General features: G+C 38.7%; 1 protein-coding gene across 2 annotated transcripts; it reads right to left on the bottom strand.

The window, feature by feature from the left end:
• Positions 1–30,429: 30,429 nt before the first annotated feature.
• Positions 30,430–111,288, bottom strand: STAC (SH3 and cysteine rich domain; the record flags this gene model as incomplete). Of its 2 annotated transcripts, none has more annotated exons than XM_081345711.1 (11): positions 30,430–30,629; positions 40,821–40,955; positions 41,605–41,656; positions 42,275–42,363; positions 44,038–44,102; positions 49,346–49,427; positions 59,447–59,562; positions 61,553–61,634; positions 62,421–62,521; positions 83,955–84,228; positions 111,184–111,288. In XM_081345711.1, 11 exons carry the CDS (start codon positions 111,286–111,288, stop codon positions 30,531–30,533), a joined length of 1,200 nt encoding a protein of 399 aa, XP_081201837.1. In that variant the 3' UTR covers positions 30,430–30,530. The 2 variants fall into 2 exon arrangements, with proteins under 2 accessions (XP_081201837.1, XP_081201836.1); XM_081345710.1 differs by having other exon boundaries at positions 44,032–44,102.
• Between the last annotated feature and the right edge of the window lie 32,891 nt (positions 111,289–144,179).

Consider the following 144,179-nt stretch of genomic DNA (forward strand, 5'->3'; position numbering starts at 1 on the left):
GGCTTCAACTCCCCTCCGCCCTGTGCGTTCCCACAGAGAGGGCCTCCTCAGGGTGCCTCCGGTCAGGGAATGTCGACTGGCGGCCCCCAGGGGGAGAGCCTTCTCTGTGGGTGCCCCGGCTTTGTGGAACCAACTGCCGGTGGAGCTCCGGACGGCATCGGACCTCCGAACTTTCCGTCGTGGTCTGAAGACCCATTTGTTTGAATTGGCCGGTCTGGCCTGATGGGGGAGCTGTGTTTTAAATTGTCATTTTAGATTGCATTATTGTTTTTTAATTGGGCATTGATTTAATCTTTGTTTTAACTTTTGTATAGTATTGTATTTTTATTTATATGCCCTGTGAACCGCCCTGAGTCCCCAGGGAGAAGGGCGGTATATAAATTAAATAAAACAAACATAAACAAACTGTTCTTGGTTCTACAGTGGCTGCAGAAGACAAAGGTGCTACTGACACAGGTGATACTTGTTAATCTACACAGCAGATTGGCAGTGCAGCTTGTTCAATTGAACAGCTTATCATCTATCACCAGTTTGTGGATTTAGAGATTGGGTGGTCAGTTACTAAATTTAATGCGCGTAGTGTTTTTAGCAGGTGTGCATGTGTGTATGTAGGTGGGTGCAGTCTGCATGTCAATATATAAGTAAGTGTGAGCATTTTTAACCAATTTATTTGCTTTATTGTTGCCTATTTCTTTCTGTTTCTAAACTTGTTCATTAATTTTAAAGCTTTAAACTAGGTGTGAAATTAGTATCAGTGTGATGTGCAAGGACAAAGACAATTTTGAAAACAACACACGTTTCATATTTCTGTAATTACCAACACAAAAATAGTCTCCTAAAGAGAATTGGACCCTTCTAATTCAATTTTTTTCTGTTTAATTGAACTAGGCTAAAATAAAAATGCTAACGATCTAATACAGGTTTTTCTGTGACACTATATCACTAAGCTGTGGGCCTTAGCTTGAGTCATGCAATCATGAGCCATGGACTGACAGGGGTCCCTGAAACATTCCAGAATTGTAAGGATGAAATTTGGAAACAAATTGTTGAATGTTGCTGGAGCATGTCTTCAGTTTTTTACCTTAGCAGAAATCTAATAATATATATCGAGAGAGAACCCCAACGTTATGAAAGTGGAAAGAAGAAAGATTTACAAAGGCAATGTAAAGATATTACTAAATTTATTGTATTTTTTTACACTTTTTAAGAAGACCCATGACAAATTACATGGAAGTCTTTTCTAATGTTGTCCTTAAAATAGTGACCCAGCAAGATCAGTTAGATTAAGACAGAGTGCTCCAGTATTATCCAGTGAACTTAATGGTCAAATCTGGTCATTATCTGTCCAAGTCAAATACTAAGTGCTGCATAACAAAGGTTCAAACATAGTGTGGATGTAAATAACTTTGGTGGCTTTTGTCATAAAATAGTGATGAACTACTCATACCATCTATGAAGAGATTCTCAAAATTTCAGATTATGACCTTGTTAAACATATACAGTATAGCTTTTCTGTAAGCACATTTAAACCATACATCTTCAATATTCTCTCTTGTTGCAGTGCTACAACAAAGCTACTACAATTATCAGCAGGTTATGTACATTATTTTGATTCCATGTGAGGTTTTAGGATTGCTAGATGTGGTTTCCAGGGTCTTAGCCATTGAGCCACCAAGCTTCCCCCCACCATGATCAGCTGTATCCAGATTTAATTCTATTTAAAATAGATCAATTGATGCCAATAAAATTGGTTTAAAAGTAATGTGTAAATTATTTTGGCTGCGATCTTTTCTAAAATTATTTTGTCAGTCACAGTGTAATTAAATCTGAATCCACAGAAGCATAGAGTTGGAAGGAATCCATTTAGACTACTGAAACCAATCTGATGCTCAGTGTAGGAATTTAAATTAAACTATTCTTGATATAATTCAATTAAAAATATTTGTATTTAAATGCATCTGGTGAAGGGAATCTTACCAACTTCCTCACTTCTTGCATTCTGAAAAGAGTCCCAGAAAATAAATCATGGCCAAAGGAACACTTCAGAGAATTTGAAAATTGCTGCTCAACTGAAAGTGCTAATGCTCTTCCTAAGAGGTAATGTTATTTGAAATTTTTCTTTTACCAATTTGGGAATTCATTGCTGTATATTTTTAATGTACTATGAGCAGGTATGAAAATATAAGAATAGAATTAAGATATGCAGTTGCCCTGCAGTTTCTCAAGATTTGTATGGTGATTGCATAAATAAAACAGCAATCACAGAATGAAAATATCTGATACAGAATATAATTTAACTTGGAAAACATTTATGGATTTTAATTCTACATATTAGATTTATATATAATCAAAAAATAGATTTCTGTTGTCATAGGGTTAACATATTAGTTCTTTTCAGTTTTGTCCTATGTTATTTATTTATTAAATTTTACCCCCTCCCCTTTCTTCAGGCCTATTGCTATTAAATGTCTATTAAAAAGAAAAATCAAAAATTGAAAGTAAGTCGGTATTTCTTAATCTAACAGCTTGAAGTTGTGTGGATATCAATTTCCAGAATGTTTTGGTATCTATTTCTTTGATGGATTCTTGGGGATTAAGCCTGATAGTCTTTCAGCAATGATATGAAGAATAACAGAGCAAATGAATGAACATGTGGGGAAGGAGCCTCAAGGGAATTTATCATGTTCTTAAATGTAATATTATAGCATGAATAATTTCAACTGTCTAATTTTCACTCATCACTTCTTATATGAAGCAAAGATATCTAAAATTGCATGCTACCAATAACTCAATACGAAAGTGGATCACAATTTTCTTACACTGGATACAACATATACTGTATAAACATTATATTAGTCAAAATGTCTGTAGCTGGTCCAATGAAAAAAATGTACAAAAGAGATGGTTTGCATCCATCAAAGAAAGGGACTGAGTTACTTGGCAATAAACTCACAGATTTTATGGAGGAATATTTAAACTAAACATTGGGGACAGTGAGTTAATTGATGCAGAACATCTCTGTCCCCGGCAATCAAAAAATTATAGGGTTATCCGTGCATGTAACATAGATGTGTGTGTGGACAAGAATATCAACCTTGTTGTCAAGCAAAATCAAAGTTTTAATAGTGAATGCCACACAAAGTGCACTAACCAAACAGGTGGTAAGAAAATAGGGGAACTCAGACACCACACAGGTTATGTAGAAAGTAAACACAGGGTCAGTCATAAAGGACTCAAATGTCTATACACCAATGCACAGAGCATGAACAATAAACAGGGTGAACTAGAAATTAAGGTAAATGAGGACAGATATGATATTGTTGCCATTACAGAAACTTGGTGGGATGAAACCCACAAATGGAGCACACAGCTAGAGGGATTTAAATTATTTAAATGAAACAGACCAAATAAAAGAGGAGGTGGAGTTGCTCTCTCTATAAGAAATAACTACATCTCTACAGAAATAGAGGACAGCAATGATGAAAACTGCATTTGGGTCAATATAAAAGGGGGGGAATGACATTGCCATAGATATATACTATAAGCCACCCAACCAAACAGAGGAAATAGATGAACTTTTTGCTAGTCAGCTAACTAAGGTATGTAGGAAGCACATCACAATAGTAATGAGGGGCTTTGATTACCCTGACATCAACTGGGAGACAAACTCTGCACCAAGTGGAAGATCAAACAGATTCCTGACAAACCTAGCAGACAACTTTGTCTCCCAAAAAGTAGAGAAGGGACCTAGGGGATTAGCCATATTGGATCTAAACCTCACTAACAGAGATGAAATGATAGAAGGTGTTGAAGCCAGAGGAACCTTGGGGGGATCATGCAATATTGGAATTCAACATTATAGAAGCACAAGCAACAGAACACAGTCAAACTAGAGTCTTGGACTTTAAGAGAGCTAATTTCAATAAACCTATCAGCCTGACCTCAATAGCTGGGAAGATTCTGGAAAAATAATCAAACAACGCATCAGAGAACACCTAGAGGCAAATAAAGTCATTGCTAAAAGCTAACAGGGTTTGTCAAAAACAGATCATGCCAGAAAAATCTTATTGCATTCTTTGACCAAGTGACAAAATTAGTGGAACAGAGGAATGTTATGGATATAATTTACTTGGACTTCAGTAAGGCATTTGATGAAGTAGATTACAACCTACTACTTGATAAAAAAATGTGGGTTAAACAGCATCACCACCAGATGGATTCGTAGCTGGCTGACCAGCTGTATTATGGACAATTACTTAGATATGAGCCAGCAGTGTGCTACAGCTGATAAAAAAGCCCACACAGTGTTAGGCTGCATTAACAGAGGGATAGAATCAAAATCACATGAAGTATTAATACCACTTTACAATGCCTTGATAAGGCCACATTTGGAATATACTGCATCCAGTTTTGGTCACCACAATGTAAAAAAGTTGTTGAGACTCTAGAAAAAGTACAGAGAAGAGCAACAAAGATGATTAGATGATTGGAGGTTAAAATATATAAGGAACGGTTGCTGGAATTGGGTATGTCTAGTTTAATGAAGAGAAGGACGAGGGGGGACATGATGGCAGTGTTCCAATATCTCAGGGGCTGCCACAAAGAAGAGGGAGTCAAGCTATTCTCCAAAGTGCCTGAAGGCAGGACCAGAAGCAATGGATGGAAACTAATCAAGGAGAGAAGCAATCTAGAACTAAGGAGAAACTTCCTGACAGTTGAACAATTAACCAGTAGAACAACCTGCCTCCATAAGCAGCAAATGCTCCAACACTGGAAGTTTTTAAGAAGAGACTGGACAACCATTTGTCTGAAATGCTATAGGGTTTCCTGCCTGAGCAGGGGGTTGGACTAGATGACCTCCAATGTCCCTTCCAACTTTATTATTATTATTATTATTATTATTATTATTATTATTATTATTATTATTATTATTATTATTATTAATTATTATTATTATTATTATTATTATTATTATTTCTAACTGATAATAGGGTAATAAGCAGATGTTTTAAAAAGTTATACTTTGGATAAAAGTGTTGTGATTCAGCGTCAGCCTGTGGTTCTGGCAGCTGAGTCGGATGATTCTGAAGAGGAGGAGGAGGAGGGGTTTGGAGAGCCTTTGGTGTCAGAGGAAGGTTCTGATGCACTGCAGGACTCTCAGCCTGGCCCCTCCCATCTTATTCTTCATCAGACTCAGCCGTGCGAGCACGAGGAATTGGAAGAAGTCAATCCACAGCTGGCTTTGTTCAGGGACGCTAGGAGCAGGAGGCAATCTAGCAGAGCAGAACAGAGGAAGGCAATGAGGCAACTCGGGAGAAGGCAATGAGAAGCCACGCCTTGGGACTGCTGATAAAAGGGGAAGGTGTGGGCAAATCCCTGTATCAGTCACTAAATCCATCCTTATTCACCTACTTACCATGAGTTTTTGCCTGAAGAAACTGCCCTCCCTTTTTCTAGTATGAGGAGGAATACCAGAGAACTATTGTTACCAGTTTTCGAAGCTAGCTTTTTTGGATGATTTTTATTTAGAATGGAGTATCTTTAAAAAAATTCTGTTCAATATAAATATATTGTTAAAAAATCCCAATCTGCCCCCAAATTAGGCTTTGGACATAATATAAAAAAGGTAAAGGTTCCCCCGCACATGCGTGCTAGTCGTTTCTGACTCTAGGGGCCGGTGCTCATCCCCGTTTCAAAGCCGAAGAGCCAGCGCTTGTCCCAGGACGTCTCCGTGTTATTATTTTATACTGTATCTAGGATTCTGAAATGACTGCCAAAGTTCTGTTCAGAACTTTACTAGAATATGGCAGTCAAAGAATGTGTAACATTTGACAAGGTTTTATACTCAAATCCATGCTCAGTATTAGAAATTGCACAAAAATGTTTTTTAAAATTTTTTGTTCATTTAAAGTATTTGATTACATTAATTAATCAATTCCACTAAAAATGTTGCTTGAAGATCTATCATCATCATCCTATCTATCTATCTATCTATCTATCTATCTATCTATCTATCTATCTATCTATCTATCTATCTATCTATCTATCTATCTAGTAAAGTAAAAATAATAAAAGCAGTGAACAAGGCCTTTTGTCAGGACAATTGGATAGAAATTAGTTTGTATCAGAAATTGTTAAATTTAGTGATCACTTCACACTACCTAAGGTATATACATTTATCAACCTTATAATGATACAATAAAGTCATTTCACTTGAAATTAAAGTGTTTTTAAAAAAATATTTTGCATATTTCTTGAAAACTGGCTTTCATTTTCAAAAACAGTCAATTCAATTTTGGACTTCGTATTTCATTTTGGTCAGTCTTTTTAGACCACTATTTTCTGATTACAGAAACTCAAATAAGTAGTTTTATCTTACTTTCTTGGCTTGGCTTACTTTTATCAGCACTAATTGTAGCTGGTTTAGCATTTTTCCCACAATCCATCCAAAATCTTTTCAGTTTTGAAACAGCATGACCTCAGATAAATATCAATCTATCTATCCATCCATCCATCCATCCATCCATCCATCCATCCATCCATCCATCCATCCATCCATCCATCCATCCATCTATCTATCTATCTATCTATCTATCTATCTATCTATCTATCTATCTATCTATCTATCTATCTATCTATCTATCTATCGAATTAAATAAGTTCCTGTGCAGTATTTAAGAGTTCAAATAGACATCTGCCTACATTACAACTTCTTAAAACCACTATGTCTTTTCTTGGGATTATCAGCAAGCCTTAAAGTTCCAGATTCTTATTCATCTCTTTTTGCTTATTAGATGGGTTTTTTGCACTACCTTTGCAGCTACCTTAGGCTTTCTGGGCTTCTTTAACTAAAGAACTGCTGTCTTCCTAAAAGAAAAATCAACACTCTCCATACTATTAAGCAATCTAAAGAAATGAAACTGGACAGTGCATTAACAGCAGGGTATGTTGAAGTCTGAATTATATTTTTAACCTATCCAAGTCTTTATCATTTAAAAAAACAAATTATATTTGTGCTTTACAAAAATCTAAGAATGTGGCTTGGATTTTATAATTTAAATTAAAAATTATGGATGTCAAAGAAAGTTCTTTCTAATGAAGAAGCATTCTAATTTTATACTATGGAGTTATTCTATCAACACTATTACTTCATTTCTCACCAGGCAAGAAATATATTCTCAACTCAATTAGAATAAGTAATAAATTTCTTTTATCTCTTTTTGTAATTGGAAAGGGGACCAAAGAAAGACCTAGATATAATATAAAAAGCATTTGCATTGCAGAAAAGACAGGAATTTTGCCTAATCAGGACTTCTACTCCTGCTAAGCAAATGGTTTTAAGACTCATTGAGGATTAGTATATAACAGATTTAACTTCAGGTTTGGTCACAGAGGTATAACAAAATCAGACAGATAGCATCTTTGAGGAGGCTATCTGTTAGATAGGGCATTAAAATCAGTTATGTAGTAGTTCTCTGTAAGCAATTTTTTATAACCTCTGCCTTCAAAATACTTCACATTGAGCTCACACAATTTACTAAACTGTATTTTGTAAACCAGTGTTACTCAACCTCGGCAATTTTAAGATTTACAGCTGACTAAACAATTCTGAAAGTAGAAGCCTGTAAGTTGCTGAGATTGAGGAACATTGTTGTAAACAGTGGTTGATCAAATAAATTACTATTGATTGGTTAAGTCCTAATCCACTCTCTGCAGACCATTGTACCTAAGTCTCCAGTGTAACACCTGGGACCATCAACATGCATGACACAAAGATGTCAGCTAGTGGGGTGGGTAGCCCAAAAAAGACAAGATTGTGACCATGACTATATGACTGATGCCCAATTCTATTTATTTATTAGATTTATATGGCAATTCTGGACAACTGAAGAAAGATTTAAAACAAGAAATTAAAATAATATATATAACATATATTTTGAAAAATATAGACTTTGGAATGAAAAACAATAGAACAATAGAATAACAGAAACAGTAGTAATACCACTGAAGCAGCTAGGTCCAACCATCACATATTTCATTCAAGACTCTTACTTTCTATATGGATTGCTCCCTTGGTCTGGCCCCATGCTCATGGAAAAAACAAGTATTTTAGGACCTGAATATTGGGAGAATTTTATCTCATAGGACAGGTGCTGCAACATAGAAGGCACAGCTCCTAGGTCCCACTGGTGACATTGTTTTGTGGAAAGGACCAAAAGCATGCCCACTCTGCTGGGCCTCACAGAACAAGCAGAGACAAGCAGATGAGTCACACAAGTAAGCTAGCTATGAAGAGCTTTAAAACTGATAATAAGCATCTTGAATTGTACTCAGAAGCATATAGGGGACCTATAAGTTTTAAACAAGTGGGATTCAGAAATATTATTCAAGTGTAAATGGTAAAAGGGAAACAGCATAATGCTTTTCTCCCAGCAATACTATGCCCCTGTAACTGCCAGGTGAGACTATAACTCAGAGGTGTGCAAACGATTAGGATGAGTTGATACGCTCAGCCAATGTGGGCAAAGAAATGGGATATTTTACCTATGAGAGAATCTCCCTGTGAGTTAGGTTAGGGATAGAATTTATGAGCAGACTAGAAAAATGATTCAGATATGCTAAGATGGAAGAGATCTCATCCAAAGCTAGCAACCAAGAAACTGAGACAAATGGCTTCATGTGATTTTTTTTGTAAAGATAGTTGTAACCTATGAGAGATTGTGGAATAAAACTTAAATATCATCCTAAGAAAACAAAGCACAACCATAGTTAAAACTACATAAAATCATAAGCAAGCTTATATGGAAAGGAAGAAGTAAAAATAATAAAAGCAGTGAACAAGGCCTTTTGTCAGGACAATTGGATAGAAATTAGTTTGTATCAGAAATTGTTAAATTTAGTGATCACTTCACACTACCTAAGGTATATACATTTATCAACCTTATAATGATACAATAAAGTCATTTCACTTGAAATTAAAGTGTTTTTTAAAAAATATTTTGCATATTTCTTGAAAACTGGCTTTCATTTTCAAAAACAGTCAATCCAATTTTGGACTTCGTATTTCATTTTGGTCAGTCTTTTTAGACCACTATTTTCTGATTACAGAAACTCAAATAAGTAGTTTTATCTTACTTTCTTGGCTTGGCTTACTTTTATCAGCACTAATTGTAGCTGGTTTAGCATTTTCCCCACAATCCATCCAAAATCTTTTCAGTTTTGAAACAGCATGACCTCAGATAAATATCAAACAACCTCCTTGTATGAATACCCTGTCCCAGAATTAGGATTTTATAGCATGAAGCAAATTATTAAAATTGAGGTGTTGATACTTTAGAAGCTGAAAATGCAATTTTTATAGTTGCCTTTGAAGTGCTGAAAGCTATACCCATTATGTCTAGGTGGTATGAGCCTCACTGTCTGCAGCAGACTTTTAAACAAAGCAGGTTTATATGTCAAGTCACAACCTTACATCTATGTGGTTCATTTGCTTGCCCTATGAAACTGGCTTAGCAATGTAAAATTTCCCATTACACTGAACTTTACCTTTTTCTAGACTTTTTGCATAAAGTATCCATTACAAGAGCCTGGCTCACATATATTTTTCTGCAAGGGATTTGAATACAGACAAAGCAGTGAAGAGGATTTTACTAATTGATGGCTTCTTTTTGGATACCAAACAAAACCCTCTTTCCTTTTAGCCTGAGTTACTAGGGAACACCTTGTCATGTTTTCATGGCGACCTTTATGGGCATTATGTTTCAAGCAAGCCTACACTTTGAACAGATGGAAGCTTCAGGGCTCATATAATTTGTACTGTTGACTGGTGAGAAGCCCTCCCCTCTGTACCCCCCTTTCCCCCCTTCTCTTTCTCACATACACATTAGCTTGCACTTTTTCTATGGAGATTCTCAGTCATCCAGGTCATAAAGGTAAAGGTAAAGGTTCCCCGCATATGCGTGCTAGTCGTTTCTGACTCCAGGGGCCGGTGCTCATCTCCGTTTCAAAGCCGAAGAGCCAGCGCTTGTCCGAGGACGTCTCCGTGGTCATGTGGCCGGCATGACTAGATGCCAAAGGCGCACGGAACGTGTCATAGTAGTCCCAAAGATGCTTTTGCAGGAGGCAATTGGACCTTCTTGTTTTTCTTTGAAGATGTTTCACTTTTCATCCAAGAAGCTTCTTCTTGTTGCATTTAATGATGACGTCTTGCAATTTTGAAGGCTTACATCCAGAAAGAAAATGCTTGCAAATGCTGAGGTGTTTAGTTCTACAGTAATGACATTGGAAAAAAAGAATATATCAGTAGTTACTTTAAAGCAGGGATAGACAATCTCAGGGCCTTGCAAATCATATGGACAAATTTTATATAGGCTTTAGCTTAATTCTTAAACCCCTCAACAAATAATGTGTTCAGACTTCTGGTGAAAGTGTTTCTATCTGTTCCCCAACCTGCTGTATGAGGAAAAAAATGGGGAGAGAGGCAGAAAAGAGAGACAATAGTGGCTACAATTATGCTGCCCAACATTTTTCCCAATATTGCTGACCAGTTATAAGCAATATGTTCCCAAATATATGAGAATCAATTATTTCTAAAGGAGAGAGATACCTATTGAGATACATTCATACATGCCTTTTTAATACAATGATGACCCGTTTCACCTTTTTCAATTCATATGTAATTGAACCTCAGTTATGCTTTGAAATCAACCAACTGAAAAAGTGGATACAAATATGTACATTAGAGGAAATTTTGCAAAAAAGGATATGCCTGCAAAATAAATTGCAAAGATATGTTAAAGGGACTTGTTTGTAAAAATGCTTAGACTGGAAAAAAATGCATAATTTGCTTTTTGAGCAAACTTTTTAAAAGACAAAAATTTTCTGATGCAGAAATAGGAAGAATACATTTACATTTGACAAACTGAAATCAGCATATTTATCTTGAAGTTGTGAGGAAACCGTACCTTTGTAAATCCATTCCTGTTGTTCCTCAATTGTAGCATTCACTGTAGAATTATCATTCTTAAAACTTATTGTAATGAAGGTCACTATCTATTGGGTTTTTTTATAACTAGGTTTTTTGAAAGTAAAAAATAAAAAAACTAACAAAAAACTAATTTTTGTTAGAGCTTATGGACCAAAGTCTGAAAAAAAATTGCATGGAAGTTTGTTCTTATGTTTGACAACAGCAGCAAGAGTTCTTAGTACCCAGTATTGGAAGGAATCCAAAATATTTACAATGGAAGACTGCTTAATAAAATGGAGGGAGCTGGATGGGATGCTGAAAATGGTCTCTTATTGAGAAAAGACATTGGTCAAATTTAGTATCAATTGGAAGTCTCTTTTGGACTTTTTCCATAAAACAGAAAAAAATGAAATTATGACTTATGGATATGAATATTACCAACATAGATTTAAAACATGGATAATTGTAAAGCAAGAGTTGAACTCAAATTTTATTTATATCTGCTGTAAAGGAGGTTTTTGTGTATTATTGTTTCTTTCTATATATTTTTAGGCTTTTTTTGGACTCCTATATGCAGAATCTTGACTTTGTGCAACATTATCTAACACAACCTAAGGCTTCTCTCCAGAGCATTTATACTGCAACCAAAATCAAATAGAAGAGCTGTAATTGGAGCTAGATCATTCTGCCTTTTTAAAGGAATGCTTTTATGAGGGATTCAATGACAGATGAAGTCAGGAAAGCAAAGGCTCAGAATGAATAAAGACTTGCAACAGAAATCAAGGATGATAAAAAAAAGTTTCTTTCAACATATTAATAACAGGAAAAAAGTCAAGGAAACTGTAGACCCACTAAAGAAAGAAGATGCAAGGAAATAACAGGCAGTAGGGAGAAAGCAGAGCTGCTTAACTCATTCTTTGCATCAGTCTTCACACGAAAAGAAATTATAGCTCAACATACCAAAAAAAAAACTACTGCAAAATACAAACTAGAAACAAAAAGCAAAATAAGCAAGAAAATGGTAAGAGAACACCTATCCAATCTTAACGAATATAAATCACTGGGACCCGATGGATTACATCCCAAAGTTCTGAAGGAGCTGGCAGATGTTATCTCAGAACCATTGCACCATATCTTTCCAAAAATCTGTGAACAACTAGAAGCAAACAAAGTTATAACTAGTAGCCAGCATGGATTTGTTAAAAACAGATCATGCCAAACCAATCTTATTTCATTCTTTGATTAAGTGACTAAGTTAGTAGACCAGCGAAATGCTGTGGACATAGTATGTTTAGATTCCAGTAAGGCATTTGCCAAAGTAGACCATAACCTGCTGGAAAATGCATCAGGTTAGTCCTAACTCACCCATAGAATAGTGATGCAATGGGTAGAGCTTTGGATTAGAACAAAAAAGACTGGGATTCAATACTTTATCTACTTATTAAACTCACTAATATCATGGGGGCAGACATTGTCTTCCAGTCTAATTTACTTTACAAGGTTATTGTCAGAATAAATGAATTTCAAGATCTAACATAAACTGCTTAGAAGAAAAAGCAGAACTTAAGACTTGCAGAATTGAACTGAAATTTGTTTTTACAAAACTATTCTTAGAGCATCACTATTCAATAAGGGACGCGGTGGCTCAGTGGGTTAGGACGCTGAGCTTGTTGATCAGAAGGTTGGCAGTTTGGCGGGTCGAATCCCAAGTGCTGCGTAGCAGAGTGAGCGCCTGTTACTCGTCCCAGCTTCTGCCAACCTAGCAGTTCGAAAGCACGTAAAAATACAAGTAGAAAAATAGGGACCACTACTGTGGGAAGGTAACAGCGTTCCGTGTGCCTTTGGCATCTAGTCATGCCGGCCACATGACCACGGAGACATCCTGGGACAAGCACTGGCTCTTCGGCTTTGAAACGGAGATGAGCACTGGCCCCTAGAGTCGGAAACGACTAGCACGCATGTGCGGGGGAACCTTTACCTTTACTATTCAATAAGTTCTTCCAACTACAGTAAAAGTTAGGATTCTTGATGCTTCACTGGCTGCCAGTTATGGTAGTGAATTTGGTTACTTAGACATTACACACTGTCAAGACAGTCAAACACATTATTAGTGTTAATGGATTTTTAGTATTGATGAGTTTCATTGCCTCTGGTCATACATCTAGAGCACTCTTTGAACTCCACAACCCTGTAAAAAGAAAAGAAATGAACCATAATAAGAATAATCTTCCTTTTTCAGAATGCAATATGATGGATTTAGATGCCTTTCCTCCTCCTCTTCCTGTCCTTTGAGGCAAAAATCAGAATTCACCATGCTTGCTATAATTTCATAGACAGAAATGATACATCAGCCTTTATTGCTCATTCTTAACTTCAGATTGACACAATACTTTGCCTTTTATGTGTCCCAGGTTACTTTGTACACTGTCTGCCAGAACTGTTATCTCATCCATTCATCATATATGGTTCTTTCCTTTCTTTCAACCTCTTTTAACCTTAGAAGTCTTTTAATTAAATCGGCATTCTCCAACTGTGTGGGAAGGCAGTTGATTCTTCTGCTCTAAATGAAGTTCAAATATCAACTGAGTAACCTGAGAATAAATACCCAGAGTTTAGAATATGTTACAACTTTGGGATGGACAGTGATAGTTCTTTGTCAATGACAGAACTGAGGTCTGAGCCCTTCCTTGACCTATCTCTTATCATTAACTAGAGTAAGGCACCATCTCTGGTAATGGATTCTGAGTGTCAAAAAATGGCAGTGTGTCAATTATTATTACTTTTTTTTACACATAGAAGCCACTTATTAATTCAGGCTTCTTGTTCATTGTAAATATAATCACTGATATTGATAGAGTTTTTCCTGAGAATAATAAACTAGGTTGAGGAGTATAGGACAGGCCATATAGAACATAGAGCTTTGTCTTCAAGTAGCATAGAAGGCATAAGCAGGGGTGCTCCTACAATTGCTCTTGTCCTTGTTAGCTGCATGAATCAACTATCTGATGGTCAAGCTGTGCGGTTTTTTTTTTTTGCCTTAAATGCTACAATAATTTGAAGGGAGGTGCATCCACATACTATTATACCTCAATCACTAAAATATCTTTTTTTTTATTGAAAAGTTTTACAGTACATTTTATCTTAAACAATCCCCCCTCCCCCACCCCTACCTAACCCTCCCTATCCCTCCCCCCCATTCCCCCCTCCCCCCCGACTTCCCAGAGCTAAGTACAAGATATAAAAACAAAGAACAATCGTAAACATCCATATGCTAACAACAATAAACTATTAATTCTATCGCCCTCTAGCTCATATAAAATGACTACAAGCAATACTAATATTACATATAAAAAGAAAAAAAAAGAAAAAAGAAAAGAAAACTTATTCAAATGCTAAATGAAACTTTTTAGTCCCATATTTGTTCTGGATATAATCAATCCACTTTTTCCACTCCATAATATAACGTTCTTGCGAATGATCTTTCAAGTAAGCCGAAATCTTTGCCATTTCTGCCAGGTCAGAAACCTTTAGAGTCCATTCTTCTATAGTTGGCAGTTCCTCCTTTTTCCAATATTGACCTATTAAGAGTCTTGCTGCTGTAATTAAGTTCAACATCAACTTAATGTCCACAACAGTAGCATCTGTAATTATGCCCAGCAAAAACAATTGCGGACAAAACTTTATCCTTTGCTTAAAGATCTTCTGCATATTCCACCAAATTTTTATCCAAAAAGCCTTAACCTTTTTGCAGGTCCACCATATATGAAAATACGTTACATCTTCGCCACCACACCTCCAACATTTAGGTTGATAATTCGGATACATACTTGCAAGCTTTTTAGGATCTAAATGCCATCTATAAAACATTTTATAAAAGTTCTCTCTTAGGTTTTGGGCAAAAATAAAAATTTAGGCAGGACATTCATTTTCACTGCTGCAATTCTTCCCAGCAAAGACAATTGCAGTTTTTCCCAGCTCTCCAATTCTTTTTGAATTTTTCCCCATAACCTTTCATAATTATTTTTATATAACTTTGCATTGGAGGGTGACAAATACACCCCCAAATATTTAACCCTTTTAACAATCTCAAATCCAGTTAATCCTTCTAAAAGGGCCTTTTGCGGTGCTGTCATATTTTTGGCCAAAATTTTTGTTTTTTGTACATTAACCTTAAATCCAGAAACCTTCCCATATTGCATTATTATCTCCATCAGGTCCACAACAGAGTTTTCTGGCTGGGTCACTGTAACAACCAGATCGTCTGCAAACGCCCTCAATCTATAATCCTGATCTCTAATTTGAATACCCTTAATTTTTTCCGAGTTCCGTATTTTTATCAATAATATCTCCAATGTTAAAACAAATAATAAAGGTGATAACGGACACCCTTGTCTTGTGCCCTTCTCAATATTGCATACTTCAGTCAGGCTATTGTTAACTATTATTCGGGCAGTTTGTTTTTGATATAATGCCCTAATTGGTTGTAAAAATTTATCCCCAAAATTCATTTTATCTAAAATTTTCATCAGAAATTGCCAATCCAATTGATCAAAAGCTTTTTCAGCATCTAAAAAAATTAGCGCCGCAGGGATCTGGTTGTTCCTTTCCAAAAACTCCACCACATCAACGATATGCCTCACATTATTTTTCATTTGTCTACCACTAATAAACCCAGTTTGATCCCCATGAATCATCTGTTGCAAAACCCTCATCAATCTGTTAGCTAACACCTTAGCAAATATCTTGTAGTCTGTATTTAAAAGTGATATTGGTCTGTAGTTTTTTACTTGAGTAGCATCTTGATCTTCCTTCGGAATCAAAGAAATAAAAGCAGTTCTCCAAGACGGAGGCACCCTTCCCCCCCTCTGAATTGTCTGAAACAATTCCCTTAATGACTTTATCAGCTCCAATTGTAAATTTTTGTAGTAGACCGCAGTCAGACCATCCGTACCTGGCGCTTTATCCACCTTCAATTCCTTAATTGCTATAAGAATTTCTTCTTCTGTTATCAATTGATTAATCTCCTCCTTTTGTTCTTGTGTAAGAACCGGGATGCTAGCATTCTTCAAATATACATCAATATCTGTTTCATTAATCTTCTCCTTAACATATAATTTAGAATAAAAATCCACAAAGGCTTCCTTGATAAGATCCTGTTGAAACACAACCTTTCCTTTGTATTCAATTTTATCTATATTAGAAGCCCTTTGTTTTTTCCTTAACCTGTAGGCTAACCACCTACCTGGTTTATTGGCATTACAAAAAGTATTATGCCTAGCAAACCGTAGGTTAGTTGCCACCTGATCAGCCATCAACTTATCAAATTGTCCTCTTAGCAGGTTAATGACCTCCTTAATCTTCGCATCCAATGGATTCAAAATTAGGGCCTTTTCTTTTTCCCTGATTTCATTCTCCAGTTCTTTCCTTCTAACTTCCAAATTACGTCTATATTTATTATTCATATATATTAACACCCCTCTCATATAGGCTTTGCTAGCATCCCAAACCATGTCCATAGAGGTATCCTTGTTCATATTAATTTCAAAAAAATCCTTCATCTGCTTTTTACATTCTTCCACATTTCTCTGGTTTCTAAACAAATTCTCATTTACGCGCCAGGAGTGCCTATCTCTATTGTCCTTGTTGATCTCTAACCAAACTGGACTATGATCAGATATAGTTCTTGCACAAATCTTTATCTTCTTAGTCCTAGAAAAAAAATCATTAGTCAGTAATATAAAATCAATCCTAGAAAAAGATTGATGTCTATCAGAAAAAAAAGTATAATCCTTTTCATGTAAGTGTGTATCTCGCCAAATGTCTCGCAATTCCAGGTCGTCCTTCATTTCAAAAAAAGATTTAGGCAATCTAGCATGACTCGGGGCACACTTAAAGAAACCAGCTTTATCCAGCTGTACATCCAGGACACCATTCCAATCTCCCATAAAAATAAAAGATTTATAATCCAACTGGGTAATCTTTGTATGTAGTAAACTAAAAAAATCAGTTTGTTGTTGATTAGGAGCATACAGTCCAACTAAAAGCGTTTTTTTGCCTTCTAACAGCAAATCTATCATAACATATCTTCCTTGCTTGTCTACTTCAATTAGTTCCGCTGTCAGAGTACTCTTGACATAGATAACCACTCCATTTTTCTTATTCATTACAGAAGCAATAAATTGCATGCCCAGCCTTGAGTTCAACAAATACTTTTGGTCCATAACCCTAATATGCATTTCTTGCAAACAAATAACATCAGTCTTAAATTGTTTTAAATATTGAAAAACTTTCTTTCTCTTCTGTGGTGAATTTAATCCATTAACATTCCAGGTTAGGAACTTAGTCGCCATTCTTGGCATCCCGAAGCTTCTGGAGCACGTCTGCCAGGACCCCTTTAACTTCCTTAGGCCACGCCCCTCCCACAGCTTCACTGTAAGTACACTTTGGAGGTTCCATAACTTTCTGCTGATCTTGCTCTTGCTCTTGTCTCACTCGTCTTGAGGCGGCACGCATTATCCTCTGCTCTCCAACAGCTGCCGATAAAACTGTAATTTGATCCCCTCCAGCGCCATTCTCCTCTATCTGTATTCCTTCAGCATCTTGAGGCTTTCCCTCGCCATTTCCCTTTACAGATTCCAGAGGTGGTAGAGGGGTTGCTTTTAAAACTTTATTGTAAAAATCACGTGCCTGAGTCACTGTAACCAGACGATGTCTTTTACCTTCGTGCATCACCACCATGCCCACTGGAATCTCCCATCTAAACTTGATGTCACATTTGTTAAGTTCCTGTGCTAGAAAGGCAAATTCTTTCCTTCTCCTTAAAATCTTGGGAGGAATCTCTTTTAAGACCAAAACTTCTTGCTCAGCAACCACAAACTTAGTATCATAAGCAACTTGAATAACTTCATCCCTAATTGCTCTCTTTGTAAAGTAAACCACCACATCTCTAGGTAGCTTCCTCTGCCTTGCAATCCATGAGTTCACACGAAAGATTTTATCTATATTTCCCTCAATTTCAGCTGCTGACTGGCCCAGTACCACTTCCAAAGCCTCGGAGACCAGCTGCTTTAAATCTTCTTTAGGATTCTCTTTTAAGCCCCTGATTCTGATAGCAAACTCCATCTGATGGTACTGGACGAGACTCAAGTCTCCATCCATTTTATCCCTTATATTTTCATTCTCTAGTACTTTTACTTCCAATATAGAATTCTTTTGACTAAGATCCTCCACTTTTTCATCCAAGCGTTGCACACATACAACCACACCTTCAATAGTAGACAAGATGTCTGCCCTCATTGCTCTAAACTTCTCTTCCATCTTCTCCTCCATCTTCTCCTCCAGCTTTTCCATCATATCTGACATTAATTGTGAATGCTTTTCGAAGGCATCCTGTAAATCCTTAAGCGTCAATGCCGGAGCAGGTGCAGGAGGGAGCAAAGCTTGCAACGAAGTCTGTTGGACCGGGGAAGCCCCCGCACTCCGAAGAACTTTGGAGGCTTTCGTCACCATCTTCCCCCACTTTCACTTGTTGCGCACTTTCACTTTAAGGCCATAAAATCCATTGAGCTAGAGAGTAAAGATAAAAGTCCACTTCACCTTGACCTCCTGTACCGCTCTGCCTGCTTCTTGATACTCAAGAGTCTTTCCTTCTGGCAGGGTTGGTTGCTAATGCTTGGCTCTGCTCCAAAAATCACAGAGCAGAGACGCTGCGCAGCCTGGAGCAAACCCAGGCTTCGGGGGGGCTCGATCCTTCAGCCGCCCAAACTTAAAGCTCAGGCGGCCCCGGAGAGCTCAACCCCTACCTGGGGCCTCACCCCCTCCTCTTCTCCCGGGGAGGGGGCTTCTGAATCACCAAAACAGCTGATCGATGCTGTTTTCAGTGATTCAACAAAGCTGCGGAGCGGACAGCCCGGAGATGGCTGTCTTCAGTGTCGCATCACCACCGGAAGCCGACAATCACTAAAATATCTTGAGCTAGTTCCAGAGAGACTGGAACAATGCATCAATCTTGGTTATATTGAAATGGCTCACTGAATCTGCCCATCAAAATATATAAGTAGGAGTATATGTTGAAATTCTCCAACTTATTGGGAATTTTGTTGGAGGCCTCCCAGAAATAAACATTCTCTATCAGATGTCCTATCTTTGGGAAAAACATGGCCTTGGGATGAGATTGACTCCTACTTTGATAATATTCAGAAAACTTCTGAAGTTGTTAAGAGATGACTTAACCAAAGAGCCTTTTAGAACAACTTGATGCACAAGAATGTTTATTCTGGTAGTGAAAGATGGCACATGAAAGTGGTGAGGAAATAATTATTGTCATGTTTTGCTTTTTATGTTCCAATTGTCTCAGCTTTGTTACCATTTGCTGATTAAACTGAAGAGATACAAATGTCAAAATAAAAAATAGAGAAAATACAGAATAGCTCAGTTATCAAGTACTATAGTGATTAGCTAAGTCCAGTCAGAGGTATGTAATGTCCTTCTACCTGTCAGTCACTGTGGATTTGTAACTTCCTGGAGAGAGCCCTTGCTCCCCTATACTTCTTGTAGGGACAATAATATTACTAATACAATAAATCTGGCAAATCTTATATTGAAACTGTGGGAATAGAGAGAAATGTTTGTAAAACATTCCAAAGATGCTAGACATTCTTTTCTTCAATGAGTACAGGGGGCCAAATATGATCATGCACTACCTCTATGAGGGATGCTAGGTTAAGAAACAAAGATAATCTTTCACTTAGGTTGTAAACTCAGCTATCCTAGTGACTCTAGGTGGTTTACAGATAAAAAACGTATAAAAGGAATGCAATTTAAAACAGAATTAAAAACAAAGTCATAAATTAAAAATCAGTGATAAAATGATAGGTTAAAGGCAGAAGGAGAGCCATTAGGCCACAAAGTACCCCAGAGTTGGATGCCACTCTTCAGTCCCTAGGTGAATTGACATTAATGCCTATGCTTGTAGCCAGATGAATGTGCCCTTCTCATGGCTATGACATGTACACACTACTGGAATTGGGGTGGAGATGGGGGTGGTGGTTAGGGGAAACAAGTATCATGATGTCATCACACAAATGAGGAAATTTACAGAATTTGCATCGTTAGTGTAATGGTGATAATGGTGATGATATTACAGATGTAGCATCATTGTGGCTTGTATTGGAACCTAAAATTGGACCATACACATGATGGCGATGCCTGGATAGGCTGTGGCTGCATTAGCTTTCACAAGTGAAAATTTTTTGGAAGGATATAAGGAATATAGGCCTCATGGTCAGGACGGTTTTAATGTGTTTGAGCAATGTATTAGGACTAAGCTAACATACGACTGACAATCTTTGCTGGTATGGTGAGTTTTTAGCTGTTTTGGAATAGTTGGTGAGACCATTAAAAGTTATTTGCACTGTTTGAAATTGTTCTACCAGCAGCTAGATCTGACTGCTGGCACAGGGATGGATTCTATTGCAAATCAGGGCTGTTTCCGCAGGAGGCAGAGGAGAGGTCCTGAGGCTTATGGAGCGAAGGAACTGGATGAGGCTGTCAGCAGGCCCAGAGGAAGGGAGAGAGGATTTTGGAGGAGTTGGAGGTGGCAGCAGCATGCTCTAGGGGCGAAAGGGAGCAAGGCCCCTTTAAGGAAAAGGTGGAAGAGCCAGGATCAGGAAAAGAAAAGGAGGCAAGGTTGTCGTGCAGGAATACAAGCTAAACTGAGGGCTAATCCACAAGGAGCACCATTTCCATCTGTCCTGTTTGTCAACGTTCATTCCCTAGACCTAGAGACTAAAATGGATGATCTGAAACTTGAGCTGGTCACGAACAAGGAGATGAGAGTCTGCTGTGCTATAATCTGGACAGAGACATGATTAAAGTCCTCTATTCCAGACAATGCTATCAGTATGATGGGCTTTTCAACATTTTGGCAGGACAGGAGCAGCGATTTGAGTAGAAGATCCTGTGGTGGAGGTGTATGTATGTATATTAATGAGAAGTGGTGTACCAATGCTAATATATTCTTCAGCCAGCACTCTCCTGATGTCGAGTGTCTGGCTGTGAAATGTAGATCCTTTTATTTGCCAAGAGAATTCACTGTCATCCTTATCATAGCTGTGTACAGTATATTCCCCTCAGTGCCAACAAGAATGAAGCCCTGACTGCTCTTTATTGCAAACTATCCACCCAGAGAGAGTTTTCATTGTGATAGGGATTTCAATCAGACTGACTTGAAAGCAGCCCTCCCTAATTTCCATCACTACATGGATTTTGCTACTAGAGGTGTGAATTGTCTGGATTTATCTTACTGTAATATTGAGAAAGCATTTAAGGCTGCCCCTCGTCCTCATTTTGGCTCCTCAGATCATCTCTCTGTAATGCTTACACCAGCATATAAGCCTTTGTTAATTAGAGAGAGACCAATTAGAAAATAAATGAGCAGGAGCTATGGAAGCTCTACAAGACTGTTTTGGGCAAACAAATTGGAACATATTTAAAGAGTTTGCAATGAATGGACAACATACTGATGTGAACAAGTATGCTTCTACTGGGTCTGCTTACATCCAAAAGTGTATGGAGATGTCATTGTTCTTAGGTCTATTATCATGTGAGCAAATGAGCAAATGTCATAGGAGGTCCGTGTAATGTTGAAGGTGAGAAACACAGCTTTCAAATCAGGTGATGTGGCAGCACTTAGAATAGGAAGAGATGATTTAAGGCATGCTGTAAGATCAGCAAAGCGGGCCTATAGTCAGAAAGTGCAAAATTTCTTTCAAGATCCTATGGATCCAAGGTATTCAGGTAATTACTGATTATATTACTGATTACCAGGACTTTTTTTTCTCATAGAACGCTCAGAAAGCACTGCTGATTACTGACATGTAAGGGTGACACAGACTCTCTAAACAAGCTAAATATGTTTTTGGGATGGTTTGAGGCCACAAACAATGTTCCAGCAAGGAAGGTTGTTCCCCTTCCTGATGAGCAGGTGCTCAGGTTTGATTCAACTGCTGTTCGGAAGGTCCTGCCGGAAGTCAACACTCGGAAAGCTGCAGGTCCTGATAATATACCTGGGTGAGTACTTAAGAAATGTGCTGACCAGCTGGTCACTGTTCTCACAGACATCTTCAATCTCTCATTGCATCAGGTCGTGGTTCTATCATGTTTTAAGACTGCAATCATTGTGCCAGTGCCCCAAAAAACTAAAATCACATGCCTTAATGATTACTGTCCAGTTGTACTCACTTCCATTATGATGAAGTGTTTTGAGAGATTGGTAAAGGACTACATGTTTTCATGCCTTCCCCCTACATTTGACTCATTACAGTTTGCCTATCAGAAGAACCGCTCTGTAGAAGATGCACTTTCCTATGTGCTTCATCTTAGCTTGGCACACCTGGAGAGGAAGAATACTCATGTGTGAATGCTGTTTGTGGATTTTTAGTTCAGCATTCAACACAATCATCCCATAGCATCTGGTGAACAAACTGGCCCTATTTATGTAATTGGATAGTTGATTTCCTTATTGATAGGCCCGTTTCTGCTAGTTGGAAAGTTTCCAATTCCATCTCCTTGAGTCCAAGTTCTCCGCAGGGCTGTGTCCTGAGTCTGCTACTGTTCAACTTGATGACCCACGACTGCTGTGCCAAATCTGCTATGAATCATATTGTGAAGTATGCAGATGACACGGCAGTGGTGGGTCTTATCTGGGATGACAATGAAGACGCTTATAGGGAAGAGGTGAAGGCTCTGGTGGACTGGTGCAATAAAAGTAACCTGGTTCTAAATGTTGATAAAACAAAGGAGATCATTGTAGATTTTAGAAAGAGCCAGCATAGTCATACTCCACTCAAGATCAAGGATGCAGCTGTAGAGGTGGTCAACAGTATTAAGTATCTGGGGGTGCTGATAACTAACAATCTGAACTGGTCTCTCCACACATCATCCTTAGTGAAGTGTGCAAACCAGCATCTGCATTTTCTGCATTGGATGAGGAGACCACATCTCTCCTTCTGTCTTGGCCACTTTTTACAGAGGCAGGATTGAGAGCATTTTAACAAATTGCATCACTGTCTGGTTTGGTGGCAGATAGAAAGTCCGTACAGCGAATGGTAAGGACAGCCAAGAAGGTCATAGCAAGCTCGCTCCCTGGTAGTCAGCATGCTGCTTATAAGCGCTTTGTACTTAGAGCTCAAAGCATTGTTAGAGACCCCACACACCCACTTCATGGTCTGTTTCTGTTGCTCTCCTCCGAGAGGAGGTTTCGAAGTATTTCTAGCAAGACTACCCAATTCTGTTTATAGCTTTGTTCCCTATGCCATCCGTCTAGTAAACTCACAAGATTCGTTTTTCTCGCCATGCACACGTATACATAATCCAAATTGGACTGCGTTGTTTCTCTGTGTCGTATAATATATGTGGGTATATGCATAATTCTGTATTTATTTATTTATTTTTGTCATATTTCTGGAGTGTATATCAGAGATGGTGATCCTTTGAGAGCCGATTAGTGTACATTCCAAGTGACAATAAAGTTCTTATTATATTCTAAATGCAACCTTTAGTATAATAAGAACATGAATTAGGTAAATACTGTATTTTCAAATGAGAAACTTTTATGTAGGCAAGTTAGGCAGGAAAATTCTGGTTCTCTTTCTCTCATTTCTTTGAGAAAAATGCAAGGGGGTGAAGCTTGTTTCTTTTGGGCAGCTGGGGCAGATTTTATTTGTTTAGTTTGGAAATGGCTTCTAGATCTCTTATCAATCTGAAAAAAATAGATTTATGTTTAAGATTGAATTGTGAGAACTGATTACCAATCTGAGTTCTCACACTCATTTAAAATGTATTATTAGAAATTGGTTGCAATTAAGGAGAGAAGTGGGTCATTAGACAAAGGGGTTGGATTCAGTGGCCCTTCCAGTTAGGGTTGTGGATGACTGGGGAGAATAAGAGATGCTCTTATATAGGTAAGATAAACTCATGGGAGATGCATTATATCCTTAGTTTCTATATTTTTTGACAGAGAAGCCATTATGGGGCTCTCTTGGAACAAAGTGGCATTACCTATGCAGAAGAAGACAATATCAACAAGTTCATGGAAATTTTGAATTTGACCAAAATTTTTAAAAAAGTAAAAGTAAAATAAGTTCAAAAGACCAAATGTGACAATCTGATTGTTAGAAGGATAAGATAATCCCAATAACTGTAGTGAAAAGTGATCTGAACAAGAGACCCCTATAGCAGCCCCACATGTTGCAATGCTTTGTGGCCAGTCTATTTTGCCATTATTGTAAGAGTTTACCTTGATGTGCATCTTTCCTCCCATTAATGCTGAAGCAAATTTCCCATCGACTTACAAAGTATGCATTTCATTTACAGTCATTTCATATTTATGAAAATTACTTTGAAAGAATAACTGAAAAATATTTGAGGGATTGTCCAATTTAGTTGTGACATTTCTATAAAACACAAATCATCATTAGCCTGGACAGAACAGGAAAAGACAGAAATTGCACTGAGGTAGCCCTTTAATTGTGACTTGAGTCAAGGCAGTCCTTAATAGCTCTGATGGCATGGAACTCTCCCTTGAGATGTCTTGAATAATGCAGTGAGTGCATCATTGGTGAATTCTTTCTATTACAATTCCCAGGAAAGGTTTCATTTTCTTGCTCATATTTTCAGGATGGCTGGCTGTGAGGCTCTTTCTACCCTGTCCTGCCCTCTTTCTTTTGTTCCAAAGCTAGAAAACACATGCATTTTCTTTTCTTTCTCTGCCAATGTTCTAAAATAAGTCTGACAGTTATGAGCGACACATATTCATTTGGTCAAGGAAATGCTAGAAAACATTTGACCAAAGCAGATAGCATAATTCATAACTGCTGTGCTTACAATAATGAATCATTAGCAAATTACAAAATGCTTGCTGTGTAATTATATTAAACATGTCTATAATGGGATTCATTGCACTCAATAACTCTCAGAGTGGTACATATTTATGCACTTTTTAGGATTTTTCGTAACAGACATAGCAGCTCTGTCTTATTTTAAAAGGGGAGTGGGGAATTTGTGATCCTACACATATTCTTATTCTTAGTCAAAATCCCATCAGCTTGGACCCAGAATTGTTGCTGATCTATATGATTGGAATATCTGAGTAAGAGGCAATGAATCAAAATTTCTCAATCCGTTTTATATTGTTTACAATGCAATTCTATCCATGTGTGAATTCTATTATGCACAGTGCAGCTTATTCCCAAATAAATAGTATGAAACAGAAATTAGGAAGAATTCTGATAGGTCAGAAATATGAGGCTGTAATCTTAAATATTCTTATCAGGTCATAAGCTCCTTTAAAGCTTAAATATTTATAACTGTATTGATAGGGCTGCAGTCCTACAGAATGCAGTGTGACCTTTTGGAGTAAATAGGTATAAACTCAAATTGCAAGTTCCATTATGCAAAAGTTTCTCATCCAATTCTAGAATATCCTTGCCTTTGGTCTATTCCAAAGGAGAATTCACTTAGTGCAGTTTATCACTGACTTTTAAACTAACAATGGGCAGCAATTTATTAATAATTTATATTTTGTATCTAAGCATAGCATATTAATCAACAATATATTTCACTGAAGACTATTATTATGTGCCTGGTGCTTGCATAATTTATGATGGTAAATGGAGTAGGTGTTAAATGTGCTAATTTGTGCTAAAAGAATTGTAGTGGTGGATTTATATAAAAATGCATGAAAGATTTCCAATATGCATTCATAATATGACTGATAAAAGGATGGATTTCTAAACTTTCGCAGGTTCCTCTGTTGGGTGGATATTTAAGCTAACCCTAACCCTAACAGGTGGCATTTTTAAAATATATGAATAACCAGATTAGTCCAAAAGTAATTTGTTCTTTTGATTTGATTATGTCATCAAAAATATTGAATAGAGAAATACTTGCATGCTAGATATTGTGGGATTCCAACTCCCTTGCCCAATGGTCAGCTATAATAGAAATTCTGCTACAATATCATTTACATGACTGGAAATTCCCCACTACATTATGTTAAATGAATTAGTCTGACAACAATCAGTGCTTATTCAATTGGCTACCTTCTCTTCCCCAGTTTTGGACACATTAATTTTGAACACATTATGCAAACACCCAGTTCCTTAAAGAAGTCCTTAGTTTTCTGAAAGGTCAAAAGAAACAGAAAAAAGAGAACAACCAGCAGGAAGGATGGACTTGACGTCAATGGAAGTGGGCATGCTTTTGGTGCTAGACTTCTGGAGGAAAAAGGAGGAACCTGCCCCACTTTACATCAGGGAGGACTGTGTGGAGTTTCCTCCTTTAAATTTCTGGGAGTCTACCTCTGCGAAGATCTGACCTGGAAAGTTAGTACAACCCAAGTGGCCAGAAAGGCCCAACAGAGACTTCACTTTCTCAGGGTCTTGCAGAAGAACAGGGTAGAACAACGGCTAATGACCCTCTTTTACCGGTCTACTGTAGAGAGCGTCCTCTCGTATGGTATTGTGGTTTGGTATGCTGGTCTGACAGCCGCGGACAGGAAAGTATTACAGAGCACAGCACAAGACATTGTGGGCTGTCCCCTGACACCACTGGATGACATCGCCAGGGCTCGCTGCCTTGGAAGAGTGAGGAAAATTCTCAGGGATGACTCACACCCTGGACAGCATCTCTTTACTCTCCTACCATCGGGTAGGATATATAAGAGTATAGCCAGCTGTACCAACAGGCTGAAGAACAGCTTTTATCCATGGGCTGTTAGGCTTTTGAATGGGAAATAATTTTATAAACTTTATGCATAATTGACTTGCGAGGCCGGTGCGTTGTGCAATTAGCTCACAGGGTGTAATAAGATGGAGGATTTGTGTCACTGTAAGTTGGGGGTGGGGGCACGAAGGGACGCTCAGCCAATCTCAATGTATACATGGTTGTACTTTGACAATAAAGGTTCATTCATTCATTCATTCATTCACCTGAAGGGAGAGATTAGGACAGATTTCCTGGAGAAGATCTGTCTACATGATGCTAAGAGTTGACACTATCTTGAGGACAGTGATGTATTAGTGATAACCCTAATGAATAATCCATACATTTATTTCTAAGTGTATTTTCCTGACCACAGGTGTGCAAAGTAGTATATAACTAAGATATAGTTGAATAGAGATGTTAAAATGTACATGAACACAATGTCTAAATGTGAATATTTAACAAAAAATGATTCATGCAGTGACTTAAACAGTGTCCAATATTAAACATGAATATTGTACAGATATTAAAGCCTTTGATCAGCCACAGCTAAGGATGTGTATATGTGCACATTCATTTCTGATTTCACCATGAATAGTAGTAGGGAAAAAGATGAAAGTCATTTGTTTGTAACAGTAACATAAATCAGTATGACATGAATCCAAGAGTCTTTTAAAAATTACTTTACTGTTTTATTGCTTAGTATCAAAAGAAATGAGACAATGATTAAAGGCCATTGTGAATTGAAAGTAATATTAATATTTATCCTAAGTTGCAGGAATGAAAGAGAAATTGAAGTAAGAGAAGCAGTTAAAATAGGGCAGAATCACAGTATATATTGCATTGAAGTAAACAATAGCATGTACAAACGATTGTATAACATTATTTAGTCTTTGCATACTAAAATACAAGATAATCATTTGAGGAACCCCCTAATTCTGGTCAGTGGTTTGAAACCAAACAATGATATAAAGCAGGTCAGGTAAATAGTATCTCTTCTGTACTGCTACTTTGTTATAGGCAAATGTTTATTTAACTAGTAAACTGACTGGCTTCCCTTTTCAAAAAATAAAATGCTTTCAAATGAACTCTGTTTTTAGCATTATAGGGATCATTTATTACAATTTTGCTTTTGGGGTGGCTTTATTTACATGAACAAGGAAATGGAATGGCTATCAATGCCATGTAATACCATTCCACAATTCTGGAAAATGGGCCTTTTAAAGGAGTAAATGATAAAATCATTTCAAGTCCTGAAGGCATCTACTCTGGTAGCAAATGCACATCAAGATCCAGACAGATACTGAAACACAAACCAAGCGGTGATTTTCTTTTGGGTCATAAGGATCTCAAGTCAGCGTTAATAAAAACAGGACACTGCTCATTCTTATCTCTCTCACGAGTGTGTATCCCAGCTCATGATTAGTGCATATTTCAAAAGATTCTAGTACATTTTAAAATCAAAAAAGCAAATCATAGATTTAAAAGGGGCCTAGAACTTCTTAAGAGTCACCACACTGGATTCTCCTTAAGTGCCACGCAAACAGATTTTGTTCAGCCTTAAAGACAATCTCTCATCCACTTGCATAAAAAAGAAATAAAAAGCTGACTCCAAACTTCAACTGGAATCAAAAGGATGTTGCTTGTGTTGGTTGTCAAAACAGAATGTGAAACAATGATCAAAATTCTGTTTTTTTTCCAGAGGCTATTATTATCCCAAGGCAGTGTTAATTGTATTAGACTTAATAGAAGTTTATATATGTGCATCATTTTGTTGGATTGCAGCTGGTTTGTGCTATCAGGTAAATTGCTAAACCTTACTGTTTGAACATTGTGTTCATTTTTCAATGTGTCCTGGTTAATCTATTTTTCTTTCAGCCCATATGTCAAGCCCCGCTGGCTCGCCACTCCTCGGGGATGCCTCTCAACCTCAGGGGGGAACCAGCCAGCCCGGTATTACCTGCCTCCTGCTCTTCCAGACATGCCGACCAGCCTCCTGTTTCGTCCCACGGCTCCACAGTGGCGCAGAGAGCTCGTCCCACCACCCACGCGTCCTGTGCCGCTTGTTGAGTGCGACCGGTGCTGCCAGCCGCCGAATGGCTGGAGGCCACACCTGCGCAGTGCCCTCTCTCTGCCAGGCCAGCGCAGGTAACCGCCGCGGCAGCACAGGGGCCTCGGCCCATCATCCGGGCAGCACGGGACGCTTGTGGAGCTGGACTGGTGCTGCCGGCCACCAAATAGCTGGCGGCCGCACCTGCGCAGTCCCCTTCCTCTGCCAGGCCTTCAGAAAGGATCCTCGAGCCTCTTCAGCGACCGGCCAGCCGTGGCTACTCCGGACCGGCGCAACCAGCCCAGGAGGCACATGGCTGGTGGTGGGGACACGATGGACGCGGCAAGAGGCAATGGGGGCTGTGGTTGTGTGTGTGGGGGAGGGTCTGCGCGGTATGGGTGGTGGGGATGGGGAGAGGACGGTTGGGGAAGCGCGAGGAGGGGTTACGGGGCTTGGGCCGGGTGTTACCTGGCAGACCCACCTGACACTTGCTACTGCCATGCAAGGAGTGGAGCCAGCGCGCAGGGAGATGGGTGGGGTCTTTATTGGAATGTGGGCGGATGCTGGTTTGTGTTGGCGGGGTGGGACCGGGTTGTGTCCAGATGATAAAGGAGCGTTGGAGCAGGATGCTGCCAACGCTGACTTTATCCTGGTTTAGTCTTACTGCTTGGAAGAAGAATAAACAACGTCATTCGTACCTTGGATGTGTCTGTGGTTTGTCGTCAAGGACGTTTCGTGACACCATATACATCTGCCAATATATGCTTTTTTCATTCTGATGGGAAGTGAGTACCCACAAAAACAAGCCCATGTTGTGTTTATGTGCATGTACCCTCAAACATGTTCACATCTATGTACACACACATATTTAAAAATTGAAAATGTATTTAATATGTCTGCAGCTAAATTTCTTGTTTCAAGCAATGTTTTTCTTCTGGTTTACAACGTCTAACAAGCATCACTGGGGAAAATATTATGCATCACTTGCATAATCAGAATTTACATCTGTAAACTGCAACTGTTTGTAGATATACAAACTCACTAATTTAACCTACTCCCCCCCCCAAAAAAAACCACACAACAACCCTGCAGAGAACTGGTAGCAGGGTAACAGGTAGCAGCATGTTTCCCAAACTGATGTCTACATGTTTCACTTAAACTGCTTTTTAATAAAAAAAAATTAAAAGTCAGAACTAAATATTATCCTGATTCCCTAAAATGGGGAACAATATTTTAAAGACGAGACTCATACTACATATTTCAACCATCAAATCACAGTAGTTCACAGGAAGTCTGAACCCGTCCTAATGAGTCACATATCAAACCACATTGACTAAAAGTTCCTACCAGTTTTCTTAAGACATCTGAACAAGATTAAAACCTAACCTTACAGGTTAGTTGTCTATTGCCAAAGGGTAACCATTAGTAGCTTTGCTCAGGAGAAAACAAAACAAAACAAAACAAAACCCACCATCCAGTTTAATTTTTTACTTGTCTTTTTAGAAAAGCAGCCCACCCCTCCCCTCCCTTTATTTAGTTCGTTTTCTAATAATACACTTTGTTATTGACCAACCGCTGTTTGTTGCTTCAAAGCAACTAAATGCATGATAACAGTTGATCTTTGTAGTTGTCTCCTGATTTCCCTAGTCATCTTTAAGACAGCTTGTTTGGGTAGACACAGTGCAAAATGAAGCAGACAGGTCTTGCTGGCAAAGCTTCACTACTGTACTGCAGTTGCTGAGCGGGCAAATTTCAGATGTTTTCTAAGACATCTACTGGGACAAAGCCCTTTTTCTTCCCACTGTATACTTTGATAAACCCGCCGTGTTCCTTTTCTGAAGTTATGCAGATCTGAAGATAAACAATGGAGAGAACAGTTAAACATTTCTCACACTAAAACACTACTTTTATTATGGAACTCAAATAGCTGCTGCATAGATGAGACAACCTGCCGTAAATAGATTGAGCTGAACCAGGCTACCTAACTTTGCAGCCCTCTTTTAGATTTCTTTGATGTTTGCAGAGGATATGAAGTTGGAAGCTACTGAGATGCTTTCTAAACATAAATGTTCAGTTCATGTGCTGTACACTGTTTTATTTATTCATCATATTTATTAGCCACTTTTCTTTGTGACAATAAGCCATTTCTGTGATAAAAGCTGTTAAAAATAAGCAAATTACTTTGGCTGAGAAGTTTGCTAAGAGTTGCATAATAAATGAATTAAAACTAACTGGGATGATGGCTCAGAGAAATTCTCAATTAGTTGCAATCTTACCTGTATATATGGTTTGTACAACTTTAACTCCATGGAACTCATATGTTTAATTAAGCACTGAATTCTTCTTGGTGGCTTGAGATAACTGTTAACTTTTTCTCAACAGTTAGGGGAATAATATTGCCTTTGATGGCTTATGTATTAGTCTAATCCTATGTTCTGATGAGTCCAAACGTAAGTTAACCACATGAATAAACACTGTAACTTCAGCTGAATATGTCCATTTTATATGCAGGTAACAATTAAACAAAAGCCATATCCCCAACCTACCTCATACAGTTCTGCAATTATGAAGAACATAAGTCTTCATCTTTGCATGACACATGCACAACAGTGACAACTTTCTTCCAAATGTATGCTTTTAAAATAGTTTCTTCTGCTTAGCCAATCAGAATTATTTTTACTGACAACTTGCACAAAGTACATAAAGAACAAAGAATGTCTTAAAAATCATCTGCTATCAGAAATCTGTATCTTCTTGTATCCAAATGGTACTTAAAAATAATAAATCCAATTTTTCCAAGCGTGATAAAGAGAAATCAACCCTGTTTGACTCAGTTTCAGAGGTGCCAATAGCAAGTGTTTTCAAAGGCTTCTTAAAATAAACTAGTTCTGAACTGATACATTAAAACATATATATGTAAGCAAAGTTAATAGACATGAAAATTATGGACAGATCCTATAAGACATACACTGCAATGTAAATAACTATACCCATAATGTCAGCTACATCTGGCATGACAGCCAGTTTGGTAGCGTGGCTAAAGGCACTGGTGTAGAAAACAGAAGTCTCTGAGCGCTAGTTCTGCATTAGGCACAGAGCCAGCTGGATGACTTTGGACCACTCCCTTTCTCTCAGTGTAAAAGAAGGTGGCAATGGTAAACTATTAAATGCTGCCAAGAAAACTGCAGGATTTGTCCAGGCAGTCACCAGGAATCAAGAATGATTTGAAGGTATAATAGCTATAGCTATATTCTCATCGAGAAGCTGACTGACTTGAAATTCTCCCCCTCCATCTGCGATTGGATTCAAGACTTTCTTAGGGTTCGGTTACAAACAGTGAGGGTCGGGTCTGCTTTGTCCACCCCCCTGAAGCTTTGCACCGGCACGCCACAGGGCTGTGTGCTTAGCCCCTACCTGTACTCTTTATACACTTATGACTGTGTATCATCTAACCCACAGGTCTGCAACCCGCGGCTCTGGAGCCGCCTGCGGCTCTTTCAGCCGTCTCCTGCGGCTCCCAGTCCTCTGCCATGTGCAGTCCAAAGGAAAAAAAAGTGGGACTAAAAAAGTTCAACCAATCAATTCAAATATGCGGGGTAGGTGCATATCTCGCGTTGGCTCCACTCTTCAGTCAAACCCTGTTCTGCACATGCGGACACATTTTTTGCGGCTCCCAGTTTTTCCTTTTGTGAGGGAACCGGTTCTGAGTGGCTCTTTCACTGTTTCAGGTTGCTGACCCCTGATCTAACCCATCCACTGCGATAATCAAGTTCGCAGATGATACAACTGTGGTGGGTCTTATTACAGGTGGGGATGAGACAGCATACAGGGCGGAGGTACAAAAAGTATCCATATGGTGTAGTAACAACAACTTGCACCTAAACATCGGCAAGACGAAAGAGATGGTGTTAGACTTCCGGAGAAAAAAGGAGGAACCTGCCCCACTTTACATCGGGGAGGACTGTGTGGAGAGAGTTTCCTCCTTTAAATTTTTGGGAGTCTACCTCTGTGAAGATCTGACCTGGAAAGTTAACACAACCCAGGTGGCTAGAAAGGCCCAACAGAGGCTTCACTTTCTTAGGGTCTTGCGGAAGAACAGGGTAGAACAACAGCTAATGACCCACTTTTACCGGTCTACTATAGAGAGCGTCCTCTTGTATGGTATTGTGGTTTGGTATGCTGGTCTGACAGCCGCAGATAGGAAAGTATTACAGAGGGCAGTGAGCACAGCACAAGACATTGTGGGCTGTTTCCTGACACCACTGGATGACATCGCCAGGGCTCGTTGCCTTGGAAGAGTGAGGAAGATTCTCAGGGATGACTCACACACTGGACGGTATCTCTTTACTCTCCTACCATCCGGTAGGAGATATAGGAATATAGCCAGCCGTACCAACAGGCTGAAAAATAGCTTTTATCCATGGGCTATTAGGCTTTTAAATGAGACATGATCTTATGCAGAATTGACTTGGGAGGCCGGTGTGTGGTGTAGTTGGTTCACATAGTGTGGTACGATGGAGGGTTTGTTGTCACTGTGTGTTGGGGGGAGAGAGCACGGGGGGAGGCTCAGCTAATCTCAATGTACACATGTTGTACTTTGACAATAAAGGTTTATTATTATTATTATTATTATTATTATTATTATTATTATTATTATTATTATTATTATTATTATTATTATTATTATTATTATTATTTATTATAGTACCTGTTCCCTATATAATTTGTTATCTACAAAGATGACTATTTTATTTAGTGCTTTATTGTCCTTACTTAGGAAAAATGCTAATATATTTGACATTCTTTTCTTTTCCCTTGTCATCCTTTCTTTAAAAATAAAGCTGATTGGCTCTTGCCTGTTCTTTAAACTTTAAATCTCTTCAGTCTGATTGTCTTTTTTTAAAAAAGACCTTCTGTTAGCTGCTTCTTTCTCCAGGCAGACTTGCCAAATTTGTCATCCATTAAGCCAGTGGCCTCCGATCTTTCCAGCCTGGTGAACCGGCTGGGGGAGGGGAGAGGGAATGGTTCCATGCAAGTGACAGGTGCATGCAGCCACCACAAGCACAAATGGAGCTTCATATGTGAGTGCACCCACCCGCCACAAGTGCAAATGGAGCTGTGCACATGCACGTGCTCACCCACCACTTCTGTGGCCCGTTTCCAAATGGGCCACGGACTGGGGGTTGGGGACTCCTACATTAAGCCAAAGGAAACCCATTAGCTACATATTATATTATAACTCACCAGGAGTTAATAAATCATTACTGTTACATGGGCTTTGCATGCACTAGCCACATAATTCTCACTTCAGACTTGAATCCAGATGGCATTTTTACACAAGTATTTATTTCCAATTCACACAGTCATATTTATTTATTTATTAAATAGATATGTGCGATGGTTTCTGCACCTCATCTCTAAATAATTTACAATAAAAGTAGCAATAAAATATACTAGATGACCTTTGTGAAATGATCACTGCTGGACTGAGAACTCCTGCCCTAAGAATTATGCAATTTCTGAGTGAAATTTAAATTAGTCTGGAAGTTAAGTTTTGTTATTAAGGTGTTCCTTTTCTTTTTATCCCAGAATTAATTTCCTTCTGGAGTCCACTAATAGTTAAACAAGAACTGCATTGACTTAATTAAGAATGCTATGACAGAGGTATCACTCATTGGTTTTATCCTGCAGTTATGCCTATTACACGGACAGCAACATGAATAGGCAGAACTGCTCATATGTCCTAATTCCACTGTTGTCTCTGACAAACTTATTTTGTTGGGTTGAATAATGCTCAACTAGCGGAAAAGCCTATGTGACCAGAGGTGACAGTGTGTCAACAAAAAAGTATGTGTACCAAAGGCAAAGCTTCTCAGATTAGTATTTCTGGCTTCTGAAATACTGCGCACTATGAACAATTATGACAGTGATGGCGAACCTTTCAGAGACCGAGTGCCCAAACTGCAACCCAAAAGCCACTTATTTATTGCTGGGTGCTGGGTGGGTGTGCTCCACTGGGTGGGCGTGGCTGCAGTGGTCATGACAGACTGGGTGGACGTGGCCACCTCAATGTTGCTCATGGGGAGGGAGACCTGTGGGAGCTGGGCAGGGTTAGAGGAGATCCAGGGGGTCTCTGGAGAGTGAGGTGAAGCAGGAGGTAAGGTGGGGGTGCCATTGCTGTGGGGCAAGGCGAGGCAGGGGCCGCCTTGACACCACTTGGCCCCCACACACAGAGGCCAGTGAGAGCATGGGGGCCAATAGTGTCCATCAGCAGCCACAGCCTGCCGGCCCCTCGACTGGCACACTCTGGGGCTCCGCAGCCCACTGTGAATACCGGGCTAGCCCTCCAGCAACAGGCAGAGTAGGGGAGGGGGGAAGTGCGTGATGAAGAAAGAAGGTTAGAAAAGAAATGGTTTGGGAAGTGAGGGCATCTGGGCAGTGATAGGTGGGGCAATATCTCCAGCTCCGCAGCAGCAGAGATCCTCCACATGCCGCTTTGGTGGCTGTGTGGGCAGAGCTGCGAAGAGGGCTCGGAAGTAGAGTGAAGGGGAAGAGGGGGGTGGGTAGGTGAGGGGGGAATCTGCTGAAGCCATCCTGAGAAGACAAAAATCAGCCCCACCTCACCCACCTCTGAGCTGGACAGCCAGCCGACAGTTAGAGGCAATGCAGTGGGTTGTGCCCAGGAAAAGGAGAGCATACGAGGCCAGAACGGACGAGACAGGGAGGTGGGAAACCAACCATGCCAGGATACATCTGGCCATGTGGGACCCCGGAGAGTTAGCAGGCATCTGGTTGAAGAGGGACAGTTGTGGTTCTACCTACTTTATTACGTGCCAGGCTGGATAGGAAGTGGCAGCGGTGGTGATCCCTGCATTGCCAGGCCTGGCTGGCAGCAGCTCTGGAAGTGAAGCTGTGCCACCCATCCTCACACTGGTGGGGCCAGCAGTGGATGAAAGTGGGCTCTGGTGTGCACACACCCCTCACAGCTGCCACTCTGCATTGTCCTGCGCGTGCCTCCAGCCCCTCGCTGCTGTCTCCATCTGCTGGGGCAGAACCGGGGAAATAGGCTGGGTGGGGTGGGGGAGCTGCCAGTGCCACTGCCACAAGGTGAAAGGGGATCGGACCCATGTGCCCGCTTCCCAGTATCCTGCTGCAGCCTCTTATGCCACCCCACTGGTGCTGTGGCCGATTTCGGCAACACTGCCACATCATGGCTGTGGCAAGGTACCAGGAAGCGGGGCGCATGGGTCAGATCACTCTTCCCCCAACAGCTTTGCCTTGTGGCAACAGCATGGGCAGCTATCCCCCCCCAAACCGGCCTGTTTCCCCAGCTCTGTTATCAGCAGCAGCTCACTCAGCAAGCTTCGGCACAGTTGCCTTCACCGAAATATGGAGGCCCCATACAGCTGCCATCACCCCACAGGCCCCGCTACTGCCAAATGAGAGTGAGACTGGAAAGAGCAAAAGTGAAAGGAGATACACTGACCGGTTGTGTAGAGCACCACTCGAGGGAGCTGCTGCCTGTAACAGAGCCAGAAAAACACGCCGGGTTGGGGGGCAGCTGCTAGTGCCACTTGCATGAGGCAAAGCTAGTGGGGAAAGAGGGATCGGACCCACACACCCACTTCCCGGTATCCTGCTGCAGCCTCTCACGCCGCCCCATTGGTGCTGCAGCAGATTTCGGCAACGCATCACGGCTGCGGCAGGATATCAGGAAGCGGGTCACATGGGTCCAATCTCCCTTTCCCCACCAGCTTCACCTTGTGGTAGCAGCATGGGCAGCTCACTCCTGGCCCATTTCTCTGGCTCCATTGCCAGCAGCAGCTCCCTCAGTGAGTGCCCCATCAGTACAGCTAGTTCCTCTGCTGATGTCATAGCACAGGTGAGGGGGTAGCGGGCTCCAGTCTGAAGAAACAGCTCTTCCACTTCTATGGGCTTCTGGTTCGGTCACCTTCACCAAAATACAGAGGCCCCATACAGCTGCCATGGCCCCACAGGCCTCGCTACTGCCGAAGGAGGGCGAGACTGGAAACAGGAAAAGTAAGCGACTGCCTCTTCACATGATCAATTTTCAGGCAGCCTGCCTGTACTTATGACTGCAGGGACATTTCAGTACCCACCAACTGCCCATCTTTGCTTCATCTCTACCCTTTTGGCAATTCTGCCCAACAGAATTGGCAGCAATGGGCTAAAGCAGAGGCCCAGGGGCCTTCAACAGTGTCAGCCAGCTGCTGCTGCTGCTCTCTGGCCTCTTCTTCAGCCCCTTATGCAAGGCTAGTGCTGGCCATGCAAAGCTTTCTTCTCAAGGCGATAGGGACCATTCTACAAATTGCAGGTTGCCTTGCAATGTTTCCGAAGATTTCTCAAAACCTCATGAGAAGATTGTGCTCACCTTTCTCCAAATCGTCCACAGCCTGCTTGTGATAATTAGATGATTTGGAGAATAGCATGCATTATTTGGAGAAAGACAGGTATGACCTTCTCATGAGATTTCAAAAAGCTTCAGAAGCCACCCAAAGTGTCATGTGATTAGCATGTTCAGTCTCAGGAGGAAGGCCTGTCATGGCCAGCACCAGTTTTGTATTGGCCAGGCTGAGCACTCCTTGTCAGCAATGGGAGAAGATGTTGAAGACTAGCTGGATGCAGCAGTGCCAGCAGAGTACAGGGAGGTGGGGATTTCTGAGTCTTTGCACTACAGTGCTGGGGTGACTGGCTGCAACATGGGGCATGAGGTTGCATATCTCATTGGTGGTAGTGGTGATGGCCCCAGTGGTGCTGGGGCTGAAGTAGAGGCCTAGAAATGGTGGCAGCTGGCAGAAATTGCTGAAAGCCTGAGCCTCTACTTCAACCTCAGTGACAACATTACTGAGGAATGCCACTTTGCAGGACAGTTAAAAGGGCAAAGGTTTGGGGGGAGATAGGTAGATAGGAGGAGTTCAAGAGGAGGCAGTTGCTTAATTTACCTGAGACTTGGGGATGGGAGAGTCTGAAATGGAACAGCTTGGATCAAGGTGGGTTCTTGCCTAACAACTGCTGGAATTCAGTTAATGATGGCAAGACATTGCCAGAATCAATGTTGCTAAGCAACATGTCATATGATATCATGCTTTATGACTGTATCATTGTTTTGACTTATGTTGACTAGATTGCTGATATTCTACTATTACAGGTTATTATAGGTGGAGAATATCTTCTAAGTTACCTTGGGAATTGGTATTTCTAATGCACAAATTCATCTTCATTTGATCTATACATTAGTAACTATCTGCCCAGTGGCATCCTTTAGCATACCAGTTTGTGTTAAATGTTTCCACTGGAATTATTGTCTTTGCAGCTTCAGATTTTCTTTTTCTGAATGGCAGTGTGAGCAATTAAAAACCTCTAGGTTTCAATCTACCCATTTTATAAACATGTTAATACCTGATGATCCGTACAGCTTCCTGAGTAGTATGTTGAATGCAATCTGATCTAAGAGGCCTATACTCTGGAACTATATTGTCAATAATTTTATACTGTCTTCTTATACTTCTGCAATCAAATATAGATGCCTGCTTATTTTATTGCACAGTTGAGGTTATGCACTCTTGGCATACATTTCCAACATCTCCTGTCATCCCTTCCAGGATAAATAGTAGATCTCCCCCCCCCCCATGACGAGGTAGCACAGTCTAGGGGAAGGGAGAACTAAAGTAATTAGAGGAATAGAATTTTACAAGTCTGGGTATTTATTGAGAAAATGGCTTTTTTCTGAACTATTTTCTATACTTCCCATCCTTTGCACCTGGTACTTTCTCTTGCCTAGTATTCTATTGTGAAAATCCAGTCCAATATGGATCTCTGCTTGTGGCTACATTATTTGAATAGTCTAGGTATCCTTTAATTGTAATAACATTTTGAAGGGGAGTTATGTGTTAACTGCTTCCTAATTCCCTCTTAGAACAGAAAAATAACATGTACTATTTTCATTTCGCTCGAATCTCAGCTTCTTCACAAGCATTATAAGCAACTTGAAGGAAAAAAGGTACAAAGCCATATAAACACAAATTGCCTCACTGTCTGGGCAAGAGACTTGGCATACGTAAGGGCACTAAAAATACCTCTGCCCTTCTGAATAACATTATACAGTGTTCCTGTTGATAAAACATGATGCGTAAAAACTTCTTTAGTTCCCATGACAAGCATATTACTGTTTGTATATTCATGCCTTATCCAGCGTATGCAAACTCTCATTAATATGAAGAGTTTACGTCAAAATGTAGACCTGAGATAGGTCTACTAATTTTTAAAGCATCCTTATCAAGAAAAAGGAATGTAACTTCATATTGGAAATTTAGATGCACACAATATTATGATGTGTAGGGTGAGTGAGGTAATTGGTGAATGGTGCTTTGGCCTGGGAGGAGGGAACAAAAAGTGCAAAAGGATTGTGGGGAGTCAGAAGGTCAGGCAGCAACATCAATATTTCCATGCTGTGATGCTTGCCCTCTGGCGTCAGATTCTTCCTGAAATCTGTGAGGCTCCCACCCTACTGACATTCCAGAGGGCCCTGAAGTCTAGGCTGTTCTCCCAGGCCTGGATTAAGGTGGATGGAAACTCTTCTTGGATATATGTGTTTCTACATTGTGCTTCTATTTTGTTTGCTATGTTGTGAGCTGGCCAGAATCATTTTGGAGTCAGACAGCACCTAAATCAAATGTGTGTGTGTGAATATATATGCATGTGTTTGTGTTTGTGTGTGTGTAAATTTTTTTGGATTGCTAACAAAGAGTTTGGGGCCTAGCAAGGTATTCTAAAATACTTAACAAACACTTTATATATATATATAATATATATATATATATATATATATATATATATATATATATATATATATATATATATATATATATATATATATATATGTGTGTGTGTGTGTGTGTGTGTGTGTGTGTGTGTGTGTGTGTATGTATATGTATATGTTATGTATATGTTATGTATATATATATATATATATATATATATATATATATATATATATATATATGTATGTATGTATATATGTGTGTGTATGCGTGTGTGTATGTATAGACATATATAGGTGCATATATATATGTGTGTGCCTGTGTGTGTGTGTGTGTGTGTGTGTGTGTGTGTATAGGCATATATAGGCGAAATATATATATGCATGTTCCTGTGTGTATAAAAAGAAAGTTCATGACTGTGTAGGTTGGAAACATGTGGAAGAGGCCTTCATCCTGCAGTGGAGATAAGACTATGTATGTATCTATGATTAAACTAAATGACCTAAGGCAGATTTTTTTCACTCTTCATTTTCTGTATGCTCAATTTGCCACTGAATTTTAGCCCTGCCCTTTCATAGCTATTTTGTACTTTCACAAAGAAATATACTGTATAATCGGTGGACATTGCCCATTTGTTTCCATTGCAAATGCCTATGACTATCCATTGCTATGTGCTTTAATAGCATTGCTTTACCTTGATTATTGGAATAAATAAAAACTAATGTACTTTTTCATCCCACTGTTGCAGATAAGAATTTTGCATTTCACAACTTATTCCTATTAATTCGGATATCAGCATGATTCCATAGTAATCCCTTGATTTAAATATATTTTATGTTTATAAAAATAGCAAAAAAATTCTCCTATACGCATTGGGACATGTATTAATAATCTCTTTTTCAGTAAGCATGAGCAACCTTTGTCTTTTCCTGATCAGCTTTGTATTAATTGTGTTCAAGAAAAGAATTGTGTAAAAGAAAAGAATTGTGTAAAAGAAAAAGGTGCCAGAACTCCCACATGTCACATAACCTGCCTTGCCTACCCTACAAGGTTCCATCCAAAAAAGGTGCCGGAACTCCGTTCTGAGCATTCTATGAGAAAAAAAGCCCTGATTGTTTTAACTATTTTATCCATGGGTTTGAATCTCCAATCTTCATAATTTTTTTGGGGGGGGGGAGTCATGAACCATGGAATTTCATGGGACGGTTAAGTTGGGTCCTTAAAATTTTTAAATAGAGGAAAGAGTTCTAAGTTTACTTACTTGGTTCTCTTTTAGAGTTATCTGTCCTTGTTCCTTGCATCCAATAAATGTTCTGATACATTTGAAAACCTTTTCATCTTGTAATCTTTGAACAAAATTAGCAGGAAAAAAACCAGTTCGATCTTCTATTTTTCCCTGTGAACAGACATGGTGACAAGACAATCATTACATAGTATCAAAGTTCGTATTTTGTATATGTTATTTTTCAGTCACTTCCTGAAGTTGGTATGTTCTGCTTTCTCTTCAGCTACTGAGATAGCTAGCTTTGTAAAACAGTTTCCACAGAGTCTACAGTCACCCACTGAGTTTCATTAAAGTTCAGAGGAATTTGAAGTTTAATCATTCTAGCCTTGGTCAGATGCTCTAACCCATCTTCCCCAACACTGGCTCTCTAAGTATGGCAGATTACAATTCCCTTTATCAATATTCATCAAGTGATTTGCATGCTGGTTGAGGATAGTGGAAGTTATAATCCAGTATAGTTGGAGAGCACTTGGTTGGTTCTATAATTAATGACAATTTCTAATGTAGATAACCAGGTAATTTGATGGTTTATTTGCATTCCCCTGCTTTATGTCTTGGATTTTAATCTGAAACAGAAGGAACATTTATTTTCTCACTGTGAAAAAGAGTAGCTAACCAAAGAACTATGCTAGAAAAAAATATAGTTCTACAATAGAGTATTCGGTTACAAATGAATTTATACTCAAGTATTGACCAAAAAAGTATAATACAATATTCACTTTTTCCATTTTCAACACTATTGAAGCTATTTTGATTGTACCTTCCACCAATCTTCATTTGAATCCTCCAGTAGCGTAATTCTATCTCCTGGTCTATGATTAAAAAGCAGAAATATGCAATTAGTTTATATGTCTCTATTAATATGCAAAAGCACCAGTACATTCTGTCATATATTCATCCATCAGACTACATGGTAAAGGTAAAGGTTCCCCCGCACATGCATGCTAGTCGTTTCCGACTCTAGGGGCCGGTGCTCATCTCCGTTTCAAAGCCGAAGAGCCAGCGCTTGTCCGAAGACGTCTCCGTGGTCATGTGGCCGGCATGACTAGACGCCAAAGGCGCACGGAACGCTGTTACCTTCCCACCGTAGTGGTCCCTATTTTTCTACTTGCATTTTTATGTGCTTTCGAACTGCTAGGTTGGCAGAAGCTGGGACAAGTAACAGGCGCTCACTCTGCTACTACATGGTAGAATTGTACAAAATTATCTGTAATGTTTAGGTGATACAGTGTTGATGGGATTAAAAACTATTGGTTTTGATTTTAATAAAATTAGCAAAACAAGCCAATCACAACTAAATGCAGTCTCCAGTGGCATCAATTCACATGTTTTTTAAAGCGTGGATAATGTGCACAATGTAATGTATAAATATGTATATTAAACAAATAAAAATATGCATAGATGAACTATACAGGGTATACTAGCATTACCTCATTTCCAAATCTTCGTGCTCCTGTGGTACAAATTTGTACAAGGCAACATAGGTATTCATCTGTACTGTATCTTTATTAAGAGATCCCTTGATTATAGAAGAGAGGGAGCAAAGAAGAGGAAAATAGATTACTACCAGTTTTGCAAAAAAACATCATATTGGAAATCATAGTTGCTTTTCCTTAGACACTGTGGTGGTATTTTGAAATATATTTGATTTGTTGAGTACTCATGACCAATGGCTCCATTTTGGTCTTATTTTATTCTTTGTTGTTAACTCAGTGTAGACCATAAATGGTGAAATGTATCTGACAGGGTCTAAACTTATTTTGAAATAAAATTTAAAAAGCTGGAGAAGGGATATTTAGCAATGAATAATAACTCTAGCAAACTCTGTTTGAGAAGCTACTATTATAGATAGTACAACAGATTTGTATTATTTACTGAACTGATACAATCCCAAATCCACTAAACAAGACATATACAAAAGAGTGATCTAGGAAGGTAAATGGAGAATTTGGAAAGAAATTGCTTTTGATTACATACAGAATTTAGATTTTTTTCCCCAGTATCAGAACTGGCTTTATAGACAAATCAATTTCTATTTTCTCTCAAGCTTTCTTGATCTCAGTAGCTTATATTAAGAGACGGAGAAAAGGCTTTTTATGGTTGTTCTCATTCAACCATTGGGAACTGGAACTATTCAAATATGTATTTATGTCTATTTCTGTCCATATTAGTTCTCTGCATAAGTAGTGATTTAAAAATGAAAATTCAATTTATTTCCAGACCTGTGTCAAAATATAATATACATTTTCTAAAATATGTATTCTCCTGAATACTTTTCCTTAATACATGCATTTACCAGCAAAGAAATATATATGTACAGTAAAAAAATGGAACAATTTTTCTGCATGCTAGTACAGAAAGAGAAAATTAGACAGTTTATTGAAAACTGTATGCTGAACAAAATCCTCCATTTCTACATAATGCAAATGTTTTAAACCATTCAGTTCACAGATTTGACTATATCTTGGCTAAATCTTGAATTGAATGTGGAACTATTATCTACATATTTTATTATAAAAGTCCAAGTAAAGAAAGTCCAAGTAAATCATCTAAGTTGTAATGAATACTGAGTTTGACAAATGCCAAAGATAAAAGATAAAGAGATCTTTGGATCTGTGAAAATTTGTTCTCACTTATGTGTAGTCTAATAGGTATTAAAATAATGAACAGATGCAGACAAACTCATCTTTACAAAAGCAGGAGGCTTCAACTTCCTCCATTGTAAGACTGCAGTAAAAATGACAAAGGTTTTGTCACTAACTTGGCTGGTTAAATGGTAAGCTTTAAGACAAAATGATTGGGATATGCATTTTGGCCTTGCTCTGGCCATTTCCCTCCATCTCTCACCCCAAATTAAAAAGCTTTGCAATGAAATTGTAAACCTATTTGCCTGAAAGCTTCACAGAACTGGAAATTCTTAGCAGGCAGCTATATTCAGCTGAATTATTATAATTATAATTATTATAATTTACCTTCCTATAATCCTGTGATTCAGAGGTCTGGGAATGGAGCTATAGAAGCAATATATGCATGTCCAATTCCAAGTTTTACTTTAAAAAATAATATTTAGGGAGCAAAAAGCCTATTCTGCAAATTATCATTTATTAACATATATATGTATATTTTATTTATTAATTTATATATTCACATTAAATATAATATACTATTATCATATCTAAAAATTCACCTGTAGTGCAGAGTTAATTTTCTTTGGTTCTTCTCCAAAATCCAACACACCATTTACTGAATATGTAAATACTGTAATCAGAGAGAAAAATATATTTTAGGATCAAGAGCCTACCTGCCAAAAAACACCACCAGTTGTACTACTATTATATTTTTACTTCATTTTGTCTTTGCCTGCAAGAATTTGTAACTTGCATTTCTACTAAGATGCCCTTCCTAATGTCCTATATGATGCTCCACCAATGTCCTATACTTCTATACTTCTATACTTCTATACTTCTATTTCAATCTGTGAAATTTTTTAAAAAGAAAGGGTTGAAAACCATGAACTTTGATTCTATTATTGGTATTAAAAACTTCACTTTTTCAATAGTCCCACTTATTCTTTAACTGAAGAGGAAAATATGGGAAAAATGTAAAGAATGTAAAAATATTTAGGAATGATAGGTCCTAACTATGACAAGGAGAGCAGTTATTTAATATTACATGTATTAACAGCAGCGAGAATTATCTATGCCCAATACTGAAAAAATGAAAATTTACCGACTGAAGAAGTATTAATAAAGAAAATACTAGATTGTGCAGAAATGGCTAGATTAACTGTCAAGCCCCGTGGGCTTGCCACTTCAGGGAAGGGAAAGGGAGACAGCTGAGGGAGCCTGTGGTTGGAAGGCAAGCTGCTGATGTCGTTTCCTGATGACCAGGGAATCCCCCTTTGCCTGGGAATTCCTCTGCCTGACCTCTGAGTAGCTGAGGCTCCTGGCTACATGCTGGACTGTTGGAGATGACGCTGGAGGGGGGAGGGGGAGGTCAGCTATGCTGGTGGTGTTCTGTTATATATATTTCCTCACTTTTCTTCCTCACAAATAACATGACATATTAATTACTGTCAACATTCAACAATTCTGTTTTCAGAAGTTTAACTATTTTTCTGGAACTGATAATGCTTATGTGTGAATATCAATTTTTACCAAGTATCAATTGTCACCAGACAATGGCACTTCCCTGGGAATCTGAAGTGGATATCTTTGTCTCAGAAGGATCATTCGATCTCTTCCTCAAGTTCTATAAATGCTCGGTCCTTGGCAATAATGCCATATTCCATGTTAGAACAAGGCAAAGCCTAAAAACTGCCTTATAATATGTATGTACTTGATTTTTAATCATCTATCACAACTTCCATGGCAACAAAGGAGGACCACAAGCAGGCTCTCTCCCCCTCTGTCAACACAGACTGCAACTGGCTCTGGAGAAAGGAGGAGAGCCAGCACAATACAGTGCCACCCATCCCTAATTTGGGTTTGTTCTGGAAATTGGGGCTGGGCAACACTGTACTGTGCTCTCTTCCTTTCTCTGGCGACAGTTGCAGTCAGTGTTGACAGAGGAGAGACCCTTTTACTTTATGGGGTATCTCAGGAGTTCAATTCTTTCTCCCCTTCTATTTAACATGAGGCCTCTGGGTGAGGTGATTTGTCAGTTTGGGGCATGATACCATCAATACACAGATGACACCCAGTTTTTGTATCTCTGTTCTAGGCCATTTGACAGATCCTGATCCCAGTGTCTGGGGCTGGATGGGGCAAAACATGCTCAATCTTAGAAAGATGGAGTTGATGTGGATATTTGGGCCACCTGGAGATAAGTTCTTCCATTCATGGGGTTTTACTGCTCCAGACAGAACTGGAACACAATCTGGGGGCTCTCTTGGACTTGCGGCTCTTGTTCAAAAAGCAGCTGGTAGCTGTGTCAGTTGCACCTATACTTGGACTGAGAAGCCCTGCCCTTGTAACCTATAGGCTAGAGTATTGTAACATGCTCTACATGTGGCTACCTTTGAAGACCATTCAGAAACTTTAGATAGTGTAGAATGTGGCTATGTGGATAATAAATGGTTCCAGATAAATGGTACACGTAACACTATCCCTGGATGACCTGCATTGATTACTACTGTGTTCTTGATACAATTCAGTGTGCTGGTAGTTAAAGCCTGACATGGCTTGGGACCATGATACTTGAGACATTGCCTTTTTCCAAAGGCAACCTGTTCAACCAAATCAAGTACAATGAGCATGCAGCCAGAGTGCCAGCTGACAGGGGCCAAAAGATGAGCTTTTCCACAGTGGCCCTACTCTATGAAACATCCTGTATGGAACACCCTCCCTTCAGTGATTAGAATGTCCTCAACCCTGTTAGGCTTTCATAAGGTCCTAAGAAAGTGGCTCCCATGCTTGTTAAGGACCCCTTTTCCTGGCTGCCTTGCTAAGTGGCCAATCATTTTACCCCTATATATTATTTAATCTGGATATTTTAAAGATTTTTAGTATTTTAAATTTATATACGTATACTGTATGTGTTTGTGTTGTGTGTTTATGTATATGTGTACATGTATATATGTATAAATATATTTAATTAATTGTAAGCCACCCAGAATTATTGACTGAGACTGGTGGCTATAGAAATGGAATGAATGAGACTTCCGGTTTGCCATCATGGCCGCCGTGGACACTGGAAGGTGAGCTCTGTCTTCCGCATTCAATTTTGCATTGCTGGGGGACCCTGGAAAGGGTCCAAAGTTGCCTTGTAGGGGCGACAAGCAAGGAGGGGATCCCCACCTGATCACGGGAGGGCGGTAGCCCTTCCACTTGATCTGGGGCATCCCTCCAAACTGGCAGATGAAAGACTGGCCATAGAAATATGGCCCGTCACTAGGCTGCAGACAGTCGAAGTCAAACTTACTACCAGGCACTTCTAAAGCAGCATGGATGAGACTGGGTAAGATCTGAACCTCTCTTCAATCCTATCTTTTTTACCTGTATAAGCTGCCCAAAGTATCTTTTCCCCTGTGGAGAGAGGGAAGGGAAATCCTATCCTACCCTCTAAGAGCAGCAGCGACTGACTATCCAGGGGAGTTTAAAATGTTGAAAGAATAACCTTATTTTAACTGGATTTATATGTTTCTAAAATTTGGGAACCAAAAGATTTCTTATCCCTATTGAAGATTTGGGTTTTTACTTACAAAAAAGAAGTAAAATTGGAAAAAGAATTATAAAAATTTTGGACTTAAAAAACCTTAAATGGCATTGGTGACATCTTGTGGCTAAATCTAATACTACAGCCTGTTATTGTCTAAAAGAGACTTGGCTTGAAGCCCAGATTACATGTAAGACTCCTTTAACCTTGGCAAATATCAGCTGTGAGAAGCTCAGCTGTGTTCCATACCCAGTGATAAAATTATTTTCATCCCGATTGTAAAGCTTTTAATTTAATACACTACAAAGAGAATATGGATGAAGATCAGGAACAGATTCTTTCTATGCTGAAAGCAATTCATGAAACTATTCTTACAGCTTCTGATGAAATAAGACGCTATAGAAAAGAACAAGATGTCAGCCTAGATATTCAAACCCTAATTTTGACTACAATTAAAGAATTAACTATGCAGAACACAATAGAAGTGGAACAATCAAACTATGACAGGATTCAATGGATCAACAAACACAGTTAATGGAAAACCCACAAAAGGGACTGGTAACACTGAAAAAGGAAGACTTTCTATATAAACCAGAAGAAATCTAAGGATCAAGAAGAAGAACAGACCGAAGGGAAGTTAAATATTCCAGGACAACTACAAAGAGATGGAATAATAGAGAGATGATTTGTTAGTCCTTCGAAAAGAATGGCAATTGGATGGTCTCTTTTATTTCAAATAATATATACAATAACAGAGGGAGATATAGTTGATGATTTAAAAGCATGGACATGGAAGGTAAGTTGGTAAAGAAAGAAAGCTAGAATAAGGCTGAAGAAAATTGGGGTTTGGATTTATTAGTGAGGATGTTATGTCATTAATTAAAATAGAATATACTCAGACAAGATGTGTACTTTGAATACTATATTATGCTATGAATTGAGATAAAGAAAATTTGATCATTTAAAACTTGGAAGTATAAATATCAAAAGTTAAATTTGAATATTGATGGGAAATTAAAAATTGGGGGAAACAAATAAATAGGATATTGTTTATAAAGATTGTAAAAGTAACTAAAATATATATAGGCTATTTTTTGATAAATGTAATAAACATGTCTTTATGTAGCTGATAAAATAAGAACTGTATTAGTTTAAATATGAGATAGTAGATATTAAGAAAAAAGAGAGGAAGTATTTGATGTTGAAATAAGGGAAATTTTGGTCATTAAATTTAAGACATTTGGAAATTAGAAAATAAGAATGTTATACTGTATTATCAACTAGATGATGTAAGATGGTGAGAAATAGAATATATTCAAATAGGACATGTATCTTGAACATTAGGTTTTGTGATGAATTGTGGTAAAGGAAACTTTGGTTACCTAAAACTTGGAAATTATAAATATTAAATGTTAAATTTAAATATTGTTGGGGAACTAAAAATTGGGAAAAACTAATTACAGGATATTGATTGTCTATAAAGATTGAATATTAAAGCAATTAGGATATGTGTAAGCTAAAAACTATTGATAAATGTAACAATGTTATTTTTACTTAATTGATATAAGAAGAATTGTATTAGCTTAAACATAAGACAGAATACTAAGGGAAAAAGAAATATTTAATGTGGTAGTTTGAGATTTGTACTAAAGAAACTTGTATGTTATGGAATTATTGATTAACCCAGCCACTACATTGCTTTTTAAATACTTCATTGTAAAACTAGAAAATCAATAAAACTTAAAAAAAAGAAATGGAATGAATGTATGAATAAATAAATAAATACATTCAAACTTTAAATCATTTAATACCCACATGTACCCTTCAACACACTTAATGTTTTTGTGCTCTGTATTAGAATCCTTGGGATCACAACATAAAAGGTTTGGTGTTATCATAGCTTGCAGACAGCATGGGAAATTTTATAACTGCCAAGAGGAATATTTTGGTGGAGCTTTGGAGTATAATATTTTATGCTGATCTTCTGACAAGACAACAGTAATCTAATCAAGTAATGATCAAATAAATTGTTACTATTCTGATGAGGTTTGTTCCTGCACTATGTGAAACTGTGCATATCTCACAGATAATAGATTTTTTTAAATATGGAAAACATGAATGTTAAATATGCTAAGAAACATTTACTGCATTTTTTTATGATTTGCTGGCAGTGTACAAGAAATCACACCATAAATTATTATAAACCCTGGGAAGCAATAGAGAGTAAATAGCTGCCTCCTCAATATCTGCTTGCACCTTTTGACATTAATCCCTGAACAGGGTTTGTACTTCAAGACTTTATGACATAATCTCTGTGTTAGCTATAACTGATAGCTTGCACTCACCACTATTGCTGCGTTGCCTATTTATGTCAAACATATTTCCTAGGCTGTCTCTTTCTTCAGGAACTTCTGCCAGATCTGATGTCTGCAATAGAGAAAAAGGCAGCACAGTGAAAACTGGTGACAAGATGAAGAAAATTGAGATCAAACATGTGCCAACAATTTGATGATGGTAGTGAGAATATGGGAATTAGAATGGAGCTTCAGTGCTGCTTCTACTATATTCTCCAGAGGCAGTTTAGATCCTTGATTGAAGTATAGCAATATGTATAGTATAAGTTGATGTCCTAGATGTTAAATGGAGTGCAAACATGTTTTCTTATTTAGACTGGAGAAGAAAGAGTAGTAAGTTTTTTTAGAGGTTAGATCAGCCTTTCCCAAATATAGATATAATTCAATATACTAAGGGCCAACTCATACAATTCCCTAATCAGCATAGCTATTTAATGTAAGAGGAAGACATTGTATTTCCTTGTATGCAATGCTTATCTCTCTACAGTTACTTAGGTTGAAGCTAAAAAGATGCATTGTTAGAATTCAATATGAGGGTTGGTTACAGATGTTGGTTAAAGCAAATTTACTAAAGCCTATTTAGAATCAAATAGCTTAATAAAGAATTTAGTCTATTCTGCTCCAACTAATTATGAATTCAGTTAACTATGAAGTGACATAATCCATCTTTTCATTTACACAATACTGTTCTCCCCCCTGCCCCTCGGGTTTTATTTCATGGTCATGCCTGACATTCCTTTAAGACAGACATGTCAAACACAAGGCCCGGGGGCCGGATCCGGCCCGCGAAGTGGTTTCATGTGGCCCGCAAAGCCTTCCTGTAAACAGTGAGGGAACGGCCCCCACTGCCTTGGCCCTGGCCCAGAGACCCTCCTTCTGCCAGAGACCCTCAGATCTGTCCCACTCCTGCCCGGGCCCCCATACGCACCCTTGATGCGAACGATGTAGAGCTGGCCATGCCCACCCAGTAGGCCATATGCACTCTAGCCACGCCCACCCAGTAGGCCATGCCCACCCAGGCCATACCCACCTGGCCCCCTGAGGGCAACCGCAATGCTGATGCGGCCCTCAATGAAATTGAGTTTGACACCCCTGCTTTAAGAGGTCATGCCTGACATCCCTGGCTATGAAAAATTTGATGAATGACTAGACAACTTGTGATTTGCAGGGCCATCCTTTCAGAGACATTTCTTACTGAAACAGAGAAGCAGAATGACCACAGGTTGAGTAGAACTACAGAATGACAAGCAGAGGGAGTGGGAGAGACTTCTGATTCCTTGCTGCCTTCCCCAGTGAGTTTCCTTGTGGGAAACTAGCAAAGAGTATCAGAAATCTTCCTTCCTTTGTTCCTTCCTTCCTTCCTTCCTTCCTTCCTTCCTTCCTTCCTTCCTTCCTTCCTTCCTTCCTTCCTTCCTTCCTTCCTTCCTTCCTTCCTTCCTTCCTTCCTTCCTTCCAAAATTCCTACTGGTTTCTCCATTTACTTTACTTGTGGGAAGACTGCAGGGAGAAAGACAATGGGGAAGCCAGCACCTCACAAGAATCTGGAAGAATGTATTTGGAAAATGACTGGCTCAGCTTATCCAAAGAGCTTTAAACTAAAACTGGGCGGGGGAGGGGACAGTGACCAATCTTTAGGATCTTTAGGTCCTAATTCCAAACATAAACACCAATACAACAAATCAAACGAGGTAGAGAGTGTTGGGGAAAAAAAGAGAAACTCAGATACAAATTAGGAGATGTAGGTCAGCCATAAAGGACTCAGATGCCTATACACTAATGCTTAAGGATTGGGGAACAAACAGGGAGAGCTTGAAGTACTAATATATGAGGGCAAGTAAGATATTATTGCCATTACTGAAACTTGGTGGGACTGAAACTCACAACTGGAAAGTACTGATGGAAAGAGATAAACTGTTCAAAAGAAACAGATGTAACAAAAGAGGAGGCAAAGTTGAATTATATGTAGGAGATCACTACATTTCTACAGAAATGCATAAAACCACGGATAAAAGCCTTCTAGAACGTATATGGGTTAATATAAAAAGAAAAAAGAATGACATAATGAATACAAGCCACCCAACCAAGCAGAAGAAATAGATGAACCTTTTGCTAATCAGTTAACAAATATATGTAAGACATACACCATAGTAATAAGGGGGGACTTTAACTACCTGACATCAACTGGGAGACAAACTCTGCATCAAGTGGGAGGTTGAACAGGTTCCTGACCAACCTAGCTGACAAATTTGTCAAAGTTTGAGGAAGACACTAGAGGGACAGCTATACTGGGCTTAATTCTTACTAATACAGAAGAAATGAAAGAGGGGGTTGAAGTTGCAGGAACGTTAGGGGAGAGTGACCATGTCATATTAGAATTCAGTATAATACTGATTATATTCAGTAATAGAATATAATCGAACCAGCATCTTGAACTTTCAAAGAGCTGATTTAAACAAACTCAGAGAAAGCTTGGCAAGGATTCTATCGATGAAAATCTTAAAGGGGAAAACAACCAAGAATTTTAGGAAATTGAAAAATATTATAAAAGCCGAGTGTAACACAATACCATTGAAAAATAAAAATAAAAAATTCATGAAGAAATCAGTATGGTTGCACAAAGAACTCTGATAAACTAACAGAAAAAAGAATAAGTATAGGTAATCCCCGAGTTATGAGCATTCACTTAACGGTTGTTCAAAGTTACATGATGAGCGCTCCCTAGTGCTTATGAGCAAGTCCCAAAATTACGAATATTGCACCACCACAGCAGTTGTTCGCCCTTATGAGTGACTGCAATGGATCTGCAACATTCACCTTGGTTATTCCCTCCCTTCCCACCCCAACACTGGGTCTCTGTAGGAACTAGGCCTTCAATACTCACTCTGTGAAGATCAAGATCCTTTGCTTTCTTGGCTGCTCCAGGCCTTTGATGCGTTCAGAGAATGGAGGCCTAAAGTAATGCAAGATCATGCAAGATCAGTGGGGCGAGATCTCACACTACTGATGTCATGTGATCTCATGGTACTTTAGGCCTCTGTTCTCTGCAATAGAGAATGGAACTAAAGCAGGGGAAGCTTTCATGTGTCTCTGGAGGCTGGACTGGGGCTCCAGAGGCCTTTTCCAGGCCATTGCAGCATGGATCTGAGGCCAGGAAACACTTCTGTGTCCTTCCCACAGCCTGATCTGGGCTATGGAGGCCTTTTCAGGCCACTGCAGCCGCCTGGATCTGAGGCCAGTGAACGCTTCTGTGCCCCCCCCCCCACATCCTGATCCAGGCTCTGGAGGCCTTTTCCAGGCTGCTGCTGCCCGGATCTGTAGTCAGTGAATGCTTCTGTGCCCCCCTCACTGCCCAATTTGGGCTCCAGAAGTTTTTTCCAGGCTGCTGCTGCCTGGATCTGTGGCCAGTGAATGCTTCCGCACCCCCCCTGCAGCCCAATCGGCTCTTGAGTCCTTTTACAGGCCCAATCAAGCCGCAGGGGGGTGCAGAACCATCCCAGAGCCTCAAATCTAGGTGACAGTGGCCTAGAAAAGGCCTCTGGAGCTTGGATCAGGCCATGGGAAGACTGCAGAAGCGTCCCCCAGCCTCAGATCCAGGTGGCAGCAGGAACTGTGGAAGAGAGGAGACAGATCTTTTCCAGGTGAGTCCAGCATGGCAGGAAGGATGGGGGAAGCATGCAGTATCTTAGTGGGTCGGGAATACCTTGGGGACCTCTTCCATCACTAGGCCCTCCATGGCCTTCCCCACCCTCAGATACCTCATGTTCGCTTAACGAGCCGTGTGCATTTTAATGAGCAAGGGAGTGATCTCGTTTGAGGTACGAGATTCACTCCATGAGTTTGAGTTATGAGTGGAATGGGCAGGCTCCATTACACTCGTAACTCGAGGACTACCTGTATAAAAAAAAATGAAAAGAGGGACATATAATTAAGGTAGAATACCAGCATACAGCCCAATCTGCAAAGATGAAGTCAGGAAAGCTAGGCTCAGAATTAAATAATACTTGCAACAAATGTCAGAAATAATAATAATAAAAGTTTCTTTCAACATATAAAAAATAAGGAAAAAAGTCAAGGAAACAATCGGTTCACTAGTAGGAAAAGATGGTAAGAAAGTGAGGGGTAGCAGGGAGAAAGCAGAATTGCTTAATGTTTTCTTTGCATCTGTTGTCACACAAAACGAAAAAAATAGCCCAACCTACCAAAAAATAAAACATAAAAGATAGACTATAGGGATTCAAACTAAAATAAGCAAGAAAATGATAAGAGAACATTTATCCACTGTAGATGAGTCCAAATCACCAGGATCTGATGGATTACATGCCAAAGTTCTGAAGGAGCCAGCAGATGTGATCTCAGAACCATTGAACCAGTGGTGGGATTCAGCCACTTTGCACCACTTCAGCAGAACCGCTAGCTACTTTTTTTTGTTGCCCAGGCCCAGAATGAACTTCCAGAAGCAGCATCCACACAGAGAACTGGTTGTTCACACATTTGAATCCCACCACTGCATTGAATCATATTTTTCAAAGATCCTGGAGTACCTGGGAACTACCAGAAGCCTAGAAAAATGTTGGTGTGGTTTCCATCTTCAGAAAAGAGAAAGAAAAACAGATTCAGGAAACTAGAGACCAATCAGCCTGACATCAATATCTGGAAAGATCATGGAAAAGATAATGAAGCAACAGATCTGTGTACACCTAGAAGCAAACAGTTATATCCAGAAGCCAACATGGATATATATATTAAAACACAACGCTCGAACATCGGGATGAAGTAAAAAACAAAACAGTTTAATCTACTGAGCTTTCGTTGGCCAACTGCCAATGTTGTCAGAGAAAAATTGCTGGAGAGGCGATGTTTGAGCATTCTGTTTTAATACTAATATGCGCGGGATTCGTATTTTTAGCTTAATTAAAGAATATATATATATATATATATATATATATATATATATATATATATATATATATATATATGTCTGTGTGTGTCTGTGTCTGTGTGTCTGTCTCTCTCTCTGTGTGTGTCTCTGTGTGTGTCTCTGTGTGTGTGTGTGTGTGTGTGTGTGTGTGTGTGTGTGTGTGTATTATGATTGATAATGACTTAGTTATAGAAAGCAAATAAATCTGTTTGGAATTCCCTTGTCTATCAAATGCATAAAATATAATACATTCATATAATACATATGAATATAATACATAAAATATAATACATATGAGATGAATTGGATAATGATCTATGATATCTCATGAAATAAAATATTTTGCTTTGAACTGTAAGATGGGCAGAAATTAAATTTGATAATAATTGTAATAACAATACATTTATTAAGATAGATAAAAATAAAGTTTACTTATGTTTTTAAAATGTTTACAAAAACTGGCAGGCAAACATGATCCTATTCTTTTAATGTATTATAATATTTGTTTATAATTAATGGGTTTCTAATTCAAATAATGGAACAGAAGTAGGACAGTCAAGGTAGGTTCTTTAGAAAGGCAGTCAAGACAGTCTTTTTCCACAGAGTTTAGGGTTATAAGGTGTCTCTTAAATGGGAATAGCTGCCTAATGGATGTCTTGCTATGTTGGTTTATGATTGTGGATTGTTGATATACGTTATATTAAAAGACACTATAATGGTGTGAAGTCATCATGATTTTATGATTTACTGAGTTGTGATTTGCCTTGAGTCTTGATGGAGGTGATCTATAAGTAACTCAAATATATGTATGCTATATTTTTTTAAATTACCTATTCATTGATGGACCACTAATTCTTTTTTAGTTTTTATCTATTGCACAACATTGTTATGAGGAGAAAGCAGGAAAAAATGAATCAGATTTATGCCATAAACTATCTGAAAGAATGTAAAAAATAACATAATCAATCAACTAATTAAATATACTGTACTTCCAAATTCCAAGTTTTAATAAACTGAAGTTCATGTGTTTTCCCCCCCAAAATGATTGTAGTACTAAAAACTATACATTTCATGCGTCACCTGGTATTTCACAGCCTGACTTGATAAAAAGTAAATCCCACAATGTGTTGGCATTAGAAACCTACACCCACTCTCCATCTGATCAAAATTTCAAGGCAAGCTGACATTATGTTCAAGTTTTTTTGTGCTTGAGTAGTAATTTATTATTTAAGAGAACACTTTACTCATTTGGCATGGAATACACTTAGGAGATTCTGATAATGAATGAATTGCAGAAGTCAAAGAAAGGGAGCAAAACATTAGAAAAAAATTAGTCTTCTGTTTATGAAATAAGGCAGTGATTGGGTTTGATACATCACTAGACAAACCATGACCTCTTAAATTATTATTTCAGAGATATTTCCTTACCCGATTTCCCAGTGTCTTCAACAGTGGTAGAACTTCTACTATGCTTAAAACATTCTTAACAATTCAGAGATACATGCATAGATGGATGCATAGTCCATATTTGAATTGTATAGCACAGTCAAACATCAGCACAGGAACTGTTTTATGGCATTTTGTATTATGTCATAAACCATTTCATAATCATTTTTATAACATAAAATGTTTTACAAAATTTGCCAAATTTCAATTTCATAGGAGTTATGAGTCCCAGATTTTGGATGCATCCTTTAGATTAGTTCATATGATACACCTTAGTTCAAAAGGTGTTGTCTTATGATGTGCTGTTTCACCAATTTTACATTATGAGGATGAGAGTTTTAGTAGTATATAGATTTTAATAGGAAAATAAGCTTTCAAGAGATCTAAAATCCTCTGTGAGGATTGTTTGGAACAGCTTTAACAATGGTAATTACAGAAGAGCAGATATTGCATAGAAGATGTAAGACTACACCTTACTACTGTTTTCTGTCTAAATAGTGTTTTAGTCAGCTCTTGCTTAGGAACAATATATTACTATATCTTTAGTGAATGTTGTCAGGATTGACTGGTAGCTGCTTTCCAATGCATAAATTGTGTAAAAGAGGAACTTTATCTAATTAGGGAAGCAGGAAATGGAAGGCTTCTGAATGAAAATCATGCATTATATTACTACTACTACTACTACTACTACTACTACTACTACTACTACTATGCCTTATGTTATCAGATTAGGTTTAAAAACCATGCTATGAATTTCATCAGCTATATTGTAGTTAGATGAAAACAAAGAAGATGAGAGTTTGGGGCATCTAAAGGATGCTTTGTTGTTGTTGTTGTTAGCTGCGAAGTCGTGTCCGACTCATCACGACCCTATGGACAACATTCCTCCAGGCCTTCCTGTCTTCCACCATCTTCTGGAGTCCATTTAAGCTCACGCCTACTGCTTCAGTGACTCCATCCAGCCACCTCATTATCTGTCGTCCCCTTCTTCTATTGCCCTCGATCTTTCCCAGCATTAGGCTCGTCTCCAGTGAGTCCTTCCTTCTCATTAGGTGGCCAAAGTATTTGAGTTTTAGCTTCAGGATCTGGCCTTCTAAAGAGCAGTCAGGATTGATCTCCTCTAGGACTGACCGGTTTGATCGCCTTGCAGTCCAAGGGACTCGCAGGAGTCTTCTCCAGCACCATAGTTCAAAGGCCTCAATTCTTTGGCGCTCAGCCTTTCTTATGGTCCAACTTTCACTGCCATACATTGCAACTGGGAAGACCATAGCCTTGACTATACGCACTTTTGTTGACAGGGTGATGTCTCTGCTTTTTAGTGTGCTGTCTAGATTTGCCATGGCTTTCCTTCCCAGGAGCAAGCGTCTTTTAATTTCTTGGCTACAGTCCCCATCTGCAGTGATCTTGGAGCCCAGGAAAATAAAATCTGTCACTACCTCCATTTCTTCCCCATCTATTTGCCAGGAATTGAGAGGGCCAGATGCCATGATCTTCGTTTTCTCAATGTTAAGTTTCAACCCAAGTTTTGCACTCTCCTTCTTCACCCGCAACAAGAGGCTCTTTAGTTCTTCTTCACTTTCTGCCATTAGAGTGGTATCATCTGCGTATCTTAGGTTGTTGATATTTCTTCCAGCAATCTTAATTCCAACTTTTGATTCATCTAGCCCTGCCTTTCTCATGATGTGCTCTGCATATAAGTTAAATAGGCAGGGCGACAGTATACAGCCTTGCCGGACTCCTTTCCCAATTTTGAACCAATCAGTGGTTCCGTGTCCAGTTCTCACTGTTGCTTCTTGACCCGCATATAGGTTTCTCAAGAGACAAATAAGATGGTCTGGTACTCCCATCTCTTTAAGAACTTGCCACAGTTTGTTATGATCCACACAATCAAAGGCTTTAGCATAGTCAATGAAGCAGAAGTAGATGTTTTTCTGGAACTCCCTAGCTTTCTCCATGATCCAGCGTATGTTGGCAATTTGATCTCTAGTTCCTCTGCCTCTTCGAAATCCTGCCTGTACTTCTGGTGGTTCTCGATCCACATATTGCTGAAGTCTAGCTTGTAGGATTTTAAGCATGACTTTACTAGTATGAGAAATGAGTGCAATGGTGCAATAGTTTGAACATTCTTTGGCACTGCCTTTCTTTGGATGCTAGGTTGCCTATCTCTACAAACATGGAGCTAAATATTTTTTTTATTTTAGTGCTTGGCAAGGATACTTTTATTTGGTTCAAAGAGATTGAAAAATATGATATATTTGGAAAGCAGAGCCCAAAGAATTACCCAGTTTTGCTCTGAGCTGATCATACTGTAAATCTTCTCTTATGTAGAGAATTGTTGGGAATCCTAAAGAACACCAATATAGTATGCAGGATTGGCATTCGTTACAAAAAGGTAAATTGAAGTTATTATTGCAAAATAGAGATTCTAATTATAACAATTAGAATAAATATTTAAATAATCTAATCTTGTTATTGCTTTCCTCCTGAAATTGTAACTGAAAACAAGGTGTCCCATTTCTTGTGTTAAGAACTACTGATACTAATAGAGAACGGAAGAGATGATGCCCTAAAGATCGTATGGTCTCTTCAAGGTAAAAGGTAAAGGTTCCCCCGCACATGCGTGCTAGTCGTTTCCGACTCTAGGGGCCGGTGCTCATCTCCGTTTCATAGCCGAAGAGCCAGCGTTTGTCCGAGGACGTCTCCGTGGTCATGTGGCTGGCATGACTAGACGCCAAAGGCGCACGGAACGCTGTTACCTTCCCACCATAGTGGTCCCTATTTTTCTACTTGCATTTTTACGTGCTTTCGAACTGCTAGGTGGGCAGAAGCTGGGACGAGTAACAGGCGCTCACTCTGTTACGCGGCACTCGGGATTCGACCCGCCAAACTGCCGACCTTCTGATCGACAAGCTCAGCGTCCTAACCCACTGAGCCACCGCGTCTCTTCAAAGACTATTGCAAAAGCAACCTTTTTGCATGATAATAACAAGCTGAGAGCACCATGCTGTAGGTATCTCTTCCTGTGCTTTTCAAATATTTGCAATCCTATGTGTATGATATTTTGTGCATTTGTAGATGAAAACATTTATAAAATTATTGGCTGCTCCATAATTATCAGAAATAATTCTGGCTGTTTTTCCGGTGAGGTTATTAGTTATTATTAGTTATTATTCTAGCTCAAAGAATAAATCGGGTTTCTCAACAGTTCTATTTTTGCTTCTCTCTCTCTCTTACAAGAATTGAAAATATTTTTGTTTGCTTGCTTAGTCTGACATGCCAGATAGATTTGACTGTGAATAAGATGGAATTTGCTTCAGAAAAGTCTATAGTTTGGGCTTTTTTGTGGAAAGTGATGTTTTCCCCACTGTGTCAGTCCCAGACAGCTCAAGATTTTAAACTTTAACTTTAAATGATTTGCCTGTTTTTGTTTTATTTGGTGTCCTGTATATTTCAGCAACTATCTTCTTTTAACCCTTCATCTTCTTTAATTTTTCCCATATTTCTATATAGTCTATATACCTTCAATACTTTACTTTTTTCCTCATTTCTACTCCTTCTATCTTTATCTCTAATATTTATATTCTTAGCCCTCTCTTTGATCTGCTGTTCTTTCCCTTCCAATATATTAAAATAGAAATGTTGATTATAAAATTGAGGAAATGGCATAAAAAAGCCCAGCTCCTATTATGAAAGTTTTTAAAGGAGAGAGAAAGAAATGATATAATTACAGAATTCCTTTTGGGAGAGTCCGAGCTACTTCCAGTACTGCCTTTCTTGGTTTTCTGCGCCAAAGAAGTTCCAAAGCGAAGTGTTTCATACACAGGGTCAACTTTATTGCCACAGGCTGAGGGGAGAAAAACAAAACATTGGTACATTTGAGAGATAAGGCAGAACACGTTCTTTCTATATACCGTGAAAATTATCATGTACCATAATAATATAAACTGACTGCAAGTGACAGCATGACAAGGTAGCAACAATGGTGCATTGGAATATTTGCAAGAAAAACACCTGCCTGAAAGAAGAACTTGTGGAACCATAAATTAGACAAAGTAATAGAAAATGAAGAAGTTGCTCTGAAATTTTAGAATTCAATCAGACAAGTACCTGCCACATTTCTTAATTGGCAATAAGAAAGACAACGAAGTCTGACTAGTGGACATGGCAGTACATGGAGATGGTAGAAAGGAAGAGAAACAACTGGAGAAGGCAACAAAACACAAAATCTATAAATAGAAAAAGAACAACTGTGGAAAAAGAAAACAAAGGTAGGACCAATAATAATTGGCTCATTGGATGCAATCTCCAAATAATTGGAGCACCACTTGAACACTATCAGCATTGATAAAATCGCCACCAATCAATTGCAAAAGGCAGTTTTACTTGGAACAGTAAAACATCCTGTGACAATACCTTTAACACCATCAAATATCCATATCTTTCCATCCCAGGTTCTTGGGAAGGACTCGGTAAGTGGATGAAAATGCCAAATCCTGTGTAAATATCTGACTGACTGTGCAATAAACAGTAAGAATAACAGCAGCAATGTTTGGCAAAGGGTTAGATCTTAGAACAAAGCCCCCAGGACACCATCCAACATGCTTGATCAACTGCTTATTGTTTGTGGAAAACATGTTGTCACACCAGAGCTATCCTGTTTTATGACTAGATCAAAAAGGTTGCAGAAGAAAATGGAGCAAGTTCGCTTACGCAAAGATTCTATGCTGAATGTCGAGGAACCTGAGAGATTAATAGGGCTACTCTTGGACCACTGCAGCAGAACTCTTCCCATCTTACTGCAAGTTTCTGTGCCACCACAGCCATTTCTCCTTTGATTGTTGAAGAGAACAGAGGTTCATCTAGCAGCCGACATTCCCTCTCTCTCTCTTCCTGAATAGAGGTTTTGCAGAAAGTATTTCAAAAGATTCCTATTTCTGCTGGTAATTTCTACCACCGCTCAACAGCATAATACTTGCCTTTCCTTTTTGGCCTGCCATTACTGGCCTTTTGAATCCATGGCAGCAATGAGACAGCAAAGAGCCAACCAGCTAATCTGCTGCATGCTGCTGACATTGTTGCTTCATGCCATTGTTGCTCCATTGATGGTATGTGAAATCAAATCAGTGAAGGGGAGTCTGTGCTCTTGTTGGGAGTAAGTGGGAAATTCTGGGCAGAATAATCTTCCTGCTCCTTAGTCCCCCAATAGTAACAGCAGAAACTGAGGACAGGAGGGAACCACACTGCAGAGGATGTGGAGAAATGCTCCAAGACAAGACAGCCTAGTAAGATAGTTAAGAGGTTCAGGCTAGAATTCAGAAGTTCTAACTATAATTCAGCCAGGAAGCTACTTGGTTGAATTGTAATTGCCTAATTGCTTTTATTTTTGCTAGATATGGACAATTCATCTACTTATACTTATTTTTTTTACTTTTAGTTGTCTAGACCAACTAATCAAATGCAACTGTACTTTAATATGATCAGACTATAGACCTCAATTCCCCATTAGAATCTCTCATCCCTGTGACTTTTAAAGAAAAAAAAACTTGGAATCACATCCCACTTCTGTTTATGCTGTTAACAGTCCTCAAACCTTCTGCTTTGCAATGGGAATTTTCAGGTTTATGAACTTTATGTAACATATAATTAGTGTTGCTGTTTGGTGTGTTTTTTCCTTTCTTGAAGTTTCCCTCTTCAACAAGATTTGCACAACCCCAGGAAGGAAAATGAGTGTCTTCAATGAAAATATATAAAAGTTTATATGGGCCACTGAACATCAAGGTTCATAGAATAGAAAAAGAGAAACAATAAAAAGCAGAAATTTAATTGGAGTTTACCAATTGGCATGACTTCTTTGATGCAGCCAAACTGCTCCTGAATGAGAAGGGGACTGCTGTAGTAACGGCGAAAACCTTTGGGCTAGAAAGAAATAGAAAGGAAACGAAGACATGATACTAGGAGAACTAAAAACAATAGGTGCACACATTTAAACTTGAAGGCAAAAAGGCATATCAGAGCCCATTCACTTAGCATCTGCTCTAACTCTTACAGCAGCTGCATTTCCCCCCCACAACCATGAAAGTAATCTGCATTTGTAGAGCAACACTGAGAAAAGATTAATTCAGAGAAGCTGAGATGAAGCCTTCCTGGAGAGGAACTAATAGGACTAATAGCTCTGATTCAGAAGGAAACCAGGAAACCAAATTTGCTTTGCTGCTGAACCTAGGGCACTGTCCAGAATTTGGGTGGCCCTTGGTCAAGGAAGCCTCAATTGATCCTCCTACTTGGTTTACTGCCTGCTTATTTTCCCTTTCACAAATTTGTGGATTTGGAGAGCTGCAAACTGTCGAAAAGCAGAGTGTAAGACAAGAAGAGCATACTGCTTCACTTCTTCAGTCTTGCCATTGCTTGCAAGCTAAGGAAAGAATGGAAATAGTCAAAGGCACAGCAAGAGGGACCCAGAAGATTGTAGAAGTCAGCAATACAGTCCTTGCAGAAAAAGGAATGTACAAAATAAACTCAGTATTATCTTTGCCTATAGGCACATATGCTACGTAAACATAAAGAAACTGGGAATGATTTCTTTTAATAATGCAAGTATATTTCTTTAACTCAGTTAAATCAGGAAGGTTGGAAGGATCTGTTGGACCAATATCTCTTACTGAGCCTTATTTGCAGGTTTATTCAAAAGTTATAGTGGCTTACCAATTTGCCCATGCACCGTTGCTGTCCAGTGCTCTCTGCACATTTGTGGTGAATGCTCAGTTTGCATGCCTTACAGCGTAATCCATGTTTAGCATTTGTCCCTGTCAAAGGCACAGATAGAATCAATAGTTTCCATGCACTCACCAACTGACATGGCATACAAATTCAAATGAGATTCAACTTCCCTGCACTGCAAAACTTCCAGTCTTATTCTAAGTGAGTGGAATCCATTTTATTTTTTCATAGGATGAAGTGAGTCTGCAAAAACTTTTACCTGCAAATAATTGCATCTCAAATACATGAGAAAGCAGAATTGCACATATGCAAATAGATTTAAAAAAATAAATTATTTTTTTAACCCAACCTTTATTATTTTTATAAATAATTCAAGGTAGTGAACATATCTAAAGCTCCTTCCTGCTCCTATTTTCCCCCACAACAAGTCTGTGAGATAAGCTGGACTGAGACAGAGTGACTGACCCAAATCCAATCAGCTGGCTTTTCATGCTTAAGTGGGACTAGAGCTCATAGTCTCTTCTGCCATCTTTACCCTTTAAAAACAAGAAATGTATGACATATTGCAAGGGCCTGGCAGGCCTGTGAGAGTTCTCATGGCTTTACCAGTGCTAAAGAATGTAGTGAGAAGTAAGGTTCAAGATGCTATAGTAGTAGCATGTGGTGCAGTGGGCATAATGGCAAGCAGGACTAGGTGGCAGAGCTAGCTGTAAATATAAGCGAGCCCAAGTTGGCCTGAAGTTGTTCATGTGACCATGGAGTGCTGCAGCAGCCAACACTACCTGTCAAAAATCTATTTGTTTAATCCATCATAACTTAGAGTGGTCACTGAACAAATGAAAGTTAAGCAAGGACTTTGCACGAATAGAACAAAATAGAATGAAAAATGCAGATCTAGTCTTCACTCTCATTTACAATAAAGATATTTACAGAAATGCTTCCCTGAAATATTTTTGCCATATACTTTGTAGCATTGGTAAAGTTTAATCTGCAGATTTAGCAATGGGACCTGGCTGATAAAAGGGAGAATACCAGCTCCAGATCCTCATCATTTAAATAGACAAATCCACTGATATAAATGAAATCTGTTTCAGGACAGTAACTCTTGTGCAGCACTATTTTCTCACTCAATCCAATGGGAATATGAAGGCTTTCTCAATTTCCTGCCATACAGTTTCCTGTAATCATCACCGCCTGGGGATTTCCTACAGATTTTTATGCAGTAAACATAACTTTGATAACTCTGATCAGATTAGGGTACTGTCTTTCTGCCCTAGTATTGCCTATTCTGGCTGGCAGCTGGAATTCAGGATTTTAGTCACAAGACTTTTCTATCCTGCAGCATCACATTACAGTAGGGATTCCAGAGATTGGATATGCACTCTGCCATTGAGCTATATGTATAAATGGTTGGCTGAATAACTTATATTTGAAAAATTCAGCAGTAAAAGGGCAGTTTTGAGAGCAGAATTATTGCTATTTATATTACAACATTGATTTAAATCCTGGCATTCTATTCCCAGAGCAGTCAGGATGCCTTATTATCTAAAGTAAAATACAGGTTTGGATTGCCTATGTCCACTGGGCCTTGAAAGGAAAATAAAAAAAATCAGTTCTACACACCCTTGTGATGTTACCTGCAAGACTACTATGATTTCTGCATTCCTTCAGGCTTGAAACAATTTAAGAAAAGTAATGAAAAATTATCCAAGCCTTATTTCCACCATGTACCAGCCATCCACTGAACCTAAAATTATAATGTGTAAGAAGCTTTGGCATCTTGCTTACTTACTACTGGACTTGAATTAATTCTGTGCTTTAATCCTTGGAACTCGTGATCTCTTTTTCCCCGTATCTCATCTCATATATGCAAATGTTTAAAGCCTCATAATTCAGCCCTGGCCAGCAAAAATTTATTAAGGATTATGAGGAATAACAATATATCTATTTTAGCTTTGATCAGATATATTCCCTTTACTTTTAATAATCTTGACCCTGAATCCTCTCATATAAAGTCCTGGAATTTGATTTCTTGTCATTTTTTCCCTTCCCACAAAGTTCTTCACAACTTTAACACATCTCTTTTGTAAGTCCAGTATAAGAAAGTTATCCAGGTCATTCTATGGACCCACTGTGTTCAGTAGGAATAAATCCCAATAGGTTTTGATAGGAATTCCTGAAAATCTATGTTGATTTGCACAGTGCTTTTTTTGTAAAAGAAAAAGGTGCCGGAACTCACACATGTCATACAACCTGCCTTGCTTACCCTACAAGGTTCCATCCAAAAAAGGTGCCGGAACTCCGTTCTGAGCGTTCTAGGAGAAAAAAAGCCCTGGATTTGCACCACTGACATTTTTGTAGTTTTTCACTCAGAGGGAGGAAAAAAAACCTATTGTTCACTTTTCCTTTCTTCTAATGTAAATTGCACTCCAACGTCTTCTGGCCAATTATAGATGTTATTAAACATAAAAATAGGGACCTAACTTTAGCCTTGCATTGGGCTAAGATTTTAGGTCAGACTGCCAAAAATCAGAAAAACAGAATTCATACTAAATATATGATTCCCCCCCCTCTTTTTTAAAGAGGAGAATATAACATACGGTAATAAAAGTTATAGGATTCACCAGAGAAAAATGTGCTTCCCTTTGGAGAAGCTGGTATGATACTTAACAAAATGTGCATTTCATATTGTACATTTAAGAAGAAAAAAACAGTGTTTAAAAGACATTTCATCTCAGTCTGCAGATTCTTTTTAAACCCACTGTGCATCTATGATGACAAATCTCTCTCTGAAACTGTTCCAGATATCCCCACAGGTAACAAATGCAATGCAATAACAGAAATATAAAGAGTTTGTCCTGTTGGGATTCATTTCGTAGAATGGCTTGAAGCTTACAGTACTAGCAGTATTTAGATTTGTTTTCCTTAAGGGAAACTTAAGATACTGATTTTCAAACAAAAAATGTATTTGCACAAATTTGTGTGAACAATATGCTGTGAATTTGTGTGCTAGTGCATATAAACAGAAATATGTGTTTTCTGAACATTTCTGAAGAGAAAAATTCTCTGCAAGTGACTCCAATTAGTACATTCATCCCAGTATCCGTAGTCTGTACCAGTATTAGGCTAATTTGATATATTAAAACATCTATTAGGACAATACAGTCAATAAAACTAAAAGCTTTGAAACATGCAAAATTACATTTAGTGGGATATTGGTAATAGTTTTTGAAATAGACAATAAAACTTTGGAACTGTCAGACTAGGCTAAAGTGGGAAATTTACCACTCTACCTCTCTGCATTTAGATTGATAGTTTTGAAGAGGCCCAAGCCTCCATGAAATATCTTTAGTTCCACAATAATTTCTTTTAAGTATGATTCTGTATGGATGAAGAATAAAAAATATGAAGGGATAGAAAGTGATTAGTTAGACTGCATGCATGTAGAATCTTACTATAATTCTGTGGCCACTTTGCAACTCATTTAAAAACAACAACAAAGGCAAACCGAAGCATAAATTCATATGTACCACTTTAAAGAGTGAATAAATATGTTGCTTTTTTCTTGTGGTAATTGTTCCAGCAAGCAGCCAGTATATTCATCTTTTCTGTAAATAGGGAGGGTGGCAGAAATGTAACTTAGCTTCAAAAATAAAGAATAATTTAAAGCCCTTCTGTGATATTATTTTGCATATTCTAAATGATTTTCAAAGCATGGACATCTATGAAAGAGCAGCAAGGAAGGAAAGGTGAATAAACAGCATATATTATGATGCTGAAAAGAAAAAAAACCTTATGCCTTTGAATCAAATGTCAGTACAAATCAGAACACAAATACATGAGGGCAGGATTTACATCATGACATTATCAAATACTGATCATCATTTTTGCATAATTTCAGTTTACCTTCTTGCCCCTTCCCTCCTATACATGGTTATTTGAAAGGCTATACAACTCTTCATATGACTTTACATACATCTTTCTCTCACTTTTCAGATAGAATAATAATTATTTCAGTCATGGAGAGACAATTGTGATAGATAAATGCATGATTTGTCATAGTATTCTAACTTCGTATTTCACTGTGGATCCGAAAGAGGCCTGCAGCCACAATTAAACAGGCTGATAGATTGAGTGTTTTTTAAATAAAAAGAATAGTCATCAAAAGGGAAAGGTTTTTGATTTTCAGTGCAGAGTTTGGTTTAGTCTGTCTGGAGGAATTTTTCTGTGAAAAAGATTGTAACATTTGGAACATCTTGATAAAAAGCAAATAAATGAGGGTTGTAGCATACAAAATTATAATGATGACAGATGATAAGGTATTTCTCTAAACTCTCTAAACACGATAATCAGCATCATTTACTGAACTGAAAGACATGGAATTCAGGACAGATGAAATAACAGCTTCTTCCTAGAACATAGTTAAACAGTGGGATTCACTATCACCAGGTGGTGACCAACCTGTTTTTAAAGGAGAAGAGAATAACATAGAAGGAAATGGTGTCTATAGTTGTATAGTGTGATGGTTATAATATTATTTTTTGTATTAAAGGCAGCATTACTTTGATATTCGTTGCTAGGAGATACTTGAAAAAAGGAGCTATTATATTCATATCCTGTAACTTGTACTATAGAGGCTATTCTTAAAATAATATAGCAGAAATAGTAGTAATTTTGTTGGTAGGGTATACTACTTCAAACTACAAGTGAGAGACATATGAGGTTGAATGATTGCTTTTTCATGAAAGATGGGATCTTGCACTTAGAAAGCCAGCATATTATGAAGAAGACTACCCATAAACATTTCTATTTTTTTATGTGAGAATGTTGTTTTGCTTAGAGCAACATTCAGACAGGGATTGGACTAGTCACATAAGATACAATTTTATTATCTCATCTGAAGCATGTGAATCTGAGCATCAGAACATGGGAAACGTAATCTAAGAATCATACCTCTGTTCCTTCTTTAATAATAGTCAAGAGAGGGAAGGGATTTCCTCCATGTGCTGGACAGTCCTCCTTCCTTCCATATTACTTAATCCAGGAAAATACAGAGACATTTTCCTAGATGGATGGATAGATGATGGATGGACAGATAAACAGATGGATAGATAATGGAATTAATTCATAGAGGTGTTGGCGAGCGCATGCACCTGGTGCCTGGCGTCCTGGGTGAAAGGGAAGCACTCAGAATGCAGTCAGCCTGTGTTGCAAAACAATCACCCATGGTGCCAGGCACCAGGCACATGCGCTCACCGCCGTCTCTGTGCATGCCCAGGCAGGTTCAGCATGTCGCCTGTTCACCTCGCCTGGCCTATCTGCTGTGTGCAGTGAGAAGAATACACCACTGCCTGCCAAAACCAGGTTGGGGTCTGGGCAGTGTAGTGCAGGTAATGTGGACTCTCATGCTGCTTGCGGCATCCCCTCCCCTGGAGTCCATGGGTGTGTGAAGTGGGTGAGAGCTTCACCCATCAGGAGATGCCTGTTTTTCTCCCTCGATCATTACAAGTATTTTCCTACCACTCTGCTCTCATGGCTGTGCGGCTCTTGTCCAGCAATTTACAGTGGCCTTTCAAGCCAAGTCCACTGGCAGCACAGCCACCAGCTGCGCTGGCAGTCTGTCCCCCTTCCCTTGTCCCTTCCTGGGCATGGAGGGAGGGAGGGAGGGAGGGAGGGAGGGAGGAAGGAAGGAAGGAAGGAAGGAAGGAAGGAAGGAAGGAAGGAAGGAAGGAATGGACAATGGGAGGGAGGGAAGGTGCCCACCGCAGTCCCACCCCTTCCACCAGAGACCCACAGATCCCCCCCACAGCCCCACCCACACACCCCAGAGGTACCCCACAACCTGAGTGATGTTGAGCTGGCCATGCCTCCTTCCAGCCATTGACTTCACTTGTCAAAAAGTTTCAAAAGGTGATCACATGACCCCGGGACACTGACCATCATAAGTAAGAATCAGTTGCCAAGCATCTGAATATAAATCACATGACCCTGGGGATGCTGCAACAGTCATAAGTGTGAAAAATGACCATGTCACTTTTTCAGTGCTGTTGTAACTTTGAACAGTCACTAAGTGAATTGTTGTAAGTCGAGGACTACCTGTACTTTATCACTTTTTCCCTTTTTTTGGTCAAGTTTTTGACACCTTGCTAGATGACTGGTGGTACTCGAATACCGCAGCCACGCTCACCCAGTGGGCCACACCCACCCAGTGGGCCACGCCCACCTGGCACCCAGCAATAAATAAGTGGGTTTTGGATTGCAGTTTGGGAACTGGGTCCCTAAAAGATTCTCCATCACTGTCCTAGAGATTGCTAAACAAAGACTCACAGCACTGGCTAGAAGGCTAAGGAGATACATTAGATAAACAGAGGCCAAGAAGATAAATGTCCTGTTCTCCAAAGAACCACCCAAAATTTACTCCCAACTGCAACAGAGATTGAACATTACTGGAAGAACATTTGAGAGAAAAAGAAGACACGTAATATCAATATAAGGACCAAAGAGAAGACTACAACAATCTCACAGAATAGAAACTAGTCATCATCACAATAGCAGACATCCCTCAACAGAGGAGGAGGGATACGGCGTCATCTATCTCCAGTCTACAACACAGTCCTTTCAGCAGTTCCAAGAAGGCTCCATATCCATTTGCACTACTCAGGTGACCCTGAAGACCCAGATAAATCTCCAGGTGGCCTCAACAACTGTCTAAAAGAATGCAAATGACCAGCTGTCTACAAGGAATATAAATCCTTCCACTCCCCACTATGTTTAGTCAGAGCTAAAGAAGCTTCTTGAATGAGAAGCAAAACATCTTCAAAGAAAAACAAGAAAATCCAGTTGCCTCATAGGATAATAACAGTATATAAATGCCTAGTACGCAAATAAACCAGCTAGTAGTAGCAGGCTCCCACCCAAACTGGCTAATATAAGGAAGGACAGTGCTGGTCATGAAAGACAAGGAAACAGCACCAGCCAAAATTAGCCAATATGCCTCCCCACAAGATGAAAAGTCCTATCAGGTATCATAGCCACCGTGCTACAGAACCATATGAGTGAATGCATGAGCACAGTTCAGAAGAGCACTGAAAATAATACCAAATGAGCCTATTTATACTAACACATGACATTTTTTTCTTTAAAAAAACTTGATTGAGATACTTGACTGAAGTAGCTGACATATTATTATGACTCAAATCCAGCTATGAATTCTGCAGTCCATACCTCAGGCAAAGTTTATATCACAGAATATTGGATTATTTAAACAGAAACTTACAACAGCACCTCAAAGCACGTGGAATGATATAGAAAGCTCCCAAATTTCTCTTCCCTGTTTTTGGAAGAGGGCAAGATGGCAAGCTAGTTTTTTTTTAAAAAAAAATCTTGTGCTTAAGTCAAATCTCTGATGTATCTCTTATGTAGCTTCCTACCTTTCTCAACTTTGAAGAAAAGGACATAAGTTTGTAACCTGTTGTTTAAGCTGTTTTTGTGAAACTCTAAATGAAAGTTGCAGTAAAGCAGAAAAGTCCATTACAATGAATGATACAAGCAGTGTCTTTATCAACTGGAATAGAAGTCAAATGAATGCAGCGCAAAAAGATTATTAGATTTAGAAGGAAAAATTATACAATATGGAGGTAATTCAGGAAATTCAATTGCTATCATGGTTTTCCCCAAGAGGGGCAGAGGAAATTATTTCTTTATTTGTTTTAACCAATATTCAAGTATTAATTCAAGATGGTTATAGCAATTGAATAACTGGTAGAACTTAAGTACTAAATGTGTTAAAGAACATAGAAAATAGCCATTTACTCCAGTTAATCTTAGTCTTCGAGTGTTCTAAATGCTGCCACATTTTAGTGTAGTTTCACTGAGGAAAAGCAGAACACCAAAAGAACCCGCTATATATAGTTTTGTTTCTTACCAGTGTTCTGACTAAAGTCAACGATGACATTTCCTAAGTGCCTTTGAATGTATCTTAAGACTGTAAGTTGTTGCTGGTATGGCATTACGTAAAGGCCAGGAATGAAAGGCCCCAATTCAAATGTCATTTCTACAAGAAGACTATGTAGTACCCTCAGACAAATCACAACCTCTGCAATACAGGGATGACTACAATCCTGGGTTATTGATTAAAGAGGGTTTGGGACCAACCAAATGGTATACTATTTATTTATTTATTTATTTATTTAGATTTATATACCGCCCTTTCCCGAAGGCGTCAGGGCGGTTTACAGGGTATTTAAAAGAAAATCAATACAAACGTTAAAACAAATTAAAAAAGATTAAATAAAACCCTGAGAAAAATAAAAAACCCAGTTAAAATTAAAAATTAAAAAATTCTCAGCCTGGGCCAGAGAGCTCGACGAGCCAGGTCTTCAGGTCCCGGCGGAATGAACGGAGGTCGGGGGCAGTCCTAAGCTCCACAGGCAGCTGGTTCCACAGGGCAGGCGCACCCACTGAGAAGGCCCTACCCCTGGGTGTTACCCGCCGGCAATCTTTAACCGGCGGCACCCTGAGAAGACCCTCCCTGTGCACTGGACGAAGGGAGCTTGATGCTGGCAGCAGGTGTTCCCTCAAATATCCCGGACCCTTGCCATTTAGGGCTTTATAGGTCATCACCAGCACCTTGAATCTCACCCGAAGGGCAACTGGAAGCCAATGCAGCTTGCGGAGTAGAGGTGTTACATGGGAGTATTGGGAGACCCCCCATCACGACTCGCGCGGCTGCATTCTGCACCAGCTGAAGCCTCCGGGTGGTCCTCAAGGGCAGCCCCATGTAGAGAGCGTTGCAGTAGTCTAAACGGGAGGTCACGAGCGCATGAGTGACTGTGCGTAGGGCATCTCGGTCCAGGTAGGGTCGCAACTGGTGCACCAGGCGAACCTCGGCAAAAGCCCCCCTGGTCACGGCTCCTATATGATTTTCAAAAGTGAGCCGCGAATCCAGGAGGACGCCCAAGTTGCGAGCCCTATCAATGGGGGGTAACACCTCACCCCCCATCGTTAGAGATGGAATAGTCTGGTTGACCCGAGATGCCGGTATGCACAGCCACTCAGTCTTGGCAGGATTGAGACGAAACCTGTTTCTCCCCATCCAGACCCGGACCGCTTCTAGGCAACAGGACATCACGGCGAGAGCATCGCTGGGTTGGTTTGGGGTGGAGAAAAAAGTTGGGTATCATCAGCGTACTGATGATACCCCACCCCAAAACCACGAATGATCTCACCCAGTGGCTTCATATAGATGTTGAACAGGAGGGGCGAGAGAACTGACCCCTGAGGAACTCCACAAACGAGAGGCCTCGGAGCGGACCTCTGCCCTCCCGTCAACACCGACTGCGAGCGGCCCAGGAGATAGGAGGAGAACCACCGCAAAACAGTGCCTCCCACTCCCAACCCCCTGAGACACCGTAGTAGGATACCATGGTCGATGGTATCGAAAGCCGCTGAGAGATCTAATAGGACTAGGACAGAGGAACAACCCCTGTCCCGAGCCCGCCAGAGATCATTCACCAGCGCGACCAATGCCGTCTCCGTGCTGTGCCCAGGCCTGAAACCCGATTGGTACGGGTCCAGATAATCAGTTTCATCCAGGAACAGAGGAAGCTGATGGGCCACCACACTCTCAACAACCTTCGCCAGAAAGCGGAGGTTGGAGACTCGACGATAGTTACTATGTTGAGTAACTTGAATCCACTGAATGTTTAGAGGGGGAGCTGACTTATCATTGAATTGTTTCAGTAACTTTGATATGTCTGACCAGGTTTGCATCGATGAAATGTGCTGTGAAGGACAAACTACTATGAATTTAAAGATTTTTTTTACTTGTAGCTCTTTTGCCAAAGCACTGTTTCTACCCTTTATGGCTGCAATTTGATTGGCACTTGTAAAAAGCCACACAAATCATGTTAGTGCAATTCATTCTATGTTTGGTCTGAAGTTTCTAAATAGCTTGACCTAGTGAGATGATGATGGCAATGCCATTTTTCATACTAGAACACTGCAAAAATCTAGAATTATAGCTAAATGTATCATTTTCCCTGTACAATTATTGCCTGCAGGAAAACCTCAGAATTATATTAGTATTGGAGTTGAGTTGTTCCTAATTACACTGGATCTCAAAGATCTCTGCTAAATCAGATTAAAATAAATAAATAAATCAGCAAACTGTTTCTCAGGCACTGATGAAAATCTATAACAAGAACATGGAAGTGATATTCATCCCATGTTCTTTTTTCAGCATATGCTTTTGAAGTGGAAGGAAACTCTGGGCCATTTTATAAGCAAATTATGCTGGCACAATGTTTCACAGCAATACATTCCATAATTTATATGCAGCACATGAATTTTTTAAACTGTATTAGTGGGTACTTTTTCTGCTTAGGACAACAATAATTACAAGTAGTAATAGTAATGGTAGTAAAAGAATAAATGTGGCCTCCTTGTGCCATCAAAGTTCTTGAGCTCCATCTTAAACGGTTATTCCACACAGGCAATGCTTTCATTAACCTGAGTGCATACACAATTGTGCAGCTGCTGTTGCACACTCGTGTACAAGAACTCTGTGTCTTGCAAAGCTGGCCCAAAATGTTATGAACAAAGTCAGGTAAGTCAATGAGGAAAGGGATGCTGACAGGAATCAATGACTTCTGGGCTATCAAAGGATACAAAGGGTTATTGTGTAGTGGGTTCTTGACCGCATGGCAATATGAAGGACAAAGGGTTCAGCATAACAGCTCTTTATTGGTGGAACTACTGACTGGACAATAGGGGCCACCTGTACCCCCTTATACTAGGTACACAGGTAGCCAATCCCTTTAAGTTGTTTTCCCGCCCGGTGCTTATCAGCCAATCCTGTCACAGTACAGCATCACCTGATGGTAACAGTGAGCCACCACTAGTATTTTATTAATCCCCATACATAACAAGGGTCACATGCCCCAGGGTGCATCTTAGCTTCTTATTGGAACTGGAATTGGGCCTTGAGATTTTTATCTTTGATTTGCATGGGACCGAATGCCAGTTCAACAGGCCACAAGGAAGAATCCAGTAATCTTCCACTGCTTTTGCAACTCCAGAAATTTAGTTCTGGGGAAAAAATAACTTTGGATAAAACTATCCAGGTAATATTTCCTCAGCCCAAGATTGCCCAGGCCAATCCAAGTGCTGGTTAAAAATTGTGACTTGTCATCTGTTTTCCTGGCTTAAAACAGAAATCCATTCTGGGCCTGGGCAACAAAAAATTAGCTACCAGTTCTGCCAAACTGGTGCAAACTGGCTGAATCCCACCACTGGCTTAGAGGGAGTGTTGTAAACAGTTTTGGAGTGTTTTGAGGCTATTAATAGAGGTTTTCTGAGCTGAAAGAGCAAATGGAGTTTCATGTCTGTTGCAATGGGAAACACAACTGAAGGCAGTAGTTCTCAGAGAGCAGTGAATAGTGATTTCACAATGGTTCCATACAAATTATTCTGTGCCTAAGATTCTGTATGAGACCCTTTTGTTAATCTAGTGTTGGGTAGAAAGCATTCTAAACTATCACCATGGCTGTGACAGCAATTCTGTGGCAAGCAGCAATAGTTTATAAGGAATGAAAGCAGAGTTTATAAAAATAATTCCTGGTGATTGTGTGGTAAAAATCAATAAAACTTGTATCCTTTCAGCAAAAGAAAAATTGAATTAGTTTAAAATGTGCACCTGAGCTGTTTTGATAACAAGCTTGCAAAAATATGAAAGGTTTCAACTATTGTCAGAAGAAGAAATAGAAGCATTTAATAAGAGATTCAGCCTCTTCTCCCTGGCCTTAGCTGAAAGTTTGCTATCTGCTGCTGATGGTTATTTAAAAATTGTCTTTTAGTGGAATTGGTATTAGATGCTGATGAATATTTTGAAACAGGGTTGAAACTGAAATGCTCTCGGCTCTGGTAGGAATTTTAAAACTGAATTTTGATTAAAATTACTGATAATATGACATTAAACATTTTGTATGGTTTTAATTCGATAAGCTGTTGTAGAAAGATAATAGTCCTGATAATTAGCTAAGATGCAGGTTAAGGAATGCTAAAAGAGTAGCTATTAATGTGCAATAGGCAAAAATAAAAGGTTTATAGAACCTTAAAGGACTAATAAAGTTTTTGTGGTATACATCTTTAAAAGATGAATTTGTGGTATGAGAAAAGCAGAGGAAAGATGAGATGAGAGGTACATATGGCCAGTGGTGGAATTCAAATATGTGAACTAGTGGTTCTCTGTGTGGATGCCACTTCTGGAAGTCCATTCTGGGCCCAGGCAACAAAAAATTAGCTATCGGTTCTATTGAAGTGGTGCGAACTGGATGAATCCCACCACTGCATATAGCTTCTTACAGACAATCACAAAGATCTTCTTAACTAAATTAATTGTTCAAATTGTAAACCTACAGAGCCAAATCAATATGGACACCATGCATTGCATTTACACCGGCTTTGCACTGGGTCGCCACAGGGCTGCGTGCTTAGCCCCTAACTGTACTCATTGTACACATATGACTGTGTATCATCTGACCCATCTACTGCGATAATTAAGTTCGCAGATGATACTGCTGTAGTGGGTCTTATTACAGGTGGGGATGAGACAGCATACAGGGGGGAGGTACAAAAATTATCCATATGGTGTTGCAACAACAACTTGCACCTGAACATTGGCAAGACGAAAGAGATGGTGCTAGACTTCCGGAGGAAAAAGGAGGAACCTACCCCACTTTACATCAGGGAGGACTGTGTGGGGAGAGTTTCCTCCTTTAAATTTCTGGGAGTCTATCTCTGTGAAGATCTTAGCTGGAAAGTTAATACAACCCAGATGGCCAGAAAGGCCCAACAGCGACTTCACTTTCTCAGGGTCTTGCGGAAGAACAGTAGAACAACGGCTATTGTCCCTTTTTTACTGGTCTACTATAGAGAGCGTCCTCTCATACTGTATTGTGGTTTGGTATGCTGGTCTGACAGCCGCGAATAGGAAAGCATTACAGAGGGTGGTGAGCACAGCACAAGACATTGTGGGCTGTCCCCTGACACCACTGGATGACATCGCCAGGGCTCGCTGCCTTGGAAGAGTGAGGAAAATTCTCAGGGATGATTCACACCCTGGACTGTATCTCTTTACTCTCCTACTATCGGGTAGGAGATATAGGAGTATAGCCAGCCGTACCAACAGGCTGAAGAACAGCTTTTATCCATGGGCTGTTAGGCTTTTGAATGGGAAATAATTTTATAAACTTTATGCATGATTGACTTTTGAGGCCGGTGTGTTGTGCAATTAGTGTGCTGTTACATCAGCTATAAAAGTATTATGCAGTGCATAGTTGGTTAATTTTGTGTTATAGTGAGTTAGATATACACGGTTAATTATCCTCTGGGGATTATCATATTGTGCTGCCATCATGTGGTCGTTTGGGAACTACAATATGATCTGTTCAGTTAATCCCTCCCATTTTGTGATCTATTTCCTCCTTCTTGTTAACCTTGAATATTATCACTTCCTGGGCACCATTACATTGGTCTGCTCTCATGGTAGGACCATTACTGTCTTTGACCTTGAAATACCATCCATTTCATCATCTGCCACATCTTGTTGTCTGCTGTAAACTTCCTGCATGCAATAAAGATCTTTGTGCATGAGAAAGGTATTTTGTGAGATCAGCTATCTGATAAAGACAGTCAGCAGTGATTATATCTACTTATACAGGCCAGGCACAGGGGTCTCAGTAAGGGGATATATCAGTATACAACAGTTGGAGTCAGAATAATCAAAGACAGTAGAATTTCTACAGCCTGCAATCCATATGTGTGTGTCATATCTGCAGTCAAGCTCAGTGCCATCCACCATCTTGTGAAAGCATATGGTCGCACAAGCTTACTGCACATCTCCTGTGTATGCTGAAAACTGTTTCTATACATTGGACTATGTTATAAACCCTGTCTAAGCTACAATTTGTCTTCTTAAAGAGACAGTACCCATTTTTTACAAACGTGAAAAATGTCTAGACAAGGCTCTGAACACTCTTTTATCGCTGAATCAATGCAGATACATCATGTTTCTGACCACACAGGTGTATAGGGAGCTGATTCTGCTGAGCAGAGTGTAAAACCCAAATGCACAATAAGACCAACACAGAAACTCAGAGAAAACTATGAGACAATTAGAGATGAATTCTCCAGTAATCTGTCAGACCTACGGGAGAGAACTACACATTGCATATTTATTTTTATTTATTTATTTATTTTAATTCCATTTATATCCCTCCCTTCTCCGAAGACTCAGGGCGGCTTACAAGCTTAGCAGTATCAGTTTTAGCATATCAGTTTTGCCGCGCTTTAATGATAATCCTGCTGAATTAAGAGACTCTATAGATCGCCTATCTGCAGCCTATGAACGTTACCAGCGGCTGTCTACAAAATACACAGCTTTCTTAAAGGACTCTAATATAGATGACTCCTCAGAAGAACTAACCAAGACTGATGCACTAAACCACCAAAGAGATCTCCTAGTGCAAGATGCAAAGGATAAGGCAGAATTCCGCATTGCTCAACTGCAGGAGACCAGATCTCATAAATCCACATCAACTAAACTCACAGCACGTTCTTCTAGATCCTCTCGCTCCAGGAGTTCAACATTAAGTGATAAGCTGATAGAGGCCTGTGCACATCTAGAAGCAAAGAAAGTGCAAGTTTCCTTTGCCAGAAAGGAAGCTGAAATGGAAGCTCAGAACAAGGCCCGCCAAACAGAGGCGGAATCCCAAATAAAGATTCTGCAAATAGAAAAGGAAGAAGAAGCTGCCCTAGCAAGGCTGAAGGTCTTTGAACAAGCAATGAGAGAAAGTACTAGTTCAGATTGTTCTATCCCAACAGAAATGGAAGATCCAGTTGAACGCACCAGTAAATATGTACTAAAGCATAACATTTGCAATGATGTAGAGCCATCTTCTTTACCTCCTACTAACAACACTGTTCTGACTCTCAACACAGAGACCCCAAACCTGCAAGGGCCTGAGCCTCTTCAACTCCACAACACAAGTGCATCAACACTTCAAACCACTTCACCTCCTGCCAATGACAAGGTGACTTCCAGCAACAAGCAACAGTTTAATCAACAGCCAGCACAAGCCTTAGAGACTAAACCACAGCTGAATGCTCTTGCAACGTCATTCTATCCAGGTACACCTCACCTTTATTCACCAGAGAACCTTTACACCCAAGGGGTCCCACAAGTTTCTTTGGCACCAAGGAGTGAGCGATCAGACCTCTCTGACTTCGCCAGATACATGATTCACGGAGAGCTCATCAACATTAGCCTCTCAAGGTTTGATGTCTGTCCAGAGAACTACAGATCCTGGAGATCAACCTTCAAAGCTGCTATTGCTGATCTCAACCTTACCACCAAGGAGGAACTTGATTTACACATAAAGTGGCTGGGGCCAAAATCTGCAGATTGTGTTAAAAGACTGAGAACAGTACATGTTCACTCTCCAGATGCAGGTCTTGCTGCTGCATGGGCAAGACTTGAGCAAACCTATGGTAGCTCTGAAGCAATAGAAAACGCTCTATTCAAGAGACTGCAAAACTTTCCAAAAATAGGTAACAAAGATCATCACAAGCTTCAAGAACTAAGTGATCTCCTCATGGAGATAGAATTGGCAAAAACAGACCCACGTCTACCTGATCTAAGCTACCTGGACACCTCCCATGGTGTGAATCCAGTGGTGCTAAAACTGCCATACAACCTGCAGGAGAAATGGACACAAAGGCTCAAAATAAAAAAAAGTGTCTATAATGTATCTTTCCCTCCATTCTCATATTTTTGCAGGTTCATCAGCGAACAAGCCTGGACAAGAAATGATCCCAGCTTCAGCTTCAGTGAATCCACTATGCCTGCTTCATCATCATCATCATCAAGGTATGATAACACAGCACCTAAACACAGAGACTTATGTAGAGCTGTGTCACAAAAAAACCTCACCCTCTTAAGAAATGGCTTAGGGCAAAGACTATAGAAGAGCGGAAATAGGTTATCCAAAAACTTGGAATATGCTACAGGTGCTGTGCTTCTTATGATCATTTTGTTAAAGACTGTAAAGCCTTTGTCAAGTGCACAGAATGCAGTAGTGACAAGCACGTTACAGCTATGCATCCTGCTCCACTTCCAGGCAATCCACAGCAACCACCTGCATCCTGAACCCTGAACCCCTTTATAGACAGTCATGGCATGCTAAGGGTTGGTGGACACTTAAACAAGGCCAAATTGGGAGAGCAAGAACAGAATCCTCTTATTATACCAGGTTGCCATCATCTCTCCACCTTGCTCATACGGCACTACCATGAAAGGGTTAAGCACCAAGGCAGACATTTCACAGAAGGTGCCATAAGAGCAGGAGGCCTTTGGATTGTAGGAGCAAAAAGACAGATTACAGCTACACTGCATAGCTGTGTTCAATGCCGCAAACTAAGAAGAAAGCATCAGCAACAGCAAATGTCAGATTTGCCAGCTAACAGGCTAAGTACTAACCCACCATTCACTCATGTTGGTCTGGATAATTTTGGGCCATGGTCAGTAACAGCACGTAGAACACGTGGTGGCCAAGCAAATAGCAAACATTGGGCAGTGCTGTTCACCTGTTCACCTGCACCTGTGCGGGCAGTACACATTGAAGTTTTATAATCCATGGCTGCTTCATGTTTTATCAATGCTCTAAGGCAATTCCTTGCCATCAGAGGACCAGTAAAGTCATTAAGATCTGACTGTGGAACTAACTTCATTGGAGCCTGCAGAGAATTAGAAATCAATTCTAAGCCAATCCAGGACTTTTTAGCTGAAAAGGACTGTACGTGGATCTTCAATCCTTCACACTCTTCCCACATGGGTGGCTCATGGGAGAGAATAATAGGAATCACACGTAGGATACTAGACTCTATGCTAATGGACTTGAACTCTACAAGGCTTACTCATGAGGTCTTAACCACCTTCTTGGCAGAAGTGTCTGCTATAATCAATTCAAGGCCACTTGTTCCAGTGTCTACAGATCCAGAATCCCCAACCATCCTTACTCCAGCTACTCTTCTCACTCAGATCTGTTCCTTTTCCACCTGGAGATTTTAAAGCAGGAAATCTATACCATGATCAGTGGAGGAGAGTACAACACCTCGCCAACTGCTTCTGGAATCAATGGAAGATGGAGTATCTTTCTCTTCTGCGAGGATGCAGAAAATGGCAACATCAGAACCCCAATCTCCACGTTGGAGACCTTGTTCTGCTTAAGGACCAACAAGCTCAAAGAATTGAATGGCCCATGGGACTCATTGTGAAAGCCATTCCCAGTGATGATGGGAAGGTACGTAAGGTGGAGGTAATGGTTGCAAGGCAAGGTACCATAAAGACTTTTATCAGACCCATCACAGAACTTGTCTTGCTTTTGCCCCTTGGAGACTGAACTTATTGCCTTTCCTTGTTGGATCCTGACTTCAAGAAGAAAAGTGATTTGAACTTTAATATAGACTATTTGAGGCCTGAAATTGCAATTGTTATTGTTGCAATATATGCATGTTTCTCTTTTATGTCTTTCAGGTCTTCAAGACAACAAGGCAAATCACAAATATTTATTTGCATTTGCATAACTACCATTATAGTATTATATAGTGATATTTTACAATACCCGATGGGGAGTGTGCTGTTACATCAGCTATAAAAGTATTATGCAGCACATAGTTGGTTAATTTTGTGTTATAGTGAGTTAGATATACATGGTTAATTATCCTCTGGGGATTATCATATTGTGCTGCCATCGTGTGGTCGTTTGGGAACTACAATATGATCTGTTCAGTTAATCCGGCTCCGAAGCTGCATGCGGCTCTTTCAGCCATCTCTTGCGGCTCCTAGTCCTCTGCCATGTGCAGTCCAAAAAAAAAAAAAGTGGGACTAAAAAAGTTCAACCAATCAATTCAAATATGCAGGGTAGGTGCATATCTCGCCTTGGCTCCACTCTTCAGTCAAACCCTGTTCTGCACATGCACGCATGTACGCGCATGTGCACACATTTTTTGCGGCTCCCAGTTTTTCCTTTTGTGAGGCAACCGCTTCCGAGTGGCTCTTTCACTGTTTCAGGTTGCTGACCCCTGAGTTAATCCCTCCCATTTTGTGATCTATTTCCTCCTTCTTGTTAACCTTGAATATTATCACTTCCTGGACACCATTACATGTGGTCTGCTCTCATGGTAGGACCATTACTGTCTTTGACCTTGAAATACTGTCCATTTCATCATCTGCCACATCTTGTCTGCTGTAAACTTCCTGCATGCAATATAGATCTTTGTGGATGAGAAAGCTATTTTGTGAGTTCAGCTATCTGATAAAGACTGTCAGCAGTGATTATATCTACTTATACAGGCCAGGCACAGGGGTCTCAGCAAGGGGATATATCACTATACAACAGTTGGAGTCAGAATAATTACCTCACATGGTGTAATAAGATGGAGGGTTTGTGTTACTGTAAGTTGGGGGTGGGGGCATGAAGGGAGTCTCAGCCAATCTCAATGTATACATGGTTGTACTTTGACAATAAAGGTTCATTCATACATATAAACTGTGACGCTCCCAACATCCTTGCCAACATTCTTGGGCAGAAACTGGAGACCACTTTTAAAAGTAATGTTCACCAGTGCTCAACAACATTTTTTATGCCTATCAGGGCTTCTGCTCCACATTACTGTGTGTTAAAGATGTTGACCAGCATTTATTTCAAACCCTAAATACTACAGAAAGCTTGGAGCAACACAATTTGAGAAAATCAAGGAGAGAGTAAGTATGTTTATTCTGGAAAAGAGGAGAAAGCGGGTAGACATGGTAGTTACTGAAAGGACTGAGAAAATCAAGGAGAGAGTAAGTATGTTTATTCTGGAAAAGAGGAGAAAGCGGGTAGGCATGGTAGTTACTGAAAGGACTTTGAGAAAATCAAGGAGAGAGTAAGTATGTTTATTCTGGAAAAGAGGAGAAAGCGGGTAGGCATGGTAGTTACTGAAAGGACTAACTTCAACTAGCACCACAGGCTGTCCAGAGACAATATTTTATCAAGTGTTCCCTTAATCTTTAGTCAAGTTGCCAAATATATTTCCTTTCCTTTAAATATTAGTTTATTTTAATTTTTATATTCTTGTTTAAAATCTTTATAAAGTTATTTTAAAAAAAATTGAGCAAGACATTTTTCCCAATTCTATTTTTATTAGCTACAATCCAGATGTATCTTTGAGGTCTTGATATATACACACATATATATATAAATCCCTAGTGGAAATAGCTGAATATATTACTGCATACAGACACACTTGAAACAGGAATAAAATTAGAACTTAGTTCCTAGGGACATCGTTTTGAAACAATTGTTTTTAAAGTGAGAGTCCTTCTCATGACTGTGTTGTTAAAAATAATAATAATACTATTAATAATAAAAGCAAATACTTTCCCACAGTCAATACAAAGTACTCTACTTTGGCATGGCTAAGTAGCAGCCTGCCTATGGCAACAGTTCTACTTTAATTTGTATGCATGCACTTTACTTGTGTTTAGATACTAAAGGAGGGAAGATATGAGTCACAATTTTGTGTGCATGTAAGAGCACATACATACTCAGACTCAAATGAAAACACATTGAAAAGTATTGGGCAGCACAGTTAACTGTGAAACTAAAGTATCAAATACCTTATTAATAAAAACAGAAGACCAGTAGGTTATACCTGGCTTGCTACTAGCTAGCAGAGATAGCTGGTCTAATGTACTATAGTTCTCATTTTTAAAAACATATGAATATTGGAAAAAAGGGATTGTCCTTAAGCTCAAGGTAATTAAATTGTGAGGCAAGGATGCAGGTCACCTTATATGGACAGAATAAATTAAATGCAGAAAGCTAATGAAACAGATGGAATCCTCTCAGTTTGATCAGAAGACATCTAGATACTACTACATTTTTTACCATAACCTTTAACCGGGTGAAACTGTGCATCATAGGGCAACAATTTTTGAACCAAAGTACATGAAATGGGCTATTTTACAGAATGTGTCCAAATGTAGGACCCCTGTCTCCTGTGGAATTGAAATTTGGCCAATTATGTAAAACATTTTATGACATAAAAATTATCATAAAACAATTTATTACATAATGCAAAATGCCATAAAATGTTTCCTGTGCTAAACAGTTCAACATGGGCTATTTTCAAGGCAGATACATCTTTGAATGCATCACAACTTTTCCAGTGAAGCCAATACATTAGAAGTTCTGTCACTGTTGAAGGCATTGAGAAATCTGGTTAAGAAATATCTCTGAAAGAATGACCCTCTGGGGCATAGATTGTCTAGTAATGAATAAAAGCCCACAGGCTTGATTTATAACACATGCTAAGCTATAACCCAGTGTGCAGCCTATGACAACTGGCATCGAGACTACACAGAGCCAAATCCTAAGAAACTACATACTGTACATACTGTACATACATATATACAGTATATATAAACACATTTCTTTTTATATTTTAATTAACTGTGGTTTTCTATATTCTACTTGATGTTCATGTAAGTGTGAATTGCCTTGTGTATCCATGGTATCTTTTTAGGATTTTAAAACAGTAATTACACAAGACTATGTGGTGTAGCCCTCTCCTTAGCCTCTAATAAATGTTCTCAAGGAGGACAGACTCATGATGAAGCAGAGCAAAGGCTGTCTAGCTCAGAATAGTGAATGGTTGATAAGAGACAGAAAGTAAAATAAGAGCTGAAGGAAGACATGCAAAGAATAAAATGACTAATCTAGGTTTTTTTAAAATCTGTTCATTCTTTCAACGCTTTTGAATAGATTTGTGCTCATGCCGAATTTGCTAATTCATCTGAATTCACACTTTTAAGGCTCCCTGCATTTAACACACATAAGAGAGCTAGCATTCAAATAATGTGTGGAAAAATAAAATGTTTTCCATCTAAGTCACTATAGCAAATAAAGTTCGATAATAGTATGACTAATTAATAAATTAATCCATGTTTAAAGCTCTAAAGTTGATGCATGTTTATAGGTATATATATTTCAATATAGCGGAGAAAGAAGAACACAAACGTTCTACTGACAGTGTTGATCTTAATCAGTATGTCGGATTATATATCTCTTTCTTAGGTTCTTGCTGGCTAGTATGTAAGCATGTTTTCCTCATCATGACTGTATTGCCTTTGCTGCTGACATACATAAACCTGGAAAGCTAACTCTAGATTCTAGAAAGTTGGTTCTTAGAATTTCTAAATATAAAGTCACGAGTAGAAATGATTACTTTCTCATAAACAGTGATTCTCAGAGGATCACTTTTTATGCACAAAAACATAAAAAGATACAATTTTTTTCCATGTAGTTTCCATATAATGCAAGAAATCAATGTAAATACTTTTGATCACTCCCTTCCCTAGAAATGTTACTTTATAATGATAAAAACAAAAAGTGTAAAATGTAAAATCTTTCTTACCAACAATCATATGGTTGCAGACATCACAGAAAGTGGGTTTTTTGAAGATGTGTTCCTGAAAAATGTGAATCTTGTCTTCCGGTTGGAGATGGGTATTGGTTGGAGTAGAGTTTTGACTTTCCAAATTAGGGAGCTGCCCTGATCTAGAGGTGATTTCTGATAGCAAATCTACTTGCAGCTTTGTGCCACAGTTTGTTTGTTGAAAAAAGTTGTCTGCACTTTTACTCCTCAAACTTTTGGTCTTGGAAGAAAGTGATCGTTTCAATTTCTGGAGCTGAAAAAAAAAATCAACAATAGCATTTTTCTCCCACAAAGGCAGAATTCAGAACACATGGCATGTAACCATTATATGCAATTCCCATTGATATTTAGTGTTCAGGCAATTTCAAATAACTAGAATTCTAAGACAGACAAGACACCTTCAATAGTAATCACAAACCTGCAATAGAGCCATTCTTGCTTATTTTTTTTTTTAAATATGAGCTTTCAGATGCCATAAGATGCAAGCTGGGTAAAAGAAGTTAATGTCAATCAGAGAATTTTATATACTTTCAGAACCAATTCTAACCAATATGCTATTTATATAATTATATATCAGCATCACATTTATCTTAGTCTACATATTTGCCTTGTCAGGTGGCACTAAGACATAGGCAAATCTGCCTGGCTTCCAGTTCTGCATGGCCTTGGCTAGTTAACCTCATTCATTTCCATACAATTAATATGGAAAAAAGTGCTGCCAGCTTGTTCATGGTAACGGTGGGATAGTAGCAAAAGCCCTGCTGTAGTTCTAGTTGTGCTGAGACTCTGAGGGCACCAGGCTTCTCCCAGACTTGTTTACTCTTGCATGGGCTTGCTGCCAGTTCAAATACTTGGCCTCAAAGTAGGTGGGAGGGGGACGGATACTGTGGGAAACGGGCCACAGAAGTAATAAAGCATTGTGCCTAGCAATGGGGAAGAGGAGACGTGTTCTAATTTGCTCTGGGGCAAAAAAGGAAGCCAGTAATACTGTTGGCAATGTTAGAGGGCATCAAACTTACCTAGTTTAGACCTCTCACAAAGAAGTAGGCATTTGAGGCATCCCTGTTTCAAACCCTTCAAATCCTTTTCTTCAGTCAAATCTGCAATAGTCAGCTGCACTGAACTTAAGCACACTCGATTAGTACCCAGACTTCAGAAGCTCATGAGCTATACTTAGTCTTTGGATAGTGTGCTAAAGACTGCATTCCAAAATTGAGTGGGACTAACATTAATTTAGGTAATTAAATATAGTTGCTGCATTTACTTTCCATATAGCATTCACCTTCTATTTCTTTAAATATTACAATTGTTGGCAATTTTTGGAAGGGCATTGAAGAACCAAAGGATAGTTCCTGAAGGATACATGTAGGCTTAAAGATTCGGATTTGCACCCATAAACAAGAGACTATAATGAAATGTCTATAAGGTTTCCTTCCTGCTAACTCAGTGCCACTGCTTGGCTAAACTCCTCTATTCCCCGTGTTTCAAATTATTGTTATTATATGCAAGTAAGCTTTCCACAAATAAGTTATTTTAATGTGAATGAAGCATCACTATACCTATACTATATTAAACTGATTTTGGATGCAGCTTTGAATCTGTTTTCAGAAGATGAATTTGATATGGGGTGTGCTAGGAGGGTTCAACATCAAATCCATCTACAGAAGATAAGTCTTTCTGAGAGAGGTCTCGGCAGGTCCCTTAAGTTCAGCTCAGAGAGCATTAGCAGAGTTGAAGAGGACTAGAAGAATCCAAGAATCTTGGACCCCTATGCCTCTCCCCTAGTAATCTGGAAGAATGGGTCCCTGAGGATATGCATAGATTACTATACCCTCAATTGGAGAACCATTTTGGATCAGTATATTACCCCCTGGTTGAAGATGCCCTACACTGCTTATCAGGGGCAAAGTTATTTAGTGTGCTGGATCTGAGAAGTGGTTACCATCAGATTCCCACACATCCAGATGATGGAGAGAAAACTGCTTTTATCTGGTCCCTTGGGGTTCTATGAATTCAATTGGATGCCTCAAGGGTTGTCAGAGGCCCTGGCAACCTTTCAGTCACTTATGGTGCAGACGGTGTGAGACATGAATTTGATAGATGTGTTAGTGTACCCAGATGATATAATTGTTTTTGGTGAGTCTCTTGAAAAACATGAGGAGTGCCTGGAGATGATTCTGATCAGGCTCCATAAAGAAGGGTTGAAGCTGTTCCTAGAGAAATGCCAATTTTACTAATCACCTGTCACATACCTCGGTCATGTCACCGAGAAGGGATATCAACAGACTCCACAAAGCTTGAGGCCCTCACTTCCTGGCCCAGATCCTAAAATGTGGCTGAACTGTGATCATTTCTAGGGTTCTGCTCATACTATGGGAGGTTTGACAAGGGGTTCTTAAAGATAATATGTCCCCTCAATGATCTGTTAAATAATAAGGAGGTGGAGGATGTGTCTGGCATTCAGGTCAACTCCATCAGAATAAGGGACCTAGGAAGTCCCAGGAGTCAATTCAGGCAGAGTGGACAGAACAGTGCGAGCAGGCCTTCGATCAACTAAAGAGGAGCCTCGCAAATGCTCCTGTCTTGGCCATTGCAGACCCAAACTGGCCGTATGAATTCCATGTTAATGCTAGCCAGGATGGTCTTGGGGGAGTACTGTATCAGGAACATGATGGACACCTGAGGCCTGTTTTATACACCAGCAGGAGCCTCACTCCAGCTGAGAAGAACTACCCCACCCACAAACTGAAGTTCCTGGCACTTAAGTGGGTGGTGGTGGATAAACTAAAAGATTACCTGTATGGGGCAGAATTAAAGGTTAAGATGGATAACAACCCACCCACAGACCTGCTCATGATGGCTACCCCAGATGAATATCTTCTCACACTTTGGGGGACCAAAGAGTTTTTTTGGGAGGGAGAGTAGGTACCATGGGGGAAGAGGGAGAAGGGAATGAAAGGAGGATGTTTTGTCAAGAAATGGGAGACAGCAAGGGAGAGAGAGGCGATAAGGATGGGTATCTTTGGGGAACAGGCTGGAGGGAAAAGAGAAAGGAAGCAGGGCCTACTGGCTGATCTGGCCTTGACCCCAGTGAATGAAGAGGAAATGAAAAGGAGTATGCTTTGGCAGGAAAGGAGAAGAAATCTGGACTCCAGAGACCCTTTCGGGGGTAGCACTAGAGATATATGTATCATGACATAGTATCTACATTCTCCAGGCAAACTGTACGATAGTTTGAAAAAGAAAATTGAATAATTATGTGAGTTCAGCAGAGGTGACTGAACAGTTTGGGAGAACAAGGGAAATTATATTTCACCCAGCCAAACTATTTGGCCTTCTAAATAGGCCATCTTTTCTTCTTCTTGTGCCATATCCGTTATTGGACGTTGGCGATCATGTTGGCGATCATGTTTTTATCAGCAGCCGCACGAGTTTTGTCCATACTAGTCCCTTAGATCTTGAAACCATGATGTTCTTCTTCTGCCTGGACCTTGTTTTCCTTCAATCTTTCCCTGGAGGATTAAATTGAGTATGTCGTATTTTTCTGGGTGTCGCATCACATGTCCGAAATATTCTAACTTTCATTTTTTAATTGTTTTGATGATTTCCCTTGGCTTTGCCAGACAGCTTATCACCTCCTCATTTCTGATCTTGTCAACCCAGCTTATACGTAACAGCTGCCTGTAAATCCACATTTCAAATGCTTTTACTCTCTTTAGGTGGCCTTCTGTCAGAGACCCACTCTCTACTCCATAGAGCAGGATAGAAAAAATATAACATCTGACAAGCCTGATTTTCAACCTTAGGCTTATGCTGTGACTCCAGAAGACCTTTTTCATTTTGAAGAATGCTGTTTGACCTTTCTCTATCCTTGTCTTTACTTTAGTGGTCATGCCCCAGCTTTCATGTAAATTAGAATCAAGCTGTGTGATCCTTTCAATTTTTTCTAATGGTATTCCTTCTGAATTTATTGGTGGTAAATTAACGGGTTGTTTGCTGATGACCATGATCTTGGTTTTTGAGGTGTTAAGCTTCAAGCCATATTTTTCAGATATTTCTGTGACTCTGTTGATGAGGAGCTGAAGGTCTTCATTCTTACTGGCAAGCAGAACTGTATCGCCAGCATATTTTAAATTATTGATCCAAACACCATTTACTTTGAAGCCAGCATCGATGTTCTCCAGTGCCTCATTGAAGATTGACTCAGAGTAGATATTGAACAACAGTGGAGACAGAATACATCCCTGTCTGACCCCTCTTCATATTTCTGCATCAGCTGGCCTAGTCTCACATTTGCTACCTGATGCCAATATAGATTCTTTATTATTTGGATGTTTTTGTCATCTAGTCCCCCTTGTTTCAGGATTTCTAATAGTTCGCTGTGTCTTATTTTATCAAATGCTTTTTCAAAATCAATGAAGCACATGTAAACACTGTGATTGACATATCTACAATGCTGGACAAGAACGTGAATGCTGAATAGCACATCTCGTGTAGCAAGATTGTTTCTGAAACCAAGTTGTGTGTTACTTAGATGCTCCTCAATTTTGTTGTATATTCTTGTGTGAATTATTCGCAGGAATATTTTTAGGGCATGACTCATTAAGCTTATTGTTCTGTATTCGGTACACTTCTTTGCATTTATTTTTTGGGGGATTGTCACAAAGGTTGATTTTAGCCAATCATTTGCTATCTCTTCTGTTTCATATATTCCATTGAAGAGCTGCAGTAAAAAATTCTTCCCATTGTCTTCCAGCAATTTTAAAATTTCTACTGGGATATCATCAGGTCCTGTGGCTTTTCTTGTTTTTGCTATTTTTATTACATGTTCAACCTCCTCCATAGTGATGTTTGGTCCAGTTGTTATGCTTCCCATATCTATATCATCCCTAGTGTCCTCAAAAAGTTCTTCAATATATTCCTTCCATCTTTTTAGTTTTTCGTCCTCATCTAAGATAATTTTCCTCCAGAACCTTTGATTAACTGCAGCAATCTTCAGCTAAATGGCTAATGACTAGAGATTATGGGAGCCAAAATAACTAGAGGGCACCCCCATGGGAATTGCACTCAATGATTTCTGGGAAAGAGAATCTTTTCACCTCAATAGCCACATAGGATTCCTTTTAAAAGGATCCAACCTTTGACCTTCTGCATATAATTGTAATCTACCATATAGCCGTCTATCTGGAGAGCTGTTGTCAGTCAGCGCGCAGATAATTCTGTATTAGATCAGCCAATGGTCTGACTAAATATAAAGCAGCTTTCTATGTTTGTATGATTGCTTCCAATCTCTCATTCTGGGGTTAAGTACTCTCTGACCTTTCATTAAAGAAATGAGTTTTGAGAATAAACACAAAAGAAGGGTACTCTGATTGAATGATTTAAATTCCAACTAAAAGCTTAGTTTTTGCAAATGGTCTTACATCAGCCAGATGTTGTTCTTATTAAAAAACAGTTAAATTACATTTAACTAAAGAAGACATCATCCAAATCAGATCTGCTATATATTGCCTTTATTTCAAGCTCATGTTAAGATCCTCCTCTCAAGATGCACTTATTAGGAAATGCTGTATTCTTTCCAGCAGCCTTAATCTTATTTCAGGCAGAAATTATTTAGGTTTGGTAGAGTATAAGAAATGATTCAAGACTGTGCAATGACAACAATAAAACAGTCACATACACAGTATAAACATTTGGATTTACAGCCTGATTTGAAAGACATAAACATGGAGTAAATCATATACCAAAAATCCTAATTAAAACCATGGTATCTTGCTTCCCTACTTCAATATTCCCTTTATCCCCTGATTACAAGTTTCATAATTCTCAAACACTCTGACTTATCAGATTTCGAAAAGCTGCACGTGAGCATCCTAACCAGCTCACACAAATTATATGCATCTATCCCACCAAATTTGATATTGCCAACATATTGATATTTGTAAATAGTAAAGCATGTCTTATGTTTTGATCCACTTGGACCTCTTGCTAACACCTATAGGCTATAATCAATTCAAACCATTTCAATAAAATCTGTTTTGTTTTTTAAACTGCAAGACATATTTAGTAGTTTTGGTAAATGACTGGAATCCACCACATATTATTTTAAAGGGCCAATTTTAATATGCTATTCCTGCTTCTAGCACTTATCAGATAAAATAAATGATGCACTTTTGCAGATAATTAAATAATACACTCTGTCACAAAAGTAAACCTATCAATGTCTTTGCAAAGCGTGGATGGGCAGAAAATTTGGTGGAGTCTCAAAGCAGCAACAACTTCAAAGCTTTGAGGACTGAATTTAGAAAGGTGCACAAAATTCCTCTCTGAATGATTTCCACAAGACTTACAGGTGAAACTCAAAAAATTAGAATATCGTACAAAAGTTCATTTATTTCAGTAATGCAACTTAAAAGGGGAAACTAATATATGAGATAGACTCATTACATGCAAAGCAAGATAGTTCAAGCCCTGATTTGTCATAATTGTGATGATTATGGCGTACAGCTCATGAAAACCCCAAATCCACAATCTTAGAAAATTAGAATATTATATGCAATCAATAAAACAAGGAGTGTACATAGAACAATATCGGACCTCTGAAAAGTATAAGCCTGCATATGTACTCAGTACTTGGTTTGACCCCTTTTGCAGCAATTACTGCCTCAATGTGGCTCGGCATGTAAGCTATCAGCCTGTGGCACTGCTGAGGTGTTATGGAAGACCAGGATGCTTCAATAGCGGCCTTCAGCTCTTCTGCATTGTTCGGTCTCATGTCTCTCATCTTTCTCTTGGCAATGCCCCATAGATTCTCTATGGGGTTCAGGTCAGGTGAGTTTGCTGGCCAATCAAGCACAGTAATCCCACGGTCATTGAACCAGGTTTTGGTGCTTTGGGCAGTGTGGGCAGGTGCCAGGTCCTGCTGGAAAATGAAGTCAGCATCCCCATAAAGCTCATCTGTGGAAGGAAGCATGAAGTGCTCCAAAATCTCCTGGTAGACGGCTGCGTTGACCCTGGATTTAATGAAGCACAGTGGACCAACACCAGCAGATGACATGGCTCCCCAAATCAACACAGACTGTGGAAACTTCACACTGGACTTCAAGCATCTTGTAGTGTGTGCTTCTCCATTCTTCCTCCAGACTCTGGGTTGCTCTCATCAGAAAAGAGGACTTTGGACCACTGAGTAACAGACCAGGTCTGTTTTTCTTTGGCCCAGGTAAGATGCTTCTGATGTTGTTTGTTGTTCAGAAGCGGCTTGACAAGAGAAATACGACATTTGAAGCCCATGTCCAGGATCTGTCTGTGTGTGGTGGCTCTTGAAGCACTAATTCCAGCCTCAGTCCACTGCTTGTGAAAGTCCCCAACACTTTTGAATGGCCTTTTCCTGACAATCATCTCCAGGCTGCGGTCATCCCTGCTGCTTGTGCACCTTTTTCTTCCACACTGTTCCCTTCCACATAACTTTCTATTAATGTGCTTTGATACAGCACTTTGGGAACATCCAACTTCTTTTGCAATTACCTTTTGAGGCTTTCCCTCCTTATGGAGGGTGTCAATGATGGTTTTCTGCACAACTGTCAGGTCAGTAGTCTTCCCCATGATTGTGATTCCTACTGAACCAGACTGGGAGACCATTTAAAGGCTCAGGAACCCTTTGCAGGTGTTATGGCTTAATTAGCTGATTAGAGTGGGACATTTTGAGCCTAAAATATTGCACCTTTTCACAATATTCTAATTTTCTGAGATTGTGGATTTGGGGTTTTCATGAGCTGTAAGCCATAATCATCACAATTATAACAAATCAGGGCTTGAACTATCTTGCTTTGCATGTAATGAGTCTATCTCATATATTAGTTTCCCCTGTTAAGTTGCATTACTGAAATAAATGAACTTTTGCACGATATTCTAATTTTTCGAGTTTCACCTGTATACATAAGCAGTTTGATTACAAAATCAAAAATCCTTGATCATAAAACATAATCGCCAATTCAAATACAAAATATTTCCAGTTTGCTTTTCTTCCAATTTGTTCTTGTTTTGGGGGCAAATCAATTACCCCTTAACCCCTTTATGTTAATTTCTTTCATTATGAAAATAAAAGCTAAGCTTTAAGTGGCAACATTAAAAATTCTAAATTTTCATGCATAAGAAAACATTTCATACTCCATGAGCAAGAATTATTGGCAACAAATGAATGAAGATGGATGATACATACTGGGGCTATGGAAAGAAAGGTTCTGACTGGATGGGGGAGGGGGAGGGACGGAAAGATTCTATTTCTTTGCAATCATCTGTTCTGCTACCATTCTTCATGAGAGCTCCTGAGGCACTTTGGGGTTTTAATTTTTGCCCTCAGGGTACAATTAGTTGTGGAAACCTCTTGGCACTGCTGCAAGAGCTATATTGTAAACTGGAGATAGATGGTGTTTTATCCCTCCCCCTCTGTTGAGAGAGGGCTCCTTCTTATTAACATAAATGACCTCTTTTATGTCTCTTTTAAACCAATGATCCTCTCTATCCAAAATGTGGTCTTTGCTGTCTTCCAAAGAGTGGCCTTTGTCTCTTTCAAGTGCAGATGGACAGCTGAATCTTGTTCTGATGAGTTTGATCTCCTATGTTGTGCCATGTGTTTATGAAGTGGTTGTTTTGTTTCACCAATGTACACATCTGCACATGTTTCACTGCATATATATCACATTGCTTAGTTTTTTGTCTGAGTGTTTTAACTTTGGGGTGGACAAGCTTCTGCCCTAGTGTATTCTTGGGTTTAAAATGTACATGTGTGTTGTATTGGTTGAAAATTCTTCTGAGCTTTCCAGATATTCCTGCAACAAATGGAATGCTGGATCTTTTTCTGGACTTTTTTTTCTGGGCCTTCATCAGGCCTCCAGAAAAAGATCTAGCAGGATTTTCTCCATTAAAGACAAAGAAGAGAACAAGAAACAGCAACATTGTCAGATATTTGTTGCAGGAATATCTGAAAAGCTCAGGAGAACTTTCAATTTTAGACTCATCTTTTATTTATTTCAATGACATAGATGTCATATGTCATGTACTATCAATAATAAAAGGTATTAAGAAAATTGGGCTCAATTACCCTACTGTTTCTTTTCCTTCTTCTGCAGAAGTATGATGTTTTACTTACTAGATTTTAGACAGTAAAACAACCACAATTGTTCCTTTTTAAATAGACAATCATTCAAATATTCACCTTCTTCTCCTTAATAGAACATTTTCCCCTCAAGCATTTAAAAAGGTTTCAGAATAATCTGAATCCTGCAATACAAGACAAGTCTTTTCCTTAATTTTCCCCCAAATATTTCTTACTGGCAACTTACAGTTTATCAGATAGACAGTATGAAACAAAATGAAACAAACACATTTACAATACAAAGTGATTACTGAGACATGCAGTCATCCATTAGAATGACACTATCACCCACTCATAAGAATAGCACACAAATATTGTGAATTAAGTAATTTATGTCATTTTTATGATGACATCTATCACATAATATTACCTGCCCTTCGATACACATTCATAATTACACAAAGAAAGATCTGTATCATCATTCAAAGTGTTCACCAATGCATCTTTGGGATTCTAAATCAATGATTCTCAACCTTTTGTATTTTGTCCTACAAATTACCATCAAAGAGCTTGGGACCCATTTTTTTTCTGAGAAAGATTTTTATATGTTCACGGGATGCTATTATATAAATCATTTATAGTATCTTTTAAAGACTTAAGAATTTCAATAGGTACTTTTACCCATGTCAGAATTGCATATATTAATTTATGTATTTGCTTTCAAAATTCAGCACTATTCAACCATTTAGAAGCAAGAATCTGCCTGTTTTTAGATGAAAATTCATTCCAAAGTACACTTGTTGGCATACACTTTCTCCAAATCATATGCTATATTAAGCTCCAAATGTATATATTTTCTACACAATTTTACTAAGAAGTATTTTGAGGCAGTTTTAGTAAATGTTATGAATGCTATGCTGTAATAGATGCCATTTTGACAGATAAATTACCTCACATGCAAAAGACCTTATTGAACCTTTGGGGTGGTTGGCTCCATTTAAATAATTTAAAGTGTTATTATTAGGAGATACTTTACTGTAAACTGGCAAAGAGAAAAGCATTGTTTGCAAACACAAAGAAATGCTGGCTACATCATAAAATAGACAGAAGGGTAATTTAATAAGTCAATGTAGAATACACTGTATATCAAAGAATCACTTTTTGTATTTTATGTATGTATAGATGATTATTTCCAGTTATGGTAAAGATTTATAACTTTTTAACAATACCTTGTGTCTTATAAATTGTTATCTTTATATTATCTTCAACTGTTAACTCAAAATCTTTATCTTTAATATATGAAAAAGTGAATGCAACAGGAAATAAATACTGTTAGATGTATTCCACATTGGAATTTTCTTTTCCAAATTAAAATTTAAATGTACCTATTTTATTCAGAATAATAATAAATTAGAGCAACTTGAGAAACTCTAGGTACACCTTGTCTGAAGTTCAAAGATTTCTTTCTATGCAACCTAAAAGTTAAGAAAGTAGGTATCTTAATACTCGGAATTAGTTGAACTTTATCAATGCATGCCAGAGAGATATATTCTAATTTGAGTCAATTTATTCTACTGTACTGCTAGAGTTCCCACTCAGTCATCCATTCCACATTTACATTTACATCTATATTTCTATACTTGCATATAGAAAGCTGATGACTTGTTTTAATAAATATTATATATAATATTTATATATAGTGTTTATATATAAATATAAATTATCAATGTAAATTGTTAACACTCACAAGAATTCATCAGTGTCATTTTTGTTTTAATTATTTTTAAACTGCTTCTCTGATGCCACTGAAAATCACAGAAAAAAGGCAGATTTTACCTGTGTTTTGCTGGCAACTGGGATCTGCTTTATATCAAGGCACAGAATTGACCCATCTAATACAATATTGTCAACAACATCTAGCCAAAGGTTCAGTCTAGATTTTTCTATCACTAATTGGAATTGATGGGAACTGAACTGCAGACTTTCAACATGCAAATAATATACTCTTACAGAGCTTTACCTCCTCACATATCTGCAAATGTTTGATATTTCCATTTCTCCTTTTCCTTTGCTTCTACTTTTATCTACTGGGATTTCTATTATTTATATTGCAGAGACTTAGAGAAGAAGATCATTGCTTTTATCTGTTAACATTGCTGAAAGCTATGAACATCTTCAGGTATAACCAGATGTCCTTTAATGGTCCTGCCCTGCATCTTAGTGGTTTTCTCCAGCATCCTGACAGTGACAGCTCCAGCTGATTGGATCCAGAAGCTGCTATTTCAATTTCTCACAATATGTTATGAATGTTGTAAATGGAAATAGTGGCTCCTGAATCCAGCCTGAGAGGGAAAGAACTTTAGAGTAAAGCTGAATCTAAAATAAAGATACAATATATGTTCTTTTCAAGACATGTTGGCATACAGCAGGACTGTAGGCATGGGTGTCCATAGGGATGATGTTTATGCCATCATGGCCATAAACAATGCAATTTAAGCACTTGTGTCAGATGACATGACCATACTTACATAACTGTGCCATTATGAAGATGACACAATAATCTGTACATTATTTTTATGTTCTTGTTCTTGTTACTGGGGCCAATGGCTGTGGGGTTATATTTCTCACTGAGTCCTATTATAACCTCTAGTTCCTGGCATGGATATTGAAGCTACTATGGATATTCATACAGCCTTTGGGAGGGTTATGTGACAATGCAAAGCCATAGATATTTCTTATGTATTATGTCCATTCCTGCAGTTAATGACTGAAGACTCCAAGTAAGTTCCGGTTTTGCACATAAGGAAGGAAGAGAGCTGCTCTTCTGATATTATGTAGTAATTCTCTGGGCTGTAGAATGTGTGCTTTAATAAAGATGATAAATTTGCAATGCTTCTTTTCACCTAAGATACTAACTATCCAAACACTTTTGTGAGTCATTTTATTTGTCTTTTAAGTCAACCTTTTTTTTAAAAAAAAAAATCAACCTATGCAAAATGAAGCAAGAGAAATATAATTTTTGTTTTGCTTTGTCCTTTACTTGTCTTAATATCATATTTTATTTTATTTTAAAATGTAATGCAGTCCAATTAATATCTCAATAATTTCATTAAGTATAAAAAACCCTAACATTTTGCAGTGAAATCAGCAGAATTTTCAAGTGTCTAATTTTCACAGGATTGTGTCTTGTGATACTTTATGTTAATAATAATAAATCTAAGGATGATAACAATCACCAATCTTAAGCTTTTCTTTCTTAAGGTTTGGTAAACTAAAGTTGAATTCACTTTCTCTAAAGTGTATATTTGGTCAAGAATGGGATTACTGCAGCTTTAATTCTTTCTTTGGTGCTAAAGAAAAAGATAAGTTAAACAAAAAATAAAAAATAAAACATCTATTGGTATCAATGGGTTTTTAAAAAGCCATTATGCCAGAGAAAGCACCTTTAAAAAAACAAAGAAAGGAAATGCTTGTGGAAATGTTTAGGCTTCTCCATCTTCATGAGAAATCCTGAAATTTATTTTTAAATCCATTGACTTTGGAAGGCGTTAGATTGAGGAAGAGAAATAACTAAGAACTAAGAAAAAAAAGTTCTGCATCCAGCAAAACTGGAGGGAGAATCAGATGAGAAATCTTAACTAATCCACTGCTTTAATTGTAGGTTCACATTTTCTATTAGCTGCATGTATTTTCTCCTTTGGGAACTGCACTGTGTTCTTTGGGTCAAGGAGATATGAACCAATTAATGCAGATTTTAATGCAGATACAGTAAATTTGCAGATACAGCAATTAATTCAGGCCATCTTAATGCAGATGTAGTAAAGGTGGTACAGTAAATATGTACCATTGGCCCAAACACTCTTTTTTGTGATCTTTGTATACGGTACTTTATAATATAATGGCAGTGAACAGTGTTTACAATTCCCATTTTAGACCAAACAATTAAAAGACCAATTAAAAAATGTCTTTTCATGGTGAAGAAAAAGTCCCAGTTACCTTTATGATCAATTTATTATTTGATGCCAAAAAAGCAACATCTAGAAAGATCTTGTTTCTGAATCTGATCTATTGTTATAAACATTGAAGGGAAGTTGTTAATTATTTTTTTAAAAAAGATTTATGTTATAATGTACTATTACAAAGTAAAATTGAGTCTCTTGAATCTACTGTAATCAAAATGTTTTATAGCCTGGTTATTTTCATTATTAAAAATTATCATTTTTAGAGACACATTGACTAAACATAAATTTGGGCATTTGCATTACAACTAATGAACCCACAAAATAAAAAGTATCTTCAAAAAAAAGAAAAAAGAAAAAAATAAACAAGTCTGAAGAGCTTGACTATGTGTTTCTGATGAACTAACAATTGAATTGAAATATAATCCAACATGTAAGGGATGCAGTGGCTCAGTGGGTTAGGACGCTGAGCTTGTCGATCAGAAGGTCGGCAGTTTGGCAGGTCGAATCCCGAGTGCTGCGTAACAGAGTGAGCACCTGTTACTCGTCCCAGCTTCTGCCAACCTAGCAGTTCGAAAGCACGTAAAAATGCAAGTAGAAAAATAGGGACCACTACAGTGGGAAAGTAACAGCGCTCCATGCGTCTTTGGCGTCTAGTCATGCCGACCACATGATCACAGAGATGTCCTCAGACAAGCGCTGGCTCTTCGGCTTTGAAAAAGAGATGAGTAGCAGCCCCTAGAGTCGGAAACAACTAGCATGCATGTGCGGGGGAACCTTTACCTTTACCTATAATCCAACATAATTCTTATTACTTCCAGTACATCTATTTTTTCTGTAATTTAAGAATCCAATTAAGTTTGTGTTTATTATGGGAAAAGCAATTGCTTTTAGTTTTAATTGTCAGTGAAATTTTCTACAATACTTAAGAAAATTTTAATGTTTCAACCTACCCTGCCCCCAATTGTTGTGAAATTCAATTCTCACAAGTTTTAAAGCATTTTTTCTGTTTACTTATTAAGTTTTCAGCAACAATGACAATATATCTGTGTTCCACTTGTACCAATTAATTTTCTACTACATTTCTAATCTAAGATGGTAATAATTTCCTCCCTTGCTCACAAGTAACTTTAATTGGTGCAATATCGCTACATTGGGTACATTGTGTGTGCATGCATCATTCTAAATAAGAAGATTGGGGGAAAAAGCTGAAGCATGAAATAAATGTGAAACTATTACATTTTTGGCATTTTGAAACCTGTTTACATGATCACAACAATTGCTATGCTTCAGGAGAAAAAAAAGAGGACAGGCAATAAGCTTTGCTTTAAAGCTGGAAGCCAATGCTATTCTAAAACCTATGAAAGTGAAATGCTACAGAATATTGACATATTTTAAGAACTATATTGCTGTAAGTTTTTCTACTTAAGTTTTAGTCCAGTTTTAAGGTTAAAAAATAGGCAAAACAAGAAGAAAATGTGAGTTGAAGTTTAAAGTATGTATTGTAACATGGTTTAAGTGCTCTGTGAAAGTATGGTAACAACTGCAAATGCTATTATTTATGTGATAAAATGTATAATGATATTCAATTTAATGATGTTTTTATCATAAATATGAAGAGCTCTCGTGTATAGAGATAGAGATATACTAACATAATAGGCATTGCATTTTACAACTAAATATGTCTTTTGTTCTTCTGAATGAAGATTTCAAGAAAACAAGAATTCAAGATGAGTCACATCTAAGAGAAAATAAGTATTAAATTTCTAAGACATTGTGCGTCGTCACCATGCCAAAGGTTGTTCTCTATAGAATTACTTGTTCTGTGGAAACCAATGAGGTTAAGAAGGATGAAAAGAAAATTGAGGGAAACCAAGTTTTCAAAGATAAACATGTGAGAGCTGAATTTAAACCTTTTTTTTAATTCCAAGAAATAGGGATGCCAGACTTCTGGACTGGCCTTGGTGACAATCTTCTCTTTTATGTATTGTATTGTTTAATTTTACTTAATTTGTTTTATATATGTTGTTATAATTTTTATAAGCTCTAGTTGTTGTATTATTTTTATTACAAAATAGTTACCTCTTTGGTATTCTACTATTTCCTTATGGATAGAACCATTCAGGTTTAATGAATCTGGTTCTCATTCATACATACAAATTGAATTGATATTTCTTAATTTTTCATTTATGCTTACCAGAACAAACAAATATATATTTTCACTACCATAATTTTAAACATATAGGGTTTTTCCCCACTTTAAACCCTCACCCAAAAGATGAAAAACAAAACAAAATAGTAATTCAAGAATCATAAACAATAAAGCAAGGAAAACAATGGATCAGAAAGCACTGTTTGAATGTTCTGGCTCAACTCGATTTTCCAAATGCATAAAATCAAGTGCCATAATTCTTTCATATAGAAACTGCACTTTGATGTTATTTGATCATATTGAGAGAAAAGCTATTCTTACAAAGAATTAAGATCTATCTATCTATCTATCTATCTATCTATCTATCTATCTATCTATCTATCTATCTATCTATCTATCTATCTATCTATCTTTTAAAATTGCTACATGCATATTTAATAGTAATTTCTGTTTTGTCATGACCAAAGAGGAAAGAAATATAACATTATTATTATAAAAAGCATGTCAGCATCAAATACTAAAGATTTTCTGCTAGAGTGTTCTGTATTTAATTAGCATGTATACATAATAAGTAACATTTTATTTTCTATTTGGAGCCACTAGCTTTATTTAAGCAAGAGTCATTTAAAAAGGCAGTGTGTTTGTTGGATTTGGATAATACTCCATTTAAAAACAGTTACATCAGGTTGATCTTTTTTCTTTTTTTTAAGAATTGATTTAGGAATTCAAGGGGTAGTTCCAAAACTCTTTGAGAATGATGAAAGAACTGGCTACCATCCTTAATATTATTGCTACTTGAGTATATTTATATGACCGTAGATAACAAGGCTGATTGACAGACTACTAATTGAACAACCTTACCTTGGATTGCCTAAGGAATTTTAAGTAGTAGGACTAAGACATCCTGTTCTAATTACCTCTATTCATTTTCAAATTACAATGGATCCACTATCAATGTCATTTAGTTCCATTAATTTCTTGTTCTGAGAATGACCAGGGCACTCTTCACAGAGTCAATTTTCTTGAGATAAGAAACCTTATTTATCAGGAATGAGAACGGAAGCAATTTTAACCCATATGGTAAGTCTTCCCTAGAAGAAACTGTGTCCAGAAGATATGGAATTCCTTGCAGATAAGCAGAAGGGCTGGAAAAAGAGGACTTGATTGCCCCATCCTCCATGCTAGCATAGAGGCAATTGTCCTTCTCCCTTCCCCCTTGTAAATATTGTAAAAATTCCTAATCTGTGTACAGTGTTACTCTTATTACTCATGCAATTAAATTCAGAAACATTTTGAGGAGGGGAGAGCAAGGAAAGCCAAGAGTGTAAATTTTTAATGATAGTTATTATAGTTTTAATGAAATTCCAACAATGCTGCTCTTAACTAGAGGTCTGCATTTGGACACATCATTTTTACATTTAGGAAAAGCTTTGCATAGCACTTGTATTTTTTGAACCACAGATAACACTTAGCAGTTTGCCTCATGTATTTTTTTAATTGACTTGTAAGTCCAGGTAACTGAGTCTCCACACAATTTTAATAAAATTATTATTCATCTGATAACATACATATGAGGTTATTACCATTACAAAAACTTCTTAAGAGTTCTTCCATAAAATACTGCCTGCAAAGTAGCACATGATAGCATGAAATCAACAGACTTTAAAACATCCATGACTTAGCTAAATAACTAATATCTAAATCATGGGAAGTATTAAAAACATACTGGAGATAAAGTTTCTGGTGGGCTTTCATATCACATATTAAACAGTTCCAAGATAGGGGTCCATTTCTTTGTTCATTAAGTTCTCCAAACCACTACTGATCCATTGCAAAGGAAGTAGTAAAGAACTACAATCTGTTCTCTTTCTCTGCTCTCCCTAAATTGTCTGCAACCAGCACAATAAAACCTTTTGTTAATGTGAATGAACAATGTTTAATGTCTGATATTCTGACTGTACTATTTCCAAATTAAAGTTCACCGCTTAAGATTACCTAGTTATATTTTCTGCCAACTTTTAGCTAAAACAGATTGGTAACTGTAATGTGTTCCAATGTATACCTTTTTATCATGAAAAGAACTATTATTGGAGTATTTTGACTATTGTTTAAAAGCCCAGAATAAGAAAACAGCAGACTATATATGTCTGTTTGTAATATTCAGAGATTGAAACTTAATGGCAGTTTAAAGAAATGAAATTTTGGTAAACTAAAAAGAAGGTGGGCATAGAAGCATTGGACCACAATAATATAATCCCACAGTAATCAGCTGCTATTTATTGTCAGTTATTGCCAAACTTGCAAATCTGACAATATGCCACATTTTATATCTCCATGATGCACGTGCTTTACTTGCCAATATTGTAGTAGTTAATCTAAAAACAATTATTGTTTAAGCTTTTGCTGCATGAAGGAAAATATGGAAATTAGCTGAAATTTTAGAATTGCCTTTCTGCCATAAAAATGGGGAGATATTCATTGGTAATTTCTTAAATCAAACACATCCTATTCAGAGATTAGCTGTGGAGGGCAAATGTGCAAGCCTGGAAAAAGAGCAGCTGCTTTAAGAAGTTGCTATTAGTTGTTATGTTGGTGCACCCCATACTCCAAAGCAACTTTTTGATTTTTACATGCTAACTACTACATAGCAGTAGTACGTAATCCTAGAAAGCAATTAATATTTTATCCTATTCTGGATGGTATAATAATACTGATTTGAGTCAGAACACATTATTTCAAGTTACTCATACTAGTTCCAATGTACTAATCTTCTATTCATAATATAGAACTGAAAAGCTATCTGGGAAAAAGCAAGACAGAGGAAAAAGACAGAGACACATCAAATGACTTTTCCAACAATACACCTAAGTCTGAAAGTTTAAAAGCAGGCTAGTCACAATCATACAGCACCTTTTTCCTTGATCCATGAAGATTGTTATTTGAAATGTTTACACCATTTTTATAAGACTTGCTAATTACTTTTCTCTTTCCTCAATATTACAAATCTTGTTCATTCACAATACTTACCATTTTATGCTGAAATGTGGGAATAGTTTTAGAGCTGCAGATGAGTGTCAAATCCTCTCTGGGGATTTTAAAGAGTTGTTCTCATGTTCCCTTCCAACTTTGCACAGTGTATGTTGTTTATTCAGGAGACTCAATAAACTGTCCATATGCCATTCTCTGCCTTTTAAAATATTCAGTAGTTGGTAACGTACCCCAATGGAGACTCAGAGTGCATTAATTCCATTAAGCAGGAAATACAATGGTGTGAGTTTATTTAACAAACAAACAATGATTTTAAAATAATTAGCTTTGAAAAGACTCCAGCTGAAGACTAGGCTTTTATATTAAGAAATTTAATCAAAATATGTTTACTGTCTAAGCAGTGGGGGTGGGGCTGTTATATGAATGACACGGGTTATTTCTGGAAATTTTTTGAAGGGAAAGCTAACAATACGTTGTAAATTACCTTTGAGCAAATTCTCACTAGCTATTAGCTTAGCTGCTATGTTCTAGCTCCTGTCTCACTGAGCCTATGGAACCAAGGCTCACCGGGATACAAATATATCAATCAGGTATGCCTCCTATTTCTAATGTAACTGTTCAGACAAGAATAGACAAAGAATTCATTTAGAAAATTATGTGTTACTCCTTTTTCAGCAATTAGAAGCCATGGTGGCACAGTGGTTAAAATGCAGTATTGCAGACTGACTGCCTATTGCCAGGAATTTGATCCTCATCGGCTTAAGGTTACTCATATTCCATCCTTTTGAGGTCATTTAAATGAGGACCCAGATTGTTGGATGCAATATGCTGACTCTGTAAAAGGCTTAAACATAGCTATAAAGCACCATGAAGCGATATATAGGTGTTATTGCTTGTTGTTGTTGTTAGTTGCGAAGTCATGTCCAACCCATCATGATCCCATGGACAACATTCCTCCAGGCCTTCCTGTCTTCTACCATCTTCTGGAGTCCTTTTAAGCTCATGCCTACTGCTTCAGTGACTCCATCCAGCCACCTCATTCTCTGTCATCCCCTTCTTCTATTGCCCTCAATCTTTCCCAGCATTAGGCTCTTCTCCAGTGAGGCCTTCCTTCTCATTAGGTGGCCAAAGTGTTTGAGTTTCAACTTCAGGATCTGGCCTTCTAAAGAGCAGTCAGGGTTGATCTCTAGGACTAACCGGTTTGATCGCCTTGCAGTCCAAGGGACTCGCAGAAGTCTTCTCTAGCACCATAGTACAAAGGCCTCAATACTTTGGTACTCAGCCTTTCATATGGTCCAACTTTCACAGCCATACATTGCAGCTTGGAAGACCATAGCCTTGACTATACGCACTTTTGTTGGCAGGGTGATGTCTCTGGTTTTTAGTGTGCTGTCTAGATTTGCCATGGCTTTCCTTCCCAGGAGCAAGCATCTTTTAATTTCTTGGCTGCAGTCCCCATCTACGGTGATCTTGGAGCCTAGGAAAATAAAATCTGTCACTACCTCCATTTCTTCCCCATCTATTTGCCAGGAAATGAGAGGGCCAGATGCCATGATCTTGGTTTTCTTAATGTTAAGTTTCAATCCCAGTTTTGCACTCTCCTTCTTCACTTGCAACAAGAGGCTCTTTAGTTCTTCTTCACTTTCTGCCATTAGAGTGATATCATCTGTATATCTTAGGTTGTTGATATTTATCCCAGCAATCTTAATTCCAACTTTTGATTCATCTAGCCCTGGCTTTCTCATGATGTGCTCTGCATATAGGTTAAATAGGCAGGGCGACAGTATACAGCCTTGCCGGACTCCTTTCCCAATTCAGTGGTTCTGTGTCCAGTTCTCACTGTTGCTTCTTGACCCGCGTATAGGTCAAGAGACAAATAAGATGGTCTGGTACTCCCATCTCTTTAAGAACTTGCCACAGTTTGTTATGATCCACACAATCAAATGCTTTAGCATAGTCAATGAAGCAGAAGTAGATGTTTTTCTGGAACTCCCTAGCTTTCTCCATGATCCAGCGTATGTTGGCAATTTGATCTCTAGTTCCTCTGCCTCTTCTAAATCCTGCCTGTACTTCTGGTAGTTCTTGATCCACATACTGCTGGAGCCTAGCTTGTAGGATTTTAAGCATAACTTTACTAGCATGTTAAATGAGTGCAATGGTGCGATAGTTTGAACATTCTTTGGCACTGCCTTTCTTTGGAATTGGAATGTAAACTGATCTTTTCCAATCCTGTGAGCACTGATTCCTAAGATGTCGATGTTCAGTCTTGTCATCTCTTGTTTGACCACGTCCAGCTTTCCTTGATTCATGGATTCCAGGTTCCTATGGAGAATAAATCTTTACAGCTTTGGATTTTTTTTCACCACCAGATACATCCACAGCTGAGCGTCCTTTCGGCTTTGGCCCAGTCGCTTCATTCTTTCTGGCACTACTAGTACCAGCCCTCTGCTCTTCCCCAGTAGCATATTGGACACCTTCCAACCTGAGGGGCTCATTTTCCAGCATCATACCTTTTTGCCTTTTGGTACTGTCCATGGGATTTTCATGGCAAAGATATTGGAGTGGGTTGCCATTTCCTTCTCCAGTGGATCATGTTTTGTCAGAACTCTCTGCTATGATTTCTCCATCTTGGGTGGCCCTGCACAGCATAGCTCATAGCTTCATTGAATTACACAAGCCCCTTCGCCACGACAAGGCAGTAATCCATGAAGGGGTGTTATTGCTATTAGCGCCTAAATGTAATATACTCAATATCCACAAAATATTTTACAGAATCTCCTACCACTCTCAGTGTACATTCATCTTCCTTCCATCAATAAATGCTCTTTACTAGAGACAAAATATAAATTTCTAGTGAAAGACTCTCTACAGTGTTTTTCTCCCTCTTGATGCTTTCAGATCACAATTTCAGATTTAGCCACACTAGGTAGGAAATCTTAATATATCTAGGGGGCATCATTTTGGAGAAAATTTGCACACTTCAAATATAGAATGTGTTATTGTAAAATTTTGTAAATTATTTAAAGGTTTAACCATTTGACTTTCCTCAGAATGCTGTTTTCAACAATCCTACATGGAGGATCTCTCTGCTAAAGAGAATTAAGTGATTTGTTATCAATTATGAGAGGCTGGATTAAGTGCTGCCAGCCTAGGAAGAAAAACTAATCCTAGGGAGGCACTTACTTTTGTTATATTCCATACTTCTTCCATGCCTGGGTATATCCCTATAGGATGCCCATTTTGATACCAACCTTGAAACTGGTGTAAATAATTTCCATTTTCAGTGACTTCAGTGAAAGAGGGAGTTCTTTTTTTAAAAAAATCCCATTTATATCCCGCCCTTCTCCAAAGACTCAGGGCAGCTTACACTCTAAGAACAAATCAGTGTGCTTAGCAATAGCCTTCATTCTATGTATATGCCTGCTTATTAGGGCTTTCGCCCCCCCCCCCAAGCGGCATTATTACAAAGTCAGCTTATTGCCCCCAACAATCTGGGTCCTCATTTTACCTACCTCGGAAGGATGGAAGGCTGAGTCAACCTTGAGCCTGGTGGGATGCGAACCTGCACTAATTGCAGGCAGCTAGTGTTACTTAAGGAGGCATTAGCCCACTGCTCCACCAAGGCTCTTTTCCCCCCAATAGTCACTATAACAAGGTGTTATGATCTGTAATCACCTGACAGTCATTCAAAATACATCAATACTAGTCTCTGAATCTGACAACTACTCAGATAATAGCAAACCTAAAGAAGGAATTGAAGGGACGCGGTGGCTCAGTGGGTTAGGACGCTGAGCTTGTTGATCAGATGGTCGGCAGTTTGGCGGGTCGAATCCCGAGTGCCGTGTAACAGAGTGAGCACCTGTTACTCATCCCAGCTTCTGCCAACCTAGCAGTTCGAAAGCACGTAAAAATGCAAGTAGAAAAATAGGGACCACTACGGTGGGAAGGTAACAGTGTTCCATGCGCCTTTGGCATCTAGTCATGCCGGCGACATGACCACGCAGACGTCCTCGGACAAGTGCTGGTTTTTCGGCTTTGAAACGGAGATGAGCACCTTTACCTTTACCTTTAAAGAAGGAATTAAAATGATTTTTGTTTTTAATCACAATATTTAAAAGAGAGAATTCTGTTGAAGGAGAAGTGCAAAGAACATTTTGCACAGAACACCTTGATTTCCCAAATATGAGAATTTTAACCTATTGCTAATACTTATTGGGATGTACTTCGCAATTGTCCTCACAATTAATACCCAATCCTATTTGCCTAAATTAAAACACGTGCCTTCACAGACAAGGCTTTTATTATGAAGTTTGTTGCCTCATTCAGACAGCTTTCTAAATTCATTCTCTTTTCCAGCACTCCTTCTATTTTCTTATCATGAAATAGCTTTTTTAAGAAATGCAGGACAAAATGATTGCACATATTAGGAGTTGCTGGTTTGGAAGTACCTTAATAGTTAAAGAAGTCAGTTTAGTCTTTTTATTATTTTCCCAAGTAATTAAACATGTTGTGCCCAAACTAGACTAGGAAGTTCTATGGGCTGAATTAGGTCTATGGATTAGAGGATTCCCACCATAGCTGTAGGGCCTGGAAAGCTGAGTTCTCCACTCAATTACTTTTCACAAAAGGATTAAAGGTATCACACACAATACACTTAAGCATACATGAAACCAAATATACAAGTTAGTTTCTATAGTCTTTTTCCAATTGGCAAATAACGTGACATATAAAAAACAGACACATTTCATCTTGTAATTTCTTATGACATCATTTCAGGCTGTATGTACCAAGATAACCTCTTAAGGTGATAGAAATATAATACTTTGAGTTTATGTTCAGCCATGTAACAAATCTACTGATTAGTGCAAACTGCAAATGAAAATTTAATCAGAATGGTGGAAACTGTCAGATATGTTGAGGTAATTCAGGGTTTTTTTTCTCCTCCTTGATTCATCTAATTATCTAGAACATGGTAAAATTTATTTGGAGATACCAGTTCAGCCTGATTAATGGCTGCATGTCTGAATAAATCTATGATGTGGGGGGGGGGAGAAACCAAATTATGAGGTCAGAGAGGAACAGATGAATCTAAGTTTCTCATTGACAAACTAGGTTTCTACATGGTAGAAATTTAAACCATCCATCAAGAGCCAGAAGTGATTCAAGCATGAAAAGCTTTAGCATACTAATGTCCCAACTGGCTCTCAAGTTGGGCACGGCAGATATTTTCTGAACCATGTTTTTTGCCTCTGAAACAAATAAAATAAATAAGAGTTTGTTAATCTTAGTGAAGGTATAATCCATCTACTCCAATTGACTCCCAATGTAAATAAGAAAACCATCCAGCTATCATTGTTTTGCAACTGTATTTCAGCAGAGCAATCTGAGAAGACACAGAAACTAAAAAAAAAAATAGTGTTGGAGGGACGTATGCAGTGCCTACAAACCATCTATTGCCCCCATCTTTTAGGAAGCATGGAACTTTAGGACCAGGAACATGTCCCTACTTGGTCATGAAATCATTGAACCATCATTCCTTTCAGCCCAACACACCTCACAGAATGTAGAAAAGTTCAAATGGAAACAGAAAGAACCTTCATGAAATATAACAAGATATAAAAGCAAGCAATAGTTTAAACAAATGACTATTTACTAGGAAGATTAGTCTGCTGTAAAAGATGGGCCAAATAAGTATTAAAATCAGCTGATTCACTTTTTCAGAAGAAACCAGAACATCTTCTAATAAACTGTACTTTCTTGTAATATTTTATATTTGAAAGAGCATGCCTTGGTTCCAATGAACATTTCAAACCAATGTTTAGGATTATAGCAGTTGCCAAAGAAGCTGGGTGATGGCTTGTCTAACTCAGTTCATAAACTTGTCACATGTTCTGGCTTGAACTAGGGAATTTACATTTGTCCTGGTTTTCTTTTCTCCCCAACTGTAAATGTCTAGGGACTCCGTGGAACATGGGATTCAGCAACATATATTTGCCAAATTATGCAGAAGTAATGTGGTTTAAATGGGACAGCAGCACGTCTGACTCGCAACTACCAATTAAACTATAATTTGAAACCAATTTTAAATGAAATGGAAATAAGGTCAAATTTCTGCACTTCAAATCTGACTTAAATTATGTTTATTTTGAAATAAGCCTTACTGATTTCGTAGAATATGCTTTTGAAAAGGGTGAAGTACCCTGTTTGTTTAGAAAACGCTCAGTGTTTTATTTTTCTTTTTTAAAGGCCATAAGATAAAAAGGGTTATAAAAATAGCAGCTGTAGCTTGCTTTGATGACAACACATCTGGCTTTGGTTTAAGGCAAGGATAGAAAAACAACTACAGAAGTAGTTACTGAGGTCTTAAGAGTAAACTGCAGAAATAGCCACCCTTGAGATATGTTTACACAGTGCAGCACTGAGAAACTTGCAATACATTACTTTCTGACTTTAAGACAGTCGCCAAGAAGCCAGCTGATTTAGAGCTGCCCTAACGAAATGCAGCACTTTAGTTATAGCACCTGTTGCACGGGAGGGTAAGGAGAAGACAAGAAAGCAGTGATTAGATAAAAAGCCCTCTTCTTTCTCCAGTTATGTCTCCACAAAACAAAATTATAAAAAGCATTTTATAATGTCTTTTAATGTGAGTACTTTTATTCAGGTTTCTGAACAAACCATAAGTCTCATAACATGGCTTGGCACTCACAGAAGCAGAAACTTCAAGATAGAAAAAGAATGCTTTCCCCATTCCTTCTTCTAATTCCCTTAATCTTCTTGTCTTACTAGTCCTAAAAGCTTCCACTGTGGGGATGGCTATTGTTTTTATTTTTTTAAAAAAATGCATAAACTTTGCTAAAGTATGTGCACTAAGTTTTGAATTTATAATTTGTTTATGAAATATAATGTGTAGTGGCAGAAAGAAACCTGTACTCTTTTATTCCTCATCTGAAAAATATACTAAAAGTTCTGTATCATTTTAAAGCTAGCATAATTTGACTATTTATACCAACATTTGAATTTAGTTAACTGAATATAATGACCAACAGAAAACTGTCAGATCAAAGAGTGGTCCAAAATTTGAGAATTGGAATTTCAAAATTCAAGAGTAATTTAGATTTTAAATGTTATCATTTCATACTTTATAATTTGAAATATGGTTTTTCCCATTTTTATGTGTGAAAATTTAACTGAGAATATTTCCAAAATGTCAAAAGTGCTTTCCCACAAAGTATTTATATCCGCCTTTATCAAAAAGAAATACGGTACTTCATATAGCATCAAATTCACTCAAAACTTTAAAGCAATTGATATTTCCTATAATTAGACTGCAATTCTGTTATAAATTCAAGATGTCTCAATTATCTTTCCCATAGGACAAATTAATATATGTATCAGTCACTTTAGTCTTCCCTGTATCTCACAACACAAACAGATACAAGGCCACACTGTTGATCTTTGATCTAACTTCTCATTACAGCATGGAGCAGTTCCATTGATTATATGATATGATTCAGAGCATCATCCTGTTCGTTGGTTTCTATCTTTGACATGCTTGCTGGAATTATACTGATCAAATGGGAAAGGGAAATCACAGCAATGTCTGTCCTCTCTCTCACCAAGTAATGGTATTTTATTGAAGCCTCATTGCCTCTTTAGATGGGTTGAATTCCTGGAGTTGACAGTACTAACTGGAAGCTAAGGGAGCTGTATTTGCAATTGAACCAATGCAAGTCACTTGAAAAGGATTTTGTGTAAGAACATTCCAGTTGTCTTCCTGGTGTTGTTTCCGTCCTTTGAATGCCCCATCCTGCCCTGAGGTTTCTTTGACCCTGACCCTTCTTAGAATGCTTTTAACTCTGTATCCTACCTTGACTCTACCTCGACATTATAAACCTTATGTAGTCTTATTCTCAGGGATCACTGACAAATAGTGCCAACACAATTTATATAACAGTGTCACATATTTGAAGTACTTTATTGCAATACTATATGATAGTTTGGGTTGAATGTCTGGTCCTTGAAAAAAAAAGTCTCTTTAGTTGATGTATTCAATGGACAAGTGGCTGAGCCCCCTAGGTACTTCCTAGCCTTTCATAATAGGCCCACATTAAAGAGAAATGCCTCATTGCTTCTTTAATTTGCCTCAGTCCCTTTAAAGAACCCTGCTCCAGATTTAATCTAATCCAGTGGTTCTCAACTTTTTCTTCACTACAGACCCTCTTTAAATACCTTTTTGGCTATGAACCATGGCCATGGACCCGCAAGAATTAACTCAAGATTGAAATCATAATATTTCTTCAAGCCTTTGTGGATTCCCTGTGATGATATCAACCTCCCCCCACCCCCAGGGGTCCGTGGACCACGGATTGATCCTATCCAAAGAAACTTTTTGTCTGCTAAATCACTTAAGTTTTGAAATGTTGGAAATGGAAAGAACCTTGACTGGTAATATGCAAGTGGGGCTAACCAGGCCAGTAACAATCATTTTAGAAAATGGTGAGGAAATGGAGAGAGAATCCTATTAGTTACAGGATGGCTGTCTTGGCACAAACTAAGATCAGCCTTTAACAGCTGATCTGCTTACTGATTAAACTGCAAAATTCCTGCAAAGCATTTAAAACAGTAACCAACTTTTTTATAATAAATAAATTGCAGTCTATTCAATATAGTAGTGAGCAATTTATGAGCCTGAAGTTAATGAAGCCCCAGTTATAGTAATTTGTTTTAAAAAAATCAATTATCTGCCTCCCATTCTTCCAGGAATACCTGAAAACTTTCCCACTAAAGAATCCTTTGAAACACATTCACTTTCAGTAACAATCTAAAAACCCAAACCAGCTACGCAATCCCTCCAGAGCCATTTCGGAGAATTCTTTTGCCACATAAGGTTCCGATAGGAAACGATGAAAAATTGGGTACCGCGCTGGAGATAAACATCTATATGTGAGTGTTTGCGTGCGTGCGTGCATGTGTATCAGTATGCGTATTTGGTGAACACCCCGACGCTCGAGATACCTTTGATTCCTGGCTGGTAGTGGAGGCAGGAGAGGGGGGCTGAATGTCGTTCTCCTTCTCCACTCTCTCAAGGCTGACTTCAGTCGCGTTACCCGGAGGAATCATTTCGCCTCTGACAGGAAAGACCGCGGCTGTGACTGGCTGTCAAAAAGCTCTCCGTTTAGTTCACGTGTTTTTGCTTCGCCATTCCTCCTAAGCCAGCGTGTTTCCTCGGACTCCACCAGACACCAGGATGCAGGCGTGGATTTTCTACTTAACAACTAATAAACCTTACAGCCTTTCTCTACTGCCTTCGTGTTTTATGCCTCCCCCTCCTTCTCCCAACACTCCTGCTTACAAGTTATGGATTGTTCGCCGACATCAAATTAATCAGGGACGGTCGACGCGCCCACTGCTACTGTTCGCTCCTGTTGTCCCTCCCTTTCCCCCCCCCCCCAAGCCGGGTAGGTGTAACACGGAGAAGCCGACACACCGCCCCCGCCCCCCACCCTTGAAAGGGTGAGGAGAAATCGTGAGCTTAACACATGGAGAGGCTAAGGACGGGAGGCAGTTCTTTTCTGCGCCTTGGAGAGAAACACGTGTTTTTAGTAGTGGAAAGGAGTGTATTATGTAGTCTGACGACGCTCGGGGAACTGTAGTAAATCCTCAAAGACTGCCCAAATTCAGACATTTCTGTTTCTGATTACATTTTCAATGAGGTAGTGGACAGCTATTCTGCCTCTCATTTTTCCAGGAAAAATAAGATGTAACCCTGAACGTCCTTTTATGCCCGATTGCTGCAATGATTAGCTGTAGGCTACAAATCAGGAGAGGTGATTTCAAATCTTGGTCAGTCACTGAGAATTTTTAGAGTAGCCGTTTATAGCATCATCATCTGGCTATTGCTGTGACAAAATAGGACTAAAGAACTCAGACATTTTATTGCTATGGTGGCAGTGATACAATAAATTGTGGAAAGACTCTTAATATCTATCTCATCAAATTGTATTAGTAAAGATGAGATCACTGCTATGGTTATGTTTGTGTGACATCATGAGCTACGTTTAAACTTTGTATGTTGGCTGAATTCAACTTCAGGGTTTATTGTGTGATTATGAACTCCTAATTGGATGATATAAGCAGCTATGGTTCAATTATTAATAGAAAAGTGTGTTATGCCAACAAAACCACTATGTTTTTCTCAATGAAGAATAGACAGGCTTTATCAGCTACATACATAATCTCCTGCTCCACTTGTCTTCAGGATAGGAATCCTTTAGTGGTGACAGTAGCATCACTTCTGAAAAAGCTCCAAGGGAGTATTGGCAGTATGGGGGTTTCTCTTGGAAATTAAATAATTGACGGAAAATCTTGAAAGCTGAAAATACAACAACAACAACAACAACAACAACAGAGTTGGAAGAGACCTTGGAGGTCTTGTAGTCCAACTCCCTGCTCAGGCAGGAAAACCTATACCATTTCTGACAAATGGCTGTCCAGTCTCTTCTTAAAAACTTCCAGTGTTGGAGAATTCACAGCCTCTGGAGGTGGGTTGTTCCACTGATTAATTGTTCTGTCAGGAAATTTCTCCTTAGTTCTAAGTTGCTTCTCTCTTTGGTTAGTTTCCATCCATTGCTTCTTGTCCTGTCTTCAGGTGCTTTGGAGAATAGCTTGACTCTTTTCTTCTTCTTTTTTAAAGGAATATTTTATTGATTAATTACAATAACAACCCTTAATGCCTAGTGTACAGCATGTTGTTTTGGTTCATATATTTTGAAAAACAAAGTTAATTAACAGTCAATAATAATTAATTATACTAATTCCATAATTAGTATATTAATTAATAATATATTTCTCTGATCTTCCCTTCTCCCAATAGTATTCTCCTTCTTTAACCTTAATCAAATATAATTCTTAATATTTTCAATGTATAAATGGTTAAATATATACATTTTTTCATGTTTGTACAAATAACAATAACATCCATGTATGACATTTTTTCTTATCAACTTGTGTTGTTTTTATAAAAATCATGTTATTCACCATATATCCTATTTTCATAATTCTTATTTAAGCTTGATTTCCCCTTAATATTCAAACAATTCTTATCAGTTATAATTTTCTCAAAATTAATCATCTAAATATCCAGATTTTCCATTTAGATATACCATCCCAATGTTTTCATATTTCATGCGTTATAAAAATACTATAATGCTTATCTATTTTATGACACCTACCGTATTTTCCGGCGTATAAGACGACTGGGCGTATAAGACAACCCCCCAACTTTTGAGATGATTTTCAAGATTTTTCGTCTTATACGCAGGAAAATCAGTGAGCCCGGGAAGGCACGCCCTCCCCTCTCACTGTGGAGGAAGCAGGGCAGGCTGGCGTCTGGCGGGAGCCGGCAGGGCAGTCCTGCGCACGCGCGCGCTCCCCAGCTGTTAAGGAGCACTCCTTAGCAGCCGGGGAGTGCGCGCGTGTGCAGGACTGCCCTGCCAGCTCCTGCCCGATGCTCTTCCCTCTTGAGGCAGCATCGCTCCCCAGCTCCTAAGGAGTCCTTGGGGATGCTGCCTCAAGAGGGAAGAGCGTCGGGTCCTGCCGGCTCCCACCCGACGCTCTTCCCTCTTGAGGCAGCATCGCTCCCCAGCTCCTAAGGAGTCCTCGGGGATGCTGCCTCAAGAGGGAAGAGTGTCGGGCGGGAGCCGGCAGGGCAGTCCTGCGCACGCGCACGCTCCCCAGCTGCTAAGGAGTGCTCCTTAACAGCTGGGGAGCGCGCGCATGCGCAGGACTGCCCTGCCGGCTCCCACCAGACGCCAGCCTGCCCTGCTTCCTCCACAGTGAGAGGGGAGGGCGTGCCTTCCCGGGCTCGCTGATTTTCCGGCGTATAAGATGACTGGGCATATAAGACGACCCCCCAACTTTTGAGATGATTTTCATGGGTTAAAAAGTCGTCTTATACGCCGGAAAATATGGTACCTATAACATCTTTTCTGATCAGTTTATATTTCACCTATATTTGTAAAAGTTAATTTGTTAAATCACTATATATCCTATTTTCAAAGTTCTTATTTAAACTTAATTTCCCCTCAGTATTTCAGTCATTCCTTAGTCCTAATTCTCTTCAACTTAATTTACTTTTAAATTTCAAACTTTTCATTCACATACATCATCCCAATATTTTTATATTTTATATATTATGAAAAATACTATATTACTTATATCTCTTATTTCTCTTATTGTAAGGCCCCTTTATATCCAAAGTTATCTGTTCTTTTAACATATTCAAACAAGTGTTTCTCATGTAATAATCCATCTGGTAGGGCAAATCAAATCTCTTAAATCTGTCTCTGACCTTTTTTGCCAAGTAACTTTCCAAGTTGATAAATTCTGTTTTCCAGGCAGTTCTTGTGTTTTTGTATTGTTGGGAGTGGAGAAGACAGGATGCGTAGAATATATGCTTTTTGTCTCCTGAACTCTAATGGTTCTCCTGGCAGTTCTATAGTCCATTTTGTTAAATCTTCTTTCTTATCCTCAACTTTATTTTGATATTCTGATGAATAAAGTATCTCTTCCATTTTTATTGTTATGTCAAAGTCTTTTAGGTTTTTTTCCTGTTTGTGTTAAATTATAATTCTCTTCATTTGTAGTTTTGCTATATTAAGTCATTTTCTTCTAGTTTATATTCTGTTATCTGATTTGTTTGTTCATTTTTTTAACATCATTTTCTGAGTGTTTTTTGATTGTGGGTTTAGATTAGAGTTGTGCTCATTTATGATGTGAGTTGTTTTTTATCTCCTCGTGGTTTGAATCTATTGTCATTTGTATCTGTCATAGCTTTACATACATTTCCTCCTGGAAAGTATTTGTCTTGTCTTGAAATGTTGCTTCTGGAGGTCTTTGATATTTCAGGTGAGGTCCTTCAGGAGTAAGTATTAAATGTGGATTTCTGTCATTTTTTCATAAGTATGCAACATCAATGTTGTCTTCCCCTTTCAAATAGTCCTTCATCAGTGCCATAGTCTCTATAATTAGCCTTATCAAACCAGCCAAACTCAGAATTCAAACAGCCCAATTTTGTATAGTTGTTATCTTTATATATAGTTTTTATAATCCACTGTATTTCCAATTTTCAAGGCATCAGTAAGATCAGTATTTTATAACAGTTCTTTTTTTCAGGGGTCAGTTGCCAACCAATCAAAATTGCAATTCAGTATATTTAGCTGAGTCCTTCCTGTAAATTCCCCCCAAAAGATTAGCCCAGAGTCAAAGTTTTTCTTTTTCTGTAAAGAATTCTTGAGTTTAGACAACAGTCAGTATGTATGAACTATGTTCTAGTTCTAGTTCTCTACTAGGTGTCAGTAGTTGTTTGTTTTCCAGATTTTTCAGGCAAAAAATATTATTTATTATTATGTTTATAGTTTCATCAAAACCCTTTAAAGTATAATCTTAGCAGTTTTTTTTAATTTCTAGATTTATCCAGACTGTAATATTTTAACTTTGATTTCAATATATTTCTTTCTCCCTTAAAGGTTAATTTGCCATTTCCATATATGAGGGAGTGGGGGTGTAGTTCCATCCCTTCACTTTCAGAGGTTTTCTTACTTTTGGGATTATTCCCGATGACTTAGTTACAGAGGAGAGGAGAGAAGATTGATATTCTCACCAGTCCCAAGGATGTTCACTGTTGTTCTGGTTTGTGCTCTTGGACTTTGGCTGCAAGTAGCTTGAGCTAGATGATGGTGTGAAGCTAGCCTTTCTCTTGTTGGGTTAGAGGGCTTCCCCGGATCAAACAGAATGACCACCCTTATTCCGTGATCATCGGAGCACCCCTCTTTCTTTGTCACCTCTCTGGGGTGACTTCAGACCCATTTAGGGTTCCCTAGTAGGGTGAAATCAGCTGTGAGGCATGGAGCTCTGCAATCCCATAGCCATGCACTACAGAGCAAAAACCAATCTTGATTCTATTCCTCTGTTAATGCAGCCTACCACTGTGTTAGCTTTTCTGGCAGCTGCAGCACACTGCTGGCTCATATTTAAGTGATTATCCATTAGGACTCCAAGATCCCTCTCACAGTTACTACTATTGAGCAAGGTACCATCTATACTGTACCTGTGCATTTGGTTTTTCTTATAGAGCCTTATGTTTTTCACCATTGAATTTTATTTTGTTAAATAGTGCTCAATGTTCAAGTCTGTCAAGATCCTTCTGTATCTTAAGCCTATCTTCTGGAGTGTTTGCTATTCCTGCCAGCTTGGTGTCGTCTGCAAATTTGATGAGTTTCCCATTTATCCCTCATCCAAATCATTGATGAAGATGTTGAAGAGCTCTGGGCCCAAAACGGAGCCCTGGGGCACCCCACTGCACACTTCCCTCCATGCAGATGCAGTTTCTTTGAGGGCCACATACTGAGTATGGCTGGTCAGCCAGCTATGAATCTATCTGTTGGTGATGCTATCTAACACACATTTCCCTATCTTATCAAGTAGTAGGTTGTGATCTACTTTATCAAATGCCTTACTGAAGTCCAAGTAAATTATATCCACAGCATTCCTCTGGTCCACTAATTTTGTCATCTTGTCAAAGAATGCAATAAGATTTGCTGATATGATCTGTTTTTGACAAACCCACGTTGGCTTTGGTTATGACTTTGTTTGCTTCTAGGTGTTTGCTGAATTCGTTGCTTGATTATCTTTTCCAGAATCTTCCCAGATATTAAGGTCAGGCTGATAGGTCTGTAGTTTCCTGGATCCATTTTTTTCCCTTTGTTGAAGATGGGAACTACATCAGCTCTTTTCCAGTCCTTTGGTTGTTCCCCAGTGCTCCAGGATCTTTGAAAGATATAGTTCAGTGGTTCTGAAATCACATCTACCAGTTCCTTCAGAACCTTGTGGTGTAATCCATCTGGTTCTGGTGATTTGAACTCATCTAGGCCGCACAGGTGCTCACTTACCATTTTCTTGCTTATTTTAACTTGTGTTTCTGATCTGTTTTTAAGGTACTGTTTTTGATGGCTTGGATTGTTTCTTCCCTTTGTGTAAAGATGGATGCAAAAAATGAATTAAGTAGTTTTTCTTTTTTCCCTGTTGCTTGTCACCTTGCCACTTTCTCTCACTAATGGACCAATCATTTCCTTAACTTTTTTCTTGTTTTTTACATGTTGAAAGAAGCTTTTTTGTTGTTATTTTTGACTTTTGTTGCAAGCCTTAGTTCATTTTGAGCCTTAGCTTTCCTCACTTTATCTTTGCAGGTTCAGGAAGAGTGATTGTACAGATATCCATCTTGGCCATCTCATAACTACAGAACAGCATATTCAGTACACTTCACTTTTGTGAATTTTATTAAAATCCTCTTCTTCCTTGAAATTAATGTCAAATTTTTAACATAAATTTTCTTCCATCAAATTAAATGGTCACTGATAGGAAAAAAATACTGCACAATGTTCTTTGCAACAGTATTTTATATACAGGTAGTCCTTGAGCTACTATCCAACTGCGACAAGAATTTCAAATGCTAAGCAAGGCAATTGTTAAAGTGAGTCACACTTTAAGGCCTTGTTTACTATGATTGTTAAGCAAATCACTGTATTTGTTAAATGAATTATATATTTGTTAAGCAAATTTGGTTTCCCCCATTAACTTTGTTTGTTGGAAGCCAATTAGAAAGGTTGCAAAAGGCAATCACATGACTCCAGGACTCTGCAAACATTGTAAATATATGCAGGTTGCCAAGCACTTAAATGTCAATCACATGAATGGGGCATGCTGTGACAGTCATAAGTGAGAGGACCAGTTGTAAGTCAGTTTTTATCAGTGCTATTTTATTTTTAAATGGTCACCAAATGAATGTTGTTAGTAAAGGATTACCTGTAAACGTTAAATGTTATTTCTGTTTATTCTATCAGACAGGGACATGACTTAATAGTTTAAACTGATTTATGTGCATAAGGACAGAGGTTGAAACTTTGTTTCCAAACTGAACTGCAAAAATGTAGGAGAACTACTTCCAGTCAATCTTGTTGAAATGGACTAATGGTCTGGGTCAGATTAAGACAACTTCAATCCATGTGCAGAGAAGCAATCAACAATATAGTTCTTGATTGCAAATGAATAGTAATAGTCAGGGAGTTCACACTTCATACTTTGATCAGCAGGCCTTTGTCCAATCCCTTACAGCTTTGACAGTACTGCTGAAAAATGTGTTGAAGTAATGTGTCCTTAACATTTTGAATTTCAAGATCAGGCATATATACCAAATTATGTGTTCTTCCACATTCCACATTCACAAATGGCACTGATGCCCTGGCACCTTCAACAAAAAGTAACATAGAACTCAAGAGGCACTTACCAGGTGCTATCTTTTTATTTACGTCTAGAATAAAGAACAAAGAATCTTAGGAGTGGAAGAGTAAAAAAGGCATATTCCTGTCTCTGCATATAATATCTGATTTATTGTTGTGTAGCAAGTTCCCAATCTGGTCACCCTTCATTTCATCTCCCAGAATTCCTGTCTAGGATGCTTTTGCTGAGTATTTTGGGATTTGAAAGTCCAAACAATAGGAAATTGCTTGGATAGGAGCTGCTCTTTTAGTGTTGCTTTCAATGAATTCTCTACTGAACTTCAAACAGCTCTTTGTAATTTTCCAGTATAAACAAAACAAAGATAAGCAAAGCGGGAAAAGAAGAATTATAACTACATGCCTGTATGTAGGATTAGGATCACATGTTTAATTCAAATTGAGGAAATCCATTTCTTTTCTAATGACTCCATAATTTTTCTATGTTTCATTGATTTTGTGAAACAATTTACATAATATTTACTATAGAAACAAATTAAGTTGTCCAATTATCCAGATTTAGGGATATGCATGGCATATGGCAGAATATGACATAGCAATTGGGTATATATATCACTCCTTGTAATAGCATAACTATGGTTTATTCAATATTCCACAATAAGCTGAGTTCATGAAATTTATTAAGGTCCAAAAACTTGATCAATGGATTAAAATAGCTGTAGTTCACATGCTGAGCTAAACCTCAGCATTATGGGATGGGATATTGTGTGAGCCAAGCCAATGAAGAAAAAGAGAGGGGAATCAGAAGGAAAAATAATAATTCAAATAAATTTGGGTGCAAGGAATACATGAAAGAAAACAATTGTTACAGTAAGCCCTATCACGGAACTCAAAAGAACATATTTAGTTTACTGCTTGTAATAATTATATGTACCTAAAGTGTTTTGTATATGTTCCTGAAATGTTTTTTCATGGGCCTAACTGCTTATTTATGTAGGTTAGTTTGTTGAAGTAATATTTAGTCATGTGAATGGAAATATTCTTACATCTGCAAAAAATAAGAATATGTAAATACTGGTAAGTCAAAGTGTGGCCAAGAAGGACTTCTGGTCCTGCGCACAGCGCAGCAGTTGAGGAGTTGGGCACACCATGCCCTCCAGCTGAGTTTCTTCCTGTTAGGGGACCCTAAATGGGCCAGAAGCCACCCTGAAGAGGTGGCAAAGAAGGAAGGAAGTCCAGGGGACCTCAGAGAGATGACGGTCAACCTGATTGGTCCAGGAGAAGCCTTCCAGAAACCAACAGGAGAAAGGCTAGCCTAACTTCAGAGTCTAGCCCAAGCTGTAAGCAACTGAAGTTAAAAGCAGCACTTTAAGCTGATTGTAAACAGTGTGCTTGAATCTGGGTAAGAACATTGATTTTCTCTATCCTATCTATTAACTTTCCTGAAAGGGGGGGGGAAATCCCAAGAAGCAAAAAAAAAAAACCCCTCTGAAAGTGAAGGAGGTTTTTTTTTGTCCCACCCTTTTGCTAACGGAAGCAGTGAATTAAACCCTTTATGGAGGACCAAAATCTGAAAAATAAACCAGTGCTGACACTTACTTAAAGACTATGACAGTTATGGCTTTCATGCAAGACTTGGTAAAATCTGGAAAAAACAAATCTCTACTGGTGACCTTCAAAGCTTTAACAATAGAGAACAGCTGTGACAAAAAAGAAAACAATCTAGGCTACAGGTAAAATGAACAACAACTAAAGAACTTTTTTGTACTCTCTGGATTATAAATATCTATTTAACTCTGACTTCAAAGCTATTTCTAGAGGGGAAAAAAATTGGATTCTTGATTGCAATGTCGCGTGGTTGAATGGAGAGACTGACACTTGAGCTGGGTATTGATTCTTTATTGAGGCAGAAAATGAAGCTGGAGCAAAGGGGTTACCTGGCGTATCTTTATACCTGCCCAGGTGAATGGTGACCAATAGATTTAAACCTGGGCTTCCCGCCAGTGCAGGTGGCCAATGGATTTAAACCCCGGCTTCCCGCCAGAGCTGACCATGCCCTGGGGCTGTCAATGACTCGCTCTATTCAGGCTTTCCTGCCAAAGCCGTTATAGCCTGGAGCTGTCCAGCCCCCTGCTGTGCTGACATTTCCATGTATGCTTTAAAGGCATACACTACACCGATCATCATGGAAAACCAGAGATTTATAGAAAGAACTTACCAAGAAAAAATAAATACTTTTCAAGAGAAGACATATGATATGTTGCAACTAATTCAAATAGCAATGATTTCAAATGACAAAGAAATTCAAAATAACTTTGAAAATATAAACCAACTCATCTCCAATTCAACTTTACAACAACAAAAAAAATCAGGAAAATACAACAGAGAAGGAACAGATAAAACAGATAACTGAACACAAATCTGAGGATAGAGACTTAAAGATGGAAGCCTACAAAACAAAGAAGTATGATTTAATCCAAGTGGAAAAAACTTACAAGAAATACTGGATTTGGAAAAGACAACCTGTATTTCAACACCACAAAATAAACTTGAGGATAAGAAAAAAGACTGGATAAAATGGACTGCAGAGGTGCCAGGGAAAACACTAGAACTGGAGGGACAAAAAATAACAAGAGAAGCAGAGAGAAAAAGAAGGAAAAAGATTTTCAACAAAAATGAGTGGGCAAACGCCTCTAACAAAGATACTGTACTTGACTTACTTTTTATATCTACAGTAACACCTATAAGAATATGGAAAGATTCTTTGGCTCAGCAGAACATATTGATTAAGAAAGGTCCTAGGCAAAAGAAAAAGGCTAAAGTGAAAATTAAGAAAATAGATGAGGGAGCCTATCAGAGAGAATATTCAAAAAAGAAACCTATTTGAGAATGGTTAAAGAAACAGAAAAATTTTGGATGTGAATTTGACTTTAAGAGGGAAGAGCTCCTCAAGTAACATAGTACTTTCTTTTTCCTTTTTCTTTTATTTTTGGATATGAGTAATATAAGAGTTGGAATGGCTTATATAAAGGAAATGTTTTAGATATCTGAAGGTGATTGACTTTAAGAAAATTATAAATGGTTAAAAATGTTTTGACTAAGAGCTAAAAGACTAGAGGATTAGTTTTATTAAATGGAATATTTCAAAATTAAACACATTTTCAATTATAGTAAAAAAGAATGATTTTTTGGAAACAAATATGTGTTAGCTTATAGGAAATAGAGATTTTAAGTAGCATACTATCTTTTTATTTTATTCTTTCTCTTATTCTTCTTTCTCTTTTTAGTCTTATTTATTCCTTAAGAAAAGTAAAATATTGGGTTGGTTTACATGAGAAAAATAGATTTAAATATATTAAATGTAATTAACTCTGAGAAAATCTTAATCAGTAAAAATGTTTAGAACATTGTGGGGAAAAACAAATGTAAACAAGAATTGTAAACAGGATATATGATGAGACAACCAGAATGATTAGATACAAAAGGAATATTATATTGATGTGATTATGAGGACCCAGATTGTTGGGGGCAATTAAGCTGACTTTGTAATAATGCCGCTTGCGGGGGTGTGTGAAAGCCCTAATAAGCAGGCATATACATAGAATGAAGGCTACTGCTAATCTTGTAAGCCGCCCTGAGTCTTCGGAGAAGGGCGGGATATAAATGGAATTAAAATAAATAAAATAAAAATTATTTGTAGAAATTATTAGAAAACTTTTATATTTAATTATCATTTATTAAAACAATAAGAATTGTATTAAGGTTGATAAAAGAACACTATGGGGAAAAGAGTAAATCAAGCAAAGTTATCATGTGGATTATAGATTATAGAATTTAATTTAACTGTAAACAAATGACAGTGACAATGCACTGTCTACCAAATATTAAGGTGATTCTGTTAAAAAATTAATAAAACATACTTAAAAAAAACAAGTGTGGCCAAGAAGATGATGTTCATTTCTTTACATGCAATAGGGCTTAAATATCTAGAAACATTTTGCACGTATCAGTCTGCATAAATTGCATAGAAAATCATATCTCCAGTAACTGCCATCACAAATAAAGCATGCAGATGGCAGAATGTACAGGCACTATTCAAAGGTCAAAGAATGCGTCCTAGATTTCCATCAAGCGGTATCCACAGGTTGCCACGGAGATAGTGCTGGCAGCAAAGTGATTAACTATTTTTGCTCTCCTCTGTAATGAGGGCATTTAGACTGACAGATTTGTCTTCTCTTTCCTCCACAGTGATTCAGCTGTGAGGATCAGTCAACTTGTTTGGATCATTGAAAATATGGTGAAGGCTGCTGTTTACCTGTCTTCTCCCTCCCTTGTTCCCTCATGGATAGTAGATAGTAGAAAACAGTTTGTCCAGGAAATAATCACTTTTCCATAAAGTCCATTCATATTCATTCCTCCTCATAATCCAATTCTATCATTTGTTTCAAATTTGTTGTAAACACAGTCTGTATTTCCAGATGGCTCAAAGCCATAATACGCCTCACTTGTAGTAAGTTTTGGCATGCTGCTCAAAGCTTGGCTTGTAAAAAGTTTCCTAACTGTGTTTTATCCAATGCTAAAGCAAATGCACCAACATTATGTGAAAAGGGTATCCTGCAGTTCAGTAGCTGCTTGGCAAGGAGATGCAAATGGCTAGGTTTGGTTTTTCTAGTGACTGCTCTGCTATTCTGAATATCATAATTGAAACTTTTCTGTTACGATAGGAAGTAAGAAGAGCATATCCTCCAAAGCCAGAATTTTTCTTCTTTATACAATAACTCTATCTTTGAGCACACATCTAATTGTTTCAATCTGCTGCATCCATTCTTTTTGTAAGAAAATTAATACAATGATCTTTTGGACATAATAGGTCAGATACTGTACAATAACTAGAAGGGAACATATAGGCTACCTAAGCAACAAGAATTAGCAGTCTCTATGATCTGTTTTTGTCCCACAACACTTTTGGATTTAATTTGCCCCCCATCCCCACTTATCCCTAATCTAGAGCAATTGATTTTAAGAATTCAAAACAAGTTCAAGTAAAGAGAACCTTATCTTTTAAAAATCTAATTACAGCATGGGGATACTCATTTTTGTGGGAAGAATTATTGCTGATGGATTCCTGTGGGATACTGGCCAAATTTCTCTAGGGTAGCAATTAGATTTTTGGGGCAGGAGTAGCTATATTTGAATTATTGCTAATGGGGCCATTTTTTCAGGCTGTAATTTTCACTGGGAATGCAGTGAAGAAGAAAGGCAACAAAAAGCAGAGAAGAGAAAGGAAAAAGAAATGGAAAAAAGAGAAAATAGGGGGAAATGATTAATGTGTTGCATGCTTCTTTATATATATGAATCAGGACAAGAAAGAAAGAGATAATGTTTTAATCCAAGAAAATAAACCAGACTAAGAGACCAACACTGTATAGTTTAGGACTGCTTTTATTGAAAGACCTGTAATAACAGAAACTTGTAATGTGTGCTTTCCTCTTCCTCCCTTTATACTTCTGTCAGCTAGGGAGGGGCTTTTCTGAGTTGCTTTTGAAGTTCTTTTCTTGGCCAGGGCTCAAGTTTCTTTTATCTGATGTTGCCTTGGTAGCAGCTATCTCTCATGTCCTTCAAAGCCATTTCCTTGTTTTTCACATAATAAACAAGAATGGATGAATAGCATCTGTTGGCAAATCCACACTAGCTTCCTTGGCCTCATATGAAGTTAGCCCAAATTTTTTGACCACCTCACTGTGTCCCCCCTCCCCCCGCCACTCTATATCCTCAGGAAGGTTTAATATGTGCTTCCCTGGAAATTGTACTTTTGTATTAGCAGCTTGCCTTCAAATACGTTCATGAGCAAGGTAGACTGAGTTGATGTGCTTTGATGAAAGCTGGAAATCAGAGGTACTAGGCCATCAGCAAACTTTAGTTCCAATTTGTTCTGCTGATTTCCTTTGGGCTACTGGTCTCAGGTTGGACCCTAATCCTCCATTCCTCTTTTGGATTTAAGCAAAAACAGAACCCCATTTTTTTTAATTGGCCACTGCCTGGAGGATCCATTCAGAGAATATAAAGCAGTGACACAGGCCAGACTGTTCCTGTTTTGCATTTACAGTGGTGCCTTGGTATTTAACTGCTTCAAAACCTGTTGAATTCATTATTCAACACATTTTGATGCAACAAATGTTGTCCCTGTAATGTATTGGGCTTTGTCTTGCTAAAGGAACATCACGTGGGGTTAATTGCTGGAAGGTCGCTCAAGCAGGGAAGCTGGCTAACGGCTCCCAGCTCCTCAGACAACCCATCTCCAGCACCGCCACTGGCTGCCTCTAGGGTGGCAATAGGTTGCTTTAAACCTATTGGTCGCTGCCTAGAGGCCAGGGTAAAAATTGCTGCATTTGCAGCCCTGTTTCTCAGTTCAGTTCCTGCAACCAATAAACAATGATCTTTGCTGAACTCACTCACCTCGTCTCATCATTGAAGTAATGAACCCAGTATGTAACACTGGTGACGAAGGTGGGATCCTGCTCCTCCAACTGAGCTGAAGAGTCACTAGGGGAGAGGCCGAACATGTCTGGCGGGAAAAGCAATTCCCCCCCCTACGATCAGCCTAGCACAGCCACGCTAGTGACCACATGTCCAGAGGACCAGTCCCTGGGCAATGGAGGAGCAGGACAAGAAGACAACGAGCCCCAGCCATGAAGACCAGCAGAAATGGCAAACGTCAGAAAGATGGAAGAATTTGACATAGCTCACCCGGAAAGATGGTCTTTGTATCTATCCAGGGTCGAGAACTATCTACCCGCGAATCAAGTTGCCAAGGATGGCCTGAAGGCCACTATGCTCCTGTGTGTGTGCAGCCCAGCCACATTTGACATCACAGAGAACTTGTTCGCGCCAATGCCATTGGAGTCCATAACATTCACGGACTTGAAGAAAAGGCTCAGAGACCACTTCCAACCCAACCTATCAGTAATCGTTTGGTGCCATGCATTTGAACAGAGAGTTCAGCAACCAGGTGAAACAGCGTCTGAATTCATCGCGGCATTGAGGCAGGCTGCACGCCTGTGCCAGTTCTCCAACATCGAGGAGAGGCTGTGAGACCGGCTTGTCTGCGGTCTCCAGAATCGAGAGTTACAGCAAAAACTCTTTGCCAAAGAGACTCTGTCATTCTCAGATGCACTGAAAGAGATCATGGCAGACGAAGCTGCTGGCAGGGCTGTTCAAGCCATGCAGCCTGCCAAAACAGCACAGCACGAGGAAGTTGTCCAACACACAGAAGACCCTGAAGAAAACACAGAAGTTGACAAGCTACAAAGACACAATGACCAACAACGTCACAGTGACAAGCAAAAAGGAGCGACTTACAAGGCAGATCCCTTCCTTAGGTGCCCAGGGTGTAGCGGCTGCCACCAACACATGGACTGTAGGTTCTGGACAGCCACATGCCAGGCCTGCGGAAAGACTGGCCACATCCCATCCATCTGCAGAGATCACCAGAGGGACCAGCCATTGAATTGCCAGTTGGACATTCTGACCAGGAGAGGTACCGGGGCCCTGGGACAGTATAATATAGGGTTTTGCTCCAGCCACAGAAGCATTTGGTGTACAGGAGCTCACCACCCTATTAAGCCAAAGTTTAGACTTCAGGTGCAACTGCAAAGGGTCCCCTGCAAGATGGAGCTGGACATGGGTTCAGCCATATCCATTATTTCAGTTGAGACATTTAATTTCATCTGTAATCGCAGTAAGAGATGGGCCAAGCTGAGGCCATTTGGCATTATACTAACTGATTTCCAGAATGCCAGAGTCGCAGTCAAGGGTGAGGCCACACTAGCCATTAAATTTAAGGGGTTTTCTGGGCACCTGGACATTATCATAGTAAGGGGTCAGTGAATGAGCCTGATTGGGCTCGACTGGTTTGATTCACTAGGTTTGATTCACTGGAATCAACCGGACGCAAGTCACAAGTCTAGCGACAGTATGTGAGGAATTCACAGATGTGTTTGACTCAGCTCTGGGGATGTACACGGGCCTGCCTATAACATTTAAACTAGATCTTACTGTAGTGCCAGTCAGGATTAAACCTCGTAGAGTGCCATTTGCTCTTAAACACAAGATAGATGCTGAGTTAGATAAACTTGTAGAACAGGGAGTACTTCAGCCAGTAGATGGGGGTGAATGGGAGACCCCAATCGTAACACCACTAAAAGCCAATGGGGAGGTCACAATCTGTGCCGATTATAAATGCACAATTAATCGTGCACTCAAACAGCATGCATACCCAGTACCAGTAGTAAGCCATATCCTGGCGTCTTTGCAAGGTGGTACATTTTTTTGCAAAATTAGATTTGGCTCAGGCCTACCAACAGCTTCCTGTTGACTAGGCCACAGCTGTGGCACAGACAATTGTAACTCCTGCAATTCGGGGTCAGCGTAGCCCCCAGTATTTTTAAAGGCATTATGGAGCGGATGCTCAAGGGCATTCCAGGGGTTTACCCCTATTTTGATGATGTGCTCATTGCCGGTGAGTCCACTGAGGTGCTGACAAGGAGGCTGAGACCCGTCCTTCAAAGGCTGCACGAAGCAGGCCTCAAGCTTAAAAAGAACAAGTGTAGTATTGGGGTCCCTTCAACTGAATTTTTGGGTTTCCTTATAGATGCTGACGGCATCCACCCTGCTGAGTCTAAAGTAAAAGCCATTCAGATGGCACCCAGCCCCAAAACGAAGGGAGAGCTTCAGGCATTCCTAGGCCTCCTAAATTTTTACCATGCATTCCTTCCTAACAAGGCCGCAGTAGCAGAGCCGTTACACCGGCTCTTGGACAAAAATACTGTGTGGAAGTGGACTAGTGTTCACAAAAAAAGTTTTCAGGAATTGAAGTCTCTCCTATCCGTTAGTTGAACGATCACTCATTTTAAGGAATCAATGCTGGTATGACTCGTGTGTGATGCATCCCCATACAGGGTGGGGGCTGTCCTGAGGCACTTGGAGAGCGATGGAACTTAAGTTCCAATTGCTTTTTATTCCAGGACACTGTCCTCCGCAGAGCGTAATTATGCACAAATTGACAAGGAGGCACTGGCCATTGTAGCTGGAGTAAAAAAATTCCATGACTACTTACACGGCAGGGACTTCACGGTCTTCACAGACCATAAACCGCTATTGGGGTTATTCACTACAGACAGACAGACACCCCACATCTTATCCCCTAGAATGCTAAGATGGTCCATTTTTTATCGGCTTACAGCTTTAAGCTAATTCACAAACCCAGAAAGGATATGGGCCATGCAGATGGCCTGAGCAGAATTCCACTGCCTCAAATCGAGCCAGATCTGGCCCCAGCAGCCCGTGTTTTGTCCATTCAGGACTTGCCAGAATTTCCCCTCCACACGGGGGACATAGCCACAGAAACATCAGCAGATAAGACTCTAAGCAGAGTGCTATCTTGGGTCCACACGGGGTGGCTAGAGAAAAGCCCAGGTCCTGAGTTTCAGAGCTACTTTACAAGGAGACATGAGCTCTCAGCTCATAAGGGGTGTATTCTTTGGGGGAACAGGGTCATTGTTCCCACCTCATTAAGGAACAGGGTATTGTAATCGCTTCATGAAGGTCATCTGGGTATTGTTCGCATAAAAGCTTTAGCTCGGCATTATTTATGGTGGCCAAAATTAGATAAAGCCATTGAGACTCAACTACATGGGTGTTACACATGCCAGCAATCTAGGCCTGAAATGCTACACGCTCCCATCCACAGGTAGGAGGAAACACACACACACCCTGGTTGAGGATTCATATTGGCCGGTGTGTTGTGCAATTAGCTCACATGGTGTAGTAAGATGGAGGGTTTGTGTCACTGTAAATTGGGGGTGGGGGCACGAAGGGAGGCTCAGCCAATCTCAATGTATACATGGTTGTACTTTGACAATAAAGGTTCATTCATTCATAGATTTCGCTGGGCCCTTTCAGGGACAGCTCTTTCTTATAGTGGTCGACAGCCACTCTAAATGGCTAGAAGTTATACCAATCGCAAATATGACTACTGCTAGGACCATCCAGGTGCTTAGGAAACTCTTTGCAATGCATGGGCTATCGGACATCGTAGTGTCCAATAACAGGGCCCAATTTACTGCGGCAGAATTTCAGGCTTTCCTGAGGGCAAACCTCATTAGGCATGTGACATCGGCTCCATTTCACCCATCTAGTAATGGTCAAGTCGAATGAATGGTGCGAACCATGAAAGAATCATTGAAATGCATAGTGACTGGGGACTGGCACCACAGACTGGCCAACCTTTTGCTCTGCCAACATTCCACACCATGCACAGCAATGGGCAAAAGCCCAGCAGAGCTGTACTGGGGGAGGTGACTAATCATGAAACTGGACAGGTTGCACCCAGACTGGGTGGCAGCTGAGGCTTCTTGCCCAAAACCCCCGAGGGGGCTGCAAGTGGCCGACGGAGGGTGGGCCAGAAACTATGGGCATGGGAAATTGTGGGTGCCAGGGAAAATCACCAAAACATCAGGGCCCCTCTCATACAAAGTGGGCCTAGAGGGTGGGCGAGTCGTCTGTCGCCATATCGATCAGCTTAGGAAGCATTTTCCAGAACAGTCACAAAGCGAGGACTTGGTCCCAGATCCCATCCATGGGCTGCAAACTGGCAGCCAGGCCGATCAATCCATAGGCTCTGAGGTCCCAAGCAGTCAGACAAACGGGGAGGTGGCCATAGGGGGGCAAAACCCAGGAGTGCAACTTGGGGGCCCTGACCGAGAAAGCCAACCAGAACACTACAGCCGCTGTGCTAACTCTGTGGAGTGATTGGACTCTGGGGTGGGCCGACCTGGAAAGCCCAGCCAGAAAATTCTGAGTCAGCCTGACTCACTTGAACTTATGGACCCTGGTCTACCCAGCCCAGTGGGCAAACTGGTAGGCCAGGGAGTACCTGACTCTCCCAGGCGTTCCATGAGGGTTTGCAAGCCTTTTGCATATCTACAAGATTTTGTTCTGAAATAACTGAGCTATAATGTTGTATGTATCATTAATGTGCTGCTAGCCAGGAGAGTCTCTGTATTAGCCAGTATAGAAAAATGTGTACATTGCATATTACTGTTGTACCTCTGTAAAACTTGTAATTGCTGTAATCATTCTCCTTTTGTTGTTATAATGTGTGTACATTCTAGGGGGGAGGGGTGTAATGTATTGGGCTTTGTCTTGCTAAAGGAACATCACATGGGGTTAATTGCTGGAAGGTCGCTCAAGCAGGGAAGCTGGCTAATGGCTCTCAGCTCCTCAGACGAAGTGTCTCCAGTGCCACCATTGGCTGCCTCTAGGGTGGCAATAGGTTTGCTTTAAACCTATTGGCCGTTGCCTAGAGGCCAGGGTATAAATTGCTGCATTCACAGTCCTGTTTTCAGTTCAGTTCCTGCAACCAATAAACAATGATCTTTGCTGAACTCACTCACCTTCTCTCATCAATCAAGCAACGAACCCAGTATCTAACAGTCCCAGTACTCATTGCTTCTTTGATATTTGGTATGCAGCAAAAGGAAGAGGGGGACAGCCACAGAGTATGGACAGGAAGTCGGCCGTGCTGGGAAGATCTTCAACATAGGAAAAAGTACAGACAGAAAGTTCTTCCTGACCAAAACAAAAGGTCACATGGTAAGTCACCTGGTTTGTTTGGCACTCATATTTTTTATTACTTGTGGTGCCACCCAGAACCCATTAATGTCGAGTTCTGAGAAACCACCATAATTGAAAGAACTTAGTTCTTGTTTTTCTGTCCTGTCTCTTCTGTGCTATTCTGAAGGAAAGCCTGTGGTTTTTTTTCTCACACTAGGATATTTTGCAGCTCCTTTCTCAAGCTCTAGCTCTTTAGCGGATATTCTCCAAAGCACCTGAAGGAAGGACAAGAAGCAACGGATGGAAACTAACCAAAGAGAGAAGCAATCTAGAACTAAGGAGAAATTTTCTGACAGTTAGAACAATTAACCAGTGGAACAACCTGCCTCCAGAAGCGGTGAATGCTCCAATACTGGAAGTTTTTAAAAAGAGACTGGACAGCCATTTGTCAATAACAACAACAACAACAATAACAACAACAACTACCACCCAATTACTTGTCTGCCAACAATGTTCAAACTTTTTACAAGAATACTGGCAAATTCAGTATTCAATCATCTGATGGAAAACAATTTGGATCCAGCAGAACAAAAAGGAAATTATAAAAAATCAAGAGGAACAAAAGATCAGCTGCTCATTGACAAAATGGTACTTAAAAATGCAAAACAATGAAAAATTTAAATATGGCATGGATGGATTACAAGAAAGAATTTGACTCATTACTCCACAGTTGGATTAATGCATGTCTGGAAAACTTTGGAGTCAGCAAAAACATCTGTACATTTTTGAAAGCAAATATGCAAAAATCGAAAACAGTTCTAACAGCAAATGGGGAGACATTGGTGAAATCAACATCAGACAAGGAATCTTCCAAGGGAACTCACTTTCACCACTACTGTTCAACATCGCATTAATTCCATTGACAATAATATTATGAAACACAAAACTGGGATACCACATCTCAAGCCAGCATGGCAAGATAAACCATCTACTATACATGGATGACTTAAAACTGTATGCAAATAGCCACACTGCACTTGAATCAATACTCAATGCAGTTCAACTGTTTAGCAGTGACATCAGAATGGACTTTGGACTTGGAAAATGTGCTATATTATCCATGCAATGAGGAAAAGTGGGAAAAAATAGAAGGAATAGAACGGGGAAACTGAAGTATTATGAAAGCACTAGCAAAGGATGATGGTTACAAATACCTAGGCATATTGGAAGCAGATAACATCTTGAATGGAAAAGTCAAAGAGTCAACACAAAAGGAATACATCAGAAGAGTCCGCAAAATACTAAAATGAAAGCTGAATGGTGGAAATATAATTAAAGCCATTAATAAATGGGCAGTCCCACTGATACGTTACCCAGCTGGAATTATCAACTGGACATTGGCTGAATTGGAACACCTAGACTGGAAAACATGTAAACTTTTGAACATGCACCATGCTCTACACCCACGAAGTGACATCGACAGATTGTACTTGCCAAGAAAATAGGAGGCAGAGGGCTACTGCAAATCCACCAAACTGTAGAAGAAGAAAAACAAAGTTTGAATGACTATGTGAATCAAAGTACAGAAAAATTGCTGCAGGCTGTGAAAACAGAGCATTATCAAAATAACAGAAACAAAGGCAGAATATAAGGAAAAACAGCTGGATGATAGATTAAATAGATGGAAAACCAAAGCTTTGCATGGACAACATTTGAAAAACATTGAAGGAAAATGTGATAACAACTTGATATGGGCGTGGCTTAAGATGGGAACCATCAAGAAAGAAACAGAAGGCTTAATACTGGCTGCTCAAGAACAAGCACTACAAACTAATGCCATGAAAGCGAAGATACAAAAATCTACTGACAATCCAAATTGCCGACTTTGCAACAACAAAGTTGAAACTGTTTCACATTTAATATCTGAGTGCAGCAAAATTGCGCAAACTGATTACAAAGCTAGACATGACCAAATTGCTATACTAATCCACTGGGCATTGTGTAAAAAATACGACTTGCCTGTGTCCGAAAAGCCATGGGAACATAGGGTGGAAAAAGTTGTCGAGAATGAGAGGGTGAAGATCTTGTGGGACTTCTGAATACAGACAGATCACCATTTGGAACACAACATGCCAGATATCACAATTGTAGAGAACCGAAGCGTACAGCTGATTGATGTCGCTGTACCAGGAGATGCCAGAGTCGAAGAAAAAGAACTGGAAAAAATTATGAAATACAGCGACCTGGCCATCGAAACTGCGTGATTATGGATGAAACGCGTAACAGTGATACCCATTGTCATCGGGGCACTGGGAACTATGTCCAAAAACTTTACAAAACACATCAAGAAATTGGAACTTCCTGCAATAACTCCAGCAAAGCTACAAAAAACTGCGCTACTCGGAACATCTTACACTTTAAGGAGATACCTGGTTGATACCTAGGATGCTGGCAGCAGCCCGTGTCAACCATTAGTGCCAGTCAGTTTGAGTGTTCAGTTGACTGAGTTTCATGTTTTATGAATAAAAGTTTAATAATAATAATAATAATAATAATAATAATTATTATTATTATTATTATTATTATTATTATTATTATTATTATTATTATTATTATTATTATTATTATTATTATTATTATTATTATTATTATTATTATTATTATTATTATTATTTGGAAGGGACCTTGGAGGTCATCTAGTCCAAACCCCCTGTTCAGGCAGGAAACCCTATACCATTTCAGACAAATGGCTGTCCGGTCTCTTCTTAAAAACTTCCAGTGTTGGAATCTCCTTGACTAGTTTCCATCCATTGCTTCTTGTCCTGCTTTCAGGTGCTTTGGAGAATAGCTTGACTCCCTCTTCTTTGTGGCAGCCCTTGAGATATTAGAATATTGCTGTCATATCTCCCCTCATCCTTCTCTTCATTAAACTAGACATACCCAATTCCAGCAACCTTTCCTTATATGTTTTAGCCTCCAGTCCCCTAATCATCTTTGTTGCTCTTCTCTGTACTCTTTCTAGAGTCTCAACATCTGTTTTACATCGTGGCTCCAGGATCTTTGAAAGATATAGTTCAGTGGTTCTGAGATCATATCTGCCAGTTCCTTGAGAACCATGTGGTGTAATCCATCTGGCTCTGGTGATTTGAATTGGTCTAGGCTGGACAGGTGCTCACTTACCATTTTCTTGCCTATCTTAACTTCTGTTTCTATTCTGTTTTTTATGGCACTGTTTTTGATAGGTTGGACTGTTTTTTCCCTTTGTGTAAAGACAGATGCAAAAAAACAAGTTAAATAGTTCTGCTTTCTCCCTGTTGCTTGTCACCTTCTTCCACTTTTCCCCCCACTAATGGACCAATCATTTCCTTAACTTTTTTCCTGTTTTTTACATGTTGAAAGAAGCTTTTTTTGTTATTATTTTTGACTTTGGTTGCAAGCCTTAGTTCATTTTGAGCCTTAGCTTTCCTCACTTTATCTTTGCAGGCTCGGGCTATTTGCTGATATTCTGCTTTTGTTATGTGCCCCTCTTTTCACTTTTTATACTTGCCCTTTTTATCTTTCAATTTTCAGAGAGTTCTTTTTGCACCCATGCTGGGTTTTTTTTGAGAGCTGTTATTTTTCTATTTTAGTATCTTACTTTTCAAAATTTCCCAAGCTTCTTGAGTTGTTTTCCCCTTGAGGATTCTCATCCATGGAATCCTTGGCTCTCTTAAAGTCCAAGGCTCTAGTTTGACTCTGTTCTATTGCTTGTGCTTCCATAATGTTGAATTCCAATATTGCATGATCATTTCCCCCCAAGGTTCCTGTGGCTTCAACACCTTCTATTATTTCATCTCTGTTAGTGAGAATTAGATCTAATATGGCTAATCCCCTAGTTCCCTTCTCTACATTTGGAGAGACAAAGTTGTCTACCAGGTTGTCAGGAATCTTTTTGATCTTCCACTTGGTGCAGAGTTTGTCTCCCAGTTGATGTCAGGGTAATTAAAGTCCCTCATTACTATTGTGATATGCTTCCTACATGCCTTAGTTAGCTGAATCCCAAAAAGTTCATCTATTTCCTCTGTTTGGTTGGGTGGCCTATAGTATATACCTATGGCAATGTCATTTTCCCCCCCTTTTATATTGACCCAAATGCATTCAAGACAGTTTTCATCATTGCTGTGCTCTATTTCTGTAGAAATGTAGTTATTTCTTCTTCTTTTTTGTATATAGTTTATTGGTATTTTTTAACATAACATAAATCATTCAGTAATTTGTAAACAGTATGTTGTCTTATAACATTTATAAGACAAATTTCATTTCATTTCCCGTTTTCCCAAAGTATCTTTCCTTGCAAAACATTAGATTAAGACAATTCTCATTATTTTGATTAACAACAATTAAGTATATAGTTTTTCCAATAATCCTATTTGTCATTTTAATTGCCTTATTGTAAATTCTGTTACCATGCTTATTTCATCTTATTTCTCCCCCCAAATTCTAAATATTCTTACTAGTGACAATTTTTTCAACAATTAACTACATTTACATTGGATTTAATTCTATTTTTTCCATATAAGCCCTCTCATACTTTTGTATTTCTTTATCAATAAGTAAAACAGTAGAAAGAGAAAAGAAAAGAGGAGAGACACAAAAAAGATGGGGAAAAGAAGAAAAAAGACAAAAGACAAAAAAAGACAAAAGCACTAAGATACAAAAAATAACATACAACTTAAAATATGTATACCTCCTGATTTAATATATATTTATTCCTCAATTTCTTATTTTTTTACCATAGCTAAGAATGTATTTAATCTATTTAAACTTTAACATTCCATTCAGTAGATCTAATCATCTAACCCTTTAATTCTCATTCAAAACTCATTTTTTATGTTTTTCTTATAGTCACATTTAAATAACTAAAACATTTGCTTTATTTAAATCATTTCAACTTTTTTTTCTTACAGAAAGGAAAAAGAAAAAAAACACATATTGTATTAATTAAAAAAGTTCATCCCTCTGAGAGTAATATATTTCAAAGTTTTTCCATTTCTTTAGCCATATTCAAACAAATGTTTCTTTTTAAAGTATTCTCTCTGATAAGTTCCATCATCTATTTTCTTGATTTCCATTTTAATCTTTTTTCTCTGGCCATTGCCTTTCTTAATCAGTATGTTTTGCTGCATCATTCGTTTCCCTGTAAAGTATTTTTTCTCATTCTTTTCCTTATCTTCAAAGTTGCTTGGACGTGTTGAAATATTTCCCATTTGAATTAAATCATGATTTTTTATTTTATACAGTTCCATCTTTAAGTCTCTATCCTCAGAATTATGTTCAGTCATCTCTACTGTATTTTCCTGGGAAATTTCTTGGAGTGAAATTAAATTGGAGATAAGTTGATTCATACTCTCAAGGTTGTTCTGTATTTCTTTGTAGTTTAAAATTATTGTCCTTTGAAATTGTTGCTGCTTATCATGTTTCCTTTTGTAAAGTATTCATTGCTTCAGATTTGTTACTCTCAGTTTGTTAACACAGCTGTATTTTCTAAGAACTTTGAGGGTTGGAGAAAAAAAATCCTCACCCACCAGTAGATGTCAGCGTTTGCTCATTTTTCAGGTCTTTCTAGTCTTTTTTCTCTCTCTAAAGGGTAAGTTTCACTGCTTCCAGTAACCAAAAGGAGGGAATAAAATCCCCCTCCTTTTTTTCCTGGAGATCTCTTATTTTTGGGACTTTCTTCTTCAGGAAAATAGGTAGGATAGAGAAAATCAATATTCTTACCCAGATTCAAGAATGCTGTTTAAAATCCACTTAGTTTAAAAGCTTATGGCTTCTGTTGTCTCCAACTATGGCTGGACATAGAGTTAGCCAGCCTTTTCTTCTGTTGGTTTCTGGGAGGCTTCTCCTGGACTGTTTGGGGAGACCGCCATCTCTCCTAAGTCCCTGGGATTTCCTTCCTTCATTCCACCCCTTCAGGGTGGGTTCTGGCCCCTTAGGGTCCCCAACAAAAAGAAATTTCAGCCAAAGGGTTCGGCATTCTGAATCTTCAGACTGCTCACTGGAAAACAGGAACCTGAAGCCAAGATGTAGTTATTTCTTATATAGATAGCAACTCCACCTCCTCTTTTATTTGGTCTGCTTCTTTTAAATAATTTAAATCCCTCTAACTGTGTGTTCCATTTGTGGGTTTCATCCCATCATGTTTCCGTAATGACAATAATATCATATCTGACCTCATTAACCTGAATTTCTAGTTCTCCCTGTTTACTTTTCATACTCTGTGCATTGGTGTATAGACATTTGAGTCCTTTATGACTGACCCTGTGTTTACTTTCTTCATAACCTGTGTGGTGCCTGAGTTCCCCTATTTTCTTACCACCTGTTTGATTAGTGCACTTCGTGTGGCACTCGCTATTAAAAGCTTGATTTTGCTTGACAGCAAGTTTGATATTCTTGTCCACACACATATCTATGTTACATGCAATGTTAACCCTATATTGTTTAGATTGCTGGGGACAGGGATGTTCTGTATCAATTAACTCAATGTCCCCATTGTTTAGTTTAAATATTCCTCCATAAAATCTGTGTATTTATTGCCAAGTAACTCAGTCCCTTTCTTTGAGGGATGCAAACCATCTCTTTTGTACATTTTTTTCATTGGACCAGCTATAGACATCATGTCTAATATAACCAAAGCCTTCCCCTTAACACCACTCCTTTAGCCGCATATTGAATTATGCTATATGCTGGCCTTTTCCATTTTGCTCCTTATATACTGGTAAAACCTCTGAAAAAGTAAGCCTACCGCCTATCCTGCTAAGTTCCTACCTCAAGCTCTGGAAATCATTCTGCACAGAGAGTACATTTTTTTGGGACAGATTGTTAGTGCCAAGATGTACAATAGCATCCACATCACAGGCCTTGCTGGCATTCTTGACTATTTTAAAAATACGCTTCTTATCCCTGCTGGCAGTAGCACCTGGAAGACACCTGACCTCTTTCGAAACCTCTGTATCCTTTCCTAAATTTATATCCCTTATAATTGAATCACCAACCAGAAGGTGGTTTCTCTTTTTCTTCTTGCATGACTGATGTGTAAAACCTGATTCACACTTTTCCCTATCAAAAACAAATTCTTCATCTCCGAGCACAATCCTGTGCTTATTGAGTTATCATCACAGCTACCTTGACCTGTTTCCTTAATGTCCCTATTAAGGTCAGCAAGGGCACTGTATCTGTTATGCAGGAACACAGTGAAAGCTTTGTGTCTATGGTTCACAGCTCTCACCCTGCCATATCCCACGGTTATCCACACTGCCCTCCTGCAGGATCTTTGTGGTAGAGGGGGCTGATAGCATGGAGGCTGAATAGAGTAGAAGGGCTGAACTGAACACCTAATTTCTGCCTGAAGAGCACAGATTACAGACCCTAGATAAATAATCTGTCCTTGTAGACTAGTAATTTGTTTACATATAGGACAGTTTCCAAGTTTGAAAAGAGTAGTGCAAAAGACAGCTGCAAAACAAGTGTTGCACTGAACTAATCCAGACATTCTGAGATAAAAGGAATCTCAGACGCATTTGCCCTGAATGTATTGCTGCTGTTTTTGATTTTTAGGGGCTCAGCTACTTTCCTCCTCTGCCCTCCTCCTTCTTAACTCACAGATTGTAGCTCTTCCCAGCAACCTCTGGGCAGTTTAAATGAAATGGAGGTCCAATCAGCAGGGGCTCATGTTATAGAGTTTCATGCCTGAGCAGGGGGTTGGACTAGATGCTCCATTGGAGGTTGTTGTTGTTGTTGTTGTTGTTGTTGTTATTTTCTTTGGAGCAGCAAGGAGGATCTTATATCCAGCTCCACTCTTTCCTGCTCCTTGAAATTACTCCATATTTGATCAACAGTTTCAAAAGTATACTTTGGTGGTTTTTTGGACTTCCGGTGGCGACGCGACGCTGAAAGACAGCCGTTTTCGGGCTGCCCGCTCCGCAGCTGTGTTTTTCCATCGTAAACAGCGCCGATCAGCTGTTTAGATGGATTTGAAGCCCCCTCTTCGGGAGAAGAGGAGGGGGTGAGGCCCCAGGTAGGGGTTGAGCTCTCCGGGGCCGCCTGAGATGAGAGCTTGGGCGGCTGAAGGATGAGCCCCCCCCGAAGCCTGGGTTGCTCCGAGCTGCGCAGCGCCTCTGCTCTGGGATTTTTGGAGCAGAGCCAGGCGTTAGCAACCACCCCTGCCAAAAGGAAATACTTTTGATTATCAAGATGCAGGCAGAGCGGTACAGGAGGTCAAGGTGAAGTGGACTCTTTATTTTTACTCTCTAGCTCAATGGATTTTATAGCTTTAAAGTGAAAGTGCGTAATAAGTGAAAGTGGGGGAAGATGGCGGCTAAAACCTCTAAAGCTCTTCGGAATGCGGGGTCTTCCCTGGTGCAAGAGACCTCATTGCAAGCTTTGCTTCCTCCTGCATCTCCCCCGGTAATGACGCTTAAGGATTTACAAGACGCTCTTGGAAAGCATGCACAATTGATGTCTGATATGATGGATGAAAAGTTGAAAAAGCTGGAGGAGAAAATGGAGGAGAAAATGGAGAAATTGGAGAAGACGATGGAAGAGAAGCTGAGAGCAATGAGGGTGGACATCTTGTGTATGGTTGAATCCGTAGCTGAATGTGTGCTACAGCTGGATATAAAAGTGGAGGATCTCAGTCAAAAGAACTCTATATTAGAAGCAAAGGTATTAGAAAATGAAAATATAAGGGATAAAATGGACGATGAATTGAGCCTTGTTCAGTATAATCAGATGCAGTATGCTATTAGAATTAGGGGTCTAAAGGAGAATGGTAAAGAAGATTTAAAGCAGCTGATTTCTGAGGCTCTGGAAGGGGTACTGGGCCAGTCAGCATCTGAAATTGAGGGAAATATGGACAAAGTTTTTCGTGTAAATTCATGGATTGCAAGACAGAGGAAGTTACCCAGAGATGTGGTGGTCTATTTTACAAAGAGAATAATTAGAGATGAAGTCATTCAAGCTGCTTATGATACTAATTTGGTAGTGGCTGAGCAAGAAGTTTTGGTTTTAAAAGAGATCCCTCGGAAGATCCTAAGGAGAAGGAAAGATTTTGCATTTCTAGTACAGGAACTTAAGAAACGTGATATTAAGTTTAGATGGGAGATTCCAGTTGGATTGGTGGCGACGTACGAAGGTAAAAGACATCGTTTGGTTACTGTGGATCAGGCACGTGATTTTTATAGTAATGTGTTAAAAGCAACCCCCCTATCATCTTTGGAAGCTGCAAAAGGATACGGTGTGGGAAAGCTTCAAGATGTTGCAGATAGACAGACAGAGGACAATGATGTTGGAGGGGATCAAGTCACAGTCTCATCGGTTGCTGCAGGAGGCCAGAAGATGACGCGTGCCGCCTTAAGAAGAGCGAGACGAGAGCAAGAGCAAGACCAGCAGAAAGTTATGGAATCTTCAAAATGTGCTTACAGTGAAGATGTGGGAGGAGAGCGGTCTAAAGAAGTTTTGGGGGTCATGACAGAGGTGCTCCAAAAGTTTTGGGGCGTTAAGATTGCTGATTAAATTTTTAGATTAGAATGTCAATGGAGTAAAATTATTATAGAGGAGAAAGAAAGTTTTTTTTTTTTTAATATTTCACACAATTTAAGATTGATGTTATTTGCTTGCTAGAAAAGTATATTAGGGTTATGGACTTAAAGTATGTGTTGAACTAAGAATGGGTATGTAAGCTCCTAATTAACAACAAGTTGTCTTAGAGATTGCCTAAATCTTTTTTTTACATATACTCTTTTTATTTGAACTTTTATTTGAACTTAAGGATGATTTGGAACTGCGAGACATTTGGTGTGATACATGCAAGAACTATTTTTGATCATAGTTTAGTTTGGTCGGAGATTATTAAGATTAACAGAGATAGGCGCTTTTGGCGCGTAACTGAGAATTTGTTTGGAAATTAGAGAAAGGTGGGAGAATGCAAATAGCAGGTGAAAGTTTTTTTTTCTTTTCTTTTCTTTTTTTTTTGAAATTAATATGAATAAGGACTGGGATTAAGAAAATTTATTTTGAGTAAAGCTCTTTTTCTGTTTTCCTCTTTTTCTTTTCTACTTTATTTGTAATATTAATATTGTTGGTACTCATTTTATATGAGCTAGAGAGAGATAGAATTTATAGTTTATTGTTGATAACATAGGGGTGTTTATGTTTGTTTTTCGATTTTATGCCCTGTATTTAGCTCTGGGAAGTCGGGGGGGGGGAAGGAGGGAGTGGGGGAGAGGGATAGGGAGGGTTGGATAGGGGTGGGGGAGGGGGGATTAAAGTTAAAATGTATTGTAAAACTTTTTAAATAAAAAAAATGTATACTTTGGTAGTTTTTTTAACAGTTTCTGCTTACAATCTGAACAGAGACAATGAAAGTAATTTACCCTGTCATTTGGAGCCATCGCTTTACATTGACTTTTCTATCTATAAAAGAAAGATTGGATTACATTTGTTCTAAACTTTGTCATGCTTTCTGGCCATAGACTGTAATTTGGTTTACAGCAAACCTATTATTAAAATTTGTTAGCAATGTCCCTTTTATTTATTTTTTTTAAAAAAACCTATTCTACTGAGTAGTATATAACTTACAGTAAAACCAAAGACTTCTCATGACATTGAAATGTGGTTTTTTTATTGCTACATCTAGCAATTAAATAAAACCTTATTTGTGAAACATCACAAAACTGAATATTATATAGGGCACTGCATGTATATTAATAATACAAGGAGTTCTTGACTTATATCTAGTCATTTGGTGACCACTGGAATTTACAACAGTACTAAAAATAGTAACTTATGACCATTTTTCACACTTGCTATTGTTGCAGTAACCCCTTGGTCACATGATCAAAATCTGAATGCTTGGCAACTGGCATGTATTTGTGATGGGTGCAGTGGCCTGGAATCGTGTGATCACCTTTTGCGATCTTCTGACAAAGTCAATGGAGAATCCAGATTCAGTTAACAACTATGTTACTAATTTAATAACTGCAGTGATTCACTTAACAACTGTGGCAAGAAAAGTTGAATTAACAGTTGGGTTGCTTACAATGGAAATTTTAGGCTCAATTGTGGTTGTAGGTGAAGGACTATTTGCATATGCCAATATAAGACTTTAAAGCAGGGGTCCCCAAAGCCCTGGACCCCAGCCTACTACTGGGCCTTGGCCATCTCAGAACTGGGCTGTGCAAGTGGTGGGCAAATGTGTGCATGTGCACAGCTATACTTGCTGGTGTTTATGCTTGTGTGCAACTCAACTTGTGTGAATGGCTGGCACTCCCACTCATATGCGAAGTTCCATTTGTACGAGCAGCGGGCATTTGTGCAGATGGAGCTGCACAAACTCATACCTACCACTCATGCAGAACCTTCCCCTCTCTCCTGCTGGGCTGCCAAGCGAGAAAGGTTGGGGATCACTGCTTTAAAGGATGTTTATATCAGCCTAGGCAACTCTGCTATCACTTTATTAGCTGAATTTTTTTTTTACCCCAAATAGACAAATCTTTTATTCATTGGACATACTTTTGATGGCTGTTCTGATAGGGAAACACTGGTTAATAAATGAGATAATTCTACTGTATTGACAAAAAAATACAAAGGATAAAGTGTATAGAATATTATTCAGAACCACAGTGGGACTTTTAAAAAAAGCTTGCATTGTGGTGCTCTACATATTCATCCAAAAAATATAAAAATATTAGCTTTTAATAAGAGGATTAGCTTTTAATAAGAGGATAGCTATAACCATATCTGCTCCAGATATGCAGAGGTCTCCAAACTGTTTATAAAAGCAAATAGAATCAAGAGACAATATAGGTTCCAAGGTATAGCTATTATTTTTGATACATAATGCAGAAACATTTTTTAAAATTGTAGATTTTGGGGGATATTCCAGGATGCAAAAGAATAGCCTTTGAGCCACATTGTACCTTGTTGGCAAATTAGGGCACTATTTAAGGAAGTCCATTCTAGCGGATTTTTTCAGCCACCTGACAGCCATCGGGCATCTGATCAAACTCTGGATCTCAAAGATGGTCATTGGTCCAAAGTAGTCTCTCTGATGCTCTGATGAACAGTTCTAGGGAGTAGAGTATCATGGTTCAAAAACAAAGAGGTAGAGACTTCAAATAGGTTTCTATGCACTCCCTTCAATTTTTCCTAGATCCAGCAGTATTTGACAACTTCTACCCTATCTTCAGCCTCTACATTCTGGGGAAGATATTTAGAAAATGGTGCAAGGCGTGAATGAGGAAGAAAAGGTTTTATGCCCTTGTGGATGATCATCATTGGTGATATTAAGAAAAGAGAAGCTACCCTAGTGTATGCTTCCTTATGGTATATGGCACTCTTGTGCTTTATCTTAAGAAACTACAAAGAGAACTAAAATATTAGTTCAGAATGAGGTACACAATATGTTGATTCTATTAAGCTTTATATATTCATGTTGGGTTTTAGCTGGAGTGGTTCTGTAAATTTTGACTGGGTCTCTGGTGGGTCTGGAAGATTGAAAGAAGTTTAATTTGAATTCTTGCAAGGTGGTGGCACTGTTCATCCCAAAATGATCTGGCTGTCACCCATTTCCTGTTTTTGCCTCTAACTGGGATAACACTTCTCAAGAAAGAGAAAATTTATGGTGGGTATTATCTGGACTCATAAGTTGGATTGGAGGATGGTTGGTGGCCATATCTGGATCAGGATGCCTTGATGATCTTAACTCTTACTCTTATCATCTTGAAGGTAGACTATTTTAAATCACTTTACATGGGAATAACTTTGAACATGATTCAGAAACTACAATTGATGGAGAATGTGATTAGTAGTGAGACCTATATATGCCATTTCATATTGGTTCCTATAGGCTCTACATTGGTTTCCAACAAAGTTCTGTTTTTTAACTTATAACACCTTATATGGTTTTTCCCCCAAGTACTTCCAGAACTGTTTGCTTGAAGGAGAAATGGCACATTCTATATGGAAGGATGCTAGGAAGGATGTCCAAAGAACATTTCATTCATGATATCTGGAGGAGAGCAGAGGCACTGTTTCTTCTTCCTTATGGCATAGCTTAGATGTTTGGCTGGTACCTACTTTGCTTGCATTTTGGAAAGCCAGACTGTTTAAGAAAATATTATGTATGTCTTTCTCACCATTAGGACTACCCTCTAATGGCAGGGATTGTTATTACATTGATATTTTAATTGCTTTTTTTGCTACTATTGTTAATACCAGGAATCTTTCTGAAATTGAAAATATAGAAACAGGTGTAGTACATAAATGTGTGTGGTGAGGAGGAATATAATAGTGCTATTCAAATATCTGAAGGATTATCTCATAGAAGAAAGCCAGGACTTGGTCACTGCTGTCTTGCAGACAGGAAATAATGGGCTTTAGTTATAGGAAGGTAGAATCCAGTTACATGTGAGGAAAAGTTTTCTACAAAAGCAGCTGGATGGGAAAACCAATTATCTAATGAGGTGCTTCTGTTATGCATGCTTTAATTTGGTTTGTTATACTGAATAGGGCACAGGTGTCAAACTCGCCCCGTCACGTGACGTGTTGCGATGTATCACAACTCTTTTTGCATTGCTGGCAATGGTGTGGGCATGGCCCATGGGCTGGCAGTTTGACACCCCTGGAATAGGGGAATTAGACTTGATGGTTCTTTCAATTTTATGATAACTTACAAACTTGCATTTTAGCATTGTGAAGTCAAGCTTATTTCTTATATTGAAAATGTAACACATAACAAATGGGTATAAATCTGCAAGTAGATAATACCATTTCCAGACTTTTAAAAAAATCATCTGTCAGCTTTGACCAAATTGTCTGTAGCTTGACAGTTATCCCAGAAAAGATGACTCAAAATTTCCTGCCTTAAAATTTTTTCCGCCTGTCTTTATTTGGCAATAATGTAATAAGCTAAAAACAAATAATGCTCTGCTCAGAACACGCAAATATAATGCACTACTATCCCTGCATTCTTTCCTAAACAACTTAGTTTTCAAATCTTTTATAGCAAATGGAGAGATCTGTGACAGAAAAAAATAGCATGGAATGCAAAGCCAATAGGCAGACCCTCCA

Source organism: Vipera berus, assembly GCF_964194415.1.
Source record: "Vipera berus genome assembly, chromosome: Z".
NCBI classification, from domain to species: Eukaryota; Metazoa; Chordata; class Lepidosauria; order Squamata; family Viperidae; genus Vipera; species Vipera berus.